This window comes from Geotrypetes seraphini, chromosome 2, assembly GCF_902459505.1.
Source record: "Geotrypetes seraphini chromosome 2, aGeoSer1.1, whole genome shotgun sequence".
Classification (NCBI taxonomy): domain Eukaryota; kingdom Metazoa; phylum Chordata; class Amphibia; order Gymnophiona; family Dermophiidae; genus Geotrypetes; species Geotrypetes seraphini.
In genome coordinates, this window is record NC_047085.1 from 506,438,681 (window position 1) to 506,553,281 (window position 114,601).

Here is a 114,601-nt window from a genome sequence, read left to right on the forward strand (position 1 = left end):
AGATGGTCATTGAAAGAAAGTGTCGAATCTATAATGACACCCAGAACTTTAATTGAAAATTCAATCTGTAGTGAAGATCCTGAAGGCAGTAGAATGGACAAAGGTAACTGATCTAATTTTGGGCCAAGCCAAAGTACCGTATTTGCCGGCGTATAAGACGACTTTTCAGTACCTTAAAATCCTCCCCAAAGTCGGGGGTCATCTTATACGCCGGGTACTGTTTACATCACAGTTCTTCAACCGCCGGTGCCGGTCCGCACAGGACCGGCGAGATGGACCCGTTAAATTTTCTGCCCCGATGGTGTTTGCAGAAATCTTCTGTTCCTCCCAGCCTCAGGCGATCAAGACAGGCGGTCATTCCCTCTGTGAGTCTCGCCTATGCGGAAACAGGAAGTTGAAACAAAATAGGCGGGACTCAGAGAGGGAAGGTCCCGACGTTTGCAGCCTGTCTTGATCGCTGCCCCTGCTGAGTCGCCGAAGAGGGCCGCGGGGAAAGTGCAGGCAGAGAGAAGATGGTCAGCGTGCGCGGGGAGGTCAGCGTGTCGATTGGGGCCATCAGCAGCGTTTGTGCTGAGAGTCTGCCCACGTGCAGGATGCGGCAGGTAGGAGCCTCCGGCTCGTCTTGGGCGGCAGGACTTGCGGTGCAAAGCTGTTTTTGCCGGCTTGGGGGGGGGGGGGTCGCGAATGTGCAGGGCACAGCAGGAGTAAGATCATGGGGAGCCTTCAACAGTGGCTGTCTCCTCTCCTAGCAGCTCTGTACTTACCAGGGCAGTGATTCACTTTGGCAACTTCCCCTTTCCTCAGAGGCGGCAACGGACCCAAGGCTGCCTAAGGAAATCACTGCTGCAGGCAAGTACTGAGAGCTGCTGGAAGGAGAGGAAGCCACTGTTGGAGGCTGGGAAGCTGATGGATAAAGGGAGAGCTGCTACTGCACCTGGAGAGAGGTAGAAAGAGAGATGCTGCTGGGAGGGGAAGAAGGGGTAGTCTTATACGGCGAGTATATAACAAACTCTATATTTTAACTGTAAAAGTTGGGGGGTCGTCTTATACGCCCAGTCGTCTTATACGCCGGCAAATACGGTAAGTTTGTTTTAGACTCATTCAACTTCATTTGTACAGTAAGGGCCCAGGACTGAAGTTTCGTTAAACATTCTATTATATTCCCAGCGAGGTTAGCGAGGTTCGAATCTGTCTCAAGGAGAACAAAGATGTCATCTGCATACGTGTGCGGCGTTTCAAAGGGAGAAAGATGGAAAAGCTTCAGAGTGGTCATTTAAATGTTGAAGAGAATAGGAGACAAAGGTGATCCCTGAGGAACTCCACATAACGGCTTCCAAGAAGATGAGATGGTGCCATTAATATTAACAGTATATGAGCGAGATCGTAAGAATTTCGAGAACCAGTCTAGTGCTATAGAATCAATACCTATCTCAGAAAGTTGGTAAATCAAAATATCGTGGTGGACGACAAAGGCCACAGCTAGATCAAATTGTAGCAAAATTGCAAACTTGTTATACAAATTAAGTTGCTGGACCTTTGAAATTAGTGAGATTAGTAAAGATTCAATACTGAAATTGGCAAGGCAAAAGAATGGAAAATCTCTCCAAATATGATGAAAGCTGAGTTGATATAATAGACTCTAACATTTTGGTCAATAGAGGAATATTCGCTATAGGTCAATAACTAGACAGTGAAGATGGATCTAGACCTGCCTTTTTCAGTAATGGGGTCAAAGCAATATGACCCATCTCTACAGAGAATAAACCTGAAGACCTGAGCCTCAGATACATAGAAACATAGAAATAGACGGCAGATAAGGGCCACGGCCCATCAAGTCTGCCCACCCTACTGTCCCTCCCCTACCTTTGCCCTGTGAATAGATCCCATGTGTCGATCCCATTTGGCCTTAAAATCAGGCACGCTGTTGGCCTCAATCACCTGCAGTGGAAGACTATTCCAGCGATCAACTACCCTTTCAGTGAAAAAGAATTTCCTGGTGTCACCTTGTAGTTTCCCGCCTCTGATTTTCCACGGATGCCCTCTTGTTGTTGCGGGACCCCTGAAAAGAAGATATCTTCCTCCGCCTCGGTGCGGCCCGTGAGATACTTGAACATCTTGATCATGTGCCCCCTCGAAAACTGTGCAGAATCTATCTGCTGGAGGGGCAATAGAATTAGTGTCACTAGACACCAGGGAATTATAAGAGACTCATGAAAGAAAAGTCTCTTATAGCAGCAACCTCTTCATTAAAAATTTTTGCTAAGTCACCTGCTGCTAGCGAAAAAAGGCGAATTGACAAATTCTTAGAAGTTAGAGAGCGCCAGATATTAAACTGTTTCCTAGCTTTTTTAGTACTGCATTATAGAACCTAATACTATCCCTCCATGACTGTCTATCAACATGAGATTTAGATTTTTTTTTCCACTTACGCTCTAATCCCGGCATTTCTGCTTCAATTCTCTATGATAAAGAAGGTACCAGGAAGCTTTAAGGGAGTAAGAAACAGTCTTAGTAGATAGACGAGCAAGAGCACAGTAAGTTGTCTCAGAAAGATTTACCCAGTTATGCCAGTTGACTTCCGAGGCATCAGGCTTGAAACAGAAAGCAAACTGCTTAAGAAATTGGGTCCAGAATTGCTCACTCGCGATTTTCTTGCACAAAGTAATATATTTTAAAACACAAGGTTGATCACCAAGATGAGACATAAAAACAGGGAGACAAAAAACCCCAGAAAGTGATCAGACCATGGGACTTGTTCCCAACGAACATCCTCAACTAAAGTTTTATGATCTGTAAGATCAAGGAAACAAATGATATCAAGAGAGTGCCCTTTTTCATGGGTTGGAGAGGTCTTGAGAGAAGGGAAGCCCAACAAATTAAGAAAGCTGCTGAATGTAAAGTAAACCTGCCTGCATCCAATGTTTCCAGAAAATCTTAGACTCGCCAATTTGAATCTTGGAGTTTAACTATAAGGACTGACACGTAGACTTCTCTACTGGAACATCTGTTAATTTGTTAATAAATTTAAAAGTTTTCCAAGTGTCAAATAAAATATTATTGTCCTTAACATATCTGGGTAACTTGATACTTAACAGTCATATATATATTTGTGTATTGCACAGTTGATATTTGGAAAATCAATAAAGAATATTTTTTTAAGCTGCTGAATTTAATCACATCCTTACTTGTATTATCATCTAGATCAGTGGTTCTGAACCCTGTCCTGGGGACCTCCAGCCAGTCGGGTTTTCAAGATATCCCTAATGAACATGCATGAGAGAGATTTGCATATAATGGAAGTGACAGGTATGCAAATCTCTCTCATGCATATTCATTAGGGATATTTTGAAAACCTGACTGGCTGGGGGGTCCCCAGGACAGGGTTCAGAACCACTGATCTAAATGGAGATTAATATCACCAGTACCGGTAATCAATAATCGTTGGACTTTTAGAAAAGCCCTTGTTATGATCTCGAAAACAGGTTCAGAAGATTTGTTCCAAGGAATTGGAGGACGATACAATAACAAAATACCTAATGGGCGACGAGAAAGTTCATCATTAACAGTAGCTAGCATATATTCTAATGATGGATCACTGCCTTTTTCATGAAGCTGTACATCAAAAAATGATTTATAGAGAAGTGCTAAGACTCCTCCTTTCTGGCAATTTCTAGAAGAGAAAAAACCTTGATAATCTTGAGAACAGAGCTCATTTTGTATAAATAAATCATCTTTTGCAATCCAAGATTCAGTAATGCACAAGAAACCAGGATCCAAATCCCCTAGCAGATCATTTAAAATTTGGATCCTGTCGCATGCTGATCTGGCATTGCAATAAAATATCGGTACTGGAGTCAGAGAGTCAGAGCCTAGACTGGGCAAGTTGGTGATTGATAAAGAGAGATTGGGAGAAAGAGATTTCGCACAATGCATGGTATTTTGAAGAGTAGAAAAAGTAACAAAGAAAGGAGCCAGAAAGGTGGTTTCATGGTGGAGATTAACAAGACTCTTTATTAAATCACAGCTTTTTCTCGACTTACAGACTTTTATGTTAAAACAAATAACTCACTCTCAACAATGCTACATTGATTCAGCTTCCAATAACGCTGGAAAAGTTCATACGGCTAAATACAGAGCCAAATTTTTCTTCATGCTCCTGCCATCAAGAGGCGGGCAAATGTAAAGTTCAATAGCCTGGATAGGTTGGATAGGCTGGGGCTCTTCTCTCTGGAAAAAAGGAGGCTCAGGGGAGATATGATAGAGACCTTCAAGATCATGAGGGGCATAGAGAGGGTGGATAGGGACAGATTCTTCAGGCTGAAGGGGACAACAGGTATGAGGGGGCATTCGGAGAAACTGAAGGGAGATAGGTTCAGAACAAATGCAAGGAAGTTTTTTTCACCCAAAGGGTCGTGGACACTTGTAATGCGCTACCGGAGGAAGTGATCAGGCAGAGTACGGTACAGGGATTCAAACAGGGATTGGACGGATTCCTGAGGGATAGGGGGATCGTGGGATACTGAGAGAGGTGCTGGGATGTAACACAGGTATAGAAAGCAAACCAAGTAATAAGTATAGAAATCCAACCAGGTCGTGCATGTGCAAGACCGGAGGGTTAGGACTTCGATGGGAAGATAAGACTCAATGGGAAACCAAGGTGGCAAGGGGGCCCCTTCTGGTGACTCAGACAGGCCGTGACCTGTTCGGGCCGCCGCGGGAGCGGACTGCTGGGCAAGATGGACCTGTGGTCTGACCCAGCGGAGGCACTGCTTATGTTCTTATGTTCTTAATAGCAGCGTCAATAGGATACTTGTGCAACTAATGCAATTTGTGTAAACAATTGTGAAATGTGCAAAAAGTGCTATTAAAGTGCCTTGGGCATATTTGCTTCAATGCCTGGCCCTCCGACCCAGGTTTCGTGTTCTTCGTCAGCAGGGGTCTATACGGGCGAACTAAACCGGGGAACGGCACCGGAACAGGAACTGGAGATTAACAAGAGCCACAAAGGCCAATCTATAAACGAATAAATAAGAAAGTTCTTAAAGAAAATTATAAAAAAAACTGAACTCGATAAAAGCAGGATAAAAAGGCATCAGCAAAGGCGCCACGTGCTTTAGACGGCTAGCGCCATTAAATGCGAGCTCTTTTTTTTTTTTTTTTTAATAAAGCTTGATGCTGCATGCAAGAGAACAAAGCGGAGCAGGCCCTCACGCCTGAAGGGACACGTATCATGAACTTGGAGCGGCTGGGGCACGGGCAGTGTGTCTGGGAGGGAATGCATGGATGGGAGAACATCGCAGGGGAGGAGACATAGGCATCCTGGGACTGTCGGCCAGAAGAAGCCCTTTCTGGATACGTCAATCGCTCCTCCTAAACTTACTTGCTCCACTTCATCACTGACGCTGACCCATTCTGCTTCTATTCCTTTCTCTCCTCTCTTCTACCTTCCAAAGTATTTAGATCAATGCTGTCTTGTTAAAATGTTTATTTTATTTTTATTTTTCCTCTAACTCTACTTTTCACTTCTCTATTACCCTCCAGGTACTTTAGTTAGATTGTGAGCCTTCGGGACAGTAAGGGAATTTTTCAAGTACCTTTCTTATTTCTAATCTTAATGTATATTTTCTGTAAACCGCTTAGAACCTAACGGATGGAGCGGTATATAAGAAATAAATTACATTACATTACATAATTTTCCTTAGGCATTTGTTGTTTAAAGTTGTAAGAAAGAACCAGGCCCTGTTTGTCTTTCCTTCTTTGATATGTATGTTTAAACAGAGTTGTTGTGAAGTGAATTCAATTGTTTTGTTAAGCCGTATTTACAGACAGATTTAGATTAGGGGCTCTGCTGGTTAAGGCTTTTTCTGACCCTCTGTGGACTTCAATCTCCAGATAGGAAAAATGCTGATGTGTTTAAAGTTTCATGTGACCTGTGTCCATATATGGTTTGTGTTTACGTCACATGCCGTCACATGCTGACAAACCTGATTCATATAAAAGATGTGAAACTCATAATAAAATTTGGACATGTTTTGGAAGATGATTTCTGGTCTTTAAGATGTGTCCCCGGCCCCGCTGACAGTGTTCCCTCTAAGCTGAGCAGGTGTCCTCCAGCTGCATTGCTACCACTAGGGGGTGGAATATTTTCAGTCGCTAAGGATAGGTATGTTCCCTGGAGTCCTGCAGAACTTGCCTGTCCCTCACAATTGAAAAATGTGACAGTAAAACAGCACCCTCTATTGGTGAGACTGTGGGTGGAGGACTCTTCCAAATGACAGAGACAGAGAAAGTATGGGGCAGGAATTGGGACAAAATCCTTTTCAACGCCGATGTAAAATGACGTGACAACTAGTGTGGAGTCAGCTGGAGAGCTTGGTGTTAGTTGCAGGGAGGTGGAGCAGGCTCTTAACACCCGGGACACACACAAGCTGGCAGTCTTGGCTCCTATTGGCTCTTTTGAAAGAGTCAGAGTTTCTTTGAGTCTAAAAACAGTGTATAGAGGCACAGAGAGATATGGTAGGTTGCAGTAGTCTATGAGACCTAGGATTAGGGATTGCACCAAGAGTTAGAATTGTTTTCTGTCGAATAATTTTCTGACTCATGACTGTGAATTATTTTTTTGATTGTTTTGTTGATTTGTGGCTGCATTGTATACAGCCTCTGTCTATTAGCACTCCCAGGAGTTTTAAAGTGGGTTTGAAGAGGTATGTTGTAGAGTTTATGACAAGGTTTGTTACGGTTGGGGTTTTGTTATTTTCAAGTAGGATGAAGATTGTTTTATCCTGATTCATTTTCAGTTTGTGGTCTTTCATCCATGCTGCCACTGTTTCAAGTGTTCTGTGTATTGTGTCTGCCATGGATGGTGCTGGTTGATCGAAAGGAAGGAGAATGGTGATGTCGTCTGCATAGCTGTAGGAGGTTAGACCTCGTTTGTCTAGGTAGGAGCCGAGGGAGGCAATGTATAGGTTGAAGAGTGTGGAAGAAAGAGGTGATCCTTGAGGTACTCCGCAGGGGTTAGACCAGGGGTCTCAAAGTCCCTCCTTGAGGGCTGCAATCCAGTCAGGTTTTCAGGATTTCCCCAATGAATATGCATGAGATCTATGTGTATGCACTGCTTTCAATACATATTCATTGGGGAAATCCTGAAAACCCGACTGGATTGCAGCCCTCAAGGAGGGACTTTGAGATCCCTGAGTTAGAGCATGGCTCGTATTTTTCTTTGTTTGTTTTAACTCTGTATATTCTGGATTGTAGGAATCCTTTAAACCAGGGGTGTCCAACCTTTTGACTTCCCTGGGCCGCATTGGCTGAAAAAAGTGTTTCTGGGGCTGCACAAGCGCACAAATGCTGCAGCAAGACAGAAGAGGGAGCCGGCAAGACGGTAAACACCCGGGGGCAGCAGAGGAAAACACTGCATCGCCCTCAACCAGGGCCACACAAAATACTTCATGGAGCCGCAGGTTGGACACCCCTGCTTTAAACCATGATAGTACCTTACCACTGATTCCTATTGAGTCCAGTATCTGTAGAAGGATGTTATGGTCTACTAGGTCAAAGGCTGCAGAGAGATCTAGTTGGATAATTAGCATTTTTTTGCCTGTGCTGAGGTGTCGTCTGGTGATGTCCATGAGTGAGCCTAGTAGGGTCTCAGTGCTATGGTTGGTTCTGAATCCTGATTGTGTTGGGTGGAGTAGGCTGTGGTTTTCTAGGTATGAGTTTAGGACTTTGGCTACGAGGCTTTCCATTAGCTTGACATAAAGTGGTATTGAGGCTGTAGATCTGTAGTTGGATGGTTGGTCTATTTCTCCTTTGGGGTCTTTCAGGATTGGAGTGATGATGATTTCACTGAAGTCTTGTGGGAAAAGGCCATCAGTGAGTAGGGTTTGTATCCATTGCAAGAGTAGGGTACAAAATAGTGTACTGGAGGCTTTCAATAGGTATGGGGGGGCAGTGGTTAAGGTCACAAGTTGCGTGGCTGTATTTGTTGTACAGTTTGTTGAAGTCTGACCATTGTATTGGTGAGAAGTAGGATCATGTTGTCAGATTTTCTATGGATTCTATTTTCTATGGATTCTATTTTCTATGGCTCACTGGCTGCCCGTAGCCAAACATTGTGTCTTCAAGGGCCCGATGCAAGCATTCAAATCCTTACCCGACATGGCGCCAGACTACATGATGGCCAAGCTACCTAGGGATAGGACTACATGAAGGCCGAGCTCATCTAGGGATAGGACTTAGGCGTAGAGTAGTTGTGTAAATTTAGTTTTGGAGAAGTATATTTGAATTTTCCATAGTTGGCATAGGAAGTAGAAAGAGGTTGATACTATTTGAGAGACATGACTTGTAAGTGACAGGTCAGATTCTAGTATAACTCCCGGACTGCAGACGTAGGGGGTAATAATAAAAAAAATAAAACGTCTAAAAAGTGTCCTAAATGGCTACGTGGACGATCAAAAAGCCTGATCATCCAAGTACCCATAACCAAAGCTAGTTTTTAGACATATCTAAAAACAGCTTAGGCCTTTCCCCTGCCTCTAGACGCACAGAGAGAAAAGAGGTATGTTTAGAGGAGGGAAAAGGGCGGGCAGTGGGCGGGAGGTGGGAAGACCTACACCTAGGCGTACAACACATATAACCAAAACAGTTGACAGGTTGCCTAGTCGGCACTTAGACCTTTTTGACTTAGACAAAGTCAAACTAGGTCTAAGTGCCAAAAAAGGGGCCGCTGGCGCGATCAGTTCAGCGGCCCGGCAACCAACCTACTGAAACCATCGCGGCAGGAGAGATGCCTCATCTCCCCTACCGCGATGCCATCACTCCTGTACCCGAACTGCCGCGACCCGCGGCAGAAGAGATGCCCTATCTCTCCTGCCACGGGTCGTGGCAGTTCCGGTAGAGGAGTGATGGCATCACGGTAGAGGAGATGAGGCATCTCTTCTGCCGCGATGCATCACCCCCCCCACACACATACAACATCGGGGCAAGAGGGCTTGGGCTCCCTCTTGCCCCGAGGTTGTCGGGGAGTCGGCGGGGCAAGAGAGCTTGGGCTCCCTCGTGCCCCGATGTTGTCGGGGGGGGGGGGTTGTAGGCGGTTTGACATGGCAAGAGGGCTTGGGCACCCTCCTGCCTGGATCATTGTAGGGGGGGGGGATTCTGTAACCGGTGTTGTTTTTGACAGACACCGGTTACAGAATCCAGCTTTTAGGCGAAGGACTGGCTCCTCCTTCGCCTAAAAGCCCTTCTGTTGGACGTTTGGGGCTTAGGCGTTTTTTTTGTTTCATTATGGCTAAAAAGTGTAGACGTCGTGTGGGTGTACTTTTAGACGTAGTGGAGATTGGGCGTTTAGGCAGAGGAAGGCCATAATCAAAACATGGACGTTTGTTTTGGTTATGGACACTTTCCCTGCTTCTGGGTTGAACGTTTAAGGACTTAGGCCAAAAGGGGACTTAGACGCTTTTTTTGATTATGCCCCTCCACGTCTTTAGCTATGAGGGTTGCATTATCCCAGGAGAAGGAAGGATGAGGATGAGCGCAGTTTTTCTTGGGACTCAAGAGAAGTTTGGTTTTGGATGCATTTAGTTGTAGCTTGTTTGCGGTCATTCAGTTTTTGTTTTTAGATAGCCAGCCTTGTAATTTTTTTGATTTGTGTGTCCCGGTTCATTACGAGTGGGAAGTAAAGTTGGATATCATCTGCAAAGGAGTGAATCTTAATGCTGTATTTTGAAGCAATGTCGAGTGCTGGTGTAATGTACAAGTTGAAAAGCAGTAGTGATAGCAAAGTGTATTGAGGTCCACCATATGTAAGTAGTTTGGAATGAGACATGAAGCTCTGTGTCCTTTTGTCTAAAAAGGATATCACAACCAGGACGAAAGAAGTCATCATGCCACTGTATCGTGCAATGGTGCATCCGCACCTGGAATACTGTGTCCAGTACTGGTCGCCGTACCTCAAGAAAGACATGGCAGTACTCGAGGGAATCCAGAGAAGAGCGAGAAAACTGATAAGATGTATGGAAAATTTTTCATACGCTGACAGGTTAAAAATGCTGGGGCTGTTCTCCCTGGAGAAGAGGAGACTTAGAGGGGACCTGATAGAAACCTTCAAAATCCTGAAGGGCATAGAGAAAGTGGACAAGGACAGATTCTTCAAACTGTGGGGAACCACAAGCACTAGGGGTCACTCGGAGAAATTGAAAGGGGACAGGTTCAGAACAAATGCTAGGAAGTTCTTTTTTACCCAGAGGGTGGTAGACGCATGGAACGCTCTTCCAGAGGTTGTGATAGGCCAGACCACAGTACAGGGGTTCAAGGAAGGTTTGGATAGGTTCTTAAAGGATAAAGGGATTGAGGGGTACAGATAGAAGCAGAGGTAGGATATAAAAATGATCAAATCACTTCACAGGTCAAAGGACCTGGTGGGCCACTGCGGGAGCGGACCACTGGGCGGGATGGACCTCTGGTCTGACCCAGTGGAGGCAACTTCTTATGTTCTTATCAATGTAATGCAGTGTCACAAATACCAATATTGTCTAGACTGGATAGAACAGTGTGATCGATAGTGTTGAAGGCAGCACTTAGATCTAAAAGAACAAGCAATACATCTTTTCCTTTGTTCAGGAATTTCTAACATTCATCGAGTCTCTAGAGTCGGGAGTGGTACCAGAGGACTGGCAAAGAGCGGATGTGGTCCCTCTCCACAAAAGTGGAAGTAAGGAAGAAGTAGGGAATTACAGGCCGGTAAGTCTGACTTCTGTGGTAAGCAAATTAATGGAAACACTTTTAAAACAGAGAATGGTCAAGTTTCTGAAAACCTGTGAATTACAGGATCGGAGGCAACATGGATTCACTAGAGGTAGGCCTTGTCAGACAAATATGATCAATTTCTTTGACTGGGTGACCAGAGAATTGGATAGAGAGAGTGCGCTAGATGTGATGTATTTAGATTTTTAGCAAAGCCTTTGACAGTGTTCCACAGAGGCGTCAAATAAACTGAGTGCCCTCGGGATGGGTCCCAAAGTGATGGGCTGGGTCAAGAACTGGTTGAGTGGAAGGTGACAGGGTAGTAATCAATTGAGATCGCTCTGAAGAAAGGGATGTTACCAGTGGTGTGCCTCAAGATTCTGTTCTTGCGCCTGTTCTTTTTAACGATATTGCTGAAGGGTTGTCGGGTAAGATTTGTCTCTTTGCGGATGATACCAAAATCTGCAATAGAGTAGACACGCAGGATGGTGTGAATAACATAAAGAAAGACCTGGCGAAGCTTGAAGAATGGTCTGAAATTTGGCAGCTAAAATTGAATGCATTTTGGGCTGCAAAAACCAGAGGGAATGGTACAGATTAGGGAGTGAAGAGCTTATGTGCACGACAGAAGAGCGGGACTTGGGTGTGATTGTATGTTATGATCTTAAGGTGGTCAAACAGGTTGAAAATGTGACGGTGAAAACTAGAAGGATGCTAGGTTGCATAGGGAGAGGAATGGCCAGTAGGAAAAAGAGGTATTGATGCCCCTTTATAAGACTTTGGTGAGACCTCATTTAGAATATTGTGTACAATTCTGGAGGCCGCACCTTCAAAAAGATATAAAAAGGATGGAGTAGGTCCAGAGAAAAGCTACTAAAATGGTGTGTGGTCTTTGTTATAAGGCGTATGGGGACAGACTTAAAGATCTCAATCTGTATACTTTGGAGAAAAGTCGGGAGAGGGGAGATATGATAGAGACGTATAAATACCTACATAATTTAAATGCGCATGAGTTGAGTCTCTTTCACTTGAAAGGAAACTCTGCAATGAGAGGGCATAGGATGAAGTTAACAGGTGATAGGCTCATGAGTAATCTAAGGAAATACTTTTTTACAGAAAGGGTGGTAGATGCATGGAACAGGGATAGGCACATGGTATCTCTCAGAGAGAGAAAGAGATAATGGTTATTGTGGATGGGCAGACTAGATGGGCCCTTTGGCCTTTATCTGCCATCATATTTCTATGTTTCTAAGACTGTTTCAGTACTGTGGAATTTTCTGAACGCTGATTGGTAGACGGACAGAGCTTTTTGGTTGTCGACAAATTCTTGCAGTTGTAGGACAACTTTTTCCAAGATCTTTGATAAAAATGAAAGATTTGAGACTGGTCTAAAATGACTTGGTTGATTGGAGTCTGAGTTAGGTCTCTTTATCATAGGCTGGACCATGATTAATTTCCAACTTGCAGGTACTTCTCTGGATTGTAGGGATTCCTTGATTAGTGGAAGAATTGATTGTAGGAAGGTTTCTATAATTGATATCAGCAGATTTGTTGGACAGGGGGTCAAGGTTCAGCTTGAAAGGTGTAATGAGTCTACTGTTTTGCTCAGGTCAACATGGGAGTTTGTTTTAAAGTGATTGAAGGTACCCAGTGGCACAACAGTCAGAGCATTTTGCAATGACTTAAATTCCGAGTCTAGGCTACAGCAAATTTTATGTATTTTCTCATGGAAAAAAAGTGGATAAGGTTTCACTGTCTAGTTTTGTTTGTAGGGATTGGTCATTCCCCTGAAAAGCAGTGAAGAAATGTTTTGTTAGTGCAGAGAGACTTCTGGATCTATTTAGGGCCTTTAGTATTAGGCTGGAGTAGTAGGCCTTTTTTACTTCAACAGTAGCTAACTTGTAGTCTTTCTAGCAGGTTTTTCCAAAGGGATTTCTCTTCGTGGTTTCTTGATTTGCACCATGTTCTTTCCGCTTTTCTCACCTCTCTTTTTATCAACCTCAGGTTTTCAGTGAACCATGGAGATGGTTTCTGACGTGTTGTTGATTTGTTTGTCTTTGCCTTTGCCAGTTTTTCATACCATGTTGTACTCCTTTATGCCATGCTGAGGCTGCTTCTTCTAGGGATTTCTAATAGGTTTAGAGTCTTTTGCCAAGAGAAAAAGGACTCAAGGTTGACAATCAGGATTGAGACTTGTTTTAACTCTGGACTTGTCTCTACTCATGATTCGCTTGATATTGGCGAAGAGATCAAATGTGATACGGTAGTGGTCAGACCATGGTACTGGGATATTAGTGCAGTTGATTGATTTTTGGTCTTGTAGAGGAATATCTAGGGTAAAAATCAGGTCTAATCTAATCTTCTATTTGTGCGTCGCTCATACCTATACAGGCTCAAGGTGAATGTAAGGAGAGGAAGAGGAGGGAGAGAGGGGAGGTGGACTAGGTAGGAGGGAGAGGAAAGGGCAAGAAAAGAGGGGAGAGTGGAGGTGGGAGGGAAAGGGAAGAGAGGAGAGGGTGAAGGAAATTAAGTATTGAACAGATGGGTTTTCAGTTTTCTTCGGAAGATGATGTGGCAAGGTTCAGTTCTGGTCCTTTCTGTAAAGCCATTCCAAGTTTTTACTCCTAGAAAGGTAAGCATGGAGTGGAAAACTCTTTTATAGTGAAGATCTTTTGTGGCTGGGTGATTTAGCAGCATCCGGTTGAGAGTTCTGTGAGAAGTAGACCATGCTATTGAGAAGAGCTGGATGAGTGGGGCCGCAGAGTTTCCATAAAGTATGCAGTGAAAGATGCAAGATATTTTGAATGTTATTTGTGATGAGATGGGTAGCCAGTGCAATTGTTTGATGAAGGATGTGACTGACTCATATTTTCTTAGGTTGAAGATAAGTCTTACGGCAGTGTTTTGGATGAGTTGCAGCTTGTGAATTAGAGCAGTGTTGATTCCTATGTAGATGGAGTTGCAGTAGTCCAGTTGTGGTAGGATCATCAGTTGTACATTAAGGCAAAGTGATGGTGAAAGTACGGTCTGATTAGTCTTAATTGTCTCAGGGTATAGAGAGATTTCTTCCGGAGACTAGATATTTGAAGTTCCATGGTTAGAGTGGAGTCCAGTATGCAACCTAGAATTTTGGAGGACTCATCTATGGAGAGGGTTTCATCTGATCGAAGGGTGATGCTTGTTGGTGTCATTTGCTGGGTCGTGTGGAAGTACAGAACTTTGGTTTTAGTTGTGTTTAGTTTCAGTTTGTTAGTTGTTGCTCAATTTTGGATTTTTTTTCTATATTGTTTGAGATTATGTTGGATAAGTCTGATTGATTTTTGGTTGTGGGAATAAAGAGAAAAATGTCAACTGCATATGACATAATGCTTTCGTCTTCAAATTTGATAGAGAGCTCATGAAGAGATTGAATAGGATGGGGGAGAGTGGGGAGCCTTGTGGCACACCACAGAAGGCTTTCCAGGGGTTGGAGGTCTCTCCGCTCTTATTGAAAATATATTCTTTGTTTTTTAGGAAATCTAAGAACCATTTTAGCACTGTTACCTGAGGAGCATGTGGGTGAGCTCACCATCTGGGAGAAGCCTAAATCCGATAATGTTATTGTAAAGTCCATTGGTGCTCCAGGGACTGCAGGATAGTCTTGAAAGATAAAATCCCCTAGGACAATTATCTTTTTATAGGATACCATCAGCTTACTGATGATAGCCAGTAGTTCTTCTAGAACACTGAGGCAAATGGGATGCTAGGTAGAGTATGTGAAGGATTGATTGTGAGAATGTTTGTTGGTTTGTATGACTGGTTGGTGAATCGTTTGGGGATTCCTGTTTCTCTCTACATTTCCTTATTATTATATAGAAAATGGGCACGTGTGAACCATGCCTTTATACCATCAATGCCATTGTTTTGTATGCACAGTAATTTTGTGTTCTTCCAATGCCTTTTTTATTTTATTATCTGTTGCTCTGTATTATTTGCTTGTTGCACATGGTTTTGCGGCCTAATAAATATGATATTACAAAAAAAAAAAAAAAGAACAAAGATGAATTTTTTTGTCATGGCCTACCGAGAAGATAAAAAATTCTAGAGCCTGTAATACTACAGAATCAATAAGTCGGGGGGTTTATCACACTTCTGAAGTTTACTATATTAGCTGTCTTGGTTTTGTTCAACAACAATATAACATCTTTGAGTTATAATTTATTAGGAAACTTATATCCCATGTTATCCAGAAAAATCTACATAGGTTACAGTATAATATCCATAACAGTGGTACCTTAGTTTAAGAGTATAATTCGTTCCAGAAGCATGCTCTTAAACCAAAACACTTGTATATCAAAGCAAGTTTCCCCATAGGAAGTAAGGGAAACTGCTTTGATTGGTTCCACCTCCTCCCCCCCCCCGAGGCTACCGGCGCTGCTCCATTCTCTCCCCCCCCTTTAGGAATCCGACGCTGTTCCAAACCCCTCCCCGCGATCCGGCTTCCCCCCCCTGTGAACCGGCATCCTCCCCCCACTCGCGTTGCCTCCCCCTCCACCGCGATCCTACTTTCCCCTCCCCCGAGCACGTCAATGACACTTCCTATACACTTTGCACCACGGCCGGTGCCCGAAGATCCTCCCTCTTCTGGCGCTGCCTGGGCTGGGCGGTGCGTCGGAGATCCTCCCTCTTCTGGGCTGGGCTGGACTGGCTTTGAGCATTTGCGCATGCTCAAAGCCTTCCGGTTTCGCTCTCAATCTCGGAGAGAGCGAGACCAGAAGGCTTTGAGCATGCGCAAATGCTCAAAGCCAGTCCAGCCCAGACCAGAAGAGGGAGGATCTTCGGGCACCGGCACTGGTGCCAAGTCGGGTAAAGGAAGTGTCATTGACGTGCTCGGGGGAGGGGAAAGTAGGATCGCGGTGGAGAGGGGGCAACGTGAGAGGGGGGGGGGGCGCTCGTACAGCGAGGCAAGCTCGGTTTATGAGGCACCAAGTTTGCAAATGTTTTGCTTGCAAAACACTCGCAAACTGGTGCACTCGTAAACTGAGGTACCACTGTAATTAAAATGGACAAAACATAGTTAATACAAAATATCCACTCTAACTACTTGCTAAAAATAAAAAAAAAAAACATCAACAAAATGCATTCTCAAATAAATATGTTTTCAGTTGGAGGCGAGAGGTAGCCTAGTGGTTAGAGCCGCTGCCTCAGCAACCTGAGGTTGTGAGTTTGATCCCAACCTGCTCCTGGGCAAGTCACTTCATCTTTCATTGTCCCAGGTACCATATCTAAATATAGTGGATTTTTTTTTTTGTTGTTTTTCCAAAATGATTTATTTATTAGAAATTTGGATACAAGGTAAAAGATACAGCACTCTGAAAACATACACAACCTGAATAGAACTTAAGATAAAATAGTCTTCCGCGGAGACTAAAAGAACCCAACGAAAACAAATCAAGAACCTTCCCCCCCCCCAATCCCACCCCCACCCTCCCCAGCACTCCAGTGTCAAAAATGCAAATGAGTCAAAAATTCAAAAGAGCACTTTGGGTTCCATGGGACAAGCTATCCCAGACAGGAGCCCAAACTGCCCGGAACTTTCTCCAGTGACTAGGGCCACAATTCTTAACATCCGAATATTCATACCTTAACAAGGTAAATAGTTCATTTTTCCACTTAGTAATGGTAGATATCTCTGCCTGCCGCCAGAATAAAAGTATACATTTCCTAGCCAACAAAGAAGCTTTTTGCAGTAACAAAGAATTACCCTTAGACAATCCCAACGAAGAGATTTGAGAAAAAAAGCGGGACATTTGTAATGTAATTTATTTCTTATATACCGCTACATCCGTTAGGTTCTAAGCGGTTTACAGAAAATATACATTAAGATTAGAAATAAGAAAGGTACTTGAAAAATTCCCTTACTGTCCCGAAGGCTCACAATCTAACTAAAGTACCTGGAGGGTAATAGAGAAGTGAAAAGTAGAGTTAGAGGAAAAATAAAATAAACATTTTAACAAGACAGCATTGATCTAAATACTTTGGAAGGTAGAAGAGAGGAGAGAAAGGAATAGAAGCAGAAGGGGGAGCCGTTGAACAGTAGAATTCTGGAGAAATTTAAATGATAGAAATAGAACAAAACAAAGACAAAAGGCAACATTTGCCTGCAACGGAACTCGTCTCCGCAGGATCGTCAGCAGATGAAGACCAACAAACGACCACAAGGTTTGCAATTTGTCACAGGATCAGAACATATGAAAGACTCCAGCCGAGACAGCTGATATGGTGGATTTAATCATGGTAGTTACCACTCCGCCTTTTTTGTTGGGGTGGAATTGCTTGATAGCCTTTGGGCATAATAAACCCAGAGTAGCACCATTATTAAATATCCCACTTCTTGTCTGTAAGGGAATCTGTTAGTTTAATGTCTTTTTTTATTCACTGATCTGGCATTGACCATAGCAGCATGCCCAAGGTTTTAAGGGGATGGTAGGGATTTTTTGGAGGTAGCTAGTCCTACATTTTGCTGGGTTCCTGTGGAGGGTGTTCCCAAGGTCCTCATACCTACCCTGACCTGTAATGGCTGGGATGGGTTATGGAGTAATGTTTGAACATTCTTATTTCCCCATCCCTCTCCTATTATCAATTTCGGAAAGATCTTAAAACTTATCTATTTAAAAAAAAAAACATGAAACACAGAATTGATTTTAATGTATAACCTTTATTAAACCATTTAAGTTTCTAATCGATTATTTGATGAATTTGTACTATCAGCTGAATTCCATTTTTAATAAGTTTTAGGATGCTGCTATTTCTGTTGTATTACTTAGATTTGTGTTTTTCCCATTTTTAACATTGCTTTATGACTTTGTACTTTTTATTGCCCAGTGCATTATTATTGTGAACCGCCATGAACTGATGGTTTGGCAGTATATAAAAATAAGCTATTATTATTATTACATAGAGATTAAGTTAAGTCGATGTAGTCTCTGGGAGAGTTTAGGCATAGTGTCCAGCTTGGACCTGCTTGGTCTGTATGAAGGGCCATTTGGCGTAGCCCGCTGGTGGGAGAAACCTGTCTGCTCGATAGTCCTTTAAAGGGCTGGAGTCCACTCTGATGCCCAGAACTCATAGTCATTTGTTGAACGTTTAACTTTTTCTGTTTGTGACACACTGGAATGGGGTTTATGGTTTGTAATTTGCTGGTCTTGTGTATCTGGGAGGGGGGTGGGTTGGTGGGAAGCAACATATCATGGTGAAATGTGAAAGGAAAGATGGGACTCATTTACTTGCCTTGTACACTGTGGTGTTCTGTATACTGTTTGGTTCTTTTTTAAAATCAATAAAATATATTACTCTATAGGGCTGGAGATCAGATTGGGCCTGCTGAGGGTGGAGTTGAGATCTGCATCGGACAGTGCAGGTCCTTCGGTGAAGCAGGGAGAGATTGATGATGGCTCCTTTTTTTCCTGCCCTGCTGGATCGCTGGTTAGAGGTTTATACCCTGTGTGAATCATTTTGTGACTTTTTAGACTTGAAAGCTGAGTGAAGCTTTTATTACACTCAGTACATGTATATGGTTTGTACCCTGTGTGAATCATTTTGTGAATTTTTAGACTTGAAAGCTGAGTGAAGCTTTTATTACACTCAGTACATGTATATGGTTTGTACCCTGTGTGAATCATTTTGTGAATTTTTAGACTTGAAAGCTGAGTGAAGATTTTATTACACTCAGTACATATATATGGTTTGTACCCTGTGTGGATCATTTTGTGCCTTTTTAGACTTGAAAGCCGAGTGAAGCTTTTATTACACTCAGTACATATATATGATGTGTACCCTGTGTGGATCTTCTTGTGACTTTTTAGACATGAAAGATGATTGAAGCTTTTATTACACTCAGTACATGTATATGGTTTGTACCCTGAGTGGATTATTTTATGACTTTTTAGATTTGAAAGGCGATTAAAGCTTTTATTGCACTCAGTACACGTATATGGTTTATACCCTGTGTGGATCATTTTGTGACTTTTTAGACTTGAAAGCTGAGTGAAGCTTTTATTACACTCAGTACATGTATATGGTTTGTACCCTGTGTGGATCATATTGTGACTTTTTAGATGTGAAGGCTGAGTGAAGCTTTTATTACACTCAGTACATGTATATGGTTTGTACCCTGTGTGGATCATATTGTGACTTTTTAGATGCGAAAGCTGAGTGAAGCTTTTATTACACTCAGTACATGTATATGGTTTGTACCCTGTATGGATCACTTGGTGTTCTTTTAGATTTGAAAGGTGAGTGAAGCTTTTATTACACTCAGTACACGTAAATGGTTTGTACCCTGTGTGGATCATCTTGTGACTTTTTAGATGTGAAGGCTGAGTGAAGCTTTTATTACATTCAGGACATGCATATGGTTTGTACCCTGTGTGGATCATCTTGTGACTTTTTAGGTTTGAAAGGCGATTGAAGCTTTTTTTGCATTCAGTACATGTATATGGTTTGTACCCTGTATGGATTATTTTGTGACGTTTTAGATGTAAAAAATGAGTGAAATTTTTATTACAATCAGTACATGTAAATGGTTTGTACCCTATGTGAATCACATGGTGTCTTTTTAGATTTGAAAACCGAGTGAAGGTTTTTTTACACTCAGTACATGTATATGGCTTATCTCCCATGTGGATCTTATTGTGAAAATTTAGATCTGAAAGTTGAATGAAGCTTTTATTACACTCAGCAGATGTAAATAGTTTCTCGTTTTTATGATCCTTGCTGTGCTTTTTCAGTTCTTTATGGTGTCTTTCTCCTTTTCTCTTGCCATTGAGGAATTGAGAAGTCACTTTATCACTATTATTAACTGGGAAGGGTCTCTCTGCTAGGTGTCTCTTGTCCTCAGGGGTGCTACTTAGCTCTCTGTCATTTCTCACTTCATCTGTTGAGTCTCCTGCAGGGTCTCTTTGTTCCTTTGATTCCTGCTTACAATTATTTGTGTTAATCATCTCAGTTCTCTGGGAAATATTCTCAAAGACATTTTCTGACTGTGTTTGGATTTGTTCCATTTTTACAGGATCTTCTCCTTGATTCTTTATTCTCTTCCATTCGTGTGGGATCTGATGATCTGCTGGATATAAACAGAAGGTATTTCTCATGAGTTAGAAAACAGCAGTGGTTTCTAAGATAGAATCTGTGTATAATGAGAGGAAGGATAGGTTATGTCGCACCAGGATTTTCCTTGTGTGTCTTGAGACTGGTCTGTTTCCTATATGCAAACCATTTCTTGAAGTATTTATCTTTGGATAGTGCAAGTTTGTGAGCTGTTACTTGGAAAAGGCATTGTGTAGAGCAGGGGTGCCCACACTTTTTTGGCTTGCGAGCTACTTTTAAAATGACCAAGTCAAAATGATCTACCAACAATAAAAAAATTTTAAAACCCCACAAAGCACACTACACAGAGAAAATGTTAATTATCATTTATATTCGTTTTTTTATTTTTAAAAAAGGTCAAGGCAGATGACTTTAAAATACAGTGGTGCCTCACACAACGAACTTAATCCGTTCCAGGAGCAAGTTTGTTATGTGAAACGTTCGTTGTGTGAAACGCGTTTTCCCATAAGAATACATGTAAAACAAAATAATTCGTTCTGCAGCCCTACATTTCCCTCCCTCCACCTCACCTTATATGCAGAGTTTGCCAGCTTTCTTTTTCACCCAGCCGCACGCTTTCAAAAAGCTGTGCACGCGCAGCTGCTGAAGTTGATCAATGTTCTCCTCTCCTGCAACTTCCGGTTTCCGGTTGCGTCAGAGGAGAAGATTGAACAACAGAGCATGCGCGCATGTGCTGCTCTTTGAAAGTGTGTGGCTGGCCGAAAAAGAAAGCCGGAAAACTCGGCATCTAAGGTAAGGTGGAGGGTGCTGCTGTTCCCGGCTCACATTAGGAAGCGGCGAGAGTAGTTCCGCCCCCCCCCGGGCCCCTCGGGCGACTTCGTTGTGTGAAACGAAGTTCGTTATAGGGAGCAAGACAAAAAGTTTGTTATGCGCAGCGTTCGCTGTGCGAGGCGTCCGTTATGCGAGGCACCACTGTATGCATTTCTTGTCATCAACGGCAAATGAATCCAGAAACTAGTGGGATTACATCCATCAATCAGCAGGTGGAGATAGAGAGCACTTGATTTATCCTCGGGTATATCTTGGATGCACACTAGAGAGTCGTGTGGGGACAGAAATCCATCCCTGCCCGTCCCCACCATGATCCTTTCCCTCCCCACCCATCCCCTCAAGGAATTACCTCCATCCCCACCCGTCCCTATAAAAAGCAGCAATTACTTCTGACAGGATCATCAATTCCACAGTTTCTTTTCTGTTTGTGTTGCTGTTTTCCTTATGGAATCTCTTTGGTGGAATCCTTTTTTTGTTTTCTGTTCAGGTAATTAACTTATAAACCCCCTCTTTTACTAAGGCTGACGTGTCCATTATATTATATGGATGAACCCTGCTTCCAAAGCCTTCCATCCCCGTGGGAGTCCCGTTGGCTAGAAGGGGGTCCCCGTGGGAGTACCATGGGTTAAGGAGGATTCCCGCGATCCCCGTTCCCGTGCAGACCTCTAATGCACACACAGCCTCCTGGCCAACCAGTAAATATCTTCTCAAAGCAGTTGAATTAAAACACAAAGTAAAGCACATAAAAGGCATGAAACATATGAATCAAAAGATATATATGCAACTTCATTCCCTCACACGTGCTACCCGCACCACTGATGTTACAAATTCGAGAATGTAATTTCAGCTGAAAGCATGCTGAAACCGCACCTGAGAGTAACAAAACCCCGCAACAGGGTGGGGCTCTGGATTCATCTGCTGTGACTAAAGGAAAGAAAATTATCAGGTAAGGACATAATTTTACCATGTCACCTCAGTAGCAACTATATAAAAATAGACAAATATACTCCCTCCTCTTTTACTAAACCGCGATAGCGGTTTTTAGCAGAGGGAGCCCCATGCTGCTCCAAACACTCATAGGCTCCCTGCGTTAAAACTGCTATTGTGGTTTAATAAAAGGGGGCCATAGTGCAAAATATAGATAGCAGATACAAATTTTCAAAACGGACACATTTGGATCACTAAATTTAAAATAAAATTATTTTTCCTTTGTTATCTGGTGATTTCATGAGTCTCTGGTTGCACTTCTTTCTGACTGTGCATCCAATATTTCTTCCCTTCTTTCTGCCTCTTGCATGCTTCCTCTCTTCCAGACCTCATTCCATTCCCCAACCAACAAGAAGGTGATCATGAACAGATTGGAGAAGGTTATCATGCCGCTGTACCAGGCTATGGTACGCCCTCACCTGGAATACTGCGTCCAGCACTGGTCGCCATACATGAAGAAGGACATGGTACTACTCGAAAGGGTCCAGAGAAGAGCAACTCAAATGGTTAAGGGGTTGGAGAAGTTGCCATATTGTGAGAGATTAGGGAAGCTGGGCCTGTTCTCCCTTGAAAAGAGGAGACTGAGAAAAGACATGATTGAAACATTCAAAATACTGAAGGGAATAGACTTAGCAGATAAAGACAGATTGTTCACCCTCTCCAAGGTAGAGAGAACGAGAGGGCACTCTCTGAAGTTAAAAGGGAATAGATTCCGTACGAATGTAAGGAAGTTCTTCACCCAGAGAGTGGTGGAGAACTGGAATGCTCTTCCGGAGTCTGTTATAAGGGAAAACACGCTCCAGAGATTCAAGACAAGGTTGGACAAGTTCCTGTTGAACCGGAACGAATGCAGGTAGGGCTAGTCTCAGTTAGGGCACAGGCCTTTGACCTGGGGGCCGCCACGTGAGCGAACTGCTGGGCGCGATGGACCACTGGTCTGACCCAGCAGCGGCAATTCTTATGTTCTTATCTCTCTCTGTCCCTCCATGAGTCCAACTTTTTCTTCCTTTCTTCCCTTTCTTTCTTTATCTATCTGTCTCTCTCTCCCTGCCCCCCTTTCTGTCTTTCTCTTTCTCTCTCCCTGACCCCCTTACTTTCTTTCTGTCTTTCTCTCTTTCCTTCCCCCTGCCCCCTTTCTTTCTGTCTGTCTTTCTCTCTCTCTCCCTGCCTCCCTTTCTTTCTGTCTGTCTTTCTTTCTTTCTTTCTCTCTCCCTGCCCCCATCAAACCACCGCCGCCAATTTCTCCCTGCTTTCCTGACATCAGGCCAGGCGCATACAAGCACCAGGCTCACAAGCTCTTCCTCCCACCCCCCGACATCAGAATTGACATGGGGGAAGCAGGAAGAATAGAACGCAAAGGCAACGCGAGTCTATCACGGCTCCACAATCGTCTCACGTTGCCTTTGTGATCCACTGGTCGATCGCGATCGACCTTTTGGGCACTCCTGGTGTAGAGTTAAAGGAGGCAATTTTTAAAGGTGCCAAAAATTTGAGTGTTCTGACAGTACTCTATAGGTTTTGCATGCAAGTATAGGAATCGCCTATAGCCTCGTGTGCCTCACCTATTGCACACCACCCCCTCACATTTACATGCAATATCTCTTTTTTGTTTTAAAATATATTTTTATTGAAATTTTTCTTTAAAATTAAAAAAAATCCATTATTAAACAAATTCTAAGCCCTTATTGGGCTATTTGAACCATCAAAATACAACAAAATCTACATTCACATTATTTCTTCACAATCCCCTCTCCCCCCCATCCCACCAGCCCTAATTCCATCCCCCCTATTCACGTAATCACTAATTCATCTTTCTAATATAACCATATTGTTGACACAACTTTTGAAATTTAACATCCTTATGTCAATACATATAAATAATATGAGGTCTAATCGTATCCATAAGTCATTGGTAGAATCATAACGACCTTGATGTTTATCTGTTAACTGTTCCAATTCTTTAAGTGTAATCAATTTTAAACACCAATATTGTATGTTAGGGCCTATTGACTGTTTCCATTTTGAGGCAATCACACACTTAGCTGCAGCATAGCATAAAAGTTTGATTCGCCTTTGCCACTGATATCCCTTGCTATTATAAAGACCTAATAAACATGCTTTTGGATCTAAATGTACAGAGAAACCCAATCCCCTAGACATATACTTAATTACAGATGACCAGAAACACTGTATAAAATTACAAGACCATCAAATATGAAAAAAATGTTCCTTTAGCAAACATCAGTAGCAATCTGGGGATATAGAGCACTGATTCGGTCAGGAGTATAATACCAGCGTGTGAGAACTTTATATGCATTTTCCTTAATTAGAACATACCTAGAAGATTTAGATATACTTCTTCCTCCATATTCACGGTGGATGCGGGTGGAACATAGCCGCGAATAACTTTTTGTATGTTATTCGCGTTTTTTTGTAACAGCCAGCATTTTTTTACTATTGAAACCGCAGTTTCAGAAAAGGAGGCCATAGTCTTTCCAAATTCAATATGCTTATTCCCCAGCCACCCTTGACTCTGAATGAAATGTTTTACCCGTAGATATGGAAATACATCACTTGGGGATAATTGATAAATTTTTTGCAATTCTACAAATAAAATAATCTCCCCATCATTCATAAACTGTCTAAACCTTATTAATACCCAATGTTCCCACCTCAAAAATACTCCCCCTTCTCTTTCTGCTTGAAAAGCTGGTTCAAATCTAATAGCCGAGGAAGAAAAAGTTACACTATTTTTACAAAAAGATTGTCGTAACTTATACCAAAGTCCCAACAAGTGGGAATACAAATGGATTTTGAATCCATCTCTTTTATAAAAAATTATGATGGCCATACAGCAGGGACATTATAGGAAATTTATGGTTGTTTGAGAACCATTGACAAAATTCTGTAAGGAATGATAATTGATCTTATTTTTGGCCCTTTCAACATACACATCCAGGGTGGGCGGGTGGAGGGGGACATTGCACTATTATTTCAAATTGGGAAAGGTTATTGAAAGATTATATGGCTTTGTGTTTTCGTGTTAATTATTGGGTGAGTGGGAGGTTTAAAATGATTGCTCATGTATGTCTGTAAGATGAATGTGCTTTTCTTGGTATTATTATATGTATATATTTGTGTTTTGTAACTCGCAATTGATTGTATTGTACTGGCCGGTGTTTGTACTTATCTTTTTGTGTCTCCTTTTTAGGAGCACTTCCACTGTTGATGCTGTTCTATTATTATAAAACTCAATAAAACTTATGAACTAAAAAAAAAAAAAAAAGTCTTTAAATGAGATGCCCAAATTAGATATCTTAAGGGAAAGACCCTCCCCAATGACCCGCCGACAATCGCGTCCCTCTGCCCCGACAATTGCCGTGACACCACAAGCTCCCCCTGCGTAAATATGACAGGAGAGATGCCAACTCCCTCCTGCCATTGCCCCCCCCACTGATATGGCAGGAGGGATGCCCAATCTCTCCTGCCATTGTCCCCCCTACGTGAACTGCCATCGCTCCCCCTTGTGCTGTCGGACCCCCCTGCCATCGGTTGGGTCCCTATGCTGCCATTGCCCTCCCCCTTCCCATATCTTTAAGTCGGAAGCAGGAGAGGTGCTCAGCCCCTCTGGCTCCTCCGCTGGCTGCCATCAGCAATGTGGGCCTTAGGCCCCGCCCAGTTCATCATGTGATGCACGGGGTGGGGCCTAAGGCCCTGATTGGCTTAGGCGCCTCGGGCTCCTCCCTTGGGAAGGGCCTGAGGCGTCTGAGTCAATCAGGGACTTCCTTAGGGAGAAGCCTAAGGAAGTTCCTGATTGGCCATTGTTTTGGCATAAGGCCCACATTGCTGACAGCGGCCGGCGGAGGAGTAGGAGGGACTGAACACCCCTCCTGCTCCTGACTTAAAGGTAAGGAGGGATGGCCGATGGCGGGAGGGAGTGGGCATCCCTCCTGCTGTATCAGTTCAACGTGCAGGGGGGAGGGCCGAAGGGGGGGGGGGCTGATTCGAGGAGGGAGTGGGCATCCCTCCTGCCATATTTACATAGGAGGGGGAGGAGTGTTTGGTGGCAGGAGGGAGTAGGCATCCCTACTACCATTTTTTTTGGTTCAGAGTGGGAGGGAGTGCTTTGTCGGGGAGGGTCATTTGGATTTTTTTATTGGGCAGATATTTTGCGTGTGAAATATACGTAAAATATCTGTGCCTATAAAAAAACATATGAAAAAAAAAAAATACCAGCAGAAGCCTTCACAGCAATGACAGGAGGCTGCTTCTTCTGTCACTACTGTCAGGGCTCTGCCCCGACTCAATCGCTCACTGAGCAATTGAGTCGATGAGTTTGCATGCAAATCATTGCATGCACCCTTGATAGTGAAGCAATCAATGTTTGAAAATCGGCCAGAGAATTGGCCAACAGCGATTGAGTTGCTATCTTTAGTGAATCTGGACCATAGTGCATAATGAAAGATTAGGGCCCAAATTTTGTAACTAGCACCTAAAGTTAGGCACCTATTTCGGAGGCGCCCAACTAGATAAGCGCCTATCTAAATTGAAGAACAAGCCCAATTAAGCTTTTTAATCAGCACTGATTGAAACATAGGCGCCTATCAAGAAAGCGCGATTCTGTAACAAGGCGCCTCTAAAAATTTAGGCAGCCTTCAAAAAACTAGGCGCCATGCATGTTACAGAATCACTGCTCTTAAGCGTGCTTAAGCGCTCGCATGGGTGCCTAGCTTTTAGTTGTGCCTAGTGCTGGCCTATTTCTTGGGCGCCTCCAAAATAGGTGCCGCTCAGCGTGATTCACTGTTTTACTTGAATCGCGCTGAACAGGGCCTATATCGGTGCCTAACTTGTGGGCGCTTCTTATAGAATTCAAATACCTTAGGTTCTTACCTTGGCTAATCTTTCTTTTAAATCCACGTTCTATTCCTCGACAATGGGTTATGCATCTGTAGTCGTGAAACTGCTTGTAGGAAGCCTTATTTACGTAATTTTAAAGACCCTCCCCTCTTACCTTGTAGGGTTATGAAATGGTTAACTGTTGTTTGAAATACTGCTCTGGCCTACATAGCTAGAAACAGTATATAATCTACTGACATCATGAGAGGTATCGAGAAGGTAGACAGAAATAGATTCTTCAGACTAATGGGGCCCACAAGTACAAGGGGGCACTCGGAGAAGCTAAAAGGGGACAGGTTTAGAACCAATGCTAGGAAGTTCTTTTTCACTCAGAGGGTGGTGGACACATGGAACACACTGCCAGAGGCTGTGATAGGACAGAGTACACTCCAGGGTTTTAAAGAAGGATTAGATAAATTCCTGAAAGATAGGGGTATTGAGGGATACAGATAGAGGTAGAGATGGGATATAGAGAGAGTTTAGATAGAGACCAAGGGGATTTAAGGGTTCAGATGATCACCGTACAGGTCATGGGCCTGATGGGCCGCCGCGGGTGCGGACTGCTGGGCGTGATGGACCTCTGGTCTGACTCAGCAGAGGCAACTTCTTCTTATCTGCCTGAAATGTATGTCCCTGCCTTACCACATTGTAAGCTAAATCGATAAGAGTTTGAGTCATGATGTACCCTGCCCTCCTGAACATGTAACATTTAGAACTGCAAGGCTTAGATAAGCAGATAAATGAACTAGCTTCCTATAGGACTATAAGTGAACCTATCACAAGTGCTGGCCTAGGACCAATAATAATTGTAGAAAGTTCTAGAAGTAACAAATGAAAATTGTAGTTTTTGCATATATTAGTTTGCATATGCTTAGTGAAAAGGGCATAAAAGTCCGTGCATTTCCTGTTTCTAACACTCTTGTAAGCACGCTGTTCACTGCACAAGGGTCCGGCATGCTGTAAATAAAACTCTTGTACCTTCTTCACGCCTCTGTTTTTGTGTGTCCATGTGACCTTTCAACCTCAGGAGATCAGTGCAGGCTGTCCAGAGGGTACACTGCCAGGCAGCCAACCCCCTGGAAAAAAGATTTTTCCTCAAAGTCTGCGATCTCCCCCCGCCAGAGCTGTCCCCGCTGGGAACCTCTGTAGCACGAAGCGTGAACAAAATTACTGGTTTTAAAGAAAAACAAACACATAGAAACATAGAAATAGACGGCAGATAAAGGCCCACGGCCCATCTAGTCTGCCCACCTTAATGTCCCTCCCCTACCTTTGCCCTGTGAATAGATCCCATGTGCCGATCCCATTTGGCCTTAAAATCAGGCACGCTGCTGGCCTCAATCACCTGTAGTGGAAGACTATTCCAGCGATCAACCACTCTTTCAGTGAAAAAGAATTTCCTGGTGTCACCTCGTAGTTTCCCGCCCCTGATTTTCAACGGATGCCCTCTTGTTGTCGTGGGACCCTTGAAAAAGAAGATATCTTCCTCCGCCTCGATGCGGCCCATAAGATACTTGAACGTCTCGATCATGTCCCCCCTCTCTCTGCGCTCCTCGAGCAAGTATAGCTGTAATTTGTCAAGCCGTTTTTCGTATGGTAGATCCTTGAGTCCCGAGACCAACACAAGCAGAAAAGACTAGCTCCTACTGTCTCACTTGTACGAATGCAAGTGATCTCCTAAGGGCAGTCCTGAGGTAAGAGGGGAGGGTCTATAAAATGTAAATGAGGCATCCTACAAGCAGTCTTGCGACTGCAGATGCCTAACCCACTTGTCCAGGAATAAAGCGGGATTGTACAAGAAGGGCATTTATGAGCACTTCTGCCATGTCACTTCCGTCATAGCACATAACTGCTGTTGTAGCATGAAAGTTGCGCGGGATATACCTTCTACAAAAGGTATATCCCGCACAGGAAAACTAGGAACATCCCTCCCCTTTAGAACCACAGAACTCTGGAACAACCTCACATCCCCGCTCAGAAATTCAAACTCCCTCCAATTCTTCCGCAAACACCTGAAAACTTGGCTCTTTTCAAAAATCTAACACCTCCTGCTCTCTGGGACCCTTTTCCCTCTCCTTCTTCTTGTTCCTTTCCTATAACCCTTCATTGGGGTTCCTTTCTTCCTAACTCTGTAAACCGTGCTGAGCTCTACGCTTGTGAAGATGGCGCGGTATACAAACCTAAGGTTTAGTTTAGTTTAGTTTAAAGTGGCACTTAACGTTTGGCATACTGTACAGAATTAGAGGGAAGAGCTCTGAAGAATGAGAATATATTAGAAACAGAGAAACATGATGGCAGATAAAGGCCAAATGGCCCATCCAGGCTGCCTATCCGCAGTATCCATTATCTCTTCCTCTCCCTATTGGCTAAAGCTCTTAACACTTGCATTGTGAGGTCATAGAGTTTTATGATTACAGAAACATGATGGCAGATAAAGGCCAAATGGCCCATCCAAATGGTCTGCAGCATCCATCTCCTCCTCTCCCTATTGGCAAAGGCTCTTTACACCTGCATTATGAGGTCATAGAACTTTATGATTACAGAAACATGATGGCAGATAAAGGCTAAATGGCCCTTTCAGTCTGCCCATCCACAGTAACCATTATCTCTTTCTCTCTCTGAGATCCCAAGTGCCTATCATAGGCTTTCTTGAAATCAGATGCAGTCTCTGTCTCCACCACCTCTACCGGGAGACTGGTCCACACATCTACCACCCTTTCTGTAAAAAGTATTTCCTTAGATTACTCCTGAGCCTATCACCTCTTAACTTTATCCTATACCCTCTCATTCCAGAGCTGCTTTTCAAATGAAATAGACTCGACTCATGCGCATTTACGCCATGTAGGTATTTAAACATCTCTATCATACTTCGAGAGTATTACGGTCAACAGAACAACATCTATTGGTTGTTCCTTCTTTAAAAGTTATTAGTACACGACGTCATTCTATTTTCTCAGTTACGGCTCCCCTAGCTTGGAATGCCCTGCCAATTTACCTAAGAGAAGAAAGAATTCTTGGCAAATTTAAGAGCAAACTTAAGGGCTTCCTTTTTAAAGACGCTTTTAGTGATTAACTGAATTCTTTTTGTTTTTAATATTTTATATTAAATTTTTTCCCCTTTTCCCAATGTTATTTTACCTTAATTGTTTTTTATATTGAATTGTATTTCTTCCTATAACTTTCCCTTTATTTGATCATGTATGTCAAACCGTCTTGTTAGTTATGTTTAGTCACATTATTTTATGTTATGTATTTTTACGATATTTTAATATGTTTAATATTAATTTTATTAGTCATGTATGTTTCCCCTAACTTTGTATTTTTAATTGTACATCGCTTAGAATCTGGAATAGGCGATTAATCAAATTTTATAATAAACTTGGAAACTTGGATCATATCATAATCTATACTTATTGATCCCCAATCCAGAGTCCTATTAAAACATGGTCACTGTTGGGTCATGTTTGTCTACACTCTGACTTACAGACAGGAGAATAGCCTGTGATAGGAGCATGGACACATGACTGTTGTCAGACAACCTGTATAATGTGTGTGTTCCCGCAGGATCTCAATATTCCCGTCCCATCTCCACGAGTTCTGTCCCTGTCCCATTCCTGCAAGCGCTACCTTAATCACATGAACCTTGAAAACTTAAGATTAAGAACATAGCTTGCAGGAATGGGACAGGGACAGAGCTCCCAGGGACGGGGATAGGGAAAATCTGTCCTCGTGACATTCTCAGGAAAAATGACGTTTTTTGTAGCTTCTCCACGCCCATATGATATTAAGACATCTCTGCTGATCATAAATAAATTTAGCTACCCTGTCCAATCAACTATTAAGATATTGGGAATAATACTGGATCAAGGTCTGGCTATGAAGAGCCAGGTGGATTCTTTGGTTAGGAAGGGCTTCTTTACCCTCTGGAAGCTTCGAACTATTAGGGCATATTTTGATATTTCATCATTCAGAATTTTGGTGCAGTTTCTTATACTCAGACCGCTTGATTACTGTAATATTGCCTATTTGGCAATATCTCAAAGGACTATGCAACGACTGTGTATGGTTCAGAATGAGGCGGTCGGATTGATTTTCGGGCTGAAGAAATACGACCGTGTGACGCCCGCTTATCGGAGATTGCATTGGTTGCCAGTGGAAGCGCGGGTGATTGCATTGGTTGCTTTTGTTTCAAGGCTTTGTTTGGTTTAACCCCTAAATATATAATTGAGCTCTTCTCTTTTGCAACCAATAAATACAGGAGAAACTCGCATTTGAACTTCGTCTTTCCGCCTGTCAGGTTGTAAACTTAAAAAATATCATCAATGTCTTTTTTCACACCAAGCAGCATGATGGGGCAAGGACCTGGAACATCTGATCATGCCTTCTAATTCCCATGTGGAATTTAGGAGACAATTAAAGACACATTTGTTCCTGAAATATCTGGGAAATTAGCTTGTATGGATATTGTAAGCTTAGTAACCTATCTAGACCCCTATAGTTTTGTTTCTAATCATTTGATTATCAATTTATTATTTAATTGTATTTTTTCATCTTTTGTAAACTGCACAAAACTTCACGGTCCTGTGGTATCTAAGTTGATTATTATTATTATTCTCTAGGTTCATAATGGTAAGAAAGCTCCTACCCAGACAAGTCCCTCTCATTAGGTCATACCTCTCTCAACCATTGATTCCTGAGTCCCGATTCCCAACACTCCATCTAGGACTCTTTGCTTGGCAAACTCAAATCTACTTCTGCAACATTTATGACGACTGCATTCAGTCACAAATCTTCAGGGTAACTGGCCCTTCTCACTGGAACGCACTTCCTTCAACTCTTCGGTTGAAGAATCACACACTAGATTAAAATGAGGTCTCAACATCTACTGATTTGATTTTAATACTTGTTATACCACTCAAAACCAAAGTGCTAGAGCGGCTTATAAAACTAAAACATCTGTATACAATAATACAATCAATCCCCATAACAATATAACCCACATATCTATACAATAATAATTTTTTCATCATAACTAAAAATATGCAAGGCTACATGAATTCCAATACCAACAATTCACTTCACAATATATCTCTTATTAAAAAACCAAGTTTTCAATGACTTCCGAAAACGAAAATGGCTATCTATGGATTATAACTTAATTGGCAATGTATTCCACAGCTTAGGTCCCACAAAACAAAATACCCCATTACATGTTCTGATCAATCTCACCTGTACCAGAGATGGCAACTGCAGCATATGTTTTTGGGATGAACGCAAAAAATGTGTCAGTTCATATCCCTTCGATTTATCTGACAAATATTTAGGAGTATTCCACTGTAAAACTATAAAACTATACACAAAATTTAAAAAATAATTTGATTAGCAATAGACAACCAATGTAAATTGACCAATCTATTTTCTTTTTTTCAGCTATCAATTTGGCCACAGTATTTTGTACTAACTGCATTCTTGCTAAGCAATTTTTACTTAGTCCATTCTACAATGAATTGCAGTAGTCCAACCAACTTGTCATTATAGAATGTACAATCTTCACCAAATTAGATTTAGTAAAAAATGGTTTTACTTGTTTAATCAACTGCAGTTGAAAACAACATCCTTTGACTACTGCACCAATTTTAAGATGCCTTTGACCAATAAAGTGCTTCTATGCTGCCTACTTGGCGACTGGACTTGGTTATCAGTGATCCAAAACGCATTCTCTTTACTATCTCCAGATGTACTTCCTTTCATATTTTCTGAGCAATTTTAAGCAATTTTAAAGTATTATTGTAAACCGCCCAGAAAGGTCCCTCATTGGGTGATATATCACAATTATTAAAGCTGATTTTCAGCAGCACTTATCCAGTCAGTGCCACTAAAAATATGGAAGGACCAACTCAGCATTATCTGGATATGGCTGGGATAGTCTAGGGCAGGGGTGCCCAATACATTGATCGCGATCGACCGGTAGCTCAGGAAGGCAACGTGAGTCGATTGCAGAGCCCATCCCGGGCTCCGTGATAGACTCGTGTTGCCGTCCCGATCTACCGGGCCTATCACTCTTCCTCTCCCCGACATCAAAGACGCCGACGCCGGGCATCCACTTTAGGCTGTTTTTTGTCATTTCGGGAGGAGGGGGGGTGTGCGGCGGCGGCAGCAGCAGCCTGAAAAAGAAATCATCCTGGCCCGGGTCGGTGTCATGCTCCGGAGCTTCTACCTCTTCCAGCAGCCTTCCTATCTGGCCCTCTCCCTTCTACCTGCTTCCGGCCACACCCCCTGCTCCGCGGCTCTCTTCGGCAACTCAGCAGCAGCGATTGACACAAGCTTCTGAGTCCCGCTTGTTTCAACTTCATTTTTCCACAAAGGCGGGACTCGTAGAGGGAAGGCCTTGATGTCGGCAGCCTGTCTTGATCACCGCTGCTGACGAGTTGTTGAAGAGAGCCGTGGAGCAGGGGGTGTTGCCGGATGCAGGTAGAAGGGAGAGGGCCAGATGCAGGACTCGTGGGTGAGGGAGCAGAAGAGAGAGAGAAAGGGAGAGGGGAGGGAAACAAAAGGAAATATTTCATACAGGGCTAGGCCGGAGTGGAGAGAGGGTGGAAAGATTCTGGCTACAGGGTGAAAGGAAAAGGGGGGAAAGCTGAAAATGGAGATAGTGACACAAAGAAGAGAAAGGACCTACTGAATAAGGATAGAGATACAGAGGGGACATGAAGAGGAGGTGAAATAGAGACATAGAAGTAATGCTGAAAAAGTGTGTGTGGGGGGGGAGATAAAGACATTGAAAGGGCAAATGGTGAACATGGGGTAAAGACAAGGGCAGAGACAAATGAGTCCCCGTGAGCTCATCCACATCCCATCACTGCGAGCTCCGTCCCTGTCCTATCACCGAGAACTCCATCCCCGTCCCTGTCCTGTTACCGCAAGCTCCATCCCCATTCCCAACCCCACATATATTCCTTACCAAAGTGTACAGCGTCTGTTCCTCTCCAACCCCCTTTGTCTGGTCCAGCAGCCCCCTCTCTCCCTTCCTTCCCCTTACCTTCGCTGGCTTACTTTAATTTTCATGTTAACAAGTCATCGGAGCCTTGAAGTCGCGTGTGGCTGCCGGAAAGGCCTCCTCTGATGCAACTGGAAACAGGAAGTTGCATCAGAGGAGGACTTTCCGGCAGCCGCATGCGACTTCAAGGTTCCGGGGGCTTGTTAAGATCAAAATTAAAATAAAAGCCGTGAAGGTAAGGGAAAGGAGGAAGAAAGATGGCCGGACTGCGATTGGGAGGAAGGAGGGAGGGGGCTGCTGGACCATGCAATCCTGCTCAATCGTCAGATAACTGTGGGGACAAGGCCACTCACCGCTCCACGGGGCGGTGATGGCATTCTCCCCGTCCTTGCGGTGACCATTGTTTTTTACATCCCCATTTCGGCAGTTTACCCGCGGCTAGCCGTGGGTAACACTCACCGTGTCATTCTCTAGGTAGCACCCCCAGCACTCACTCTACAGAAAGCGCCTAGAGAAGGCATTTTTACCCCAGTGCCTCACCTGAGCAGCTGCTTTTTCCAGTTTCTCTTCCCTCTGATCCAGGCTCACCCCTGATGTACGCCTCTTCCCCGCATTCGATGCAGGATATAATCTTAGGAGTGGAGGCTGGAGAACCTGTTCCCGGGGTAAGAAAATTGTATTAATTTTCTTAAAATTTTCATACCTCATAAAAGTAACATAAACCCTCTTTACTCATCTTTACAGTCTAATTCCCACTCTAAATAGTGCAATGTGCAACAGGAATATCAGTCTTGCCCTTTACTGAGAAATTTATAGAGAGCCTAATTTACATATTATTCAGCTCTTCCTCCTCTCACAACAGCAAAGTTGTAGGAGCTTTTCTGTTCTGATCACATTTTATTTTATTTGGGGGGGGTTCTCCCTTAAGGCTTTTGGTGCTGCAGTGGCTTTTTGGTCCCCCCCTCCCCCCGAGACATCTCTGACTGTGAGACGATACAGACTCTCTGGGCAGAGGTCTGTAGCCCGCAGGCACATGCTTTGCCTGATTCCTGTGTGGCCGGCCTGCATTAACAGTCTGGAGGCCCATGGCCCATTCCCTTGGGATCAGGGCTTGCCCCAGGTTTCATCCACAGTGGGCTTGAGCGCAGGCTGTGCGGCGTCCGTGGCAGTTTTGTACCAGCATTCAGGCCGACTGCATTCCTCCCCCCTCCCAATGTCGTGCAGGCCCTGGAGGGGATCTGAGGGTCCAGTTCCTTGGCGAGACTGGATGGCAGTATGAAGAAACCAGCTGGTTTTCTTGTGTCAGGTTTGTCTGAGGCAGAAATCTTCTCTGACTAGAGGTTCTCTGTTAGCAGCTTCCAGCATCCAGCATATCACAGTGAGTAAGGCCGTTAGAGTCTAAGGCAGTGTCTCTCAAACTTTTTTCGCTCCGGCACACTAAACGGAGCACATGTTTTTCATGGCACATTATAATTGAAATTATGAAATTGCAAAACCAACAAAAAATGAAATTTGAGAGTTATTTATTTCAAGTTCTTTAAGCTATGTATGAGTGATTATAACAACAGTGAAACTAAAGCAGATGCAATTGCTAATCAATGTGATGGATGTGCTTATTTTTGAGTGCAAATAAACTCAAAACGCAGCTCAATAGTCGACAAGCAAATTCGCATTTCATCATCCACCAACTGCAGTCATTCTCTCTTTTTTTTAGTTAATTTCTGTCAGAGCTGAAAATCCAAGTTCATACAGATAAGACAATCCAAACGGTAGCATAGCCTTGATTGCTTTGTTGCTCAAGTTAGGATAACTACTGCGATAAAAAAATTAAAATAAAATTACTTGCCGTTAGTTTTCAAGGACAAATCATGTCATCTATTCTAGTGAATTTTTAAAAAATAAAATAAAATTCTGGAATCTCTTGTGGCACACCTGGAATCTCTTCAGGGCACACAACTATGCCATGGCATACGGTTTGAGATACACTGACCTATGGCAATCCAGGATTGGGCTTCTTCGGTTCATATGAAATTAAATACTACAAAAACAAAATTACTGTGGTTTGGGCCTAAGACAGAGTTATTACCTTCATTTTATACAACTGAATTAAGGAGATTTATTGAAGATTGAGTTTACTTCTAGAGTTTTTGGTTTCATATTGGATTCCACACTTTCGTTTTCTCCTCAAATAAACAATGTGACGAAAAAATGCTTTTTCAGTCTCCGAATGCTCAGACGGGTTCGTCATCTATTTTTCCAACAACACTTTAGAGTTTTGGTTCAAGCTGTTACCGTATTTTTTTGTACTATAAGACACACCTGACCATAAGATGCACCCTAGATTTAGAGGAAGAAAACAAGAAAAAAAACATTCTGAACCAAACTGCGTACTAATACATACCAGGCTCTGCATCCGGCACCCCTCACTCCATGCCAGGATCTGCAACCTGTTCCCCCTCCCTACCAGGCTCTGAACCCAGCCCCCTTCCCTGCCAAGCTGTGCACCTAGCCCCCTTCTCTCCCTGCCAGGTTCTGCACCCTGTCCCCCCGCCGTTCCCTGTACCTCCTCTGGTGGTCTAGTGGTAAGCCAGGATAGGGTACAGAGCATGTCTAAGTGATAGGCAGTCCCAGCCATCCCCACAGCACCTTTAAATTCCGGTAGTCCGGCGGTGTATCGGCAGGAGTGAGCTTTCCGCATTCCTGCCCCTCCCTCACTGGACAGCTGCCTCCTCATTATCTCAGCGCCAGTGGTGCACAAAGCAGGAGCAAGCTTTTTGCACTCCAGCCTGGGCCCGCGCCACTCCCTGAATGGCTGCCGTCAGTTCTTGCGGGACTCGTAAGAACTGACGGCAGCCATTCAGGAAGCAGCACGAGGGTGTTGCTAGACTCCTTCCTCGTTGCTATTTCGGAACCATACCGCAGTAGGGGTGAATGCTGTATTTTTAAAAAATTCATTTGGCAGCGAGACTCTGAGATTTTAAGCAGGTCATGCAGTGTTTTGTGCTGCCGCATCTGGACTATTACATTGCCCCAGAAGACTCTAAGGCCCAGATTCTGCATACGGCGTCATAAGTTAAGCGCCCTAACATAATTGTTTTAATTAGTTCAATTGGCGCGGTATTTGACTGTGCCAATTAAAAATCAATTAAAGTATCATTAAAAAGAAAATGTAGAGGGATATCTAAGCTGAAATTTAGCTCCCAAAGACAGTACGGATTGTCTCAATTGTAGGAACCCTTTCCTTCTGGTCTGAGTTAACTTTGAGACTTCTGGGAACATGGAGATTGTTTTGGATCAACATTCATATATTTTTTTGACCCCTCTCAGTTACAGTTTTTCCTAGAGGGAAAAGGAGTAATTCCTCCCAGTACCTCCACGGGGACGTAGTCCTTTGAAATATTGTAGAACATGTAACACTGCACTATTGATATAATTGTTCTTTTATGTTACCTTGAAATCTATCGGACCCCATGATGGAATATGAACTGCTTCTCTCATAATGTGGGCTTTATTAGAGAGATTGATAATTTCATATGGAGTGAAAATGTAGGCACCCACAGGCGCCTACAAAAAGTCCCCTGAAATCACACCTACAGAGATGCTTAGCAGCGCCTAGGGTCAAGGTGGTTGACGCCAGAAATTACAGGCGTGATTCAAGTCAAAGGTAGGTACTGGTATTGGCCTACATTACCAATGTCTACCTTTGACGGCAGTAGTGATTCTGCAAGCGGTTGAAACGCGACCAGCGCCATTTTGAAGGTACCAGTCAATAAGAACATAAGAATAGCCGTAATGGATCCATCAAGCCCAATAGCCCCTTCTCATGGTGGCCAATCCAGGTACCTACATGGTGGCCAATCCCCCTCCTACATAAAATCCAAACTTCCCATCTACAACCCCACTCGCACCCTCCGCTCAAAGTCAGAGATACGCCCCGGAAGATCCCTGCTCACTGAAACTGCCCACAAACGATCCTACAGCCACTTCATTCCACACCTCTGGAACCAACTCCCCCCCCCAACTTAGACAACAGAACTCATTATTAACATTCCGTAAATCGGTAAAGACCCTCCTCTTCAATTAAAGATCTCCTCTGTCTTCTCCCCCCCCTAGGCCCCACCCTCCACTCTCCTATCACCTTCCCGAAATTCCAGTATGACCCTCTCTTACTCTATCCACTAACAAATTGTACCTATACGCTTATAACTTTCCTTAAGCTAAACTACTGTACTTCCCCCTTCTCTCTCTCTGCTTACTCTCCCTGTATTTAATTCTCTCCAAAAACTATAAATCCAATCACTAAACCTGTTGTACCACTTATATGTCTAGTTACTCCCCACTGTGTATGTTCAATTGTAAACCGTTCTGAGCTATTGGGAGGACGGGATAAAAAATCTAAATAAATAAATAAATAAAAAATAAATAAATAAATACCTATCCTGGCCAAAACCCAAGGAGTAGCAATATTCCATACAGAATCTCAAAGAATAGTTTCTGGTGGAACTCTGTGTGCCACATATATAAAATGGAAAGGACATTAGCTGTCCCAAAAGGAAATTATAGCAAATTTCAGGATGTGTGGAGGCCATTGATAGATTATTGCAAAGATTAAAAATATTCTTCCCTGATTATAATATTTGACATATGGGGGAGGGAAAATTAGATTATTAAAGAAATAGATTATTAAAGAAATATATAAAATGAAGGGAGGGGTACAATATTTTAGAATGATACGATCTACGATCAAATGTAAGAATTCAAGTGTTTTTAAATGTTCAATTGTTAAACATCATTTACTATATTTGATTTTAAGATATGAAATGAATAAAGATTAAAAAAAAAAAAAAAGAATAGCAAGATTCCGGAATCCCAAAGAGTAACAAGATTCTAGAACCCCAAAGAGTAACAACATTCCATGCTACCAATCCAGGGCAAGCAGTGGCTTCCCCCATGTCTTTCTCAATAACAGACTATGGCTCTGTTTGCAGAATCATTCTAGGCCTAAGGGCCTTGCAGATAGCCCAGAATGCGGTGGTAGCGCATGTGATTGAGGGTTTGTCACGCAGGTCCCCACTACTGGCTGCTACATTGGCTTTCAGTTGTTTGGAGGACACAGTTTAAGATTGTGGTTTTGGGCTATAAGGCATTAATTACATCAGGATTTGCCCTTGGTTGTGACTAATTCGATTAAACCTTATGCGCCTGTGCTTCCATTACGGTCACAGGGCAAGCAGTTACTGGAAGTACCTTCATTGCGACAGTTATGTAAGGCCACAGTTCATTCCCGTGTTTTCTGTGTGGAAGGTCCTCAAGTGTGCAATGCTCTTCCAGAATTAGTTCGTAATGAGGGATCCCATCTACCTTTTCATAGGTCTTTGAAGACTTATTTTACAAAATCATTTGTTAATTTGTGAAATATTCTGTTGGTGTTACTGTATATTTTTATATGAGTGTTATGAAATGTATTTGATCTTTTAATGTGTAGACTGTGCATGTTTCTATGTAGCCCGCTCAGATTTTAGGATGCTTGGGATATTACGAAGGTCATTTCATAAATAATGCACACTATTTTTTTTTTTTATTTACATGTTTATTTTTCAAATATTTCTTTACAGTCCTTCAATATAGTCTCCCTGCTTTGCAATGACTGAGTCTCAATGTCCGGGAGACTTCATTATTCCATCCAAGACACTGTTTTAGTTCAGTTGCCGAATGGCTCGGGTAACAGCGGAAGAAAGCTCTTCCACGCATAGGTTGTTTCAACTTTGGAAAAAGGTCGAAGTCTGGTGGACTCATGTCTGGACTGTAGGGAGCTTGAGGTAACACCTCCCAACCGTATTCACGTAGTTTTTCAATGACAACATTCCCTATGTGCGGGCAAGCGTTGTCATGAAGAATGAGTGGCCCAGCAGCTAAGGTCGGGTTTTGTGCATTTTTCTATGGTATACTGATGTTGATGGAATCCCTGTGGTTTCAGAAAGTTCCTCGCATGTCGCACGACGATCTTGTTCAAGAGCATCAGCCATGAGTTTCACACATCGTTCATCACGTGTTGATTTTGGCCTTCTTGGTCTTGCATCATCATCTATGCTCACATGACCACTCTAAAAACGAGTTGCCCACCGAGAAACTGTACTACGGTCCACTGTTAACTCACTACAAGCTTCACATAACACACTGTGGATTTCTGTCGGGTTTTTGACACTCTTAATGTACGACCTCTGATCGTCAACAGACACAGTACCCGAGACACCTGTAGCCTCCATTTCCCACACTTGTCACAGCCACACTATGTACGCTACAGAGCTCCTAAGCACACGTCCTGCTGCTTCAAGCGCTGAAGTGAAAGTGAAACCAGGTTTACTGCAATTATGACACCCACTCCCCAAAGTTGCCAACCTGTGCATTTTTTATGAAATGACCCTCGTAGTTTCTTAAATCAATAAATAAAAGTAATGCCTTTTAAAAAAAACATCTTTAAAATCGATCCTCCACAAAAAAGGGAGCTAGTGCAACTTCTTCAGAACTGGAATTATACGATCCAAATGAGAGACCCTGAAAATGAGCTGTAGCGATCAAAGTGAATAGTAACGCAATACAAGAGTGGAATAAAGAAAAGCCTGGCCTCGGAATGAAAACTAAAGACAGATGGTACCAGAACATATTATTCTGCTTGTAATAATAATAATAATAATAACTTTATTTTTGTATACCGCATTACCATGGAAGTTCTATGCGGTTAACAGATGAAGAGACCGTACATTTACAGTGAAGTTACTTTTTTTTTGGCATAGCTACATTTACTTTTTCAGCGACGCTACATTTATGGTGAAGTTATTTTTCAGCTAGGTTACAAATTGCAGAGAAGTTACATTTGCTGTAAGTTACATATATATAGCGGAGTTCATACAGTAGTGTTACATACGGCGGTGATACATACTGCGGTGTTCGATAAGGCAGAGCAGAGGCATTTAGTATAGGAGGTAACGAAGAAGGGGTGATTAGTTGGATAGGGTGATCCATTTTGTTTAACCATTTGGTGGCTGAAAAGATTGGAGGAGTTGAGAGTCTGAGGTAAGTCAAGGTCCGAGGAGGAGGCAAGGAAGAGGGGGGGGGAGAAGTTAGAGGAATTTATCAAAAAGGTAGGTTTTGATTGACTTCCTGAACATTTGGTAGGGGGGAAATTGGAGATGAGTGCAGTGAGGCATTTGTTCCATTTGCCCGCTTGGAATGCTAGGGATCTGTCGAGGAATTTCTTATAGAGGCAGCCTTTCAGGGAAGGAAAGGAAAACAGGTAGGTATTTCGTGTACGAGAGGGGCCAGCAATTTCAAGGTGCTCGGATAGGTAGATTGGAGAAGAGCCTGCTAGGGTTTAAACATGGGGGAAGGAGAGGAAATCTGCCCTGGGCTTTTTGATCTCAGCACAGACATGGGATAAAGGCTCAGATAAATTGGAGAAGGTTGGATTCAGGTGTAAAGATCCAATCTCCGGCACCAGCCCAGATACACAGCAATGTAGGAGCTAGAATGAGGGGAAAAGTCAAAAACGATCCTTAGCAGAACAGCTCCCATGACCGATAAAAACAGAGATCATGCAATCCTTACCTAGAGACACCACAGTTTCATAATTCTCCTTCATCACCTCCCTGTAAAGCTCCTTTTGCCCTTCATCTAAATACTCCCACTCCTCCTGGGAGAAAGAGACAGCAACGTCCTCAAATGTCACCTGCATCTGAAAGACAAACCAGAAACACACTCAGGGACAAAGGAAGGTGCTCAGAATCAGTGGCGTACCTAGCATGTGTGACACCCGGGGCCCATCATTATTTGGCACCACCCCATCTGTACAAAAAACATGATTTTTAGTAACAAGCCACACATCACACATGAGTACCTAGGAAAAGGCAGCATCTTACGTACTGCAGTGAGCAGTACAACAGCAATACACCCATTGTAAAATTAAACAAGCCAGATTAGTACAGATCAATCCTGCAGTCAATCCTAACAGAAAACCATGTCTTTCAAAAATAGAAAATTTTTGTTCTACCTTTGTCTTCTCTGGTTTCTGCTTTCCTCATCTTCTTGTTACTCTCTTCCTTCCATCCACTGTCTGCCATCTCTCTGCCCCTATATGGCATCTTCTCTCCTTCTATGCCCCTTCCAGAAACTGTATGCCTCCCCCTTCCATCTCTCATTTCACCCCCATTGGTCTGGTATCTGTTTCCTCTCCTTCCCCCCTGCTCTGGCATCTCTCTCTCTCCGCTCCCTTCCTCCTGTTCTTTTCTGGTCTTCCTTCTCAATTTATTTTCTGCTTCTGTCTAAATTCTTTCTTACTATTCAGTCCTCAATTTCCCTCTTTCACTGAGTCTACCTATAGTTTGCCACCTCTTTCCCTCACCCCTTCCAGTAACTAACTCTATCCTCTTCCCTCAATCCTGCATGTGTCCTTTTTTCTTTCTCCTCCCCACTTCCTTCCAGCATCTGCTCCCCCTTTCCCTCACACTTCCATTCAGGAGATGTCCCTCCTCTCCCCCACATTTCCATTCAGTATCTGTTTCCCTCTCTCTACCCCTTCAATCTACTGTTCACCCTCTATCTCACCCCTTCCATTCACTGCCCTCTGTGCTCTTTCCATCCAGTGTCCACCCTCTCTATGGCATCTTCCCTCTTTCTATGTTCCTTCCATAAACTATCTATCTCGTGCCCCTTCTCTCCTTTGTACATGATTGATTTCAACTCTGTCAGCTCTCTGTTTTTCTCTCTCTGTCACCACCCCCTCACCAGAGGATCCACATGGAAGAGTGTAATAAAAGCTTCACTTGGCTTTCAGATCTAAAAAATCACAAACAGATCCACTCAGGGTGTAAACCATTTACATGTACTGAGTGCAATAAAAGCTTCACTCGGCTTTCACATCTAAAAAGTCACCAAATGATCCACAAAGGGATCAAACCATATACATGTACTGAGTGTAATAAAAGCTACACTCGGTAATGTGGACTAGAAATATAAGTTTGTGTATGGTATTATTGTTTCCTTGAATTGACTTGTAATTGCTTATTGGTTTTTATTTGTTGTAATAAATGAATAATCTTATAAATAAATAAAAAACTACACTCGGGTTTCAGCTCTAAAATTTCACCAACAGATCCACACAGTAGTCAAATCATTTACATGTACTGAGTGTAATAAAAGCTTTGCTCAGCTTTCATGGCTAAAAAGATACCAAATGATCCACACAGGGTACAGACCATATACATGTACTGAGTGTAATAAAAGCTTTATTCGGCTTTCAAATCTAAAAAGTCACGAGCAGACCCACACAACAGTGAAATCATGTAGAGGGTGAACTGTAGATGGAAGGGGTAGAGAGAGGGAAACAGACACTGAATGGAAGTGTGGGGGAGAGGAGGGACAGCTGCTGAATGGAAGTGTGAGGGAAAGGGGGAGCAGATGCTGGAAGGAAGTGGGGAGGAGAAAGAAATAAAGGGCACATGCAGGATTGAGGGAAGAGGATAGAGTTAGTTACTGGAAGGGGTGAGGGAAAGAGGTGGCAAACTATAGGTAGACACAGTGAAAGAGGGAAATTGAGGACTGAATAGTAAAAAAGAATTTAGACAGAGGCAGAAAATAAATTGAGAAGGAAGACCAGGGAAGAACAGGAGGAAGGGAGCGGAGAGAGAGATGCCAGAGCAGGGGGGAAGGAGAGGAGACAGATACCAGACCAATGGGGGTGAAAGGAGAGATGGAAGGGGGAGGCATACAGTTTCTGGAAGGGGCATAGAAGGAGAGAAGATGCCATATAGGGACAGAGCATATCACATATGCTAGGTACACCACTGTCCTGAACTTCATTGGGCAGACAGTGGATGGAAGGAAGAGAGTAACAAGAAGATGAGGAAAGCAGAAACCACAGAAGACAAAGGTAGAACACAAATTTTCTATTTATTTATTGCTTTAGGAGACATATGTCACTGTTTCTGTAGTGTTGCATTGTATGCAGAGTCCAGCTTCTTGCTGGTTGAATTTAACCTTTGTCTATGTATTTCTATTTTATCCTCCCTTTTACAAAACGTTGGAGCGTTTTTTAGTGCCAGCCGTGGTGGTAGCAGCTCTGATGCTCAGAATTCTATGAGTGTCAGAGCTGTTACCACCGTGGCTAAAATCCACACTACAGTTTTGTAAAAGGGGGAGGGGTTAGTTTGTGATGACATTCCATACTAGGCGAACATGTTTTCTGTGTTCTGTGTGTTCGAAAGACATGGTTTTCTGTTAGGATTGACTGCAGGATTGATCTGTACTAGTCTGGCTTGTTTAGTTTTACAATGGGTGTATTGCTGTTGTACTGCTCACTGCAGTATGTAAGATGCTGCCTTTTCCTAGGTACTCATGTGTGACGTGTGGCTTGTTACTAAAAATCATGTTTTTCGTATAGATGGGGTAGGGGTGCCAAAAAATTATGGGGCCCGGGTATCACATATGCTAGGTACACCACTGTCCTGAACTTCATTGGGCAGCAGCAGCATTCACAATTCACTGCTGTTGCTGGCTTCAGGCCTTCCTCTCTGTCTGGTCCTGTCTTCATGAAAACAGAAAGTAGGCAGGACCCGGTAGAGAGGAAGGCCTGAAGCCGGCAACAGCAGCAAATTGTAAACACTGCTGCTGCCTGAAGAAGGTAATGGCGCCAGGCCTTGGAGCACCAAGGCAGACCGCTTCTCCCCCCTCCCAGCCGAACCCCTGCTGACCCTCCTATCTTCCCCCCCCCCAAGTGAACCCTTCTGACCCTCCCAGCGAGATGACCGAGCAGCAAACCTCCCTCCAGTAGCATCGGCAGCTGCAGTGCTAAACAGGCTGCTTCGCGGCTTTCTCCTGTTGGTGAAGCATCACTGATGACGTCATCAGTGATGCGGCAGAGGGACTCACCGGCAGGAGAAAGCCGTGAAGCAGCCTGTTTAGCGCTGCGGCTGCCGACGCTGCTGGAGGGAGGTTTGCTGCTCAGTCATCTCGCTGGTCACCTTAAGTAAGGAGGGAGAAAGCGCGATAGGGACCGGGCCGGCTGTGTACCCCCCTTTAAGGCTGCACCTGGGGCGGACCACCTCCCCCGTTGGTACGCCACTGCTCAGAATGCATTAGATCAGATGCCCAGCCTCTGCCCTTGGAGACAGCGTCCTAAAGCAGGAGGAGCAGCTGCTGTGTGAGGGGAGGAGAATCAGGAAGAAGACCCCTGGGAATGGATTGAGCAGCGCCAAGCTAATTTCTTATACAGAGATGCCAGGAAGCTGAAAGTGAGAGCATCCCAAAGCAGGAGGAGAATCAGGAAGAAGAGCCCCAGAAATGGATTGAGCAGTACCGGACTCATTTATTGGAAATTAAGCAGAAAGTGAGAGTGTCCTAAAGCAGGAGAAGAATCAGGAAGAAGAGCCTCAGGAATGGATTTGACTTCCCCGACGCGAGGTTGATGCCCGCGTCTGCGTCGGCGCTTTCTCCGATGTCACTTTAAAGGGCAAGCCAACACTGATGCAGGCATGCTGGCAGGCATGCTGCTCATGCCGGCAAAGTTAAAAAGGAAGCGAAGGCACCTCCCTGGGCACTGCTCACCCTCACTATGCCACTGTAACCACAGAATTCTTCATCTTTGAATACTTTTTGTTGTTTCCATAGCACCGATTTTCTGCTTACTGAATTGGAGGCATAAAAGTGCTAAACCCTTTCTCTCTTTAGCTCTGTGCGCTCTTCCAAGTTTTCCAAGTACTGAAGGAGTCTGGGTCTGGTTTTCCTAAGTGTTGAACTAAGTTTTCAAATGCTGAATTATGTTTAGCTGCAGACCTAACTTATCTCATGTTCTAGCCTGCCTGTACTGGGTGTTAGCTTGGACATTCTAACTTCTTATGGCTATCTCAGTGACCTGCTAGTGTAAGCTGAGGACCAATGATTGTTAAGAAAAGTAACACGTGAAAAGTTTTTTCTAGAATTCAGTTGTATAGCCAGAAGAATGTATAAATATCTCTGTAACGTCCTGTTTTCGGCACTTCTGAAGCCAGCTTGGAGCTCGGGAGTCGCATACGTATGCTAATAAACTATCTGTGCCTTCTTCAAGTCTCTAGGTTTTTTGACTGTCCAAAGTGACCTCTCACTCTAAGGAGCTGATTCTGTGAGCGGCGCCTGCCGCGTGTTCATCACAGATAGGCTTCGCTTACAGAATTGCGGCTTTCTAGGATCAGTGACGTAGGGAGGGTGAGAGGCGCCCGCCCGTCCCTTACTATGCCACTGGCTAGGATCCTAGGTGCCAGAAATGCAGGCCGGAGTTTTACAGGCCTAGGGTCCCCTGCAGAATCACGGCCAGCGGCGTCCAGCGCAGGGACAAATTTGAATGACCTTCAATTGCATTTAAGCCTCTGTTGATGAAATTAAGGATTAATTGGACGGTGATAAGAAAATTAAGTTGGGATAAAACATAACATCAGGCCCAGGGATGATGTTAAAAAAAAAATACAAAGCAAAAAAGCTAGAAGCTGTTTCACCAGAAACCACTTCCGCGTTATAAGAAGTCTTGTGACAAAGATTCTAAGTTTCAAGAAAAACGTGTTATTGACAGAAAGATGTGGTAAAGTGGATGGCTAAAAGAGAGAGTTACGACCAACACGAACTAGGTCAGTGGTAAACAGATAAGTCCATAAAGACAATAAGAACCATTAAGGGCTCCTTTTACAAAGCTGCGATAGCGTTTTTAGTGCGCGGCCTGCGCTAAACCCGCGCTAAGCGGCTAGAACTAACATTAGCGCGCGCTAAAACCGCTCTTGCAGTTTTGTAAAAGGAGCCCTAAAGCTTATGTTTGCTATTTACTTTCAAATCTCTTTATTATGGAACAAAGTCCATCCGAACCAAAATTCAACAAGTACAATTTTATACATTCCTCCAACCCCCACCCCATCAAAACCCTTCCCCCAACCAGCCAATCCCCCCCCCCTCTTTTTTACCCCTTGTGAGAAAGGAAAATTATCTGGAGCGAGAGTAGTTAGCTAGGGTACAAGACAGGAAAAAAAGGCGAAACGCCAGCCATCCAGGAGATGGGGGCAAAACTATCAAATCAAGTATATAAACAGTAAGGAAGGGAACAAACCCCGGCCAAAGAGAACCACTCCATCCTGCCATACCTATGCTAACCTTAGCCCTCCCCCAAAAATCAAGATGCTGGGGGAAGAGGGAAGTGGTGGAGAAGAAAACGGTGATGGAATTTAAAAAAGCGTGGGATAAACACAGAGGATCTCTACTTAGAAAACGAAGAATGTAAATTAAAGAGCTAAGTCCGGTACTGGACAGACGTACCCGGTCTGTGTCCCATATGTGATGATTTGTTGTAGGATTGGGCTGGGGAGGACATCGATGGGGACTCCACTAACTTGGAATATGATGTTACTGGCCAGGCTTTATGGTAGCTATCCTGCAAACAGGATGGTTGGATAGGCTGGAGAGAGCTTGGATGGCAACTTCAGCATTTTGGAACCTAGGACAATACCAGGTGGACTTTACAGAAATATCAAAGAAGAGAAGTTAATTTAATCATGTATTTGTAATGGGTATAACTAATGAGCAGACATTTACTATGTTACTATAAAAGTATCACAAGAGACAACCAAAAGGTCAAAACTCTTCCAGGGGCCCATACTCTTGTGGCCCCTGGGCAACATCCACAAACTCCCTCCACCAAGCTAACAATAGAAAATATAGCATCTGATCACAAAAAAAAACCCAGCCCACTGCCCACAAAACTCCCTAAGAGATGGTATTCATGATCAAGCTACGTCCTCTAGGTCAATGTTTTTCAACCCTTTTACTCCTATGGACCGGCAGAAATAAAAGAATTATTCTGCGGATCGGCATCGGTCCGTGGATCGGCGGTTGAAAAACACTGGGCTAAGTCATGGGCCAGACCCCACCCATCTCTACCCAATCTCCACCCCAGACCCCGCCCCCATAATAGTATTAATTGCACCTTGCACGTCCCTTGCCTCATCTGGAAGCCTTCCCTCTGACGTTGCAACGTCAGAGAGAAGGCTTCCGGTTCAGGCGCAGGATGCCCGTAGGAGCCGCTGCCTGTGGCTTTGTGCACTGAATCAGTTAGGAAGAGGGAGCTGGCTCGAAGATAATGCCGCATCAATTGCGGTTGAAGAACACTGTTTTGGGCCTGATACACGTGCTGGCCCTGTGGACCGGCAAGAAATTTCTGTGGACCGGCACTGGTCCATGGACCAGTGGTTGAAGAACACTGCTCTAGGTGATGAGGAAGCCAAATAGAAACATAGAACATAGAAACATAGAAACATAGAAATTGACGGCAGAAAAGGGCTATAGCCCATCGAGTCTGCCCATACCAATGACCCACTCCCTGATTCTTACTCTCCTAGAGATCCCACATGAATATCCCATTTTCTCTTGAAATCTAACACGCTGCTGGCCTCAATCACCCTCTGAGGCAGCTCGTTCCAATGATCTACCACCCTTTCAGTGAAGAAGTACTTCCTCGCATCACCCTGAAATTTCCCTCCCCTGATTTTCAGGCCCCCCCAAAACAAGCAAATTACATTTGCTATATAATATTAAAAGTATAACATAGTTGGATTTGTAGACATCAAAATAGAGGTAGAAATGGGATTTATATTAGTAAAGAGATGTGACAGATTTTTTTTTTTTTTTATAATCTTTCAAATTGTCATATACAAATGAAAATCCTTATTATATAAACGAAAAGGAAAATTACTAGAAATTACAGAATCAAGGCCTCTTCAAGGGAGAAGTATTTCCTTACATTTGCGGAAAACAAAATCTGTAAAACAATAACAGGATATCAAAATCCTAAAAATGGTCAGCATGGCTAATTAGCTTTATTCCTTTCTGGACTTTACATTCTCAGGGTCTTTCAGAAATCGTTCCAGCTGAAGTGGGTCCCAAGATAAATCACTGAGAATGAGAATGTACGCATTTTAAGAAGAAAGATGAGAAGTTCTGTGAAGCTGAAGTGATCATGTTCTCATATGTAGCCAGGGTACCTCAACTCAGGCTTTTTTGGCTCTGACGCCGAGAGCAGTTGCACTGAAGGCTACGCTCTTTCTTAAATTTCCATTAGGCGTCGGAGCCAATCAAGATCTTGGACCCATCCCCATGCATCACATGATATACCAAGGAGGGACGGCCCGCCATTTTGGATTGGCGGGTTTTGAAACTGAAGGGATCGTGCTTCCCTCCTGCTTCCAACTTCAGAAATTGTACTGGGGGAGGGGGGTCGAGGGAGCCTCCCTCCTGCATTTTTGGGGGGAGGGGGTGTCTCCATTGGTAGGAGGAGTGGGCATCCCTCCTGCCAATTTTCTCTTGCACAGGCGGGAGGGAAATGGGCATGCCTCCTGCTGAATTTTTCTGGCATGGGGGAGAGGGGTTCGGTCCCCGATGCTGGTTCATCAGGGAGACATCGAGGAGGGCCATCATCAGCCGGGGGGTGGGGGAGGGAGCTTTTATCTAATGGGGCAGATATCGTGTGTGTTTAACATACACAGAGCATCGGTGCCCATTAAGAAAGAAAAAAAAAAGATTGTCTGCTCTGAACAGGTGAGTGGCAGGAGGCTGCTTTGGGGCTTCTCCTGATTTTCAGCTGTTCGGGCTTCCCCTGCCAGCTCTGCACATGTGTGAGAGTCGCTCTCACAGCGACCAATCAGACGCGAGAGTAATGGATTACGACAAACCTCCATGCTAATCATTCACATGCAAAATTTTTAGTGCATCAATAGCTCTTTTAGAATGGGCCAAAAATCGGAGCCAACCCACATGGTCTTACCGATCTTATTTAGCGCATCTAGCTCAAAGTTGCTAAGGCACTACTGTCTCTATAGGTACTGCTGCCGTCTCCCCATGCAGCTCATTGGTCAGACATTCCTAAAGAACCATAGCCAGTCAATAGGCAGCACGGAAAAGCCGGACTAAAGGTTGATGTCTCATAAGCTATTGGTCCTTTCTCCTCTGCAGCTTATTGACTGTCTTAGGAATCTCTGAACTGCAGTGTTGGTAAGGAAGGAGTTGTGAGTACGATTATTTTTTCAAAGTTTCATGTAAAAACCAATAAAAATTTAAATATATATACTGAGCCAGTGAACAGATATCACTAAAAGCTGCTAAGGGTGGTTATAGTTAGAATGTTTTCTGTCACTTCCTGGAATATTTTAGAGAAACCAAGCACAGAATGAGGAAACATGAATGGCTACCTCCAGCCTGATGTTTTTATGAAAACTTATATCTTGCCTTATAGAGGCAGAGAAAACAGCTTCCTGCTCCACCAACAGAGAGAAAATGTACCGAAATGAGTTGAAGGATCTGGACAGGTACTTGTGTCTTGGGTTGGCCACCGTTGGAAACAGGATACTGGGCTTGAAGGACCTTTGGTCTGTCCCAGTATGGTAGCTCTTTTGTGAGCCAAGTATAGGACAATCAAGCCATTATGACATCATGAGTCTAGCTCTTAGGCATTGGTGGAATGAGGCATTATGACATCACAATCTGAGCTCTGGAATGTTGCTACTCTTCGGGTTTCTGACAGGTGCTTGCAACCTGGGTTGATCACTGTTGGAAACAAGATACTGGGCTTGATGGACCTTCGGTCTCTCCCAGTATGGCAAGTCTTATGTTCTAAGGTAGAGACTGATACAAGAATGGTTCCACAACGAGAGTATCAAAGCGTGTGCAAGGAATATGACTGAAGGCAGGCCAGATTGTATAAAAGCAGTGAGCAGTGCCAGGCTCATTTCTTGGAAATTAAGCAGAAAGTGAGTGTCCTAAAGAAGGAGGAGAATCAGGAAGAAGAGCCCCAGGACTGGATTGAGCAGTGCCAGGCTCATCTCTTATAAAGAGGTGTCATGAAGCAGATCGTGAGAACGTCCTAAAGCAGGAGGAGAATCAGGAAGAAGAGCCCCAGGAATGGACTGAGCAGTGCCAGGCTTATTTCTTCTTCAGCTTGCCTCATGCAACGAGTATGTGTGTGAGAAAGGAGGATGGCATTGCCTGCCTCCTGCCAGTGTCCTACCTGCTGAGCCGAGAGCCCTGCAGCCATTCTCCTGCCTTTCTCCGCAGCACCCGCTCCTATCCTGGCTTTCTCTTTGAAAGTCCCCTGGACTGCAATGGATGGGGATTATCTGAAGGCCAGGGATCAGCTTCCTTTTTGTACTTCAGGAAGGAGAAGTCTTGACCAGGGAGGAAAGGGTGGTGAAACTAGAGACTTAAGAGACCTCCCCCAGCCCTGTGAATGCACTGCAGTGCCTGAGAGGAGTCACTAAAAATCCTGGCAGAGAAATCCAAGAGGCTCCTGCTTTAGGACGCTCTCTTGTTCTGTATCGTGGCACCTCTTTATAAGAGATGAGCCTGGCACTGTTCAATCCCTTCCTGGGGCTCTTCTTCCTGATTCTCCACCTGCTGTGGGAGGCTCTTTCTGCTTCCTGACATCTCTTTATAAGAAATGAGCCTGGCACTGCTCAATCCAGTCCTGGGGCTCTTCTTCCTGATTCTCCTCCTGCTGTGGGAGGCTCTCTCTGCTTCCTGACATCTCTTTATAAGAAATGAGACTGGCACTGCTCAATCCAGTCCTGGGGCTCTTCTTCCTGATTCTCCTCCTGCTGTGGGAGGCTCTCTCTGCTTCCTGACATCTCTTTATAAGAAATGAGCCTGGCACTGCTCAATCCAGTCCTGGGGCTCTTCTTCCTGATTCTCCTCCTGCTGTGGGAAGCTCTCTCTGCTTCCTGACATCTCTTTATAAGAAATGAGCCTGGCACTGCTCAATCCAGTCCTGGGGCTCTTCTTCCTGATTCTCCTCCTGCTGTGGGAGGCTCTCTCTGCTTCCTGACATCTCTTTATAAGAAATGAGCCTGGCACTGCTCAATCCAGTCCTGGGGCTCTTCTTCCTGATTCTCCTCCTGCTGTGGGAGGCTCTCTCTGCTTCCTGACATCTCTTTATAAGAAATGAGACTGGCACTGCTCAATCCAGTCCTGGAGCTCTTCTTCCTGATTCTCCTCCTGCTGTGGGAGGCTCTCTCTGCTTCCTGACATCTCTTTATAAGAAATGAGCCTGGCACTGCTCAATCCAGTCCTGGGGCTCTTCTTCCTGATTCTCCTCCTGCTGTGGGAAGCTCTCTCTGCTTCCTGACATCTCTTTATAAGAAATGAGCCTGGCACTGCTCAATCCAGTCCTGGGGCTCTTCTTCCTGATTCTCCTCCTGCTGTGGGAGGCTCTCTCTGCTTCCTGACATCTCTTTATAAGAAATGAGCCTGGCACTGCTCAATCCAGTCCTGGGGCTCTTCTTCCTGATTCTCCTCCTGCTGTGGGAGGATCTCTCTGCTTCCTGACATCTCTTTATAAGAAATGAGCCTGGCACTGCTCAATCCAGTCCTGGGGCTCTTCTTCCTGATTCTCCTCCTGCTGTGGGAGGCTCTCTCTGCTTCCTGACATCTCTTTATAAGAAATGAGCCTGGCACTGCTCAAACCAGTCCTGGGGCTCTTCTTCCTGATTCTCCTCCTGCTGTGGGAGGCTCTCTCTGCTTCCTGACATCTCTTTATAAGAAATGAGCCTGGCACTGCTCAATCCAGTCCTGGGGCTCTTCTTCCTGATTCTCCTCCTGCTGTGGGAGGCTCTCTCTGCTTCCTGACATCTCTTTATAAGAAATGAGACTGGCACTGCTCAATCCAGTCCTGGAGCTCTTCTTCCTGATTCTCCTCCTGCTGTGGGAGGCTCTCTCTGCTTCCTGACATCTCTTTATAAGAAATGAGCCTGGCACTGCTCAATCCAGTCCTGGGGCTCTTCTTCCTGATTCTCCTCCTGCTGTGGGAGGCTCTCTCTGCTTCCTGACATCTCTTTATAAGAAATGAGACTGGCACTGCTCAGTCCATTCCTGGGGCTCTTCTTCCTGATTCTCCTCCTGCTGTGGGAGGCTCTCTCTGCTTCCTGACATCTCTTTATAAGAGATGAGCCTGGCACTGTTCAATCCCTTCCTGGGGCTCTTCTTCCTGATTCTCCTCCTGCTGTGGGAGGCTCTCTCTGCTTCCTGACATCTCTTTATAAGAAATGAGCCTGGCACTGCTCAATCCATTCCTGGGGCTCTTCTTCCTGATTCTCCTCCTGCTGTGGGAGGCTCTCTCTGCTTCCTGACATCTCTTTATAAGAAATGAGCCTGGCACTGCTCAATCCAGTCCTGGGGCTCTTCTTCCTGATTCTCCTCCTGCTGTGGGAGGCTCTCTCTGCTTCCTGACATCTCTTTATAAGAAATGAGACTGGCACTGCTCAGTCCATTCCTGGGGCTCTTCTTCCTGATTCTCCTCCTGCTGTGGGAGGCTCTCTCTGCTTCCTGACATCTCTTTATAAGAAATGAGACTGGCACTGCTCAGTCCATTCCTGGGGCTCTTCTTCCTGATTCTCCTCCTGCTATGGGAGGCTCTCTCTGCTTCCTGACATCTCTTTATAAGAGATGAGCCTGGCACTGTTCAATCCCTTCCTGGGGCTCTTCTTCCTGATTCTCCTCCTGCTTTAGGACACTCTCACTTTCTGCTTAATTTCCAAGAAATGAGCCTGGTGCTGCTCACTGCCTTTATACAATCTGGCCTATTCCTTGCACACGTTGTGGAACCGATCTTGTATCAGTCTCTACCTTAGAAAATAAGAGTTGCCATACTGCAGTGGTCTCCAACTCAAACCCTTGGCAGGGCCACATTTTGGATTTGTCGGTACTTGGAGGGTCTCAGAAATAAATAGTTAATGTCTTATGAAAGAAATGACAATTTTGCATGAGGCAAAACTCTTTATAGTTTATAAATCTTTCCTTTTGGCTAAGTCTTAATAATAATATTGTTATTTATAACTAAAGAGACATAGGATCAAGAAACTGTTTTATTTTACTTTTGTGATTATGATAAAAATACCGAGGGCCTCAAAATAGTACTTGGCGGGCCGCATGTGGCCCCCGGGCCGCGTGTTTGAGACCACTGCCATACTGGGAGAGACCGAAGGTCCATCAAGCCCAGTATCTTGTTTCCAACAGGGATCAACCCAGGTTGCAAGCACCTGTCAGAAACCTGAAGAGTAGCAACATTCCAGAGCTCAGATTGTGATGTCATAATGCCTCATTCCACCAATGCTTAAGAGCCAACCTTATCAGTGATGTCACAATGGATTGATTATCCTATACTTGGTTCACATAAAAACATAAGAATTGCCATACTGGGACAGACCGAAGGTCCATCAAGCCCAGCATCCTGTTTCCAACAGTGGCCAACCCAGGTCCCAAGTACCTGGCAGAAACCCAAAGAGTAGCAACATTCCATAGCTCAGATTGTGATGTCATAATGCCTTATTCCACCAATGCCTAAGAGCCAACCTCATCAGTGATGTCACAATGGCTTAACTGTCCTATACTTGGCTCACCTAAGAACATAAAAATTGCCATACTGGGAGAGACTGAAGGTCCATCAAGCCCAGTATCCTGTTTCCAACAGTTGCCAACCCAGGTCACAATTAGCTGTCCAGATCCTTCAACTCATTTCTATACATTTTCTCTTTGTCAGTGGAGCAGGAAGCTGTTTTCTCTGCATCTCTTAAGTGCAGGAATGAGATAAGGTTTCATGGAAACATCAGGATGTTTCAGAGCCAGGATGTGGTGGTTGTTTCCTCTTTCTGTGCTTGATTTCTCTAAAATATTGCAGGAAGTGACACTAAACATTCTTCCTAAAACCACCCTTAGCGGCTTTTAGTGGCATCTGTTCACTGGCTCAACCAGCTCTCAGTCCTAAACTTAAATATCTATACAGTGTAATTCTCTACCTAAGTTTATTATAATAGCTGTCTAAGCGGTGTACAAGATTACGATATAAAACAAAGCCACATGACATAGCATGACGTCCAGGAACATATGGAAGGGGAGGGCTGAACTACAATTGAGAAGAGGATTAGAAGAACAGGAATGGATAGAACATTAGGGAGGGGTTTCCACAGTCATAGAAGGCTCCATTCCCCTCCCCTCTGAATTAAAGAGAAGCCATGACCAAGACATCAGTGGATATTGAGGTATTAATCAGATCAAAACCCTTTTGGGTAAGGCGATCACCTTGAAGTTTCAAGGTCTTTTACTCCTTCTAATTGATCTCCCTACTGTGTGAGGGGTGCCATAACTAAAGCACGCAGGACTTTGGCGTGCCAACAATCCCGCGGACAAATGCATGCCACCGCTTTCGCCGTTCCCGTTTGTGCTCTGAAGGGGTGGGGGGATCCCCCCAGTACACTGAAAACTCCCGTTCTCATTTTTACTGTTCAGTTTTCAGTGTAGTGAGGTCCCCCCCCCCCAACGGGAACACGAGTGTTTCTAAGTGTAGTGTGTGTGTGGGGGCTTCCCCCCCACACACACCCTCCCTCAGAGTGCAAATGGGAATTGTGGAAGCGGAAGCGCGCATTTATCCTGCACACAAATGTCGCAGCGGGATTGTCGGCGCCCCAAAGTCCTGCGTGCTTTTGACGGGTCACTCTGTGAGGAAAGTTTATAACACATCTGTCTGTCATTCCCCCACCACCTTTCAGCCCCCTCTGTGAGTCTGTCATAATTAGATTGTAAGCTCTTCTGAGAAGGGACCGTCTCTTGCAGGCACAATGTACAGCGCTGCGTGCGCCTGGTAGCGCTATGGAAATAATATATTGTTGTGGTTTATAAACAGTCTATTCCTGTCTCCTGTTATTATTTAAATGTAAGATCTGTTTATAATAAAGCTCAATTAGTGTGAAACCACTTAAATACATTGTGATAAGTGGTGTATAAAGTTATCGATCCAATCCAATTATGGAGGCAAGCACCAACCAAATTCAAATTAATCATTTTAGATTGGGTTCAATTTTCTACAGATGTCTTTCCTATCCATATGAAAAATATCATTTTCACACCAATTGTGAAGGATCCTAAAGCGTCCAGTCATTGCTTCTATTCCGTTCTTGATAAAGTTGTTGGAAGGTTTGATAAACACAGTTATATTGAGAAATATGATATCTTTACATGATTCTCATAAAAAACATAAGAATTGCCATATGTGGACAGAGCGATGGTCTATCAAACCCAAAATCCTGTTTCCCACAGAGGTCAGTTGATATTAGATGACCCCAACAGAGTAAGACAGATTTTATGCTGCTTATCCTAGAAATAAGCAATAGATTTCCCCAAATCCATCTTAATAATGGCTTCTGGACTTTATTAAACTCTGCTAAGCTAACTGCTTTGGTCACATTTTCTGGCAATGAATTCCAGGGCTTAATTACATCATTGTGTGAAGAAATATTTTCTCCAGTGTGTTTATCTACTTAGTAGCTTCATTGCAAGTCCCCTGGTCAGGGTTCTAGGAATGTGTGGGTATGCAGCGTGGGAGGGGAGGGGTGGGAGAAGAGAGGTGCTGTACAGACTAGAGAGCTGAACGGGGACGATGGGAATCCCGCGGGTTCCCCCTTTGGGTCACGGGGATCCCGTGGGGACGTCCCCTAGGGTCAAGGGGATCCCGTGGGGACGCCCCCTAGGGTCACGGGGATCCCGTGGGGACGTCTCCAAGGGTCGCGAGGTTTCTGCGGGGTTGGATGGCACTTGAGCCGCGAGGCTAGTCTCCTCCTTACCTGCCCTGCCGCAGCACACAGCCGAACGGAAGTCTTCCCGATGTCAGCGCTGACGTCGGAGGGAGGGCTTAAGCAAAGCCCGCCCTTCCTCTGACGTCAGCGCTGACATCGGGAAGACTTCCGGTCGGCTGTGTGCGGCAGGGCAGGTAGGGAGAAGGCAATGGCGTACCAAAGGGAGGGGGGGGCCTGCCCTGGGTGCAGCCATAGGGGGGAGTGTGCACAGACGGTCAGGTCCCCTTACCTTTGTGGCGCTTCCCCTGACTGACCGACAACAGGCCCGGCCGACAAACCTCCCTGCCCTGTAGCCGTGAATCTAAATTACCTTCTTACAGCAGCTTCAATACTCCAGCTGCTGTAAGAAGGTAATTTAGATTCGCGGCTACAGGGAGGAAGGTTTGTTGGACCAGGCCTGTTCTGTTGTCGGTCGGGTGGGGAAGCGCCAAAAAGGTAAGGGGCAGAGAGGGAGAAAGGGAGGAAAGGTGGAGTGGAGAAGAAATGACGCTTAAGGGAAATGGGTAAAACAGAGGGGGGAGAAGGACGCTGAAAGCACTGGGGAAGACAAAGGGGTGGAGAAGGACGCTGAAAGGACATGGAGAAGATGGGGGGGGAGAAGGACGCTGAAAGCACATGGGGAAGACAGGGAGAGAAGGATACTGAAAGGACATGGGGAAGATAGAGGGGGAGAAGGACGCTGAAAGGACATGGGGAAGACAGGGGGGAGAAGGACACTGAAAGCACATGTGGAAGACAGAGGGGGAGAAGGATGCTGTCAGGACATGGGGAAGATGGAGGGGAGAAGGACGCTGAAAGGAAATGGGGAAGAGAGAGTGGGGAAAGACGCTGGCAGGGAAGAAGACAGAGATGCCAGACTATGGGGGGAGCGGAGGGAAGAAGATGGGTGCCAGACCAATTTGGGAGGGGGGGAGAAAGGGAGAGGCACAGTAACAGAGCAAATGGAAGACGCAGAGAGAAGAGAGACAGTGGATGGAAGGAATTGAATGAGAACATGAGGAAAGCAGAAACCAGGCAACAAAGGTAGGAAAAAAATTCTTTTTTTTTTTTTTGCTTCAGGATAAAGTAGTATATTAGTTGTGTTGATAAAAATTTATAAACATTAGAGGCTCTGGTAGAAAGCCGTTTACAAAGTATGTATTCTTCCCAATTAATATTTCCAAATTAATAAAGTCTTTTTGCTTATTTTTAAATGGGTTTCTACCAGAGCCTTTAATTCAGTAGAATAATTAAATGAAATAACTATTTCTGTAGTTTATAGGGACGGGCGGGTATGTAAGAGATTCCTCGCGGGGACGGGCAGGGACGGAGGGGATTCCTCGCGGGGACGGGCAGGGACGGAGGGGATTCCTCGCGGAGACGGGTGGGACTTTGGCGAGGACAGTTTGGATTTCTGTCCCCGTGCAACTCTCTAGTACAGACATTCATGGGAATGAAGAGAAAAAGAGAGATGCTTCCAGCATGCACTGTGAAACCCAGAGTAATCTGTCTAAGTAAGGACACTCAAACAATGAACCCTGTGGTAAATGGAAGCAGTGACGGGATTACATTTCCCACCATTCACTCTGTAGTTTCAACTCTCACTCTCAGGCAGGGGTGGAGAAGGGAGTAGAATGCACTGATTGGTCAGAAATCTCCTGTGGGTGGAGTGAGGGGAGGAATTTAACTCACATACAGTAATCCCTGTGATGAAGGACTACCTTAGAGTAGAATCTAGACTAGTACTGCCCGATTACCGATTTGAATCAGGTGAATCGATTTGTTATGTAAAAAAATCGGCCTGGCCGATTCGGTGACCAACCCTCCTCACCCTTGCTGGCCGTTCACTGCCGCTCCTGCTTTAGGGGGCGAGGGTCAGTCGGGAAGGCGGGGACGGGGGTCGGAGTCTGTGCAGGTTTCGGAACGAGAGGGAGAGTGCAGCAGCGGTGTATGGGGACAGACAAAGATCTCAATCTGTATACTTTGGAGGAAAGGCGTGAGAGGGGAAATATGATAGAGACGGTTTAAATACCTACGTGATGTAAATGCACATGAGTCGAGTCTCTTTCAATTGAAAGGAAGCTCTGGAATGAGAAGACATAGGATGAAGTTAAGAGTTGATAGGCTCCGGAGTAATCTGAGGAAATACTCTTTTACGGAAAGGTTGGTAGATGCATGGAGCAGTCTCCCGGAGAGGTGGTGAAGACAGAGACTGTGTCTGAATTCAAGAGGGCCTGGGATAGGCACATGGGATCTCTTGGAGAGAGATAATGGTTACTGCGGATGGGCAGCTCTTTGACCTCACAATGCAGGTGCACAGAGCCTTAGCCTATAGGAAGAGGAGATGCAAATGTTAAGAGCTTAGCCAATAGGGAGAGGAGGAGATAATGGTTACTGCAGATGGGCAGACTAGATGGGCCATTTAGCCTTTATCTGCCGTCATGTTTCTATATTTATTGTGGATATCCTGAAAACCTGACCTGCCTGTGGCTCCTGAAGACCGGAACCGACTACCCCTGCGCCATCCAAGTGGAAAAGGCTACATCCAAGGCTAGACAAATGCTGGGTTGTATCCGTAGAAGCTTTGTTAGCCGGAAGCCGGAGGTCATAATGCCATTGTACAGAGCCATGGTGAGACCTCATCTGGAGTACTGTGTGCAATTCTGGAGGCCTCACTACCGTAAGGACGTACTGAGAGTTGAGTCGGTTCAGCGCATGGCCACTAGGATGATCTTGGGGCTTAAGGATTTCTCATACGAGGACAGGCTGCACAGATTGCGGCTATACTCTCTCGAAGAGCATAGGGAGAGGGGAGACATGATTGAGACATTTAAGTACATCACTGGCCGCATAGAGGTGGAAGACAACATTTTCTCTTTCAAGGGTCCGTCAGCCACAAGAGGACATCCGCTGAGAATCAGGGGCGGGAAATTTCATGGGGATACCAGGAAGTACTTCTTCACAGAAAGAGTGGTAGACCATTGGAACAAACTCCCAGAGCAGGTGATCGCAGCCAGCAGCATACAAGATTTTAAGAATAAATGGGATACCCACGTCGGATCTTTACGAGGGCAGTATAGAGGTGATACCACCTGTAAGCGACCCCTTAGGAGTGGTTAGGGGAGGGTTAATGGAGTGGGCAGACTTGATGGGCTATGGCCCTTTTCTGCCGTCATCTTCTATGTTTCTATGTTTCTAATGGGAGCAGATAAATATTAAACAATATAGCCGATAATGCCGATCCCTGAGGTACTCCACAGGTCACCAGTGCCCATTCCAACTCCACACAAAACATTCTCCCTAATAAATAGGATGCAAACCACTGTAATACAGTACCTCTAATGCCCAATACCGGTAATCTCCGTAAAAGAATCTGATGCGCAATTAAGTTGCAACTGAAATTTGGCCTTGATAAAAAACAAAGTTATAAGTGGTTACAACTGAAGCAGGCTATTCAGGCAGGGTTCCCTGAATGGAAATATCTTAATAATCAATTTAGTTTAGATTTCTTATGCTTTCAGGCAGATTTCCTGGGACACCAGGCTGCACAGTGGTATAAATTATTTTTGACTATTTAAATAAGAATCCAAAAACTGGACTTAGAGATATTTGGAGCATTGAGATTAAGCATCAAATTAATGCATCTCATTGGACATGTATTTGGTCTTGGAGGATGAAATGTACAATGTCTGCGTCTATGAGGCAAACATAGTTTTTCCTGTTGCATAGAGCACTCTGGACCCCTGTTCGTTTACAAAAATTGGATTGCTCTAAGTCTAATAGATGTTGGCATTGTCATCTCGAAGCTGGAACTTTAGATCATTTATTGTTTTATTGTCCATTCATTAAGGCTTTTTGGCAGTCTATTTGGGATCAAATAAATTGCTTGTTAGAAAATCATATAGCGTTGTCATATGACACAATTATATTTGGCATGTCCAGAAAGCTAAAAGTCAAATATCTGCTAATAATAACAAGCTTTTGATGATATTGACAGGAGTTGCCATCCAACAAATAACATATAATTAGAAGGATTGTAAAAGGCTGAATTATTTTTTCTGGTGGAATTCAGTTTGTCATGTATATAAAATGGAAAGAGCGTTTGCAGTGCAAAAAGGTTATTATAATAAATTTAAGGATGTGTGGGGACCATTATTAAATTATTATAATGAATAATTTACACTTTTCCCAATTTTATTACACATGTGGATTTGGGATGGGGGGATTCTTGGTTTTCCATTAAGAATATATATATGAATAACATAAGATATTATTTTCTTGAGATATAATATAGTTGTATTTGAATTTGGGAGGGGGTGGGGGTTAAATCTTCTTGTTTTATGATACTGTAGATTTTCAAGTGGTATTGTAATATATTTGTTCGATATTTATTGTACACTTGTTGTAAGACATAAAATGAATAAAGAAAGAAATTAAAAAAAAGATGTTCTTGATCATATAAACCTGAAACTGACCTATTTTAGACATGTGATGAGGGTGAATTCAGTAGAAAAGGAAGTGCTATTTGAAATGGTCAATGGTAAAAGAAAGCAGGGGAGAACAAAGGCCAGTTGACTAGATACCATCAAGAATGACACAAAATAAACATCAAGCAATTGAAAGAAGCCATGGAAAATAGGGATGCAGGACAAGGACTGGCCTACAGAATATCCAAGGGTCAGACACGACTGAATGGATAGTAGTAGTAGGGAGTAGGACAAACATAAATAGGGATGGAGGAGTGGTAGATCCTAATAATTTTCAGAGGGATGTGTTCGTGAGGAGCTAGCTAAAATAAAGGTAGACAAAGCGATGGGGCTAGATGGTGTAAATCTGAGGGTGCTGAAGGAACTTAGGGAAGTTCTGGCGGCTTCGCTGACTGACCTTTTCAGTGAGCCTTTAGAGTCAGGAGTGGTACCGGATAACTGGAGAAGGGTGGATGTGGTCCCTCTCCACAAAAGTAGAAGTAAGGAAGAAGTAGGAAATTATAGGCTGGTAAGTCTGACTTCTGTGGTAAGCAAATTAATGGAAATGCTTTTAAAACAGAATAGTGAAGTTTCTGGATTAAAGGACCGGAGCCAACATGGATTCATTATCGGTAGGTCTTGTCAGACAAATCTGATCAATTTCTTTGACTGGGTGACCAGGGAATTAGATTGAGAGAGTGCGCTAGATGTGATGTATTTACATTGTAGCAGCCTTTGACAGTGTTCCACACAGACGTCTAATAAATAAACTGAGTGCCCTCGGGATAGATCAAGAACTGGTTCAGTGGAAAGTGACAGAGGGTATTGATCAATGGAGAGCACTCTGAGGAAAAGGGATGTTACCCGTGGTGTGCCTCAAAGTTCTGTTATTGGGCTTGTTCTTTTTAACATTTTTTATAAACAATATTGCTGAAGGGCTGTCGGGTAAGATTTGCCTCTTTGCGGATGATACCAAAATCTGTAATAGAGTAGACACTAAGGACAGTGTAAATATCATGAAGAAAGACCTGGCGAAGCTTTTAGAATGGTCTGAAATTTGGCAGCTAAAATTTCATGCTAAGAAATGCAAGGTCATGCATTTGGGCTCCAAAACCCAAGGGAACGATACAGTTTAGGGGGTGAAGAACTTATGTGCACGACAGAAGAGTGGGACTCGGATGTGATTGTATGATCTTAATGTGGCCAAAGAGGTTGAAAAGGTGACAGCGAAAGCTAGAAGGGTGCTAGGGTGCATATGGAGAGGTACGGCCAGTAGCATAAAGGAGGTATTGATGCCCCTGTATACGACTTTGGTGAGACCTCATTTAGAATATTGTGTGCAATTCTGGAGGCCATACCTTCAAAAAGATATAAAAAGGCTGGGGTAGTCCAGAGGAAGGCTACTAAAATGGTGTGTGATCTTTGTCATAAGGCGTATGGGGACAGACTTAAAGATCTCAATCTGTATACTTTGGAGGAAAGGCGGGAGAGAGGAGATATGATGAAGACGTTTAAATACCTATGAGATGTAAATGTGCATGAGTCGAGTCTTTCATTTGAAAGGAATCTCTGAAATGAGAGGGCATAGGATGAAATTAAAAAGTGATAGGCTCAGGAGTAATACAGTGGTGCCTCACACAACGAACTTAATTGGTTCCAGGAGCAAGTTTGTTATGTGAAACGTTCGTTATGTGAAACGCGTTTTCCCATAACAATACATGTAAAAAAAAATAATTCGTTCTGCAGCATAAAATATGCTAAGATGACATAAAAAAAGATAAATTTTTGGTTATTATTTTTATTTAGATACATCTAAAAACATAATTGTTTTTTAAAACAACACACATTTTTTAAATTTAAAGACAGACTAAGTAGAGTCTAATTTTACAGTGAGAGAGGGCAGAGTCTCAGCGGCAAAAACTGGGACTTAACTGTTCATTTTTTTTTTCTTGGCTTATTTTTGGTTGGCCCGGTGGTTTTCATGTTCTGTGGTGTTAGTTTTTTCTCTTTTTCGGTGCAGTAACATGGCAGCAGAGGTGGTTAAAAGTTGTTTCCGGTGTGGGAAGCGATAAAGGCCGGTCAGAGGGCAGTTGTTTCTGCAAGGCAGATCTCTGCTCTACTGGCGGGGCAGCTCACAGTCCCAGCATTTGCCGTTTTCCCCCGAGTTTGTGCTGCTTTTACATAAAACATTTCTTCTTCTGAGCGCTCACCCTTCCCGTCATGGGGAAGCGGCGAGAGTAGCTCCGCCCCCCCCCCCAACGCATCAGCAGTAGGCGCCGGGCCCCTGCGAGCCGACGGTCCGCCACTGCACAGGGAGCCAGGCGGAGAAAGGGCAGTTAAGCGCGGTGCCTGCGCGGAAGGATGCAGCTCGGGCGACTTCGTTGTGTGAAACGAAGTTCGTTGTGGGAAGCAAGACATGAAGTTCGTTGTGCGCAGCGTTCGCTGTGCGAGGCGTTCGTTATGCGAGGCACCACTGTATAAGGAAATACTTTTTTACAGAAAGGGTGGTAGATGCGTGGAACAATCTTCTGGAAAAAGTGGTGGAGATAGAGACTGTGTCTGAATTCAAGAAAGCCTGGGATAGGCACGTGTGGATCTCTTAGAGAGAGGAAGAGATAATGGTGACTGCGGATCAGCAGACTGGATAGGACATTTGGCCTTTATCTGCCATCAAGTTTCATTGTATCCTAACGTGATTTGTACAGATATGTACTTTCTTGGTGCTAAATGAATACAAGTGTTAAGGTAGGCAGGACCTCCTCAAGAAACAATTTAAAAAGTGCACAATAAAATTTCCTATCAACTTAATGGAACAGACAAAAACCTTGATTCTACAGAGCCCTATTTTGGCCCTCCCATCCTCAAGAAATGTGGTTTGTATTTTATCTATATCCCATGTATTAGCTCACCTTGTTGTAAACCGCCTAGAACTTTTTCCGGTATGGCGGTATATAAGAATAAAATTATTATTATAATACATTCTCAGTAATCTCATGGTAGAAGCTGCAGGCCTCAGCCATCAGTCCCTAATACAGAACCCCACATGTGCACTCCTGAGAGGATATCAAGTGATCACTGCAGTACTTACTCACTTTCTCACCAAATCATTTGAGACAAACGATCAAAAATGTCCTAATAAACATGTAAATTTATCCCTTACCCAGATAGATCAGGGTCTGATAATTCTCTTTCATCACCTCTCTATAGAGCTTCTTCTGCTCTTCATTTAAATACTTCCACTCCTCCTGGGTGAAATAATAATAATAATAATAACTTTATTTTTATATACCGCCAGCTATCTTGCGACTTCTAGGCGGTTTACAATATAAGAAACTGTAAATACAATAAAGAGAAACTATACGTACAATGAATTAAAGAGACCCTGATGTCCTCAAATGTCACCTGCATCTAAAATATAAACCAGAATCACACTCAGCATCTTCTGCAGCAACACTTCCATAAAGAAGCCTCCCAGGGTTGGTGCTCATTGGAGAGAAGGAAAATGTACTGGTAAGTACATCATTTGCAGTGACCAACACACAATCCCAGGAGAGAGTTATATTTCAGGAGATCTCCCAGTGCTGGGATTCATGAGGTAAAGGGAATTGCTTTTGGGTGTATATAATTCGCAACCACATAACACTCAGTCCCAGAGCACTTCTCAAAGCTGGACTCAGCAGGGCAGAGGGAAAGATTTCTGTGTGTATATAATTTGCAGACACATAATTCACAGTCCCAGAGCAGGACTATAGCAAAAGGAAGCAGTCACATCCCACAATCTCCCCTTGTGAGACTCTGATCTCTCTCCTTCCCCTCAGGAGGGTCCCAAAGTGTCTTTCCTCAGTCCAGGTCTGCTCAGGGTCCTGACTCTGCACTATCCCAGGTCAGAAAGCTGCAGCAGTGTTGTAACAAGAAGGAAGAAGCTGGGGGACTCTCCTACCTGGGCAGAAGCTCCCTCGGGCATTTTCCTCTCTGCTTTTGTACTTTCCAGGATTAGAAATGAATGTGTGTCTGTGTGTGTGTGGGGGGGGCTCTTGCTCAGGCAGCGTCGGAAGATGGAACAGGTAACACAGGAAATGAGATTTGGAGCTCTGCGGCTCGTTTCCCGTTGGACGTACGCTGATGACATCACAAAGGGAAAGCGGCGCTTCGCGCTTAATTCAGACACGCGGTCTAGTCTCTCGGCTCCACTCCTTTTTTTAGAGTTGATTGGTCAGACTATTGCTGCGGAAGGGTAGTAGAAGGCTCCGCCCACTAGCACTGTGTGGAGGGAGGGGTTTCAGCTCCTTCTGGCATTCATTGGTCAGAATAAGCCTGGGGCGGGGAAGAAGTAATTGTTCAGTGGGCACGAGAAGGCACGCAAGTACGCTGGGTTCCCCTCCCCCACCGCCATTCATTTATATCTGCCATTTAATTTCTTTGGGTTTCTCTTTATGTTGAAGAGCGTGAGATTCAGCCCAAAGCAGAGGGAGACTCTAGCGCTTGCAAGGACTGAGAGAGGAAGAGCTGTCAGATCCCTAGAACCTCCCCAACCCTGAATTAGATCGTAAGCTTTTCGGAGCAGGGACTGTCTATTGCACGTGAACATGTACAGCGCTATAGAAAGGACAAATAGCAGTCGCCAGGGAGAAGCTCTTCCTCTCTCGGCCCTCAAGCAGCGCGAGATTCTGCCTGGGGCCCGGCGTCCCCAGTCTGATAGCGCCGCCTCCCTCCGACTAGCGCAGACGCACCTTCCAAGACCCGGATGGAGACCGAATCCGACAAAGCAAAAGAGGGTGGCGGCCTCAGAGGGGGCGGGGCTAGAAGCCACGCTGACCACGCGCCTAATGATTGGTGAGCGCAACCTCCCGGTCCCGCCCCCTGATCAACCAGACGGGGACGCTGAGCGGCTCCAGGAAGAAGAATTTCTTAAGCACCGCCTCCTCCTTTGTGATGTCATACGTTTGACGGGAAACGAGCCTCAGAGTAGAGAATGACACGGTGACAAAATTCATCACCGTTCCCGTCCCCGCGGATAACCACGGGAAACCATCTTCATGTCATTGTTTAAGGAGAGAGAGAAGAATCAGAGCATGAATGGCCACAACCACTGACCCTCAAGCTTTCCTTTGAAGAATGCTGGTGCAGAAGGACTGAGGTTGAAATAGACACTAGAAAATGACATGGGATTATTTCCCGCGGTTATCCGCAGGGACGGGAACGGTGATGAATTTTGTCACCGTGTCATTCTCTACCTCAGAGCTCCAAATCTCACTTCCTGTCCCTTTGTTCCTTCTTCTGACCTGTAGGAGACAAACCCTAGGCCAGAGAAAGAGCCCCACGTTCATTTCTAATCCTGCAAACTAGAGAAACAGAGAGGAAAATGCCTGCAGGAGCTTCTACCCAGGTGGGGGAGACCCCCCCCAACTTCTGACCTGGGACCCTGAGCAGACCTGGGGCTGAGGAAAGACACTTTGGGACCCTCCTGAGGGGAAGGAGAGAGATCAGAGTCCCACAGGGGAGGGTTTGTGTGCAACTGCTTTCCATTGCTCTGCAAATTATACACACAAAGAAATGGGATTGCCTGTTATGTGTCTATGAAGTATAATTATACACTTAAAAACACCTCCCTCTGAAAGGTCACTTTGGTCAGCCACAAAACTTAGAGACTTGAAGAAAGCACAGATGGTTTATTCAGCATATGCGGACCCCTGAGCCCCAAGCTGGCTTCAGGAGTGCCAAAACCAGGAAGTTACAGAGATATTTATTCATTTTTCTGGCTATACAACTGAATTCTAAAAAAAAAACTTTTCACGTGTTACTTTTCTTAACAATCATTGGTCCTAAGCTCACACTACCAGGTCATTTATCTAAGCCATGCGGTCTTTCTGTTACATGTCCAGGAGGGCGGAATACAATATTGTGTATGCTGAGATAACCATAAGAAGCTAAAATGCCCAAGCTAAAACACACAGTGCAGGCAGGCTAGTACATGAGATAAGTTAGATCTGCAGCTAAACATAATTCAGCATTTTATTAAAGGGAAAACTTAATTTAAAACTCAGGAAAACCAATCCCAGACTCCTTCACCTCCGCCTCTCTGAGCCCCAGCACTAGGAGATCTCCTGAAATGTAACCCTGTTCTGGGACTGTGTGTACATTTCCTTCTCCCCAATGAGCACCAAACCTGGGAGGCCTCTTTCTGGATGTGCTGTGGTAGAAGATGCTGAGTGTGTTTCTGGTTTCTATTTCAGATGCAGGTGACATTTGAGGACATCGCGGTCTCTTTCTCCCAGGAGGAGTGGGCGTATTTAGATGAAGAGCAGAAGCAGCTTTACAGGGAGGTGATGAGGGAGAATTATCACACCCTGATCTCTCTGGGTAAAGGATACATTTACATGTTATAAAAACAATTTTGATTATGTTTGTCTCATGATCTGGTCTGAAAGTGATACTCGCAATAATAATAATAATAACAGTTTATATACTGCAGGACCGTGAAGTTCTATGCGGTTTACAATGATTAAAAGATGCTACAGATTGAGTAGAATTAGCAAAGTTAAGAACTAGTGATAAACAGCTCTAGAGATCAGATATTGTGGACTAAGATTGTACAGGTCTCTGACCATCTGTTGGCACTGACTCATTCTGCCAAGGAGGGCGCTCCCGCTTCCAAGGCCACAATTTCCAGATAGATCCATAAAGCCGTTTCATCAGCCTATGTTCTTTTCGGTAAATGGTCTCCTGCTTCTATTAAGGTGCATTCTGCCAGGGGTGTGGCTTCTTTGTGGGCCAAAGCTAGAGTGGTCTCCCCTGAGGAGCTTTGTAGTGCTACGACTTGGTCCACTCTGCACAAGTTTGCCAAATTTTAGAATGGATGTGGCAGTGAGACAGAACTCTGTCTTTGGGTCCTCAGTTTTGGGGGCTGGCGCAGTCAGCCCACCCTAGCTTTTTGGGACTGCTTTTATATGTTTCACATGTTTAGAAAGACTCGCCCATTGCACTGGAAAAAGAGATTATAGAAACATAGAAACATGATGGCAGATAAAGGCCAAATGATCTACCCAGTCTGCCCATCTACAGTAACCATTATCTTCCTCTCTAAGAGATCCCACATGCCTATCCCACGTTTTCTTAAATTCAGGCATGGTCTCTGTCTCCACAACCTCTTCTGTAAGATGAAATATGGAACTTGATTTATAGTTTTTTGATGCGAGGCGCTGGTAGCCTCTTTCTAATTTTCGGAGGCTTTACATTATCACTTATGTTTTATTCATTTTCGATTTGTTGTACTGAATCTGATTCTGTTTGTGTATATATTCTATTGTGACCTGCCTTGGGAAAGGCGGGATTTAATAAATAAATACAAATACAAATTACTCTTGAGTCAGTAACTTCATCCTATGCCCTTTCATTCCAGAGCTTTCTTTCAAATAAAAGAGACTTGTCTCATGTCCTTACCTTGATAATATCTTTTCCAGTAGATAGATGAATATGCTAGACTCCTGCCCTGTACTTCCTGCATTTGCCTACGGTCTCATTCTGCTTCTCCAAGTTTGATTCTTGGATGCCAGTCATCCCTTTGGGCCTTGAAGAATGCTATATATATGTTCAATTTCCATACAGGGGTTATTCCTGAGCTCCTTCTGAGATGCTTCTGTTGGCTGTTTTAAAGTTGCTGTTTGAGATTGCCTTATTTGAACAGAACAATTGTTTCTTGTGAATGTTCCCATTGTTCCTATTTCATGCACTTGGTGCTTGGGTACGAACTACAGGTGGCAGTTGAGCTCCCAGTGAAGTAGAGGAGGGGCACAGAAAAAATCCAGAGTGACAACCTACATGTCTAGAATCTACTGGAAAACCCACATGTCTAATTTACTGGAAAAGATGTCATAGAAACACAGAAACATAGAAGATGACGGCAGATAAAGGCCATAGCCCATCAGGTCTGCCCACTCTACTGACCCACCCCCAAGTCTACTATCCTAGGGATCCCACTCCTGGTGACAGGTTCCCTTGGCTTAACCCTCTAAGGGATCCCACATGGGCATTCCATTTGCTCTTAAATTCTTGCACGCTGTTTGCCTCGATCACCTGCACCGGGAGCTCGTTCCAAGGATCAACCACTCTCGGTGAAGAAATATTTCCTGGTGTCGCCATGAAATTTCCCGCCCCTGAGTTTGAGCGGATGCCCTCTTGTGGCTTAGGGTCCTTTGAGAAAGAGAATCTCTTCTTCCATCTCAATACGGCCGGTAATATACTTAAACGTCTCGATCATGTCTCCTCTCTCCCTACGTTCCTCGAGTGAGTACAGCTGCAAATTTTTCAGCCTTTCTTCGTACAATAGATCCTTGAACCCCAAGACCATCCTGGTGGCCATCCGTTGCACCGACTCTACTCTCAGCACATCTTTTCGGTAGTGTGGCCTCCAGAATTGCACACAATATTCCAAATGAGGTCTCACCATGGTTCTGAATAATGGCATTATGACTTCAGGCTTCCGGCTGACGAAACTCCTGCGGATGCAACCTAACAGCTATCTTGCCTTAGATGAAGCCTTCTCCACATGATCAGCAGTTTTCATGTCTGCGCTGATGATCACTCCCAAGTCTCATTCTGTTGAACTTCTAGCTAAGGTCTCACCATTCAACGTGTAAGTTCTGCACAGATTTCTGCTGCCGAGGTGCATGATCTTGCATTTCTTAGCGTTGAAGCCCAGCTGCCAGGTCGAGGACCAAAGCTCCAACAAATGTAGGTCCTGTGTCATACTATCGGGTGAATTGCTGTCTCTCACTATATTGCATAGTTTGGCGTCGTCAGCAAATAACGTTATCTTACCTTGAAGCCCCTGAGTTAGGTCCCCTATGAATATGTTGAAAAGGAGTGGGCCCAAGACTGAGCCCTGCGGTACTCCACTGGTCACCTCCAATGTTTTAGAGACGGTACCGTTAACTACCACCCTCTGAAGTCTGCCGCTCAGCCAGTCATTGACCCATGTAGTTAGTGTTTCTCCCAGCCCCATTGATTTCATCTTGCTCAACAGCCTGCGATGAGGGACACTATCGAAAGCTTTGCTGAAGTCTAGGTATACGACGTCCACGGATTCTCCCAAGTCTAGCTGTTTTGTTACCCAGTCAAAGAAGCTGATGAGATTGGATTGGCAGGACCTACCCTTGGTGAATCCGTGTTGACTGGGATCCCGTAGATTCTCCTCATCCAAGATTGCGTCTAATTTACGTTTGATTAGTGTTTCCATGAGTTTGCATACTATTGATGTGAGACTCACCGGTCTGTAGTTTGCAGCCTCTGCCCTGCAACCCTTTTTGTGCAGTGGAACGACGTTAGCTGTTTTCCAGTCTATGGGGACTCTCCCCAAACTTAGGGAGAGATTGAAGAGTCCTGATAGCGGTCCTGCCAGGACATCACGCAGCTCACTGAGCACCCTGGGGTGTAGATTGTCCGGTCCCATGGCTTTGTTCACCTTGAGTCTTGCCAGTTCGTAGTAGACGTCACCAGGTGTGAGCTCGAAATTCTGAAACGGGTTTTCCACGCTGGGGCTTGCCTGCAACTGCGGACCGTGCCCCGGTGCCTCGCAGGCCGAGCAGAAGTATTCATTCAGTAGTTCTGCTTTATCGGAATCTTATTCTGCGCAGTTCCCATCTGGTTTTCTAAGGCATACTATTCCGTCTGTGTTCTTTTTCCTATCACTAATATACCTGAAGAAGGATTTGTCCCCTTTCTTCATGTTCTTTGCTGGGATGGAGTCAGAGCCTGTGAGGATGGGGCAGGGGCAAACTTTGTCTCAGTGTCATTCTTTATTTAAGGCTCTCAAGTGCAGTAACATGTTGCAAATCCAATTTAAAAGACCGGTTCTTCTACCAATCTCCTTGCTGACCACATCAACTGTGGACATATACACTATTCTTGCTGGTTATCTAGGGGGAGGGGGGTTGTTGTCTTTTTTTAATATTGTATTTTGTGTATGACTACCAGAATGCTTTAATTTTTTTAGGCTGACTACTGTTTGGTCACACACACACACATACGAAACATGCCACATACGAAAAGTGCTGCAGGCAAACTCTGCCACCGAGAAACTGCCCTTTCACATGCAATGCCACCTCAGAGCTTGAGTACCTGAATAAATTCATGTAAAACCGTTCTGAGCTCCCTGGGGAGAAAGGTATAGAAAATGGAATGAATAAATAAAACCCAACTTCTGTGGTCCTGCTCCTAAGGCTCTAACTCTTGCCCTTCCCCATCTCTCTCTTGCCTCCCCCCCCCCCCCCGCAGCATCTCACTCTCTCCCTTGCCCCTCCCCCTCCGTGCATCTCTCAACCCCTGAAGCATGAAAGTCTCCCTCTACTTGGGGCTGAATCTCATGCTCTAAAATAAAGAGATAGAGAGAAAAAAAAGAAGAAATCAAGTGAAAGTAAATAAGCAAGTAAATATATAATGGAGATGGGGGCGGGGCCAGGGGAGCCCAGTGGACTTGTCTGCCTAGAGACGCAGTCCAGTCTTTTCGGCTCCTCCCCTTCCCGTGCTGATTGGTCAGAAAATTGATGGGGGGGGGTAAGAGTAGCTCTTTCTAGCACTCGTTGGTCAGAATGATGCTGGGGCGGAACAGGAACGAGGATGGAACTAAGCAGGGCAGGATTAATTGCTGTGTGAAGCACCGCCTCTCGGTGTGATGTCATCAGCCTGTGCCCAACAGGAAACGCGCCTTAGAGCTCCAGCTCTCACTTCCTGTCCTTGTGCTCCTTCTTCCCATGCTGCAAAAGACAAACCCTCGACCGGAGAAAGAGCCCCACATTCGTTTCTAAGACTGAAAACTACAGAGGAAGAGAGGAAAATGCCTGCAGGAGCTTCTGCCCAGGTGGGAGAGACCCCCAACTCCTTCTGCCCTGGGATAGTGCAGAGTCAGGACCCTGAGCAGAGCTGGGGCTGAGGAAAGGCACTTTGGGCCCCTCCTCAGGGGAAGGAGAGAGGTCAGGAGTCCCACAAAGGGAGATTTGGGCTGTAACTGGTTAATATTGCTATAGTCCTGCTCTGGGATGTGAATTGTGTGCTTACAGATTATATACCCAAATCTTTCCCAAAGCCCGCCTCCTCAGTGAGCACCAACCCTGGGAGGCCTCTCTCTAGAGATGCTGAGCGAGTTTCTGGTTTATATTTTAGATGCCGGTGACATTTGAGGACATCACTGTCTCGTTCACCCAGGAGGAGTGGGAGTATTTAAATGAAGAGCAGAAGAAGCTCTACCGGGAGGTGATGAAGGAGAATTATCAGACCCTGATCTCTCTGGGTAAGAGATAAATTTACACGTTTATTGCCAGTAGTTGCCCGTCCTTATAAAGACAACTTTGACTATGATTTATGGAGGAAGTGAGTGGGTACTGCAGTGATCACTTAATATCCTGTCATGAGTGCACATGCTGGGGGTCAGTATTAGGGACTGATGCAGAAAGCCAGGGACCGGTGGCTCAGCATGCAACTTCTACCAGTGATGAATGAGGTGTGCAGAGATACATTGTTCAGTCCGGGATGGTCTGCCATTCTGTTCAGTGGCTATATGTGATTACAGGGCTTCAGATAGACATCTGGTGCAACTGCAAACCACAGTTCCTGAGGAAGGAAGTGCCACAATAGGGCTCTGTAGAATCAAGGTTTATGTCTGTTCCAAATAAGTTGATGGGAAATTTTATTGTGCACCTTTTACTGTTTGTTTTTTTAAAGAGGTCTTGGCCACCTTAATACTTGTATTTATTCGGCACTAAAAAACTACCATTTGTCATACCCAATTGTTCTACCACTACCAATCTTTGGGTATGTACCTCCTAGCGGGCATCCGAATATTGTTGGAATAGCATTGGCACAGGAGGGGGTGCCTCTCATGGGCAGTCAAACCCAACATCCACACCAATTCCTCCAGCCCTCCTTCAAGGATGGCCTTCTACCAGCACCCCACACACCCTAACCTCCCCAGCACCCCTATATGGCATCAGAACAGGAGAAGGGACCTCTCATAATTGGTCCGCACCCCCCCATCATCCCACCGATCTCCCCAGCCCCCTTGAACAACATCAGAACAGGAGGGGGGTTCTCTACAGAAACCCAGCACATCTCCACACACCCCTGACATCCCAATCAATCCCCCCCATCCCCCCTTCAAGGACAGTCCACTCCTGACCCTCCACATGCCCCCAACACCCCTCTGACATCCCCACATCCTCCGTACCTTTTGAAGAAACATCAGGAGGGATGCCCACTCCTTTCTGCTGATAGGGCCACCTCTTCAAAATGAGGGCCCTTCTCTCTCCCAGTGCATCTTTGGATGCCCTCGGAGGGGCCTAAGGCCCTGATTAGCATAGCCTTCCCTCTGATGTCGCAGCGACCCTCCAACGTCAGAGGAAAGGCTTCCGGGTCAGCCAGTGCCTGCGGCTTTGTGAACAACTGCGCAGGAGGGGGAAGAAAAGGAGTAGGCCTCCATACTGCTGCTTCTTTTGGAGGGTTGGGGGTGTTCTTCCGGAGGATTGCTGCCAAGCCTGTGTTTCTTCTGGGAGGTTGGGGGGGGCTTTGACCCCCCCTTGCCGCCAAGCTGCTGCTGCTTCTTTCAGGGAAGGGCTTCTTCCGGGGGTCGGGGAGTCTTACGTAGGGGTTGTCCCTATTTTTTCTGGGGTCTGGGAGGGCATGGCCCCCCCCCTCTGCCAATCTTCTGCTTCTTGTGGGTGGATTTGGGGGGGGGACGACAAGGATCAGCTTACTATTTCTGACAATTGGTAGATGTAAAAGGTAGGGCAACAGTTGTTTTATACTATTCATTGTCATCCTACCAATTATCATATCCTACGAAATGTCTTCCTACAAATTGTTGTAAAACCTGACTCCAGCAGTATTCAAATCCAAATTAAAAGCCCACTTTTTTTTTTAGGTTGCTTTCAACTCCTAACTCCCACTCACTGTAAAATTACCTATGTCCATCTGAACATTCTCTATGCAAGAAAGTCCCCAATCCCTATATGCCCTGCCTGTTTGTCCAAATTGGATTGTAAGCTCTTCAGAGCAGGGACCGTATATTACATGTCAAATGTACAGCGCTGTGTATGCCTGTCAGCGCTATAGAAATGATAAATAGTAATAGTAGAGGTCCTGGCAGCCATTTTGAGATTGGAGCCAAAATGGGAAGAAGCTATGGGGCTCATTTTCAAAGCTTTCTATGGTACTTTGAAAATGTGCCTCTGTCTTGGGATGAGTGGGAAGAGTGGTGGAGAAAGGGGTAGGGGAGACTTACTTAAAGATCCGGAAAGGCAAGTGGTTTAAACTCTAATCACAAGAGAAGTATATTTAAAGAAGTTAAAAGGTTGGAAACTGATATTCTGTTACCTCAGGACATACATGGGTTAAAGATCAGAAGTTGAAGTGGCACAAAGATTTTTTCTATTGATAAATGGCACCAAATAAGGGTGACAGTAGGAGAGGTGGGAAGGGGATAGTGATTAGTAATAGGATGAAGAAAATAAAGAATGGGCAAGAGATATTTAGTATCGGAAGGGGCAGTGGAGGGGAGAAAGTCACTAAAATCACCTATCGATGCCCCAAACATAGAGTAAGGGACCTGTTTTAGTTGTGTGGGGGACGTTTTGATGGGTCTGGGAGAGGGGAGAATGATTATGGGAGGTGATTTTAACCTGGTTCTAAATCCATGGTTGGACATATTACTCTGAGAAAAACTCGACTTAATTTCATAGTGATGGATAAATCATGAAACAACTTATTAGAAGAGTAGGGGTGAACCCATATTAAAAACATAAGTATCGCAATACTGGGACAGACTAAAGATCCATTAAGCCTAGTATTCTGTTTTTAACAATGACCAATCCAGATCACAAGTATCTGGCAAGATCTCAAAAGAGCAAAACAGATTTTATGCTGCTTATCCCAGCAATAAGGAGCGGATTTTCCAAAGTTCATTTTAACAATGGCTTGTGGACTTTTGTTTAGGAAATTAGCCAAACCTTTTTTTTTCCCCTGCTGAGCTAACTGCTTTCACCATGTTCTCTGGCATCAAATTTAGAGAATGATACGGGGCAAAAATTTGTCCCCGTCCCATCAGCTCGTCCCTGTCCCGTCCCCTCCCCACAAACCATCTCATCCCATCCACACTAACCATCTCCCTTCTATGTTCCTATTTTTCCCATTTCTAATATCTCCCTTCTGTAAATTCCCTCATGTATCCGGCATTGCCCCCCCCCCCGTGCCCGTATACCATCCCCATGTATCTCCCCTTTATGTTTCTGTCCCTATGCCCCCATGCACATAATCCCCCCATGTATCTCCCCTTTATGTCTTTGTCTCTATGCCACCATACACATAATTCCCCCCCATGTATTTCCCCTTTATGTCTCTGTCCCTATGCCCCCATGCACATAATGTCCCCTCTATTTCTGTTACCTTCCTGTGTCCAGATTTCCCCTCTCTTCCACACCAATGTGTCTCTCTCCTCTCCAACCCCATCAATCTTCTTTCCCCGCCTCCAGCATCTGGCTCACCTGCCTGTCCTACTCCCCTTTCTCTTTCCTGCTGTGGGTTTAATATTTGTCTCCCTCTTCATTCCCTTGGCCCAGCATCTCTTTCCCTTTCACTCCCTCCTTCCTACTGTGAGGGAACACGCACGGTCACAGATCGTGTGGTCCAGCAGCCCCCTTCTCACCATCCCCCTACCTCCCTTTCCCTCACCTTATGTGGTGAATTTAATTTTTCTTCTTGCAGTGGCACACTTTCAACAAGTTGTGCGTGCGTGGCTGCTTCAGTTGGATCTTCTCCTCTGACGCAACTTCCTGTTTCCAGTTGCGTCAGAAGAGAAGATTCAACTGAAGCAGCCGCATGTGTGACTTGTTGAAAGCGTGCCGCTTGGGAAGAAATATTAAATTCGGCACATAAGGTGAGGGTGAAGGAGGGAGATGGCGGGATGCGGCGATTGGGCGGAGGGGGCTGCTGGGCCGCATGATCTATTACCGCGTGTGTTCCCTTCACTACAGAGACAAGACCATTCACTGCTTCACAGGGCGGTGAATGGCCTTGGTCCTGTCCCCGTGGCAACCACTATTTTTTCTCTCCCCGTTTCGGCGGGTTACCCGTGGCTCCCTGCAGCTAGCCATGGATAACAGCCACCATGTCATTTTCTTCCGTTTAATTTAAATTTACTGTGCCCCCTAGTCCTAGTATTTTGGAAGGAATTTAAGTGATTCACATCTACCCATCCCACTCTATCATAACTTCCTGAGTTGTCTCTTCACCAAATTGAAGAGTCCTAGCTGCTTTTAGCCTTTCTTCCTAGGGAAGTTGTCTCAAGTTTCAAGTTTATTAAATTGTTTGATTAAACGCTTTTCCAATTTCAGAGCGTTTTACATAAATAAAATAGAGTTTAAAATGGACTCACTTATACAATTACTATTCTTCTAAACAAACTGGGTAACAACTTTAAACAGGAAGACAACTGATAACAATGGGAAGGTGGGGAGGAAATACAATATTTGTTAAAAGATTACATAAAAGGGAAACATATTAGGGAGATAAGGGGATAAAATGATAGACCGAAAAAGGTCAAGAAGAAAGAGTATTTATAATCTGTCAATTAAAGGCTTCTTTAAAAAGAAGACACTTTAGGTTCTTTTTAAATATTTGTAAGTTTTGTTCTAATCTCCTTTATCATTTTCATTGTCCTGTTCTTTAGCTTTTCTAATTTTGCTATCTCTTTCTTGAAAATTAGGCAGCATATGACGGTGTTAGTTCTGGCACAGCACTTAAAATCATGTACAGGTCAATTCTTAGAATTTCTGTAGTAGAGCCAAAATGGTGCAGAAAAATAACTCTCCAATGCACAAAGGAAATGATATTTAAATTATATGCAAGCTGTAAAAGCAAAAGATAGGGGGAGGAACGTGCTAGGTGCATATGCAGAAAAGTTTCAAGATAAGCTCAGTTCTTGAGCGCATGAGCCAGGCAAACCTGACCGTGCAGCACACGTCAGAACTGCAGTTCTGTGAACACAAATGGGACCACGAGGGTCTTGCTGTCCCGCACATACAGGGCTTTTACTGGGCAGTAGCACTCCAGGCAGTCCTAGCATGTTGAACGGAAGGTGAGAAGAAGTTGTGGGTCAAATTATAACAGGAAATGTAAGGAGAAGTTGCTTTAGAGGCAGTGGTCTCCAACTCAAACCCTTTGCAGGGCCACATTTTGGATTTGTAGGTACTTGGAGGGCCTCAGAACAAATAGTTAATATCTCATTAAAGAATTGACAATTTTGCTAGTTTATAATGTTCAACGCTACTAATGAGCTCCATAATGATTAACGCTACTCACGGGACCTAAACTGCCAACCACCAATCATGTACGTGCTTATAACATTAAAACTTTAGTACAATTATGCTAGTACAGTGAATGCTGTCCTAAATCTATACTATGCCATGTAATATCTTCTACGAATGCCACAAATTTTTCTAAGCTATGTCTGCCAAAAATGTCTTTCAATAATTTTGTCCTTCTGTACTGTGAATGTACCTTTGTAACCCATTTCCTTTGGGAGGACAGGTTAAATAAATAAATAAATAAAACTTTCCTTTTGGCTAAGTCTTAATAATATTGTAATTTATAACTAAAGAGACATATGATCAAGAAAATGTTTTATTTTACTTTTGTGATTATGATGAATGTACCGAGGGCCTCAAAATAGTACCTGGCGGGCCGCGAGTTTGAGACCACTGCTTTAGAGTATAGGTTGTGGGCTGCTAGGCTCTTACAGGGGAGTATAAGTACAAACCCAATTTTAACACGTTATATCTGACGGTGGTGATCCATGTGGGGACGAACAACGTAAGCAGCAGGAACTACAACAGGGAAGTGCTGAAGGACCAGTTCCGGATGCTAGGAAGGAAGCTGAAGACCAGAACGCAGAGGATAGCATTCTCGGAGATCCACCCGGTACCCAGGGCCGATGAGAAGAGGCAGATGGAGCTGCAAGTAGTCAACGCGTGGATGTGGCATTGGTGTGAGGAAGAAGGATTCCACTTCGCGCACAACTGGACGATGTTCTGGGGGAAGAGCAAGCTATACAGGAAGGACGGACTCCACCTCAGCAGAGACGGAACGAGACTACTTGCAAGAAAATCAAGAGAGAAATTACATTACATTACAGATTTCTATTCCGCCATTACCTTTCGGTTCAAAGCGGATTACAAAAAGAGTTATGGAAGAAGGGTTACAACGTTAGATCAGAGAAGGTTTCCAAGAGAGGGAAAAGTAGGATCTGGGGTTAGGGAGGGGATGGTAAGAGGGGGGTTAAGCTTTATCATGGTATTAAGCTTTATTAAGGGATTTCTTGAAGAGTATAGTTTTTATTTCCTTTCTGAACATCTTGTAGTCTGGAGTTGTTGTTTAATAGGTGATTCATCAAATATTTAATAAAACTTGAAACTTGAATAGGTTGGAGACTTGGTTGTCTATCTTCGCTGCCTGAGTGGCCAGTAGTCCGTTGTATAGTTTTTTCCGTTTTACTTCTTTGATTGGGGGGTAAGTGAATGGGGGATGTGTTTTTCTATGCCTGGTAGAGGTGGTTTGGATGAGGCGGTCGTTTAGGTAGGTTGGGCTGTCTCCATTTATAGTTTTAAATAGTATACAGTAGAATTTAAATTGTATTCTTTCCTGGATTGGAAGCCAATGAGAATTGATGAATGCCTCAGTAATGTGATCATGTTTTTTCAATGAATAGACGAGTCTCAGAGCTGTATTCTGAATTGTCTGTAGTTGTTTAATCATTATTGCAGGGCAGAGGAGGTAGAGGATGTTGCAATAGTCTAGGATACTTAGGATTAGAGATTGTACTAGGAGCTGAAATTGTGTTTTTTCGAAGAATTTTCGGACTTGTCTAAGGTTTCTCATAACTGCGAAAGATATCTGTATTGTTTTGTTAATTTGTGGTTGCATGGTGCAGCCTCTGTCAATAGTCATACCTAGAAGTTTTAGGGTGGTTTGCAAACGGTAGTTGATAGAGTTGATTTCTAAGTTGGTTATGGTTGGGATTTTGTTATTTTCTAGGAGGATGAATTTAGTTTTGTCTGGGTTGAGTTTCAGTTTGTGGTCTTCCATCCAAGTCGTAACTAGCTAGAGTTCTGTGTAGTGTGTCTGGCATTAAGAGCATTAGTTGGTCGAAAGGAATGAGGATGGTGATGTCATCAGCATAGCTATAAGAGGATAGGCCTTGTTTGTTCAGGTAAACGCCAAGAGAGGCCGTATATAGGTTGAAGAGAGTAGGGGACAGTGGGGACCTTTGTGGAATGCCGCAGGGGTTGGACCAAGGTTTGGATTTTTCTTTGTCTGATTTTACTTTGTATGTTCTGGATTTTAAGAAACCTTCAAACCATGAGTATACTTTATCTGAGATGCCTATTGAGTCCAAGATTTGCAGTAGGATGTTATGGTCTACCAGGGAAGTTTTTAAACTAGGAAGAAGGGGAAAGCCAACAGTCGACAGAGAGAGAGTAGATGGTTCGGGAACCGGAATACCTAGAGGATACCGTGCAGGATGATAGAGGGGAAGACCCACCGGATCACAAGCAAGACAGATTGAAATGGACACAAGAGGGAAGGAAATGCAAGAAAGGAACAGGTTGTAAACTCAAATGTATGTACATGAACGCAAGGAGCCTAAGGAATAAGATGGGTGAATTAGAAACATGGACTGAGGAAAACATCTGGGACACTGTGCTACCAGGATACAAACTATACCACAGAGACAGGGTTCAAAAAAGTGGGAACATTGCCATATATATCAAAGAGGGAATTGAATCTACTGGTGAGAACACACCACAACTGATGGATAAGTTAGTGTCTATGGGTCAAAATTCTGGGAACAAATGGACTGGAAACGAAGATTGGCATCTACTACCAACCCCCAGGGCAGTCCGAAGAAATAGATGGATAAATGACTAACGAGATTAAACGCAACTGCAAGGGAGGCAACGCAGTTATCATGGGTGACTTCAACTATCCGGGGATAGACTGGAACCTAGGCACCTCCGGCTGTGCTAGAGAGACCAAGTTCCTGGTTGCTGTAGACGATTGCTTCCTGGAACAATTTGTAAAAGAAAATACAAGAGGAAATGCAATTCTGGACTTAATTCTAAATGGACTGCGAGGACCGGCACAAGGTGTAGAAGGGATGCTGGGAAGCAGCAATCGCAACATGATCCGCTTCGACCTGGACACAGGGGAGAAACATCGGTCCAGAACGACGGCCATGGCTTTAAACTTCCGAAAAGGGAATTACAAAGGGATGAGGCTCATGGTGGGGAAGAAGATTGAGCAGAGGAAAGACTGTAAAAACGCTAGAGCAAGCTTGGTCCCTTTTTAAGGACACAGTCACCGAGGCGCAAAATATATATATACCACGTATGAAAAAAGGGATCCAAGAGGAAAAAGAACAAAGAACCGGCGTGGCTCACTGTAGAGATGAAGGAAGCGATGGGAAACAAGAAAACTTCATTTAAGGAATGGAAAAGGTCAAAAAACGGACGAAAACTAGAATAAGCACAAACAACATCAACACAGGTGCCTTAAGGCGGTAAAAGGGGCCAAAAGAGACTACGAGGGAAAAATAGCCAAGGAGGCGAAAAACTTCAAGTTGTTCTTTTGATATATTAAGGGGAAACGACCCGCGAAGAAAGCAGTGGGACATTTGGATGACCATGGAATAAAGGGAGTGCTAAAGGAGGACAAAGAAATCACAGACAAACTGAACACATTTTTTGTGTCTATATTTACTGAAGAGGATATACACAGCATAGAAACATAGAAGATGACGGCAGAAAAGGGCCATAGCCCATCAAGTCTGCCCACTCCATTAACCCTCCCCTAACAACCTCCTAAGGGGTCGCTCACAGGTGGTATCACCTCTATACTGCCCTCGTAAAGATCCGACGTGGGCATCCCATTTATTCTTAAAATCTTGTATGCTGCTGGCCGCGATCACCTGCTCTGGGAGTTTGTTTCAATGGTCTACCACTCTTTCTGTGAAGAAGTACTTCCTGGTATCCCCATGAAATTTCCCACCCCTGATTCTCAGCGGATGTCCTCTTGTAGCTGACGGACCCTTGAAAGAGAAAATGTTATCTTCCACCTCTATGCGGCCAGTGATGTACTTAAATGTCTCAATCATGTCTCCCCTCTCCCTATGCTCTTCGAGAAAGTATAGCCACAATCTGTGCAGCCTGTCCTCGTATGAGAAATCCTTAAGCCCCAAGATCATCCTAGTGGCCATGCGCTGAACCGACTCAACTCTCAGTACGTCCTTACGGTAGTGTGGCCTCCAGAATTGCACACAGTACTCCAGATGAGGTCTCACCATGGTTCTGTACAATGGCATTATGACCTCCGGCTTCCGGCTAACAAAGCTTCTACGGATACAACCCAGCATTTGTCTAGCCTTGGATGTAGCCTTTTCCACTTGGATGGCTGTTTTCATGTCTTTACTAATGAGCACCCCTAAGTCCCGCTCTGCTGCCGTCCTAGCCAAGGTCTCGCCGTTCAGTGTGTATGTTCTGCACGGATTATTGTTGCCAAGGTGCATGATCTTGCATTTTTTCGCGTTGAAGCCCAGCTGCCAGGTCGTGGACCAATGTTCCAGTAAAAGCAGATCTTGCTTCATGCTGTCGGACAAATCATTTTTACTTACAGTGTTACATAGTTTGGCGTCGTCGGCAAACAATGCTATCTTACCTTGAAGCCCCTGGGTCAGGTCTCCTATGAAAATATTGAAAAGGATCGGTCCCAGGACCGAACCCTGTGGCATTCCACTGGACACCCTCGACGTTTTGGAGAGGGCACCGTTAACCAACACTCTCTGAAGTCTACCACTTAGCCAGTCAGTGACCCATTGAGTTAGTGTTGCACCTAATCCCATCGATTTCATTTTGTTCAATAATCTACGGTGGGGGACGCTGTCGAAAGCTTTACTGAAGTCCAAATACACGACGTCCAGGGACTCTCCCTGGTCCAGCTTTTTAGTTACCCAGTCAAAGAAGCTGATAAGATTGGATTGGCATGACCTACCCTTGGTGAAACTGTGTTGGTGGGGGTTGCGTAGATTCTCCTCGTTCAGGATAGTGTCTAATTCACGTTTGATTAGTGTTTCCATGAGCTTACTCACAATTAAAGTGAGACTCACCGGTCTGTAATTCTCAGCCTCTGCCCTGCAACCTTTTTTGTGCAGAGGAACGACGTTAGCTGTTTTCCAGTCCAAAGGGACTTTTCCCGTACTCAGGGAGAGGTTGAAGAGTACGGCTAATGGTTCCGCTAGGACATCACACAGCTCTCTGAGCACCCTGGGGTGCAGATTGTCCGGTCCCATAGCCTTGTTCACCTTGAGTTTTGATAGCTCGCTGTAGTAACATATAGTAACATAGTAGATGACGGCAGGTAAAGATCCAGTCTGCCCAACCTGATTCAATTTAAAATTTTTTTTTTTTTTTCTTCTTAGCTATTTCTGGGCAAGAATCCAAAGCTTTACCCGGTACTATGCTTGGGTTCCACCTGCCAAAATCTCTGTTAAGACTTACTCCAGCCCATCTACACCCTCCCAGCCATTGAAGCCCTCCCCTGCCCATCCTCTACCAAACGGCCATACACAGACACAGACCGTGCAAGTCTGCCCAGTAACTGGCCTTAGTTCAATATTTAATATTATTTTCTGATTCTAAATCTTCTGTGTTCATCCCACGCTTCTTTGTAGATGTCACTGGGTGTAAACTTGTGGTTCAGGAACGGGTCTCCCGAGTTGTGCTTCTCCTGCAACTGTGGGCCGGACCCTGGCCCCTCGCAGGTGAAGACTGAGCAGAAGTACTCATTTAGTAGTTCGGCTTTATCTGTGTCTGACTCTGTATAACTCCCATTAGGTTTTCTGAGGCGTACTATCCCATCCGTGTTTCTTTTTCTGTCACTAATATACCTAAAGAAAGATTTGTCCCCCCTTTGTGATGTTCTTTGCTAAGTTTTCTTCTGTTCGAAGCTTGGCCTCTTTGACTGCCAATTTGACAGCTGCTGACTTGGCCGTATATTTTTTTTCTAGCCTCTTTTTCCCCCGAGCGTTTGTAGGATATGAATGCATGCTTCTTGTCTTTGACTAGATCTGATATCTCTGTGGTGAACCATTGAGGTCTGTTGTTTCTTCTCCGTTTACTTACTGATCTTATGTAGTGGTTTGTTGCTGTGTGTAAGGTAGATTTCAAGTTTGACCACATATCCTCCACATCATTGGTCATCGCTTGGTGTTGCAGTGCTTAATGGACAAAATCTCCCATGCGTTTAAAGTCCGTGCCTCGAAAGTTGAGTACTTTTGTTGTCGTGCTTGATCTAGAGAAACCCTTTTTGAGGTTGAACCATATCATATTGTGGTCGCTGGTGGCAAGCTTATCGCATACTGAGATCTCCAAGACGCTTTCTCCATTGGTGAGCACCAGATCCATTATCACTTGGGCCCTAGTAGGCTCCAGCACCAATTGCTTGAGTCATGCTCCCCTTATGGAGGAGAGCAGCCTTCTGCTGCCGCTGGTAGATGCTGAAAGTGCGTTCCAATCTGCATCTGGCATATTGAAATCCCCTAGCAGTACTGTATCCCCCCGTAAGGTGATATTCTCAATGTCATCGATTAATTCAGTGTCCTTGTCTTCCTGCTGTCTTGGAGGTCTGTATATTACACCAAGGTACAGGCATTTTTCGTTGCATCTGGCCAGGTTAACCCAGAGGGATTCCCCGGTGTACTTGACATCTGTTATTCTCGTAGTTTTGATGCCCTCCCTGGTGTCACCCCTCCCCCTACCTTGCCTTCTTTGTCTTGGCGAAGCAAGTTGTAACCCGGTATAGCCATATCCCACCCATGAGAGTCCGTGAGCCAAGTCTCAGTAATTGCTACTACATCTAGGTCAGCAGTCGTTATTTCGGTCTCTAATTCCAGAATTTTATTGCCCAGACTGCGTGCATTAACATACATAGCCCTCCATACCCTGCAACTGCTAGGCTCCCGAGGGGAGTTTACCATCTGAACTGACATGGCACCTAAAGAATTGTTTGCAAGGTGAGTACATACCTTGGACCCAGAAGTGGAGTAGCGACTCTCCTCCTCTGGATAGTTGCTTACTGTACCGGTTCCCTCCCCCAACTTACCTAGTTTAAAGCCCTGTGAAGCAGTCGGGCCAATCGGTGTCCGAAGACGTTCTTACCTCTGCTGGTTAGATGGAGCCCGTCTGATCCCTGAAGTCCCCGAAGTGCCTCTCCGTGGTCTAGGAATCCAAAGTTCATCTCCCTGCACCAGCCGCGTAGCCACTCGTTGATCCTCTGGATACGCTCGTCCCTGGTTCTTCCTTTGCCTCTAACAGGGAGGATCGAGGAGAAGACCACCTGAGCTCCCGCATGCCTCAGCCTCTCACCCAGGGCTCTGAAGTGTCTAGGTATATTCTCCGGGGTCTTCTTGGCAGTGTTGTTTGTTCCGATGTGGATGAGAAGCATGGGGAAGTGGTCCTGGGGCGTGAGGAGTCTATCTAGACAGGTGGTAACATCCCGGATTCTGGCTCCAGGCAGGCAGCAAACCTCCCTTGACTGCATATCAGGTTATATGCTGGAAATGAAGACGAGAAACTGACAGGGCTGATGGTCAAGTCTATAAGAGGTATGGAGGCAGATCGATAGGCTTAAGAGTGATAAATCCCCGGGACCTGATAGCATCCATCCGAGGGTCATCAAGGAACTGAAAGGGACTATAGCTAAACTGCTTCAATTGATAGCCAATCTGTCGATCAAATCGGGAAAGATTCTGGACGACTGGAAGGTGGCAAATGTTACGCCAATCTTCAAAAAAGGTTCGAGGGGAGATCTGGGAAACTACAGACCGGTGAGTCTGACCTCAGTACCGGGAAAGATGGTAGAGGCGCTGATAAAGGACCGCATCATTGATCACCTTGATGGACACGGTTTAATGAGGACCAGCCAGCATGGTTTCAGCAAAGGCAGATCTTGCCTGACGAACTTGCTGCACTTCTTCGAGGGAGTAAACAGGTGGATAGACAAGGGCGACCCGGTCGACATTGTATATCTGGATTTTCAGAAGGCGTTCGACAAGGTTCCACATGAACGACTACTTTGTAAAATTGCAAGCCATGGAATCGAGGGTGAAATAATCACGTAAATTAAAAACTGGCTGGAACATAGGAAACAGAGAGTGGTGGTAAATGGACAATACTCGGACTGGAAGAGCATCACCAGTGGGGTGCTGCAGTGCTCGGTGCTTGGACCCGTGCTCTTCAACATCTTTATAAATGATCTGGACATTGGTACGACGAGTGAGGTGATTAAATTTGTGGACGATTCAAAGTTATTCAGAGTAGTGAAGACGCAGGGGGATTGCGAAGATCTACAAAGTGACATAATCAAGCTTGAGAAATGGGCATAGACATGGAAAATGAGGTTCAACTTGGATAAGTGCAAAGTGATGCATGTCAGTAACAAAAATCTCATGCACGAATACAGGATATCCGGGGCGGTACTTGGAGAGACCTCCCAGGAAAGAGACTTGGGAGTTCTGATCGACAAGGAAATACTTTTTCACCGAAAGAGTGGTTGATCGCTGGAATAAACTTCCACTTCAGGTGATCGAAGCAAGCAGCGTGCCTGATTTTAAGAAGAAATGGGATCGTCACTTGGGATCTCTACACAGAGTTAAATAGGGGAGGGTCATTAGGGTGGGCAGACTAGATGGACCGCGGCCCTTATCTGCCGTCTTTTTCTATGTTTCTATGAAGCTGTCTGCACAATGCACTGCGGCGGCAAAAAGGGCGAACAGAATGATAGGAATGATAAAGAAGAGGATCACAAACAGATCGGAGAAGGTTGCTGTACCGGTCCATGATGCGCCCTCACCTGGAGTACTGCGTCCAGCACTGGTCACTGTACATGAAGAAGGACACGGTACTACTCGAAAGGGTCCAGAGAAGAGCGACTAAAATGGTTAAGGGGCTGGAGGAGTTGCTGTACAGTGAGAGATTGGAGAAACTGGGCCTCTTCTCCCTTGAAAAGAGGAGACTGAGAGGAGACAAGATCAAAACATTCAAAATACTGAAGGAAAGAGACTTAGTAGATAAAGACAGGCTGTTCACACTCTCCAAGGTAGGGAGAACAAGAGGGCACTCTCTAAAGTTGAAAGGGGATAGATTCCTTACAAACGTAAGGAAGTTCTTCTTCACCCAGAGAGTGGTGGAGAGCTGGAACACTCTTTCGGAGTCTGTTGTAGGGGAAAACACCCTCCAGGGTTTCAAGACTAAGCTGGACAAGTTCCTACTAAACTGGGACGTACGCAGGTGAGGCTGGACTCATTTAGAGCACCTGGTCATTTAGAGCATCTGGGGGCCGCCGCTTGAGCGGACTGCTGGGCAGGATGGACCACTGGTCTGACCCAGCAACGGCAATTCTTATGTTCTTATGGGACAAAGTGAGAGATACACTGTTAGATGACAATTGCTATTATGGGCTGATGGCCATTAGACATAATCCAGAATTTGTGCCTTTGGTTATGCTTAGGGAGTTTCACGAATGGGAAGCAAAGGGGTCAAGTGACTTCAGATTGGGCTACTCCAAGGGAATTTGGAACCTGAGGGAACATTATGGTCTGAAGCTACTGATTATTATCCTCTTTTTACAAGTGAGTAATTATGTGCAGAGGGATATGTGCTGGAAGCCACTAAATTTGAGGAATTCATGGGAAAGGGAAGACAGGATAAAGGGATCCAGAAAGAGAACTCGTGTTACACCTGTACAGCTTCAGAATTAGTATCAGAGAGAGATGGAAGATGTTGGAAGGGTTGCGGAAGTAATGGGAATTTTTTTATTATTTCTGGTGGACATACTAAAGTCTGCACATACTGGACATCAGTAGTTAAATGGGTACAAGAAATAGCAAATGAAGTTCTGGAGCTGGACCTGTGATTTGCCTATTGGGTGGGATGCATGACGAGCTGGAGACTAAACTAAACTAAACCTTAAGTTTGTATACCGCATCATCCATAAAGATAGAGCTCGACACGGTTTACATGTAATTCAGTAAATGAGGGAAGGACATAATAAGAAATTAGAGGTTATGAAGAGGATAGCTAGCTTTACATTTAAAATAGATAGCTTTACGTTTTGGAGAAAAGCCAGGTTTTCAGATGCTTTCGGAATAATTGGAATGAGCCTAGGTTCCGCAGCGGGGCAGGGAGGTTATTCCAAAGCTCAGTGAATTTGAAGAAAAGGGATTTCCCTAATTTACCTGCATACATGACGCTTTTTAACGAGGGGAGAGGAGACCCACTGTAAGGGATGAGTTCCCTGTTCTGGAGGTAATGGTGAGGAAATTGGATGGCTAAAATTGCAGCTGTGAAGCAACAGACTTTGTAGAAAGTTGAGAAATGGGGATTGTATGATGAGTGGAAATGGGTGAACGGAAAAGGAAAGTTAAATTTAGGTTGCAGTGTGGTTTCTTCCATGGAGTAGTAAACAGAAGGCTAGGGAGAGGAGGGATGGGAACAAATAGGAGGTCAAGAACTAATTCAGGACAAGTCATACAGCTGGACAGCAGAAGAAACAGCACTGCCCAGTGGATTTCTGGACGCAGGCTGGTTTGCCAATGGCTAGAATTGGCGGGTAGGCCGTAGAGAGCCACAATCTGCCATGTTGGAGTGTTGCAACAGAGGTGGGGGAGGTTTGGGGGAGTTAGTTGGGAGGGGGTTGAATTGTATTAGTAACTTATGGACTCTATTAGCTTAGTGTCCACTAAGTGCCATTTTGTCCAGAGGTATAAAACAGGACAGTCAACATTTAGGGCTCCTTTTACTAATCTGCGTGAGGGGCATTAATGCGCGGAATAGCGCGCACTACAATGCCGTGCGCACTAGACGCTAATGCCAGCATTAGTTCTAGCCACGAAGCGCACGGTTAGCGCGAGGTAATCTGCTGCGTGCGCTAAAAACGCTAGCACACCTTAGTAAAAGGTGCCCTTAGAGGGTCCTAAGCCTTAGTAAACTGGCCTCTTGGTTTTATTTATGACTGTTTCTGTGCTGCTCTCGATATAAAAATGTAATTGTAAATGAAAATTGGGTTTTTGGTTTTTTTTTCCAAATCAGAGAATAATTTCGCTCTGCATTTGTTTATAGAGCCTGTTGGAAACATAAGAGTGTCCCCGATGATGATTGAGCTGGCACGTTTTGAGCTTTGTTATCAAACACCAGTAGTCTCAAACTCACGGCTATTTTGAGGCCCTCGGTGTGTTTATCATAAGCACAAAAGTAAAAGAAAACAGTTTCTTGATCATATGTCTCTTTAGCTATAAATGACAATATTATTATTAAGACTTAGCCAAAAGGAAAGATTAAGAAATTATGAAGAGTTTTACCTCATGCAAAATTGTAATTTCTTTAATAAGACATCAACTATTTTTTCTGAGGCCCACCAAGTACCTACAAATCCAAATTGTGGCCCTGCCAAGGATTTGAGTTGGAGACCACTGTCATACACGCTCTACTAACCCTGAGGTGCTGGCTTACTTGGCCCTGTGGAGGGTGTTCCTGCATTTACCTATGGTCTCCAGACTAGAGAGTTGCGCGGGGACAGAAATCCCAACCGTCCCCGTGAGGTATCCCACCCATCCCCACCCGTCCCTGAGAGGAATCCCTCCGTCCCCACCCGTCCCCGCGAGGGATCCCCTCTGTCCCCTCCCGTCCCTATAAACTTCAGAAATAGTTATTTCATTTAATTATGCTACTGAATTAAAGGCTCTGGTAGAATCCCATTTACAAATAAGCAAAAAGACTTTATTAATTTGGAAATATTAATTGGGAAGAATACATACTTTGTAAACGGCTTTCTACCAGAGCCTCTAATGTTTATAAATTTTTATCAACACAACTAATATACTACTTTATCCTGAAGCAAAAAAAAAAAAAAAGAATTTTTTTTCCTACCTTTGTTGCCTGGTTTCTGCTTTCCTCATGTTCTCATTCAATTCCTTCCATCCACTGTCTCTCTTCCCTCTGAGTCTTCCATTTGCTCTGTTACTGTGCCTCTCCCTTGCTCCCCCCTTCCAAATTGGTCTGGCATCCATCTTCTTCCCTCCGCTCCCACCATAGTCTGGCATCTCTGTCTTCTTCTCTGCCAGCGTCTTCTCTCCACTCTCTCTTCCCCATTTCCTTTCGGCGTCTTTCTCCCCCCCCATCTTCCCCATGTCCTGTCAGCGTCCTTCTCCCCCCTCTGTCTTCCACATGTGCTTTCAGTGTCCTTCTCCCCCCCCTGTCTTCCCCATGGCCTTTCAGCGTCCTTCTCCACCCTCCCCCATCTTCCCCATGTCCTTTCAGCATCCTTCTCCACCCCTTTGTCTTCCCCAGTGCTTTCAGCGTCCTTCTCCCCCCTCAGTTTTACCCATTTCCCTTAAGCGTCTTTTCCTCTCCACTCCACCTTTCCTTCCTTTCTCTCTCCCTGCCCCCTTACCTTCGTGGCGCTTCCCTGCCCGACCGACAACAGAACAGGCCCGGTCCGACAAACCTCCCTGCCCTTAACCGCGAATCTAAATTACCTTCTTACAGCTGCTGTAAGAAGGTAATTTAGATTTGTGGCTACAGGGCAGGGAGGTTTGTTGGACCGGGGCTGTTGTCGGTCGGTCGGTCGGGGAAGCGCCACAAAAGTAATGGGACCTGGCCTGCTGTGCTGCACCTGGGGCGGACCGCCCCCTCCCTTGGTAGCTACTCGAGCCGCGAGGCTACTCTCCTTCTCCTTACCTGCCCTGCCTGTAGCACAGAGAGCCGAACGGAAGTCTTCCCGACGTCAACGCTGACGTCAGAGGGAGGGAGGGCTTTGTTTAAGCCCTCCCTCCCCTCCGACGTCAGCGCTGACGTCCGGAAGACTTCCGTTCGGCTCTGTGCTGCAAGCAGAGCAGGTAGAGAGAAGAGGAGCCGTGCGACTGAGTACATCCAGCCCCGCAGGAACCCCGTGACCCTCGGAGGCGTCCCCATGGGATCCCCGCGACCCTAGGGGGCGTCCCCACGGGATTCCCTCGACCCTAGGGGGCATCCCCGTGACCCGAAGGGGAAACCCGCGGGATGCCCGCGGGTCCCGCGGGATTCCCGTCGTCCCCATTCCCATGCAGCTCTCTACGCCAGACTTGGGGGGGGGGAAGGGAGGGGAGAGTTTGACTGGAGAATGTGTGTGGAGTATGTCTGATGGTTTGTTTGGTTTGCGGTGCCTGGTGTGTGTATTGCCTCTTGGGTAGGGGATCCTTGGGGGCTGGGTCTGTTATACTGAAAAATTTATGGGGTCGATAGGGAAGGCGGGCTGTTCTTGCTCCTGGACAGTTCTGTGACTTGCTGGCATCGTATGTACTCCTTTTGATGGTTATTGTGTTATTTATCATTGATGCCTCTGTCTGCTTTTTCATTTATGTATTATGCTCGTTTCTCTTGTTGCCTCTTCAGTGTTCTCCCCAGAATTTTTTTCCAGCCGGGTGGTATGAAAAAGTAGCTGGGTGGGGTGGGACAGGGAAATTTGGTGGTTAGAATAGGGTCATTAAATCCAGTGGTGTACCTAGTATATGACAAGAGAGAAGGCTTCCGGTTGAGGTGTAGGATGTGGGTAGGAACCTTTTCCCATGGCTTTGTGCACTGCAGCACCCAGGGAGCTGGCCCAAAGACGCCGCGTTGATCGCTGCAAAACACTGTCTTGGGTCCGATGGAGGTGCCGGCCCTGCGGACTGGCAGAAAATTTCTGTGGACCGGCACTGTTCCACAGACTAGCGGTTGAAGAACACTGCACTAGAGCACCAACTCACGAATTGTAAAACTAAACAAGTCAGATCCTGCACAGTCAATTGATTTTGTAGTCAGTGCTAACAGAAAACCATGTCCTTTTCATACACACAGAACAGAGAAACACCCTCGCCCAATATGGAATAATCACTAATTAAAAATAGAAATATGTAGATAAAAGTTAAATTAATGAAACACCACAGAAACAGTGACACATGTCCCCTAATACTGTACAAAATATAAAGACAGTAGATGTAAATTTGAAAAAAACCAGATACATAACAATCACCACTTTAAAAACAAATAGAAATAAAACAAATAGATACATAACAATCACCACTTTAAAAACAAATAGAAATAAAACAAATAACAAGAAATAAGAAAATACAATTTTATTGGACTTCAGTTAGCTTTCAGAGGCCAAATCTTTCTTCAAGACAGTACAGTATGCAGCTGTTATGATATCCTGTCCTGACCTGAGGAAAGGGGTTTAGTCCAAAAGAAATAGCCTTATTTCCATTTCCTATTTATAAAGTTTTATCAATACAGTTACAATTACATAGAATTACAGTTACATAGAATCAAGTATTCTTGGAAGGCATTAATATAGAAACAAATCTTTTCCAGAGAAAGGAAAATGGTAAAAACCAAAGGGCATGAATTGAGGTTGCGGGGGTGACTGACTTAGGAGTAATGTTAGGAAATTCTTTTTCGCGGAAAGGGTGGTAGATGCCTGCAGTGCCTTCCCAAGGGAGGTGGTGGAGATGAAAAAGGTGACTGAATTCCAAAAAAGCGTGGGATGAACACGGAGGATCTCTAATTAGAAAATGAATGGTATAAAACAAACTAGGGCTTGTACTGGGCGATCCTGCATGGTCGGTGTCCCGTATATGGTGATTTGGTTTAGGATGAGCTGGGGGGAGGGCTTTAATAGAAGCGCCAGTGACAGGATAGTTAGGATGGGCTGGAGTGAGCTTCATTACTTTATAGTTATAGAAGAAATTCCCCAAGAAGCACAGATTATAATATATTCTCATTCTTCTGAGCTGTTCCCTCTAATTCTATACAGTCTGCCAAACATTAAGAGTCACTTTGGCATTTAACATTCTAATCTAATCTAAGGCTTGGCATTATATACCGAGTCTTCATTCTAAGAAAGGTTCAAGGTTTATTAATATTTGATTTATCGCTGAATCTGTTTACAAAGCGATGTACATAAATAAAAAAGAATAAAATATAAAGATACAAATTAAAACTCAGTAACGACAAATTTAAGACTAGACAAACTTGAAATGGGAGGAAAAAGAGGGGAAAAGATTACATCTGTTATATATAGAAAAACAAATACGGGAAAAAACATAAGGGAACGGGGGTAAGTAAAAGATTAAAATACTAAAAAAATTTTAATATTAAGTATTGAAAGCATCTTTAAAAAAGTGGGTTTTCAAGATTTTTTTAAAAGAAAGAAGATCTCTTTTGTTTGTGATATGTTGTGGTAGAGAGTTCCACCATTGTGGACCCATAACAGAAAACATGTCTGCTCTTCTTGTTCCTATTGTTTTAAGGGAAGGTATAACTAATATAATTGCATGGTATTGTATCTAGTCTTATTGTATTGTATTGTATTTAGACTCACTGTATTGTACTGTACTGAATTGTATTGTATTATATGTAGACTTATTGTTTTGTATTAAGACCTTTTGTTATTCGCTGAATGTCCAGCCTTCTTACAATGTAAACCGCCTAGAAGTTGCCTGACTGGCGGTATAGAAAAATAAAGTTGTTATTATTATTATAAGTTTTGAGAGGATGATCTAAGTGAACGAACAGGATTGTAAGCTCGACTCGGTTTACAATAGTTAACTTAACAGAAAAAACCCCCATAAGGAATAATGAAATCTCAAGAAAATTAATTTTCAAAATGTTTAGCAAATAAAGTGTTTTTTAAAGATTTACGAAAAAACTGAAGTGAACCAGAACTCCTTAAAAGAAGCGGAAGATCATTCCAAAGTTGAGAAAATTAAAAAATCAAAGATTGACTAAAAATCTTGACTCTTTGAGTCCCTTTCCTGGAAGGAAAGGCTAACTTAAATTGTTGGATGCCTCTTGCAAAAGAGAATCTGTAGACATTCCAAGATAAAGGAATAAGAGGAGTAACGATACCATATAGGATCTTGAAAGCAACACAGGCACATTTAAATTGAACTCTAAAATAAACCGGGAGCCAATGAAGACTCTGGAGCAACGGAGTCGCATGGTCAAATTTACGTTTCCCAAAAATCAAATTTGCAGAAGTATTTTAAATCAATTGCAGTCTATAAAGGCAGATTTTTGTACGGCTGAGGTAAATAAAGTTGCAGTAATCAAGGCGAGATAGTAACCTTCATGCTAAAACAGCAGTTACGTGCCACCACAGAGGTGACAATGGCAGGAGTTCTTGTAAATTCATGGAAGTGCTATTCCATAAGATAGTGCCCAAGTGCAGGGGGTGGTGTGCAAATAGGTTGGGCATGAGTGAGCTATAGGTGATTCCTATACCTACCTGCAAAACCTATAGATTACTGTCAGAGCAATCAGATTTTTGGCACCTTTAAAAATTGATTCCCTTAATTCTCCACATTGCCATTTCCAAGGAACAGCTCGCAAACTTGCACTGTCTGGAGATAAATGCTTGAAAAAATGGTTTGCTTATAGGAAACTGACCAGTCTCAAGACACACAAGGAAAATCCTGGTGCGACATAACCTATACTTCCTCTCATTATACACAGATTCTATCTTAGAAACCACTGCTGTTTTCTAACTCATGAGAAATACTTTCTGTTTATATCTAGCAGATCATCAGATCCGACACGAATGGAAGAGAATAAAGAAACGAGGAGAAGATCCGGTAAAAATGGAACAAATCCAAACACAGTCAGAAAATGTCTGTGAGAATATTTCCCAGAGACTTGAGAGGATTAACACACACAACTGTAAGCAGGAATCAAAGGAACAGAGAGACCCTGCAGGAGACACAACAGATGGAGTCACTATCTGTGAAAGAAATGACTGGGAGCTCTGTAACATCCCCGAAGACAAGATACACCTAGCAAGACCCTTCCAAATGAATAATAGTGGTAAAGTGACTTCTGAATTCCTCCATGGCAAGAAGAAAGCAAAAAAACACCAGAAAAAACTCCAAATGCACAAAAGGGATCATAAAGATGAGAAACTAGTCACATCTACTGAGTGTAATAAAAGCTTCACTCAGCTTCCAACTCTAAAAATCCACCAACAGACCCACACAGCATTCAAACCATTTATATGTACTGAATGTAATAAAAGCTTCACTTGGCTTTCCCATCTAAAAAGACACCAAAGGATCCACACAGGGTACAAAGCATATACATGTACTGAGTGTAATAAAAGTTTCACTCAACTTTCAGATCTAAAAATTCACAAGAAGATCCACAAGGGAGACAAATCATATACATGTACCAAGTGTAATAAAAGCTTCACTCAGCATTCAACACTGAAAAGACACCAAATGATTCACACAGGATGTACTGAGTGTAATAAAAGCTTCGGCCATCTTTCCATTCTAAAAAGACACCACATGATCCACACCGGGCACAAACCATTTACATGTACTGAGTGCAATCAAAGCTTCACTCACCTTTCACAGTTAGAGAGTCACAAAATGATCCACACAGGGTACAAGCCATATACATGTACTGAGTGTAATAAAAGCTTCACTAAGCTTTCAAGTCTAAAAACTCACAAAATGATCCACACAGGGTACAAGCCATATACATGTACTGAGTGTAATAAAAGCTTCACTCAACATTCATGTTTAAAAAGACACCAAAGGACCCACACAGGGCACAAACCATATACATGTACTGAGTGTACTAAAAGCTTTACTCGGATTTCATATCTAAAAAGTCACAGATTGATCCACACAGGGAACAAACCATATTCATGTACTGAGTGTACTAAAAGCTTCACTCAGATTTCATATCTAAAAAGTCACAGAATGATCCACACAGAGCACAAACCATATACATGTACTGAGTGTACTAAAAGCTTCATTCACCTTTCACAGCTAGAGAGTCACAAAATGATCCACACAGGGTACAAGCCATATACATGTCCTGAGTGCAATAAAAGCTTCACTCAGCTTTCAAGTCTAAAAAGTCACAAAATGATCCACACAGGGTATAAGCCATATACATGTACTGAGTGTAATAAAAGCTTCACTCAACATTCATGTTTAAAAAGACACCAAAGGACCCACACAGGGCACAAACCATATACATGTACTGAGTGTACTAAAAGCTTCACTCGGATTTCATATTTAAAAAGTCACAGAATGATCCACACAGGGGACAAACCATATACATGTACTGAGTGTACTAAAAGCTTCACTCGGATTTCATATTTAAAAAGTCACAGAATGATCCACACAGGGGACAAGGCATATACATGTACTGAGTGTACTAAAAGCTTCACTCACCTTTCAACACTAAAAAGTCACAAAATGATCCACACAGGCTACAAGCCATATACATGTACTGAGTGTACTAAAAGCTTCACTTGTCTTTCCCATCTAAAAAGACACCAAGTGATACACACAGGGTACAAACCATATACATGTACTGAGTGTACTAAAAGCTTCACTCAGCTTTCAGATCTAAGAAGACACCAAATGATCCATAGAGGCCAGTAATCATATACCTGTATTGAGTGTAATAAAAACTTCAATCAACTTTCAATCTAAAAATACACATCATGGAATAAGACAAATAGCTTTGGTATTGTAGACTGGCTCCTTCCCATGCTGCCTTAAATCTCAAAATTGCAACTGGAGGTCATGGCAGCCATTTTGTGAGATTGCCTCTGAAAGTCATAGCTGCCATTTTGACTTGAGACATAAGCTGGGCAGGAGCAACGGGAGATTGATCCTACCCCCAATATGCCACTAGACCATCAGAGTTGTAAGGTCAGCCCAAGAGCTGTATCGGCAGCAGCCTATGGGTGTGGTCAAGAGAGGAGAGAAGCACTAACAGTGTATTGGGCCTTTTGTTCCCTTACGTACAGTCAGTCATGGTAACATTCCTCATCTGCCTTCTGTTTCCTATCACTGAGAACATGATTCATCTAACCATCACATGATAGTGAATGATCTCTGAGAACATGATTCATCACTGAGAATCATGATAGTGAATGTCTGGCTGTATCAGTGTGTGATACATTCCAATCCATATTTTCCTGGACTCTACACATTCACCCAGATATTCACACAAAACACTGTAAAAGGTGCAACAAAACTCTTTATTACTCCATAAACTTGAGCCCTGTTAATTCACAGACTTGGGGGGCAGAAAAGTAGTTTCTCAATTACAAAGAAAAACAGTCTTTCTCTATTCAGGTGTTAGAATCTGGTCACAGCCAGACACCAGAATAAAGTCCATATATATTTAGTATAAGAGCTTGGCTTACCTTAGCCAACACATTTAACATCCAAGTTCTCACCCTGCCAGTCTCACTCTCACAAAATGCTTAAATACCTTAATAAATCTATGTAAACCGTTCTGAGCTCCTCTGGGAGAATGGTAAAGAAAATTGAATAAATTAATAAATAAATATCTCTGAAAACCTCTGGTCAGCCTTCAACTTGGCACTCTCATACAATTTCTGTTTTCTTCAGGGCTCCCAGCCCACAGCTAGGAAACATTTCTCTGTAGAAGTCTCTTCCTTGGGATCGCTCCCTCTGGGACTTCTATGATTAACTTCCTGCTAGGGCATTTTATGCTTCTCTGCTTCGGTAGGATTGCAACACTCTCCCAAAGTGCCTCAGCTCTGAGCTGCAGAGGCTCAGTGCCTTCTGGGACCTGGAGTCCACTAACCCTTGGGTTAGTGCCCCCTGCTACCTGATGGTACATAAGAATAGCTTTACTGGGTCAGCCCAATGGTTCATCAAGCCCAGTAGCCCATTCTCACGGTGGCCAATCCAGGTCACTAGTACCTAGCCAAAACTCAAACAGTAGCAACATTCCATGCTACTGATCCAAGGCAAGTAATGGCTTCCCCCTTCTCTTAATAACAGACTATGTACTTTTTCTCCAGGAATTTGTCAAAACTTTCTTAAAACCAGCTACACTATCTGCTTTTACCACAACGTTTGGTAACATGTTCCAGAGCTTAACTATTCTCTGAATGAAAAAAAAATTCCTCTTATTGGTTTTAAGAGTATTTCCCTGTAACTTCTTCGAGTGTCCCCTAGTCTTTGTAATTTTTGACAGAGTGAAAAATCGATCCACTTGTACCCTTTCTACTCCACTCAGGATTTTGTAGACTTCAATCATATCTCCCCTCAGCCGTCTCTTTTCCAAGCTGAAGAGCCCTAACGTTTTAGTCTTTCCTCACACAAGAGGAGTTCCATCCCCTTTATCATCTTGGTCGCTCTTCTTTGAACCTTTTCTGGTGCCGCTATATCTTTCTTGAGATAAGGAGACCAGAATTGAACGCAGTACTCCAGGTGAGGTCGCACCATGGAGCAATACAGGGGCATTGTTAACCATCCCTTTTTAAATAATTTTTAGCATCTTGTTTGCTTTGTTGGCCGCTGCCACACATTGGACTCCCAGAATGATAGTGTGCTCTGACTCTTCTAATCAGAGAAGCAGTTTAAACTGTGCAGAGATCTGGATACTTGCTGCTTGACCAATTGATTTTTGCAGTTGGTAAGTTGGCTTAATTAGGGCTTGCTAGAAAAGGAATATAAGCTGAGGGTGTTCTCCCCTGTCCCCTTGTCTTTGTAATTTTATGCTCTGAAAGGTGTGTGATTGTTCATGGTGGGGTCAGACCAATTAATGTTCTTAGTTTGCTGGTACACTGAATAAAGAAGAAAAATAAATATAAGCATGTGAGTGATTTTGTTTCTATCCTGAAAGATTATGTAAGTTATGTGAACGTAGGTGAGTTGTTGCTTCTTAATGGCCCAATGAGGGATGCTCCCTTCATCTTGACGAGCCAGCCAGGAGAGAGGATTTTGCAGCAGCGGTGGTGGAAGGGCTTCCAGCTGTCGTCTGGAACTCGTCTTGCACCAACACTTCTTTCCATCTCTGAAGATTTTGCAAGGTAAGTCTGAGGCTTTTCATCTGGAACTCGTCTCGCACCAACACTTCTTTCCATCTCTGAAGATTTTGCAAGGTAAGTGAGACTTTTCGTCTGGAACTCGTCTCGCACCAACACTTCTTTCCATCTCTGAAGATTTTGCAAGGTAAGTCTGAGGCTTTTCGTCTGGAACTCGTCTCGCACCAACACTTCTTTCCATCTCTGAAGATTTTGCAAGGTAAATCTGAGACTTTTCGTCTGGAACTCGTCTCGCACCAACACTTCTTTCCATCTCTGAAGATTTTGCAAGGTAAGTGAGACTTTTCGTCTGGAACTCGTCTCGCACCAACACTTCTTTCCATCTCTGAAGATTTTGCAAGGTAAGTCTGAGGCTTTTCGTCTGGAACTCGTCTCGTACCAACACTTCTTTCCATCTCTGAAGATTTTGCAAGGTAAGTCTGAGGCTTTTCGTCTGGAACTCGTCTCGCACCAACACTTCTTTCCATCTCTGAAGATTTTGCAAGGTAAGTCTGAGGCTTTCAGTCTGGAACTCGTCTCGCACCAACACTTCTTTCCATCTCTGAAGATTTTGCAAGGTAAGTCTGAGGCTTTCAGTCTGGAACTCGTCTCGCACCAACACTTCTTTCCATCTCTGAAGATTTTGCAAGGTAAGTCTGAGGCTTTTCGTCTGGAACTCGTCTCGCACCAACACTTCTTTCCATCTCTGAAGATTTTGCAAGGTAAGTCTGAGGCTTTTCGTCTGGAATTCGTCTCGCACCAACACTTCTTTCCATCTCTGAAGATTTTGCACGGTAAGTCTGAGGCTTTTCGTCTGGAACTCGTCTCGCACCAACACTTCTTTCCATCTCTGAAGATTTTGCAAGGTAAGTCTGAGGCTTTTCGTCTGGAACTCGTCTCGCACCAACACTTCTTTCCATCTCTGAAGATTTTGCAAGGTGAGGCTTTTCGTCTGGAACTCGTCTCGCACCAACACTTCTTTCCATCTCTGAAGATTTTGCAAGGTAAGTCTGAGGCTTTTCGTCTGGAACTCGTCTCGCACCAACACTTCTTTCCATCTCTGAAGATTTTGCAAGGTGTAAGTGAGGCTTTTCGTCTGGAACTCTTCTCGCACCAACACTTCTTTCCATCTCTGAAGATTTTGCAAGGTGTAAGTGAGGCTTTTCGTCTGGAACTCTTCTCGCACCAACACTTCTTTCCATCTTTGAAGATTTTGCAAGATAAGTCTGAGGCTTTTCGTCTGGAACTCGTCTCGCACCAACACTTCTTTCCATCTCTGAAGATTTTGCAAGGTAAGTCTGAGGCTCCAATTGGTTTTAAAAGTATTTCCCTGTAACTTTATCAAGTGTCCCCTAGTCTTTGTAATTTTTGACGGAGTGAAAAATCGATCCACTTGTACCCGTTCTACTCCACTCAGGATTTTGTAGACTTCAATCATATCTCCCCTTAGCCGTCTCTTTTCCAAGCTGAAGAGCCCTAACCGTTTTAGTCCTTGGTCGCTCTTCTTTGAACTTTTTCTAGCACCACTATATCTTTCTTGAGATAAGAAGAACAGAATTTAACGCAATACTCCAGATGAGGTCACACCATGGAGCGATACAATGGCATTATAACATTTTTGATCTTTGTTAACCATCTTTTTTAAATAATTCCTAGCATCCTATTTGCTTTTTAGGCTGCCACTGCACATTGGGCGGAAGATTTAATCATATTGTCTACGATGACACTCAGATCCTTTTCTTGGGCGCTAATCCCCAAGATGGACCCTAGCATCCGGTAACTGTGATTTAGGTTATTCTTCCCAATGTGCATCACTTTGCATTTGTCCACATTAAATTTCATCTGCCATTTGGACGCCCAGTCTTCCAATTTCCTACAGTCTGCCTGCAATGTTTAACAATCCGCATGCATTTTAAGAACTTTGAACAGTTTAGTGTCATCTGCAGATTTCATCAGCTCATTATAAATAAGTTAAATAGCACTAGTCCCAGTACAGACCCCTGCGGCACTCCACTGTTTACTCTCCTCCATTGAGAAAAATGACCATTTAACCCTACCCTCTGTTTTCAAGTTTAATTAAAATTTTTTATACCACCTAATCATCCTTTTATCTGATAACCAATTCCTAATCCACAACTGAACTTTGCCACCTATACTATGACACTAATTTTCTCAGGAGCCTCTCATGAGGAAATTTATCAAAAGTTTTCTGAAAATCTAGATACACTATATCAGCCAGCTCACCTTTATCTACATGTTTATTCACACTTTCAAAGAAGTCAAGCAAATTTGTTAGGCAAGATCTCCCTCTGCTGAACCAACTCTGACTCAGTCTCATTAAATCATGTTTGTCTATGTGTTCCACAATTTTATTTTTTATAATCGTTTCTATCATTTTGCCCAGGACTGAAGTGAGGCTTACCAGTCTGTAATTCCCAGATCTCCCCTGGAGCCCTTTTTAAAAATCGGTGTAACATTGGCCACCCTCCAATCTTCAAGTACCATAGTTTATTTTAGCGACAGATCATTAGCAGCATGTCATCAATTTCATTGTTGAGTTCTTTTAATACCCTGGGATGTATACAATCTGGTCCTGGTGATTTATCACGTTTTACCTTGTCAATTTGGCTTAGTACATCTTCCAGATTCACCAAGATTTCCTTCAGTTCCTCTGCATCATCACCCTTGAAAACCATTTCCAGTTCAGGTAGATCTCTTGCATCTTCTTCCGTAGAGACTGAAGCAAAGAATTCATTCAGTCTTTCCGCTATGGCCTTATCCTCCCTGAGTGCTCCTTTCACTCCACGTATTTGGTAATAAGCAAATATGTCTGTAGCTGGTAAGTCAAACATACTACATAAAGTTGTAAAGGAAGCCAAGATTCCATCCTTTGAGTACAACTGAAATAAATATTGGAGGCCCTTTACAGCCCATCGTTGAAATGAAACATTTTGCAGTCCCAGCAAAAATGCACCATTGCCCTGAATAGGTAAATACAGAGAAACCACAGATGACAGTTTAGTACTTTTACAAATCCACCGCCACATCTGCCTAGCCGGAGCAAAACTAGGGTAATTTGCTACTACCAGGCGGAGCGACGGGTCGGTAACATATAAATAATATGGTAAGGGACCAATAATGACAGTTCTATTGAAGTTGCTGAAAAATGAGAAGTGCCTCTGAACCAATCATTAATGTGTCTTATCAGGCAGGCCAAGGCATACCAGCAAATATTCAACAAGCCATATCCTCCCCTTTCCCTAGGGAGGCACATTTGAGGAAGTGTCATGCAAGGGCAACGTCCCCCCCATATAAAACGCTGTAATCCCTTAGTAAGATGGGCGTTATGGGTATGGGATAATAATAAAGGAAGTACCTGGAATTGATACAACCATTTGGGAAAAAGCACCATATTATACAGGGCTACCCGTCCCGCCACTGATAGGGGAAATATGGACCAATTTTGAAGGCGTTGTAACATATCAAGCAGTAAAGGGGCGATGTTACACTTGTAAAGGGTCTTAAGATCCCTAGGGATCCATACCCCCAGATATTTGATCGAGGACGTAGCCCATGTAAAAGGAAAATCCCCCACCCAAGACTGTTGCAGGGCGAGCGGGCTAGCCAAAGCAGTGGATTTCCTATAATTTAAGGTGAACCCTGAATAAAATTGGAATTCCTCCAGAGCTTGTAATAGATGGGGAATGGAATGACTCGGTCTAGTTAATGTGAATAACAGATCATCTGCGAAAGCTAAAACCTTCACAGACATCCCAGAAAAAATCCACTCCAAGAATATTCCCATCCTGTGAAACAGTGCGGAGAAAAGGTTCCAAATGAAGTAAAAATAACACAGGGGACAGCCCTGTCTAGTGTCTCTCTATGGGGAATGGGTCAGTGATTACGTCATTAACCAGGAGACGTGCCTTTGGGTTCATGTATAAAGACTTTAGCGCCCTAGCATACCAACCATTCAATCCGACGTAATCAAGAACCTCAAATAAATATGTCCAGTCTACTTGGTCGAAGGCTTGTGTGACATCTAAACTAAGTAACAACATTGGTATGTCTTGAGCCTGCATATGTGCCAGAGTTAATATCGCCTTAAGGACATTATGGACTGCCTGTCTATCTCTCACAAATCCCACCTGATCCGGGGCAATGAGATTGGGAAGGAAGAGCGCTAATTGATCTGCAAGTATTTTGGACAATATTTTGATATCCACATCCAGAAACGATATAGGTCTATAGGATTCACGAGCCATTCCCTCCCTCCCAGGCTTCAAGATTAGTGATTAAGGCCTCATTGGCTGATTTTGGAAATCTCCCTCCCTCAACTGCCTGATCATAGTATTCACGTAACGGGGGCCCAATCTGGGGGGGCTAATAACATATAAAATTTGGCAGTGAAGCCATCCAGCCCTGGGGCCAAATAATTCCTTTGGGTCTGAATGACTTTCTGTAATTCTTTAATAGTAATTGGTGCATTCAAAGACGGCACATCCCGCTCTAGCAATTTAGGAAGGCTGGAATACTCCAAATAATCCCGAATGGGAGTCCCTGTCCCCGAATCCCGACGACTATAGATACCCCTAAAGTAGTCACGGAATAATCGCGTTATCTGGTCGGTAGAATGTTATAACTGACCCAGGCCATCTCTAAGACTAAAGACAAAGTGCTGTCCCCGTGCTTGTTTGGTCAAACGTGCCAACAATTTCTCCGATTGGTTTCCATAACGATGATATCGAAACTTCTGGTAAAACAACATCTTAACTGTGCGTTCATGTATAAATGAATTTAAGGCCACGTCTACAGAAATGAGGTGTTCCTTGTTAGCACGGGACGGCTGTTGAGTATATTGGCGTTTAGCTACAGCTAATTCTTGTTCCAAATGAACTATGCCTCTAGACAAGCGTCTATCGCGATCGATAACATATGCAATACAATCCCCTCTAAGAACCACCTTAGCAGTGCTCCAGAATAACAGAGTATGATGGCAGAAACGGGCCGACGGCCCATCAAGTCTGCCCACTCAAGAACCCTCCCTCCTCGAGAAACCTTCTTTTAAGCATTCCTCTGGAGCGATCCCACCTGATGGTCCCATCATCCCTTGAAGTCGAGGATTGTACTGGCCTCAACTACCTGGCGTGGAAGACCATTCCATTTATCAATTACCCTTTCGGTGAAGAAGTATTTCCTGGTGTCCCCATGAAATCTTTCCCTCCTGAGTTTTAGCGGGTGCCCTCTTGTCGCCGTGGGACCCATAAGATAAAAGATTTCTTCTTCCACTTCAATGCGGCCCATGATGTATTTGAATGTTTCTATCATGTCTTCCCCTTTCTCTGCGCTCTTCGAGAGAATATAAGCGTAGCCTGTTCAGACGTTCTTTGTATGTGAGATCTTTGAGTCCTGAGACCATCCTAGTGGCCATTCGCTGAATCGACTCCATTCTCTTCACATCCTTTTGATAATGTGGCCTCCAAAACTGAACACAGTACTCCAGGTGAGGTCTCACCATGGATCTGTATAATGGTAGTATAACTTCAGGCTTTCGGCTGATAAAGCTTCTTCTAATGCATCCCAGCATTTGTCTAGCCTTTGCTGAAGCTTTCTCCACCTGATTGGCAACTTTCATATCTTCCCGGATGATTACTCCCAAGTCCCGATCTGCTGCAGTTCTTGTTAGGTTTTCACCATTCAGGGTGTACGTTCTGCATGGATTTCCGCTACCAAGGTGCATTACCTTACATTTCTTGGCATTAAAATTAAGCTAGACTTGTGGGAGAAGACGTGTATAGTATTTCTTTTTCAGCAGTATCCTCAGATACCTGTGCTGTTAATCATAAATGATTTCTTTTAAAAAGCTTCAAATCAGTAGTCAGTATGGAAGTTAACAGTGACTTACTGATAGAATATTGTAAGAAAGAACGGATCCCTAGAGGCCTCAGGATTCAAAAGGCTCCTCAGATTTTCAAAGAAGACCATCAATTCATAGAGACATGGAATAAAATTTTGAATAAGTGCGCTCTAGATCTAATGCTTTTAATTATTGAAAATAGTAGAAATGTTGTTAATGAGCAAAAGAAGAAACTAGATGCAGATATGTCAGTTAAAATCTACTTCAATAGAGTCTGAATTTCAGGATAAATTAAAAAACCTAAATGATAACATGGATAAGTTCAGAGAAAATTTGAAAAGAAACAAGCTGCGTAAGTTTAAACGGGATGAAATGGACTATGCCAATAATAAAGTTTATTCCTGGATGTATAATATTAACAACAATGACAATAGAGATTCAACAATTTCAGATACCTATTTATCATCAATGTCAACTAGTGGTGATAGTCAATCAAAAATTTTTTACGAAGGGGACACACAACAAGACGCGGACGAACAAGAGGCAGAAGAGGCTCAATACGATCGAGGCCAAATACTCGATCCCAAATGCAGAAGAACTAGTGGTGATCAATCTGTCTCAACATATTTTGAATCCCGCAGAGACCCAAATATTGACTTATGGATTATCGTTCGTACCATCCACCCATTTTGATATTTTTCACTTTAATATAGACTTAGAGAAACTAGTTAGAAAACTACAGTTGAAGATCTACTTTAATGCTTTCCCGTCCACACAGGAACGGACAATATTGGCTCCGAAAAGTACGTGGTCTCTACCTATACCACTAGATCCCCTTGTTAATGCATTTAAATCATGTGTTTTAAAAGATGTCAATTATTGGCATGACAATTTCGTTAAGTATTACAATAATTAAAAAAAAGAACAAATACAGACGGTAAAAACTCTTAAATCAGGTAAATCATTAATTATAAAGAAAGCAGTGGTATTAATGGATTATGAGAAATATGACACAGAGATCATTAGGCAATTGCAGGATGAGGAGGTTTATGAGAAGTTACCCTTAGACCCAACCAAAAAATTACAAAAATTTATTAACAAACTGACCAACGAGGGTCTACGAGAAGGTTTCTTAACTCAGAAAGATTATAAATTTCTCAACAACAAATTCCCAATGATTCCGGTTTTCTACACGCTCCCCAAAATACATAAGAGACTTGACAATCCATCAGGAAGTCCCATAATGTCATCCCGCGGCTCTTTATTAGAACCACTCTCCATGTTTGTGGACGAATTCCTCAAAAATGAAGTGCAAATCATCAAATCCTTCATTCAAGACTCTAGAGATCTTATGGTTAAACTAGAAGAAATCCCAGTGGAACTATTTCCATTTATTATCGTATCGTTAGATGTCACTTCGCTTTACACCTCTATACCTCAAGATGAGGCATTAGACATTTTGAAGAAAACATTTGAAAAAAGAGATAGACCGTTATCTATACCATCAGAATTTCTCTTAAATTTAGCAAGACTAGCCATGAAAGAAAATTTTTTCATGTACAATGGTAAAATTTTTAAACAGAAGAAAGGAGTAGCTATGGGTGCTACTTTTGCCCCCTCAATAGCCAACCTTTACAAGGCTGATTTTGAATCTGTTTGGTTAGAGAATTCACCTTTTAGTTCTTGTATTACCAAATGGTACAGATTCATAGATGACGTTTTACTCCTCTGGAAGGGCACAGAACAAGATCTACATTTTTTTCTCAAATGGCTTAACAATTGTGATAACATCCAATTCACTGCACAGTTTTCACAAGAGAAATTGAACTATCTAGATGTGGTGGTGATTCAAGTTATAGACCATTTTGAGTTTGATCTATATACAAAATCAACAGATAGAAATACATTCCTGGATTTCCATAGTTGTCATCCTGTGGGCTTAAAAAAGAATCTTCCCTTCTCTCAATTTTTAAGATTAAAACGAAATTGTACATAAGAACATAAGAAATGGCTTCGCCGGATCAGACTCTAGGTCCATCCAGTCCGGCGACCCGCACCCGCGGAAGCCCTGCTGAGAAACCTTGTATCCCCCAATGTGATTTGCAAGAAGGTGTGCATCCAACTTGCTCTTGAATCCCAGAATGCTGGTCTCCATCACGACCTCCTCAGGGAGAGCGTTCCAAGCGTCCACCACTCGTTGTGCGAAACAGAACTTCCTAATATTTGTCCTGGGCCTGGTGCCCCTTAGTTTCAGTCCATGACCTCTTGTCCGAGTCACATTTGACAATGTGAATAACGATGTTTCTTGCTCTATTTTGTCAAATCCTTTTAGTATTTTAAAAGTCTCTATCATGTCTCCTCGCAGTCTTCTCTTCTCGAGGGTGAACAATCCCAGTTTTCCGAGGCGTTCTTTGTAGCTCAAATTCTCGATACCTTTAACTAGCTTCGTGGCTCGCCTTTGCACCCTCTCCAATAGGGTTATATCCTTCTTTAGGTAGGGAGACCAGTGTTGAACACAGTACTCCCAAGTGTGGTCTGACCATTGCTCTGTAAAGCGGCATTATGATGTCCGCCGATCTACTTGTGATTCCCTTCTTAATCATGCCCAACATCCTATTTGCTTTCTTTGCCGCCGCTGCGCATTGAGCCGATGGCTTCAGGGTCCTGTCTATCAGTACCCCCAGGTCCCTTTCTTGTTCGGTCTTGCCCAGTGTCACACCTAACATTTTATATTCATGTTCCTTGTTTTTCTTACCCAGGTGCATCACTTTGCATTTTTCTATGTTAAACTTCATCTGCCACTTTTCTGCCCATTTCTCTAGCTAGATTGCTGATATTATTAAAGAGAACTGGAAAATTATGAGAACCAGTCCTCTATTTCAAAACACAGATATACAGATTGCATTCTCAAGGGATAGAAATTTAAAAGAGATCTTATCCCCTGCTGTACATTTACCAGAGATCATACAAAGTCCTCTCCCGAATGGTTTTTTTTAAATGTGGTAAATGTAACATTTGTCAGATCACTTTACCCATGAAAGAATTCACTAGTCCAAAAGATGGAAAGATTTATAAAATTCATCATTTCCTCACGTGTTCCTCAGATCATATTGTCTACACTATCATTTGCCCTTGTGGCAAGTGGTACGTGGGCATGTCCACTAGACCCTTTAAGATCAGGATCAGTGAGCATAAATCCAATCTGAAATGTGGAAGATTAACTGCCCCCCTGGTTGAACACTGTACTCAAATGCAGCATAAATTCCTGGATTTAAAATGCTTTTGTTTTGATAAGATTACATTGAGTAAGAGAGGGGGAGACCGTAAGAGATTACTATTGCAGAAGGAATCCCGTTGGATCTTTAAATTAGGCTCTCTGAAACCGGCGGGCCTAAACACCACAGTTGAATGGAGTTTGTTCTTTTAAATAAACATACACAAGGATTTACACACTGTAGAATTTTAATCAGTTTTTATTATCACAACACCTGTCAAAGTTGGATATAAATTATAGATTTGTAAATTTTAATATCACACAACTAGCGTAGGTACGTCATGAATAATTAATTAGTCATTAAAGCACATGCGTGGCGTACTAACCTTGTCGGTGCCATTTTCTGCTAAAGAAATCAGGAGCAGAGCTGTCCAGTAAGTACTGACAGTTTATAGTATGATAGTTTTAAAAAAACACACTGCACTCACTTATGTTATTCTATTTATCTTAGCCAATAATTGTCACGATCCCGAAAGATCGGCGAAACGGGTCCCGTTGGGCTAAGACAGCGTTTTAAGATAAGTGCTGTCTTAAATTCAAATTTTCAAATTTTTAATTGCACTAGATCACTTTATTTTGAGGATTATGTGCATGAAGTATTGGCACTTTACAAAATAAACAGAACCCAGTGAATGATATCTCTAACCTGTTGAAGCTGTTTAAAAGAAATCATTTATGATTAACAGCACAAGTATCTGAGGGTACTGCTGAAAAAGAAATACTATACACGTCTTCTCCCACAAGTCTTGTTTTTGTTGATATTTGCGATTTGGCGACTTGTTTACATTGTAAATACGTTGAGTGTGATTAAAATTAAGCTACCAAGTACTGGACCACTGTTCTAGTAAAAACAGATCCTGTTCCATCGGATGAAACAGGATCTGCTTTTACTAGAACAGTGGTTCTGCTGCGCCGCTCACAACATTGCATAGTTTAGCGTCATCAGCGAATAATGTAATTTTGCCTCGAAGTCCTTGAGGCAGATCCCTTACAAAGATATTGAATAATATCGGGCCCAAGACCGAGCCCTGCAGTACACCACTGGTCACTTCCGCCGTTTTTGAGGAAGTACCATTTACCATCACCCTTTGAAGTCTGCCGCTAAGCCAGTCTTCTACCCTTGTTTCTCCAAGGCCCATCGTGTTCATCTTGTTCAGTAACCTCTGGAGTGGAACACTATCAAAAGCCTTACTGAAGTCCAAATACACGATGTCCAGGGACTCTCCCTTATCCAGTGTTTTTGTTACCCAGTCAAAGAAATTTATCAGATTGGATTGACAAGCCATGCTGGTTGGGATCCCTTAGTCTTTCGTCATCCAGAAACGTGTCCAGTCTGTTTTTGATCAACCTTTCCATAAGTTTACATACTATTGATATGAGACTCACTGGTCTGTAATTTTCGGCCTCCGATCTGCATCCCTTTTTGTGGAGCGTAATAACATTGGCAGTTTTCCAGTCCAAGGGAACTTTTCTCTTGCTTAGGGAAAGATTAAAAAGCTCGGCTAACGGTTCTGCTAGAACATCTCTCAATTCCCGAAGTACTCTGGGTTGTAGATTATCAGGGTCCATAGCTTTGTTCACTTTTAGCTTTGATAGCTCGTGGTAGACATTGCCCGTGGTAAATGCAAAGTCCCGGAATGGGTCCTCCGAGCATCCCTTTGTCTGCAGCTGAGGTCCGGATCCTGGCGCTTCATAAGTGAAGACTGAGCAGAAGTAGTTATTGAGTAGTTCTGCTTTGTCTGCGTCTGAGTCTACGAAGTTACCGTCGGGGTTTTTTTAGGCGCACAATACCACTTGAGTTCTTCCTGTCGCTAACGTATTTAAAAAAGGATTTATCCCTTTTAACATGTCTTGCTATATTTTCTTCCATCTGGAGTTTGGCCTCCCTGACTGGCGTCTTAACCTTTTCTAGATTTTGTCTAATAGGCTTCTTTAGTTTCCGGCTTTTGAGATTGTTTGTGGGTTACGAATGCTTTTTTCTTTTGCTTTACTAGATCTGAGATCTCAGCAGAGAACCATTGTGGTCTATTTTTTCTGTGCCGTTTGCTCACGGTTTTTATGTATATATTGGTTGCTTCTTGCAGGGTGGATTTCAGAACCGACCATAGTACCTCCACACCGTCCGTCGTGCTTTGGTTTTGCAGTGCTTTGTAGACATAGTCCCCATGTGCTGAAAGTTAGTTCCTTTAAAATTTAAGACTTTAGTCGAAGTATTTGACCTAGTGGTTCCCTTCTTCAGGTGGAACCACACCATGTTGTGGTCGCTGGAAGCCAAAGCCTCTCCCACTGATACCTCTGTGATACTGTCCCCGTTGGTGAGCAGCAGGTCCAGGATCGCCTGATCCCTGGTGGGTTCTAACACCATCTGTTTGAGGTGTGCTCCTAGTATAGAGGTTAGTAGCCTCTTGCTGCCACTTGTCATGGCGGAAAGTTTGTTCCAGTCCACATCAGGCATATTGAAGTCTCCCAATAGCACTGTGTCTCCTCGCAGTGTGATGGTCTCAATGTCTTCGATTAGTTCTTGGTCCGCATCGTCTTTTTGTCTTGGCGGTCTGTACACAACACCAAGATACAGGCTTTTGTTATTGCCCCTGGCAAGGTTCACCCAGAGGGATTCTCCCGTATACTTGATGTCTGTGATTTTAGTAACTTTGATGTCCTCTAATGTATAGAGCTACTCCTCCTCCTGATTTGCCTTTTCTGTCGTGACGGAGTAAGTTGTATCCTGGTATAACCATATCCCACCGTGGGACTCCGAGAACCACGTTTCTATATCGCCACCACATCCAGGTCAGCGTTTCTTATTTCTGTTTCCAGTTCCAGGATTTTATTGCCCAAGCTATGGGCATTAGCATCATGGCTGTCCATTCTTTCTGTTTGCATGGAGTGTGTTCTTTCCTAGATAGTTTGTCCCCTTCAATTATGCCTTTGTCGCTCTTAGTGTTGCTTGTGCCCCTTTCAATAACCCCTGCAGTACTCGCGTGATTACTTACCTCAGGCTCCAAGATGGAGTTACTTACCCTACTAGTGTGAGAGTGGGTCTCCTCCCCCAGCTCACCTAATTTAAAGCTTTCTGGTGCTGATCATTAAACTCTGAAAACTCTTCCCACTTAGTTGTCAAGTATTTTTGAAAATGATCATCCCGATACAAGTAGCTAGGAAAACGCTAATGTATCGGGCCTTGCAATCCGAAGCCCACATTCACATCTATCCATATCAATGCGTGATCAGATATCGCCGCAGGGCCAATAACCGCGGAGTCTATATTAAGAAAGGCCCTGCTGGTGGAGAGAATATAATCTATTCTGGAAAGTGCCATGTGCCTGCGACCTATGTGTATAGTCTTTCTGTCGGGTGTAGTAGTCGCCACGGATCGACCAGGTCCAATGTTGCACAAAGATACGGGATACCTTGCATCTCGCTCACCCCCGTGGACGTCCCCGGAGAGGATCGGTCACTATTCGGGTCCAGGACTTGATTATAGTCTCCCGCCAGAAAGATGTTATCTGTCACCCGTTCAAGCAATATGGCTGTAATTCGTTCAAAAAAGGAGTGATCATAAACGGGTGCGTATACATTTAAAAGGTGGAACGAATACGTTCCCATCGTCAAATGAAGCAGCAAATATCTACCCTGGGGATCACTTTCTACAACTTGGGCTAAAAAGAGTAAAGACTTGCGAATTAAAAATGCTACTCCCGCTCGCTTCTGCGGGGATGAAGCCGCATATATTGAGCCCACCCAAGATCTCTTCAATTTGGAATGTTCTAGATCAGTCAGGTGGGTTTCTTGCAGGCAGACTATATCTGCCTTGTGACGCTTCAACTGAGTCAATATTTTAGTTCTTTTAATAGGGGAAGTAATATCCTATACATTCCAGGATATGATTCTTAAATTAGTAGTCGTAGCTTAATTAGGGTATAAAATACCTAGTCAAACAATAGCAACTGCCATATAGGTGATCCATCCCGGGTTCCCAGCCTAACCCAGATGGCAAAAATATGAGTGATACCCACAGTCTCCCAACCTCTAGTACAGTGAAAATTGACCATTAACATCAGTACCAGGTCCCTTTGGGCCACTTTTCCTAGGAAAGGTCACACATCACCACACAAACAAAATGCTCAAACCCTCTCCTACCCCACACCCACCATCCACTCCCACCCTTCCTCCCATTTCCCAAATCCACATTCCTAAATTGTCACAGCTAGACACCACTCCAAAGTGGGTCTAGAGTTGTGTAAGATCATAAGTCGGTGCCACCTCGAGTCCCCTTCATATCTAAATATAGGGTACACCCCTACCGCTCCAGCTCCGCTGCCGGAGCAAGGAAAAGGCACTGAACTATATTCCTTCAGCCAAACCATTACAAGTAGCATAAAAGGCAAATATATACAAAGGAAAAACTGCAGATCCAAGTAAAAATTCCTATGCATTAAGGAAGGCTGTGTGACTGAAGTCCCCCCAATAACCGGGAGTCCAAAAGCCACACTGCAACAATACTAAACATTAGACAACAGTGCCAATTGGTAACCAAATTATATCACCCAACACTGTCAGTTGGGATCCTAAGGATGTAATACATGGGTGTTCAAATAGTTTGCTGCCTCCAGAGATGAATCAAAGGTATGCCACTGGCCTTGGTAATGTAGGCATAGAATAGCTGGGTAGGTAAACATAAATTGTATCTTTTTATCTGCCAAGGTAGAGCAGAGTGGGTAAAACAATTTTCTTTTCTCAGTCAACACCGCGGAGTAATCCTGAAAGATGCGCACTTCTGAACCGTCATATTTCAAGGAATCACGAAGCTGCTTGTACTGTTGCAGTATTTCAACTTTGATTATAACGAAGCAGTTTAACGATGACCATCCTCGGACATGTCTCTCGAGTCTGCTCTCTGCCCATACGATGTGTCCACTCCAGGCAAATAGGGCCCAGGCCCTCCCTCATGGGGAAAGTTGCATCCAGCCACAGTTCCATGGCCCGCAGTAAGGAGGACCCTGACACGGTCTCTGGTATGCCCAGAAAGCGAAAGACCTGCGGGAATGATTTTCCAGGTCTTCAATCCGCTCTGCTTGTGTACAGGTAAGTGGCCACAGGTCTTGCAAGGTTTTATCCTGATCTCCATGAGTGTCTTTCAATTTAGACACGCGGGCCTCTACTTCCGTGGTGCGGCGGTTAGTGGCCGCAAGCATGTTTTCTAGCCACTGTAGTTGGTCGGAAAACCGCTCTATACCTGGTTGCACCACCATGGTGACTGCCTGTGTGATATCCTGCAGCGCTTCAGGCGCGAGCTGAGTGACCTCGGCTGAAGTTCCCGGCACAATTTTTTCGGCCCTCGGCAGCTGCCATTCGCAATCTTTTTTAGTATTGTGCGTGGCCATCTGTGGCGCCGGGGATGGGAGGAATCTGTCCATACGGCTCAAAAGTAGTAAAATTACCTCCCGGCTAGCTCGGAATCAAGTCAGGGCAGCTGCGTGAAATGCAGGGTGACTCGGGGCCCGGGAGCTCAGGCAACACATTTCTGCCTCAGCCTACTGCATCACGTGATCCAATGGATCTTCAGTCTTAAGCCAGCATGGGAAACTCTTCCAGGACCCTCTGGGTAACCTGGGCAGTGGTTTTCTCCCGATTTCATACATTACATTATATAACATTTCTAGACCGCAAAACCTCTCAAATCAATGTGGTTCACAAAAGATAGAAAACTAGGCATTCCTTGCAATCTACAAATTAGGCATAAACCATTTCTGATTCTCTAAAAATCTTGTAAATAGTATCAATTTTAGTAATTTTCTGAAATGTATATAAGAGCAGGACCTTGTGAAGAAAGAGCCTTTATTAGGTTTCAAAAGCTGACCTAAACCCCGCAGGGGCCTTGATGGAGGTAGCGCCATGATTTTTAGCAAAAGGCACAAGGTCCACCCCAAGGAGCCTTGCAGATTGCACGGGGACCTAAGCTCCAGTTAGCTTAGAGGACAAAGGTCTCAGAGTCCATGCTTTTAATTTCTTATTCAGGTCCTCGGCTCTGGGAGATTCAGCATTTTTAGTTGGTAGGATCTGACCATTATCAGATGGCAGCTCTGGATCTCGGAGAGGATCTAAGGGTGCAAAGTTTATTCAAACCCTCTGGCCTGCAGGTTTGATTGCGGAAACACTTCAAGAGCTAAAGTTGGAGCTGCCTCAAGCCTCCATTCATGAGCAGCATCAAAGAACAGAATGCCTCTTTCCCCTCACTGCTAGAGATTACTAAGAAGTTAACAGATCAGTGGAATGTTCCCAAGGGACCTTTAAGAGTAGCTAAGGCCATGGCTAAGCTCTACATGATGGCTGCTGAGTTTCAGCAGCTGTTTGCTACACCTAAAGTGGATTTGCTGGTGGCGCAGGTTACGAAGCACACTTCACTCCCTAGTAAGGGGATATAGTCCTCAAGGACGCACAGGACCACAGAATAGATTATGTTCTTAAAAGACAGTTTGAGGCTGCTGCGCTGGGACTGAAAGCAGCAGCATTGTCAAATATTGCCCAGGTTAAGCTGGGCTCCGAATCTGGACAACAATGGTAACCCCAGTTTCTCTTGGAGGGGGTTGATTATGTTGTGGTTGCAAGGTCTCAGCTTAAGCCATCTCCGCCTGCAGAATGCTCTGGATCAGGCATTGAGTGGGAGACTCAACTTCAAAGGCAACCCTGAGCAAACTCCCTTTAAAAGGACAGTTGCTCTTTGGCAAGGTCTTTGACGATCTCATGGCTAATGTGATGGATCACAGGGAGCCTTGATGTTACTGTGGAGTCCAGTCCTCTTTGGTGGGTAGAGTCTATTGTATAAAATTGAGGTGTGACCTTATCTTTGTTTTGTTCTGGTTGTATCTGTTTAATAAAAAAAGATTTAAACATAAGCCAAATCCTTAACAGATCGCGGACCCCAAAATGCGAGGGGGGTCTGGTAGGAAAAATTTTTGAGGCTTCTAACAGTTTCACCAGTATTTGGGAGTGTCGTCTAATCAGTGGACATTTCCAGGAACAGATACAAAGGTTTGAGCGCCAGGCATCCCCAAGGGTCCAGAACCCATTCCTCTGCGACTTCCAAGAAACAGCAATGACAGGATGGCAGCCATTGGCAAAGGGTGGGGGGCATGCTGGCAGGGTTGGATACAGATCTCTTCAGATCAGTGGATGCTGGAGGTCATTCAGGAGTACAAGCTAGAATTCTACCAGGCCCTCCTGGAGGACCTCTTTCTCACCTCTTCAGTAGGGAAGCTGGTAAAGGTGTTGAATAAATCCAGATGCCCAGATGATTTAGCAGAGAATGAGAATCTGGGAGTAGATGTCCTGCCTGAGCAGAAGCTTTTCCAACCAAGTTCCTCTGGGCTTGTGCTGTTTGTGGGATTTAGAAATGAATCCGGATCATTCCCTGGCTATAAGGGAGAAGCTCAGGGTTTCTCTCTTGCAGTGCTGGGGAAAAGGAGAGAAGGGCAGAAAGTGAGATTCAGGACTGGAGAGTTTTAGTTCACTTAAAGGAGAAAAAGAGCTTCAGAAAAGATAAAGACCGATGACATCACAAAGGGGAGGGCGGAGCTTCTCACTGAGAACAGGCTACATTTATTAGACCACGCCCTTCAGCTGGAATGGGCGGAGCTTGACCCTACTCCTAATCATTTCTTTAGCAGAGGCAGCACTGCACACGTTATATGCAGCCAAGGCATTCTCTGTCCCTGGTGGGCTCACAATCTAAGCTGAGACTCTGTTCACTGGGACTGACAAGCAAATCCCACAACTGCACCTTAGAGGGGAGGGAGGGAAGGGCTGGGGATGGAGCCCAGGAGAATGGCTGAAGAGATCGCC

General features: G+C 44.0%; 2 protein-coding genes across 4 annotated transcripts; one reads left to right on the forward strand and one right to left on the reverse strand.

Moving 5' to 3' along the window:
* Positions 1–16,788: 16,788 nt before the first annotated feature.
* LOC117354583 (oocyte zinc finger protein XlCOF6-like) lies at positions 16,789–50,755 on the reverse strand. Of its 2 annotated transcripts, none has more exons than XM_033932352.1 (4): positions 50,604–50,755; positions 41,144–41,270; positions 34,079–34,192; positions 16,789–19,840 (listed from the first exon to the last, which is right to left on the reverse strand). In XM_033932352.1, exons 1-4 carry the CDS (start codon positions 50,628–50,630, stop codon positions 18,069–18,071), a joined length of 2,040 nt encoding a protein of 679 aa, XP_033788243.1. In that variant the 5' UTR covers positions 50,631–50,755; the 3' UTR covers positions 16,789–18,068. The 2 variants fall into 2 exon arrangements, with proteins under 2 accessions (XP_033788243.1, XP_033788241.1); XM_033932350.1 differs by having other exon boundaries at positions 16,789–19,843.
* Positions 50,756–71,259: 20,504 nt separating this feature from the next.
* LOC117354584 (oocyte zinc finger protein XlCOF6-like) lies at positions 71,260–96,556 on the forward strand. 2 transcript variants are annotated; one of them, XM_033932353.1, is made up of 3 exons: positions 71,260–71,514; positions 71,817–71,943; positions 93,344–96,556. In XM_033932353.1, exons 1-3 carry the CDS (start codon positions 71,329–71,331, stop codon positions 95,218–95,220), a joined length of 2,190 nt encoding a protein of 729 aa, XP_033788244.1. In that variant the 5' UTR covers positions 71,260–71,328; the 3' UTR covers positions 95,221–96,556. The 2 variants fall into 2 exon arrangements, with proteins under 2 accessions (XP_033788244.1, XP_033788245.1); XM_033932354.1 differs by having other exon boundaries at positions 93,347–96,556.
* Positions 96,557–114,601: the final 18,045 nt, after the last annotated feature.

Coding starts and splice junctions, on each gene's coding strand:
- LOC117354583 (XM_033932350.1), bottom strand. CDS start 50,630: ATGGCTGCAGGGCTCTCGGCTCAGCAG. Junction 34,193..41,143: donor TGAAACTGTGGTGTCTCTAG/GTAAGGATTGCA, acceptor CCCCGGGAACAG/GTTCTCCAGCCTCCACTCCT. Junction 19,844..34,078: donor TGGAAAAAGCAGCTGCTCAG/GTGAGGCACTGG, acceptor GTTTATATCCAG/CAGATCATCAGATCCCACAC.
- LOC117354584 (XM_033932353.1), top strand. CDS start 71,329: ATGTCATCAGCCTGTGCCCAACAGGAAACGCGCCTTAGAGCTCCAGCT. Junction 71,515..71,816: donor CTGCAGGAGCTTCTGCCCAG/GTGGGAGAGACC, acceptor TTTATATTTTAG/ATGCCGGTGACATTTGAGGA. Junction 71,944..93,343: donor TCAGACCCTGATCTCTCTGG/GTAAGAGATAAA, acceptor GTTTATATCTAG/CAGATCATCAGATCCGACAC.